Source organism: Melitaea cinxia, chromosome 7 (assembly GCF_905220565.1).
Source record: "Melitaea cinxia chromosome 7, ilMelCinx1.1, whole genome shotgun sequence".
Lineage (NCBI taxonomy): Eukaryota > Metazoa > Arthropoda > Insecta > Lepidoptera > Nymphalidae > Melitaea > Melitaea cinxia.
The window spans coordinates 9,265,800-9,409,978 of NC_059400.1; the positions used below are offsets into that span (position 1 = coordinate 9,265,800).

Sequence of the window (144,179 nt, forward strand, 5' to 3'; positions counted from 1 at the left end):
GCGATAAATATTGCCATCTTATTCCGATTTCGTTGATCATTATGGTCCAAGAACCCACACATTTCATATTTTCTGACAATATATACAATATTGTAGTATTAGTGACTACAGCTAACATACCCGCTAGGTCAATTTTGTAATAAGTATTCGCTAATATATGTAATTAATAATTGTGTTTTCTTATAAACGAAAAAAAAACCGACTTCAGTTACATCGAACAGTAATACAAGGTAAGTAGACGAAAAATTGTCAGGCAAATATACATTATTATATATAACTCAAAAAGCACTCATCAGATCTCGATCAAATTTAAAAAGTACCACATGACAAGCACCAGCTTTCGTTTAAAAAAATCATCATAATCGGTACATCCATTAAAAATTTATGAGATATAATTTAATGCAGGTCGACGAAAAATTAGTTATGTAAATACGTTTTAATAAAGATAATTTTAAAATACCAGTCCGTTCTCGATTAAATTTAAATAGGGCTACATGACAGACATCATTTTTTTATAAAAAAAGGTTTTAATCGAAAATGGTCCTCCACGTAAAAAGTTATAACATATAAAAAATACAGTCGAATTGATAACCTCCTCCTTTTTGAAAGCCGGTTGAAAGTGGTACTGACTTTAGGTATTTTCATTTGGCTAAAAATAAGAAAGTTCTGGGGGTTTGGGATCTTTCTCTATGACATGTCACTCGTAATACTAAAATTCAGATATCTGCGAGGACAGTTAACACAAAAATTGTCTTAACTTTTTTTTTTTGTTAAATACCGCTCTGGTGGTGCAAGTAGTCGCCTAAAACACCGCCGTTTTGGGGGTTCGATACCCGCTCAGGATTGATATTTGATTTATACAAATATTTCTTTCCGGTTTGGATGTCCTTGTGGGTCCCCACCGGGCCTCGAGAGCATGTTAAGTTATTGTTCCCAGTTGTTATCATATACACCTGATAGCGATCGTTACTCATAGTAGGAAATATATCCGCCAACCCGCATTAGAGTAACGCGGTGGATTAAGCTCTGATCCCTCTAGCACGTCAAGTTTATCAAAATCAAAAACAGCTTTATTCAAATAGGCCCCATGAGCACTTTCGAATCGTCATTTTACAAATTAACACTTTAAAAATAAATTATTATTTTTGTAAAAGTAAAGTTAACACCGATTCGGAATGTAGATTCTATAGAGAAGAATCGGCAAGAAACTCCGCAACCTGATTGTTATTATAGACACACGATAGCGATTGGTACTAGTAGTAGGGAAAGTACCTACTACTATTCCAAATGATAATCTGCCGAAGTAGGCCAGAGTGATGCATTAACCATCGACCCTTCTGTATATGTATATGTATTTGATACCCACTTTAATTAACCAAATACCCAGAACTGTACTTTTCGATATTACAAAAGATAATTACAAATATAAATTTAAAAAATATTTCTGTGAACAACTGCAAAAAAAAATGAGAAATATTAAAAAACTCAAATTTAATAAATGGATATGTCTATATATGTATAATATGTATTTTATTGCTATCTGTTTTTGAATAATTAGTAAATAGAAGTAAAATATATATTAATATAGTAACTAATTTACCATAACAACCTGTATACTGCTAGCTATTTCTGAGCAAATAAAAACAAATTAACTATCTCGCTTACACCCGTATGTTCTTTGTAATCGTTTTTGTGACCATACCGTCGATGATAGTATTGTTTAAGAAACTATTTTTAATAAGTAGGGTAGACGCATAACTTTGTTTAGCAAAAATTAATTAAGCGTAGTATAAATATGTTTTTTGTAACCACGGTAGTTTGTAAATGTTATAACAATATATTACAAGTCTTATGTAAAATGTGTGAGACTGTTACTTGCGGACAAGCTTATGGGCTTTTGCAAGTAAATATAATTTGATGTATGCTTTTTTTTATGTTACAAATAAATTAAAAAAAATAAAAAAATAAAAAATAAAAAATATGCAAAATAAACATAAGAAAGAAAAGCCACAGCATCAAATTATAAAAACAGCTAATATATTGTTATTTTAAACGGCCATATATTGTAAAGCGAACACAAATTAACTAAACTCATTGAAATATCAAGGAAATTAACGAAAAATAATTTGTTGAAATTAATTATTTTGCAGATATAAATATATTTCTAAGTATTTAGTAGCTTTATTTATGCTGATTAGTGTTGAAGAATCAAAAAAGACTTTGATTGAATAAAATAACCAGGTTTATTAAAATAAAACAATATTTTTAACTAGTGTTTATAAAATCATTCGTGATTTAGCATTTTACAAAGTTAATAAAATAATATTTACAATCAATAAAAGCTATGACTACATATGTATATATATATACGGATGTAAATAAAACTCATTTGACTCCCTTTTAATATTACAATGTACCTATAATGTCTGCACCACCTCTATCTGACAATGACTAAAATAAAGAATTACATTATAATTAATTACGTCATAATAATTATACGTTTAACATATCTTAATAAATCGTCACAAGTATTTATATATCCATTTAAATGTGATCTTTATTGATGTGATTTTTAATCTTTATTTTTAGTCATTAAGTCACTTTTTCAAATTATCTAGTAATATCGTATGATTAATCAAATATTATACCTATACAATGATTTAAATCACCTTTTATAATCTGAATAATTAACATTCTCTATTATTTACAATTAATAGCTACAAAATTGCCAATTTATGATCCTTAGGCGATGTCAACATCAGTTATCTCTCACCTCAGTTATATTGTGCACATTCGTACAATACTATTAAATTAATACTATTTAAGAACATACATGTACACCTCTACTACGCGCGTGTAAACTAAAGAATTTGAGGTAATTGGTTTTGAAGAAAACACGGGTAACTTATCCAATGACTCAGTATTTACAACAAGCATATTGCGATTGACAAAAAAAGGTTGGATAAATTTTTCGCCGTTTTAAATTTTAATATTTATGTAAGGGTATGAAGTCACAGTATGAAGGCATTTTACAATGCTACACTTAAACAGAAAAATTGCACAATAATCGAAGAATACACGGACGTATACAACTAATATATTGTATCTATATACAATTTCGTCTACCCCATAAGTAGACTTGCGATAAGTTTAAAGTTGAGCATGAAATTGTACATTTATGTACAGCGGTATTTGGTAACGAGTCGTCACATACGCGCTTAACCTAGAGTGGCTTCGTATCGGTCGCAGGCAGTTTACGATGAACATAACATCCAAAGGAAACTTAAAATAAATCAGGTCACATAAGTGAGGGAAGAAAATATTTTTAACAAATAAAAAAGGGAAAATTTTACATTAAATAAATAACATTCGAGTCGTGTGATGAAGGCGGCGCGTTCGATTACACGACCCTCCCGATTCGCCTAGCACTTGACGATAAAAATATCATAGATATTTTTGTTAACATGTCTCAAATGTACACCCACATACCCATACGCACACACATACACACGCGCACACACATACACACGCACACACACACACACACACACACACACAAAAAAACACCGCAATAGTGTCCGAATACAACGAGTCCACGCACACAAATCACTCACACTACCTAACCCAATATAGAAAGGTATTCGACAATGTGTACTATGTATGGAACCTTTAAACGTTTAAAGGTCGCCTATAGTACTTCGGGCGTACTTCGGTTCGCCCGGAACCGGGAAGTACGGGGAAGTACGTGGAAGTATCGTCGACGAGACGGCGAACGAATATGTGGCCAGTTTTACTTGATCCTGTTGAGCACGAGGTCGGTAGTGACGACGAGGCCTTTCTGGTATGGTGAATCGGCGAGCTCTGCGGCGAGGCGCGCGGCCTCCACGCCGTGCTTGCGCGCCAAGAACCGCGTCTGTTCGAGGCCGCGCGACTTGTGAACCAGCTCGAACGCCTTCTCCACGTCGCCGGCCTCTTGGAACCGCCTCATTATCATCGGGTTCAGTTCCGGGTACTGGAATTTTTTGAAACTTTTAGGTGCTAGTCTAGAAGATAAATATTATATACATAATACATATTGCATTTTTATACTATAAAAGTGGCAAACAAGCGTTACGGTCCGTCAGGTGTAACCGCTTACGGTTACCGAAGCTACTTGCAGTACAAGGAGCATTGCGAAAACGTTGTCGACCCTATCTGTACCCAGAGTTCTGGCTATCCTACTTGAGAAGAATATTATTCAGCTGGGATCTTTTGTAAGATTGAGATATTTCTCCAGTAGAGCTGCTCCAGATTTGGAGCAACTTGCTGTACCCTACCTCAATGAATTTATGTTGCACACTGACTTCAAACACTACGACATAATAAAAACGTCAAGTAATAATAATATATTTTGTCAATTTGAACACACTAAACAAATATCACGCTACTTAAATAAGAAGTGATGTAGTAAACTTAAACGCGGTAAGTAACAAAAAATTAATAATGCATAATAATTTTATAAAGCAAATATTTTTCATTTTATTAACAGTTAATTAGAAACAACTGCCGCTTCGAAATATAGATTCAGCTGAGAATAGACGGCAAGAAACTCAACAGTTACTCTTTAAAACGAAACTACGTTTATATAAATATCTGCATTACAAATCAGATTAAATAACCCGTAAGGTAATCATCGAATGCGAAGCTCACACGTTTATCGTCTATAAATCTTTCACACAATAACATGGTATTAATTAGACTTTAAAATACCAAAAACTTATTAAATTGAAATTTACATTTTTATTCATATTCCTGACTCACACTGTCACACACCCGCGATTATGACATGTCGCCTGTAACAACGCCGAAATATCGGCAGTTTTAAAATAATAATCGCAAAAGCAGTGCCGTAGAATCAAATGTTTAAATCTATTTTTTTTCTTTTTTTGTAGAAAAATTGTAAAATATGAAATAATAACACATAAAGCTTTACCCCATCGTAATATAAGGCCGTTGATTGCTTACAATGTTGTCACAAACGTTTTTGTTCTAGAAAGAACTGAAAATGTGTTACGCAAATCGAATTAAAACCTAGCAACTCGTTTGTTCATTTTTACGCGTACAAGAATAAACATTAACATTTCTACATGTTTACAATCTTGATTTAAAAAATAATTAAAAAGAATATTTACTAAAATTTAATTGCAATATACATTTTTAAACAGTTGTGAGGTAAACTTTGAGACATACTAGATGAAAGGTGTATGTATATATACATATAATAATGTGCTCAATTTCAGCTGTGATGTCGTTTCTAGGTGCAGTTCGTAATAAGTCGTAGTATAATGTTTTGTAACAACCTTCCACAATAAACAGGTTTTCTAATGTAAAATATTTTTATAGCACACGCAATATTCCAATTGACATAGTCGATGTTCTATCAGCTGAATTTAGTTTTTTAATTACTCATGTTACGATTGAGACCCTACTACGGTAATAAGGATTACATGATATCGACACATTATGTAATGTTGTACACGAGATATACGTCACTTCAACGAATTGTTTAGAATTTAAAAGAAAACGTGTGTATAATAACTATTATAAAGTAATAAAATCTCGCTATTACTATGATATTGACTATTAATATAACGTAATAGATTATTCTGGCATAACTATTTTTAAAATGTTTCACTATTTTCAATATTTACGACACAAACAATTAACGTATTTTGTATTTAAATTACATAATTGCTTCTATGTCAAATTACAACAAAGAAAGTTTAAAAATTTATATTGTACAGGACGCAAATCTTTGTAACAATGTACCTAACGGAAATATTTTAAAGACTCGTTTTTCCACTATTATTGGGAGGACTAATGACTATGCTCAAAGTTTCAAAAATGCTTTAAGTTTTTCCCAGCAATTACATTTAAATCTTGTTATATTAAAACCAAGAATCTTATTATTATTATTCTTCATAGTACATTTTTTATACAACTAGGTCGACGAACGAACGTACGTCTCACTTGATGCCTGCATAACCAGAAGCATCGCAAGCACGTTTCCGACCTACCCCCAATCTCCTCCCCCTACGAGCGTAGTCACCTTACCACAAGAACACAACACTGCTTAAAATCAGTATTATATAGCTGTGATCTTCTGTAAGGTCGAGGTGCTTCCCCAGTCAGACTGCTTCAGACTTCCTCCTGTGTCCTACTGACTAAGAATTGTTTTGATATTCTCCAATACCTTTTCACAAGCGAACAGGACTGGCGCGGTCGCAAGTCCGAGCCTCAGGTCGGCGGCGGTGGGCTTGCCCATGGCCTGCGCAGACGACACGAAGTCCAGCAAGTCATCTACTAGTTGGAAGGACAGGCCTAGGTTCCTTCCGTACTGGAATGCGAGCTCGCATGTGTTCTCATCAGCGCCACTCAGTAAAGCTACCTAAAATAATCAAATATTTTTTTTAAAGTCCGGACCCTAAGGGTTTTTTAATTTTATTTAAAAGATGGCAAACAAGTGTACGGGGGCGGTAAGAGGATAGCCTAACTTATGGACGCCAGTAATATGAAGAACATTGTCAGCGCGTTGCCTACCCTATCCTTGACCCTCCCTAGTAGTTCTGGCTACCTCAGTCACCACTGGTACAGAACATTCCTTGAGAGTAATGATATTTAGCTGTGATTTTCTGTAAAGTTAAGGTACTACCCTAGACAGGCTGCTAAGTGACACGCTACAAAGTATAGCAATAGCTGAGGTCACTAAAAATCTTACATTTGCTTTCTATCAACGACATTTTGTTCTGGGACATTTTTTTTGACGTGACAACATCTAATAATCGATGAACGCCGGTGGCATGTACGAAAAAGGATGACTCATTGTAGCGTTACGCTCAATGATAAGTATATGGAATATCAATATATCTATCTTCCACTCGATTGGCCTATACGTCCGAGGAGATGTTTTGTTATGACGTTGTCACGTTAAACTATCGTCCGTAAACCAACTTTACAGACAACGAATTTTTTTGTGTATGTAGCCTAATTAGTTTATGAGTTATAAACACGTGTCGATAAATAGACTTATAAAAAATTTAAATCAATTTTCCTTCTCTTTAATATTATTTTATACAAATCAAAATCAAAAATATCTTCATTCATATAGGCTTTAAAAGCACCTCAGAATCGTTATTTAATCAATTAGAAATTTTCACAAAATAAACATTCACTTGTACATCTTCTCTTCAACCTTGATAATTGTCAATATCGTTTAAAAAGATTTACCTCTTTATAGAAAGAGCAAATTAATCTTCATACATATGTCACGTAAATTATTGTTTTTTTATTTTTTTTAAATAAAATATATTCATTAATACTATGTTTTCATTTCATTCTGTTATATTCATACATTTTGCAAGTCAACTGTCAAGCATTTTTAAATTATTATTTAATGCAAAAACAAAAAAAAAAAAATGACACAGATTATACTTTCTCGTAATATTCCTCGTGATTCACCTTTGTGGAAAAAGTACTTTGTATTCTGTCATAAAACTGTTTAAAGTACTTTATAGTACACTTGATTATGTTATTAAACAATTTTTATAGTATATACTAGCTGACCCCGCAAACGTTGTTTTGCCATATATGTTATTAACTCCCTTTTTTATATCACTTAATCCCCCCCCCTTTTATAACTTAGGGGTATGAAAAATAGATGTTGGCCGATTCTCAGACCTACCCGATATGTACACAAAATTTCATAAAAATCGGTCCAGCCGTTTCGGAGGAGTATTTTAACTAACATTGTGAGACGACAATTTTATATATACGATATTGCACAAGTTAGTTTAAAAATAATACCTAAAAGATTTTCTACATTAAATATCTTATTGGCTTGCGTACTTTAAGTTTGCTATAAATCCAGACCCAAGTTCCCAGACCCCAGTTCAAAATTTAGAAGATTGTGAGTAAGGCGAATCCTTTAATGAATATAGGGACCAATATTCATGTATTTTATAGCAGAATTTATCTCTTGTAGTATTTACCGCTTTAACGGAATTAGCGATGAGCGAAGCGGTTTTTCTGTACGTTTTTGTGAGGTAGTGCGCAAACCGTTCGTTTTCTGTTTCCTTGCTTCCGAGCTGCATGAACTCTCCTTGCACCAAATCTGTTACCACCTGAAATATAATAAATTAATCTTGTAATTTCATGAAGTCTCAAATGTGTAAACCTACCTACTCGTATGTATATATTATATACATACGAGTAGGTATCATAATTGTACCATCAAAATTGTCTGTTACATAAACGTCTATTTTACTAGTACATAGATGTGAACGTAAAAATTTAACTTATTATAGTGAATCTAAGTGCCTACAGGATCAATAAAATAACATAATGTCGAGTTTCTTAACAAGTTCTATTTGTATCAGCTTGTATACATCCTGCGTTGCAATACAATGATTTAATAGCTGTAGATGACTGCAAGTAACTCTACAAACTGATGATAATCTTTATTGCACATACTTGGCATTAGAGTGAGTTTAAAAATTAAAATTATAAAAATATATTATTTTTAAAGTAAATTTTTACAATGTCTCAATCGTTTCAACTTTTTTATTTTGATATCGGTACATTTTGTAAGAAATTAACGTTTAAGTTAGTATTCTGTACGCTCATTTTACTTAGTTCTACATAAAACCTGCTTTGTACATTAGCTCGTAAGAAAATAACGTTGTAAATGTATATTAGTACCTGACTGAGTACAAGTGTGACCTCATCACTTCGCAAGCGAGCAATCATCATCGACGCCACGGCGAGGATGAAGTCGCCGGCCATCGCCACCTGGAACGCGAAAAATTATATTACTATTTGATGCAACTGCAGCCATTGTTTTACTTACAATTATCGCCCCCTAGATATATAAGCCTCAGAGCTACGAAGACCCATGTCCACTTAATCTTATATTCGTAAAACCATTAATTTTAGTTGAGGGGATCATTTTTTTTAATAGGTATAGAAGTCGGCGTTAAAATTTAGCGATCCTTATTTTACTTTTCTACTGGCACTACAATTGGGTAATGTCAGCAAGGACTAGCCATTTTTATTTCCAGTCCATTAGATAAGGGATGATTTTTTTAAATATATATGAGCATCGCAATAATGATAAATAGTTTCCATTATAACTCATTCATGAATTAAAAATGCGCTAATTGTAGTCAAAATTCCTTGACATTGAGATTTAACTACTGTCGAACCAGTTTCTACAATTCGAGAATATATATATTTTAATACGTAAAGTAAAAATTTTGTACCCCTTTTTACGAAAATTGCGCGGAGGAGGAGTCTGAAATTTTGTACACTTATATATGTACGTGTATGAAAAACATTTACTGATGTTGAATCCATAAAAATGTTATATTTTTTATACATTTGAAGTGTTTTAAAGTACTGCTGTAGCATATGGTCACCAAATTATTCAAAGTATAAGGATCAACTAGAAATATTTTGTGGATTTTAGAGAAGATAAAAATTATACAGAAACCTGTAAACATTATAAAATAGAAGCTTTAGAAATCAGACGTCGGCAATGTGATATGTATATGTTATACGATATACTGGCTGGACATATTGATTGTAAAGACTTGGTCAGTGCTTTATATTTCAAAGTGCCCAATCGTCGTACCCGTCACACAGAACTATTTTATACACCTAAAGTACATACAAACTATGCACGTGATTCTATTCTTAGCCGTATAATCCTCACACATCATAAGTTATATTCAGAAATAGATTTGGTCAACATTACAAAAACAATTTTAAAAAAACACTCAAAAGTAAAGATTCAATTAATTAACACACACGCACGCACACACACATACAAACAAACAAACACACACACACACACAACTACTCAGTCAATTAGAATAAATTTTAGTTTTATATTAATGTATTAATTTAACAAACTGTACTTTAAGAAAATAAGCTGCGTATCGAAATTGTTGGATTATCTAATAAATAAACAAATAGTTTATATAGAGAAGGAGTGCAGAATGCTAATTTTTTTGTAAATTATGCATAAAAATATATTAAATCAATAAAGAAAACAGTACACACACTACCATATATTTGACACACACACGCATATTACTTTTTTGTTGATTGTCAGTCTGTAGTCAAATTGAAATTTATTATAAAAGGTTCTTTATTTTCATTATTTTTTGGTTTTCTTTTATTAAAATTTTTAATTATGGTCGAATTTCGACCTGTGGGTGACCACTAGTACTTATAATCACTTGTTGTTGTTTTTTAGTTAGACCTTATGAATACAATGTTTTATCTTTGTGGACGGTAATGAATACTAATGAGGATATTATAGATCATACAGATGTTTTTAGGAATCCTAACACAATAATCACATTTATTTATCATACCGGGTGTCAATATATGTGAAAAGCATTTATTTACTTAATACTTTTCAGAAACCATGGTCACGGGAGGAGTGAGCGGGTTGCTTTAAAGTATCCGAAACGTCGGGCAACAGCGATAAAATTTCGAAAAGTTGTTTCATTATAATGAGTGAAATTCGCGTAAACATTGGAAAACAACCAAAAATATACTCTGATTCATTTTTAATGATTTCATTATAAATGACAACAGGCTAAGGTAAGTAGCGTTTGGTAATCTTAGATTTTCTACAGAACAACTGTATTGTTATAATGTCTTGTAATTAATTGCTCTATCTAGGTACTTTTAGTTTATCGTAATTGTAAGCGATATTTTTTTATTTTTTTTTTTACTTTGCGTAATTACAATAATTATAGTATAATAAACATTACCATAATGAGTTTTAAGGCGAAGACTTTGTAAAACAATGTTCGTTAAAATATATAAAAAAAAAAAAAATACTAAGAACGACTCTTTCAAATTTCTTATTTATCTTATGGGATTTTTTAATTAATTTCAAACCACAGTATATATATAGTCTAGCCATAAATACTGTTACAATTAAAAAAAAACAAACAAAATATGACATTTGAATTTGTAATCTTTGATGATATGATATGATTGCTCATTGTGTTTTCTCATTTTCGAGCCGATGCGTTGTAAAATATTTTGTGATATTAAAATTGAGGGACCTGATAAAGAGAACCGAATCGCTGTGATAGCATTACACAAAGTAGGTATGGAGCCAAATACAATTTATAAAACTCTCCATACGCTTGGTATTAGTTAAATGTTTATGTACCGGGCTATTAATAGGTATATTTAAACCTCCTCTATTTGTGACAGAAAAAGATGATGATGATGCGGCGGCCAGCCGTCCGCGTAGTGTTCATATGAAAAAGGCAAAGCAGTAAAGGAAATAATTCGAAGAAATTCTATCCGAAAGCAAAAGATTTTATCTCGTGAGATAAAGATAGCACCTAGAACTATGTCGCGTATTTTAATGGTTTTATATTAATGTATTAATTTAACAAACTGTAATAGTAATAAATTAATGTTACGTGCAATAGAAAAAATCATTTTTTTTTCCTTTGCGACAATATTTAGGGCAAGACTGTATTATCAAATACAAGAGATTCCTAAACAACAATAGAAAACAAAAAAGAAATATTTAGAGATGCTGACGTCATTAGATCGAACTGTGTTATCACTGATTATTCTGCACATCGGTGGCGCTCATTTCTCCGATTGCCAACAAGAATGTGTAGAAAGTTGTAAAGCCGTCGCATACTAATACAGAGCGGGCGTTTCGCCGGACGCGCGGCCGGTGACTCGACACCCGGCTTTCGGAACCACACGCTGCCCATTAACAAACACTGGACACCGGTTAGCCTACATCCACTGACTGGCATCGATACACCTATATACGAAACTGGGTCGGACTGTAAAGAACGCCGGAACGAAAACTGTGTAAGCTGTCATTTCATCTTTGAACCGATTGCCGACTATCATCGAATGTTTGGCCTAGGATTTGGAGTTTAATAAATAAGAGAATAGGTGTAATATCGAATATAAAATAAGTGTTTGCTAAAGATTGAAAAAAAGTTATAATTAAATTTAAGATTACTAATCTTTTAAGAACTTTTATGTCCATTTGATTTTCTTTTCTTATATCGTCTTACTGTTACATAAATACTTTCATCAATTTCATAAAAATACAAAAACGTGAAAGTTAGTTGAGTGATAATAATTAATTTTCTGCAGATCACTGTCTAGGAATATATTTAAAAACGTATTCAACTTTATATAACGCACAAACACAACCATTTATACTTGGTATTTAATTTTTTAGCTAATCGTTACTTTGTCACCTTCTTTTTACGTATAGAACATAATTAGAACGAACTAGAAACTTATAGTTTTAAGAGAAAGCGTTTATTAAAAATATATATTGATTAAAATATAATAACTAGTAAAACAGCTTTTCAATAAATTAACTAATTTCAGTTATGCACGATACGTCAATATTAATACAAAATACTGCTCTCGAAATCGTGGACTTCGCCATCACCACACCCATTTAACCTAACACAACGACGGTCAGACAGAGCAATCTGCCCTTGAACCTTGCGACCTTTTTGAGGTTTACTCAAGCTCTCGAAGAACTCAGTTATTGGGAAACAGAGCCCCGGCGGCATATAAGACTACGTTGTATGTTATTTGCACAATAGCAAATCTTAAGTACTATTCGAAAGAACGAGGTCTGAGAACTAAAGGTCATAAAATTTATAATTTTGCAGATTTGGAGTGAATAACAAAAAAAAAAACAAAAAAACAAATCCTAACAAGTTGCTTAAAGTTTTTTAATATAGGTTATTAATTTACGCAGACATATACCTGCCCTTTGATATATATTTTTAGTGATTCGATTCGACACAAATAAACGACAATAATAATTAATAACACATTAGGCTTGTTTTTTTATACTCAAACTTAAAAAACTTTAAATATTGCATTTTAGTGTGGAACGGGACTATAGACAGGAGCAGACAGTGATACTGCGGGCGAGTGGTTGGCGCTGTTGGCGCGTGTCGTTCGTGCTTCGATGAGTTAATCATAATATATATACGAGTATATACATACATATTAACACACTTTCAGCCGCTATCCGAACTAAAAACGCACCCGTTATGCGCATGCCCGGCCGCCCGCGACTATCTTAGCGCTATAACAGTATAATATTTTACCATATCATTCAATATTTTCACTATGGTACGTTTAGTTTAATCTGAGTAAATGTTAGGCGATAAAATGTTTTCAATTTCGCTCGTATAGTAAAAAAAAAAAGTAAAAAAGATACTAAGTACTTACAACACAAAATATGGATAAAAAAAAATTAAAAATTATATATCCGCTAATTAATTAGGCAGCTAGATAGGTCATATTTACATACGGTAGAGAACACAGATAAGAGTGAAAGGTTTTCTAGCGAATGCGTTGAAAGTGACCCATCGCCACATGAATAATTTACCAGAAAAATCTCTACATTTTACGCCAACCATATTCTGAATGCGTTTTAGTTTCTATTCTGCCACTTATTTATACCAACAACAGCGTTATTTTATTGTTAACATACGTGAGTTAACCACGCATAAATTTCGTTTTTCAGATTCAAATTCATTATAATATTAATATGTAAATACGAAACTAAATTTTCTTTCAACATTTTGCGATAGGTTATTCGATTTAAGAATAATAATATTAATCGTCACCAAGCTTAAAACATTTATGAATATTGCGTTGTTTATTTATATTTTTAAATAGCAAATACTCGGGGTCATTAAAATATTCAGGATTGCACCACGACGTTTGTGAACTTGAGCTATATTGATCTGATGAGTATAATCTATCCAATGGTAAATTTCGAAATAATTATTTGACAAGTGGGGTCTCGCGTAAACCGCGTTCTTCGCGTGTTATAGTCGAAGTGTTCTTTCGCAAGGCAGCCTTGACAGTGGTGGTGGGCAGGTGGCGGACGGAAGGTGAATGTGGTGGGATGAATGTATGTCAAGCGGACGGCCTTGAATCCCCTCTCAGCGGTCCACTATCAACAGACAACTTTTCTATTTAGCATTAACAGAAATCTCTAAAAAATAATTTAAAATAGCCACAACTACCTACAAGATCAGACCACGCGCAATGTTAGGATTTCTAATGACATTATTTATTTTCAGTAGAACTAAATTTTTGCTCAATGATTCAGATAAAGCAATTTTGTTTAAATAATTTCACGGCCCTGCTCTGTGCAATTATTGAGCCAGCTTCTTTTGGCGGGTGAGGGAAAAAATGATGAGGGTAAATTTTTACGATGCGCACGCACACCGTCAAAAAAAAAGACACGCTGAAGTTAACAAGTCAATGAAGAAGAAGTAAGCAAACTTGAAGTTAGCTAACCAATGAAGTATAACTTACGTGCGTACATAAGTACACACACAGTTTTTTTTACAATTACGTCAGAAAACAAGCTCACCTGATAGTAAGCGATTACTGTAGCTTATAGACGCCTGCTACACAAGAAGCAACGCAACCGCGTTACCGATGCTATCCCCAATCCCCACAGGAGCTCTGGTCACCTTACGCACCACAGAAACACAACACAGCTAGAAAGCAGTATTATTTAGCTGTGTCTTGTATAAGGTCGAGGTACTTCTCCAATCGGGCTGCTCCAGATTTGAGCAGGACATTTCCTGCTGTGCCTAACAACAGTTAAGCTGTAATTTGTTTAATTTTTTAATCCACTAAATTAATTGTGGTTGCTCGCTAACGAAAAAAAAAAAACCGACATTAATTACAAGTAAAACGACGTAGGTAGACAAAATGTACTCGTCAGATCTTTTTTCAAACTTAAATTGGACTACATGAACAGCACCAGCTCTCGATTTAAAAGAATCATCAAATTCGGTATAAATTCGGTATAACCTAGTATATCTACATTTATAAGGTTTAACACGCATTAAGTCGAATTGCGAACATCCTCCTTTTTTTAAGTCAGTTAATAAATAGGTAGAAATATTTGAATTAAGTAAAGCTACCTTTTAATGCTTAAGTTATTGAGTTTTCAAAATTGGTAATACGTAACAGAAGGTTTCGTTAAAATGAATATACTTATTTTACGTCTCAAGTATATTTTCAATTCAGATTATGAAATATTAACCATAAATACATATTAAGATATATATCCAAGGCTTAATCAATTTTGTAGCAGTTGCTATAGTAATAAATGTTGTAGTCCTAAACTATGTGGTATCGGAATGATCAAGATTTATTCGAATTACAGCCGATCGAAGTATTTCGCATCGAGTGAGTGGTCTGTCCAGTGATTGCAACACATGCAGGCATGTTGTGGCGATTAGTAGCCAACGAGTGGGCCATCGTTTCGACATAACCGCCTAGATGACGAAGTGGCACGTGTCTTTGTAGAGTTTGGTTCTTCGAGCATTAATTACGTTTCTATGACAGATATCACTAACATGAAAAAAAAAATTTTATTTTGATCAGACAAATACTATTTATATTAATTATTAAGTTGCGAATTTTTTGTCATCATTAGTACGAATCTTGCCAATATTTGTAAATAGACCTACGCTAAGTTTAAAAACAAGTACAAGTGCCGGTCGACCCACATCGTCGGCCGCGCCACGAGGTAGGTACTGTTATGAAGACCAGTTTAACTTCGCTTATAAATTAAACACAGGCGGGCCAGATGAAAGTGTTGAACGAATTTTGCTTTCGACGAAAACTCATGTCACACAGAATTTCTATAGAAAGTGTTAGGTTTACGTTTATATTTATTTATTAATAGAAACCTGTTCGAGTTTATTTTCTATGTCATTCTCTTAAGCATGTTATGATAGTTCTCACTAAATATCAAAAATTTGAGTTAATTTCGATTTTATTGTAACAATACTAAAGCCGATTTCATTTAAATGTTTATGCCGGTTTTCCTTGAAAATAAAATAATAATATCTTTCTCCGTAGAAAGAGGTCTATCGTTATCGTGAATCGTGATTTGTTTTGCTTGCCTCTCGAAACGATATCGTAATAACATGAAAATATACAATTAATATTTAATTATGTACTTACGAGTATTTTACTATGGGTCGCGATTCAGCCTGTAATTTTGATTCTTTCTCCATCTAGAAGGATTGGAGATTAATCCAGCACAATGCTCTACTGCGGATCGGCGAATAGGTTCCCTACTAAGGGGAGTAACGATCGCTATTAGATATTTATGATAACAACCAGGACCGATGGCTTAAGATGGTCTCGGAGGCACGGTGGGGAGACCCACAAGGACAGACATCCAAACCGGAAAGTAATATTTATACAAATACAAATATCCATCTCGAACGGCAATCGAACCCGCAAACCGTCGGTATTTTACGAGTAGGTGACTAAACGCACCACGCCACCAGAGCGGTTGTATAAACTTGTTAACTTGTTGTTGTTGTGATTGGTATATTGCTATGCTACTGTTAAGTCATGTTTGTATATTTATCTTTAGACAAGGGTTTGCTACGATAGAACTCGCTAGCTAGTAGTAATCTTTACTAATATAATATTATAAAGCTGAAAAGTTTGGTTCTTTGTTTGTGTAAGCGCGCTAATCTCAGGAACTACTGGTTCCAATTAAAAAATTATTTTTTGTTGGATAGCTCATATCCCAAGGAAGGCTATATAGGCTATTTTTCCCCTCAAACTAGCAACAAGCTAGTGTTTGTATAAATCTTTTGAAAATACTATTAGACAATTACACAAATACATATAATAGAAGTATTTAAGTGCTTCACATTTGTATAACTGTAGTCAGAGCAAGGCAAAGAATTGGTAACAGACTAAAAAAATAAGGAAATCCATGCGAAAAGTCGTAATATTAGATTGATGTAAGAAAAACAAGGAGGTTGGACGAAGTGATCGTGTCACCTTTACATTTTAGCAACGTTTAGATTATTTACTTTTTATACTAGTTATGTGTTATATATATCTTCATCTAAATCCTATTAGCGTAATTTTTATATAACAGTCTCACCATACTCATTGATACATACTCATTGATAGTTTCAAAGTTCTGTAAACAATACTATTACAAAAAAAAATCTTCTTGGTTTCGGACTCATTCAGTCACTATATAAACAACATCTTGTTACATTCTATATAGACTGGTGATGTAGCCTTGCTCGTTACCACAGAAAAATTATATAGGGGTATATTGACAGTTCTTATGTGATCACATGTGATCATCCATTACAAAAAAATAAATAAATGGGACATTATGTAAGTAAAGTTACTTGTGACAAGAAAATCGGTTGTAGAAGCAAATTATTACGAAATAAAATAAGATGTCAAAATGTGACAGACTGTAATTAGTAAAGATTGCTCATTATAATTTGAGGAAAAAGAAAATGTATTTAAACGGCCACGGTATAAAGGGCTGCGAGAGAAATTACATCGGTGCAAATGCGTCAATATTGCAACATATTAAGATGAATTACCAGAAATACGAGAACTAAATTCGTAGTAATTGGACCATCTGTTAAAGTGCAGATTTAATTGTAATATATATTATTGCATCAGTAGTTTGTGCGTTCCATAAAGCATAATCGTTCGGCTCATATTTGAGGAACCACTATTATTATCAACCATAATAAATTTTATATACTTTTCCAAAATTAACGATTTGATTCAATAAAGTTGGTAATAAAGTACGTACATAAGACTTTAGGTACGAATAAAGCTCAATTTTTCAGGGCAGGTAACTAATATGTACACGAAGAATGTCATTGTACTCGAAGAATAAAAGTTCAAACAGTTGCCAACCGTTCAAATAAAATCCTATCAGAATATGTTCTATCTACAAAGGGTTTTGCGGTATGTTTTATAAAGAGACAGATCAATAAAATGAAGAGCGTACTTTAATTTTTTTTAAATACCATAACTGGTTCACTGATTATTTCGTAAGTTTTTACGTGAAATAATTTAACATTTAAGAGTTTAATGCGACGCTTCGGTAAGAATATGAACATGAACTGAGATAGGGCATAGCAAGAAATTTCCTGTTCAAAATATGGAGCACCCGACTGCGGTAGTACACCTTACAGCAATTTAATAAGCATAAAACACAAATTATGACTTTTCTTTTGAATATTTTTAAAATTAAAAGGGAACATTTTTATAACAAAACTTGAACTATATTTACATTGACAATGTGTTCCAAGAAATAAGAAGATCAAATATTCTCCGGAGCATAGCGCAAAAGGCACTGCGGTCGCTACTTAATAATAAATAAAGCATATATAAATATTCCAGACGCGTACGGTCCTGATTAAAACTTGCAGCTCTACGGCGATGGATTCGAAGTCCAATGAACAATAACTTACGAGACTTATTCTGAACAATGGTCGCAGAAATGATAGGAATCGCCAATTCGACGCTGACGTTGTATTTCGCATCCTTGACAAGGCGACAATAGGTGTCGCGGACGACTTTGCACATTACAAAGCACTTGTAGAACACACATTTAAATCAGAACAAAAGAACGAACGGAACAAGAAAAATACAAAGTCAATAACCGTGACTTTAAACTTCATATTTTTAAAATATGTAATATGAACAAAATTAATGACTCAAATATCAATTGTCTATTATAAATTATATGTTATAAAAGTTCACGAAAAAAAAAACCTGTCTTACAACGTAAATTAAATTAGTTTAATGTTTAATGAGGGTTTTAAGCTGACACAGCAGGAAATATCCTGTTTAAAATCTTCATCTGCAGCCCACCAAGGGAAGTACCTCAATCTTACAAAAGATCATAGCTTATTAACACTGCTTTTAAACAGTGTTGTGTACCTATGGTAAGGTATGGCCAGATTTCCTGGGGAGGATCGAAACTGGGATTTTTGGATTTTCCGGTTCTTTCGGTACTTTTTAGTTTTTATTATACAAAATAGTGTTATTCTTCAATAGTGTTTTACAATTAAACATCTAAGTAGTTGTCGTTGAATTTTAAGTAATTTTTGCAAAAAAAAAAAATATATTATATATATATATATTAGAATTAAACAGAACTTAATTACTCAGTCTTCTCATCGTCATTTGCTTTTTTTCTATTCTCGTGTTTAGTAGTAATAAATAAGTCAAAAATTAATATTATTATATTAAACGAGCAATTCTTGTATATATATATATATAATCTGAATCTCGGAAACGGCTCCAACGATTTCCATAAAATTTAGTATATAGGAGGTTTCGGGGGAGATAAATCCATCTAACTAGGATTCATTTTTAGAAAATGACGTTTTATCCCTGTTTTTAGGGAGTGAAAAAATAGCTACAATATCGTTAGAATACGAAGGTAAATTTCGCAACTGTCATTAAAGTTGTAATAGCTCGGTGGGAAATCGGCCGGTCGGGATCAACCGAGGAGATCATGGTTCAAATCCCAATGTCCCTGATCAATTATTTTTTTCCTTTTTTTTAATTGCACTCGTTATTTAAAAAAAAATATTATTCATATTTTATAGATATGTAATTCGAATTTAAATATGAATTCCAAAAAACACGATTTACTAAAAATACCGAGCTAGGCTCGGTCACCCAGGTACTATTATTAATATATTATACCTTTAAGTTTTGCAAAAAGTAAATTGCTGGGATAAATTTAAATACATATGTATGTAGATGCTGTGTGGCTACGGCACTAAAGAATTTAGCCACCCCCTCTCTTCCCGTGGGTGTCGTAAGAGGCGACTAAGGGATAACAAGGTTCCACAACCATCTTGGAACTTAAGAAGCCGACCGATGGCGGGATAACCATCCAACTGCTGGCTTTGAAATACACAGGCCGAAGACGGGCAGCAGCGTCTTTGGTGCGACAAAGCCAGTACTGCGGTCACCAACCCGCCTGCCCAGCGTGGTGACTATGGGCAAAACACATGAGTTCACGTTATTTTTGACGTAAACTTGTGGAGGCCTATGTCCAGCAGTGGACTGTATAGGCTGTAATGATGTATGTAGATATGTCGTGAAGCTTTTAGGCTTGCCGAGTGGATCCTGTGGCTTTTGTTGTCAAGTAACCTCTATCAGCCTTTAGTAACATCATGGCATGAACCAGAAGGCACACAAAGCAAAGCAAAATGGTAGTTTTTTTATCTCTGCTATCTATCGAATCAAAGTATTAACAATGAGGGAAATGTACCGCCAATCATCATCTATTGCGGACACTCAATCCGTAAAGTTAGTTTTGAGTAAACAGTTAGTTGACTATTAAGATCTTTGAGGCTGACATTATGAATGTGGTTCTAATCCAAGGTTATTTATAGAGTAATGCTGCTAAAAAGCTCAGGGTACTAAACAGGGCCAGACGATGCTCCGCATTGGGCATTGGCTTTTTCTATACCGGTCTATCCAGGTGGAATATTATCTGTACTTTAAGGTATCCTAAAATATAAGCTACAACTCCTAGACTCCATCAAAGACGGGCAGTTCGTTATGTCGTTTTTGACCTTTAGGTATCCTTTCATCTCTTCCTTGAGAAGTTGATTCTGCATGAATTTTTACCATCTATACAATGGGGAGACGTTCTACCGTCATAATGTTACCGTAGTAGCCTTTTCTTTAGGACACGTTGTTAATCACATCACGTAGTAAACGTCAAAAACGATAATTTTTAAATATGAATCCTAGCTAAATCGATTTATCGCCCCCGGAAACCCTGCTCTTTAAATTTCATGAAAATTATTTGAGCCGTTTCCGAGATCCAGATTATATATATACAAGAATTGCTCGTTTAAAGGTATTAAATTATATTGGACAAAACTTTAGCTTCGGGTGGATAAACAGCTTTTATTTAATTTTTAGTATTTGGGCTACAAATGTTACGCGCTTTTGTACAAAGCACTCAAACAATTATTAACAAATGAATAATAAAATTAAAAAGATCGGCGGAGATACTATAAAATTAAACAAAGACTGGCAAATGATAAGTCGTGTAAGTGACTAACGCCGAGTTGCACGCCACGCCAGTTTGCACCCAGTATGCACTTCTAGTTCGCTTTAATATGAATTGAGTAAAATAAAATTCCCGAAAGTAGCATAAGAACTGGGACTGAAATTTGATTTTCCGGTTCTTTTTTCCTGACTTTGGATTTTTACTTCTAATTTAAAACAAAACATAGTTTCATTCTTCGTCATTTTAGGAGTTGGATATCAAACAACTTTTCCTTATTGTTGTTATCCTATGTGCTTAGGTTATGTATGACCCGAGTACATGAATGAAGTGAATGCTTGCCAAATGTCATGTTACCTTGTAGTAAGTTATAGTGCCATCTATAGTTTATACTCGGTGATGAATCAACCAGACAGGGCATATTATAACTACAGTTTCACGGAACTATTTTAACAGCTTACTGTGTTCTAATTGGTGTTTATTTAAAAATGCTTGGGGCGAAGTAAAGCTTATTTTAAACCAACAATTTCGCAGAATGTTAAAAAAACGACGATTAGCATTTAAATCAAACAGACACTCCTAGTATAACATGCCATCACTAAGATAAAGTATATATGCTCGGCGTAAGTATATAACTTGTTTAAATAAAGATCGTTAAATCAAAATTCTAAATTGTGGTTTATATTATAAGCTATCTCAACATCGTTTTAACTATTAACACCCAAACCTAGGTACGCCTCAAACTATTAGTTTCTATTAAAAATTAAAATGCTTTACATTTTCAGAATAACACTTAAATGTACCTAATCTTCATTTGTCTCTCGTTTGTTATATTGGTTAAGATTACTTATTTTTGGGTCTCGTCATGTAAATAAAAGCATTGTATACACTTTTTATATATCTAATTTAACTACCTACTTCAATAAAACCGTAACTACATAAAATATATAGATTGCAGGTAGCATGCATACTTGTAATGACGAATTCTGAATGCTGATTATAGATATATGTTAAATCACATCGCCGGAAGACATAATGGAGGTTTAGTGTTTATTTATGAAGGACAGATGAAAACGCGTAACGCATATAAGGAGTGTTAATAACATAGTAAAATAATGAGTTTTACAAGATCTGAGATTCTAATTGCATGAGTTGCGCATTTTGTAATTGAAATCAACTATTTGTCTAGCTATTAGTACATATATACATACATATATGTGTCAGCTTAGACAGAACTATTAAATGAATCAATCGATCAAATTATACATTATATTTTAAATAGCTATAAGTCTAAACAGATTAAGGATTTTTTTGTTAAGATGTTTGTTAAAAATGAACGGAGGAAACTATTCTATTAATACATTAAATTCTACTTCGATCCTATTTGAAGGTAGACGCCGTCATGTCTACAATTTCGTTTCATTCACATTAAAATAGTAAATAGATCCAACAAATACTTTGGTATATTTTTATATAATACTAGCTGACCTGGCGAACTTTGTACTGCCTTCTTTATTTTTTCTTAAATATAATAATTAATATATCAAAATAAAATATAGCCTATCTTTCAAGTTGGATCGAACTGCACACGGTGTGCGAATTTTATTATAATCGGTTAAGTGGTTTAGGAGTCCATTGAGGACAAACATTGTGACACGAGATTTATATATATTAAGATTAAAGAGTGTTTTTAGAACATTATGCAGAATTACAAGAACCACCTTGAGAGAACTGATGGCTGTAATGCGTTTCACAAATAAGTATATTCATTTCAGGGGAAATATTACACAAAACGGAGTGTACAAATGTATACGAGGTTTTCATATTTATTTAGCCAATATATGTATATGACATTAATATCTGATTGCGTGACAACCAGCAGTGGAGTAGCGTGGTGGATTAAGCTCCGAACCTTCTCCTACACGGAGAAAGAAGTCTATGCCCAGCAGTGGGATGATACAGGCTGAACGTTTACATGACATGTTTAGAATTTATACAAAAAAAAAAACAATAATATCAAATAAGAATTTTAAAAGACACGATTTTAATATAATACATATAATTTATTTCTTTCTATCATTATTTACATAGAACATAGATCAAAAATGATTACATCAGAGGATTTTTGTAACGAAAATACATTACCAAAATAAGTAGTAAACGTTACATATACGTTTTTAAGTCGAATGAAACAGTAGCGATTATTTTAATAGTAACACATGGTATCTATTATTTTAATTTATATTTTTTGTGTGGTTAAGGCAGTAAAGAATATAGTCACCCCCTCTCTTCACGTGGGTGTCGTGAGAGGCGACTAAGTGATAACACAGTTCCACTTCCACCTTGGAACTTAAAAAGCGGACCGATGGCGTGATAACCATCCAACTGCTGGTTTTGAAATACACAGGCCGAAGACGGGTAGCGGGCTTCGGTGCGACAAAGCCAGCCCTCCCAGCGTGGTGACTATGGGCAACACATATGAGTTCACGCTAATTATGGCGCGAACGTGTGGAGGCCTATGTCCAGCAGTGGACTCGATAGGTTGAAGTGAATTTATATGCTTTATTGCACTTTAAAAACATAATTATAAATCACTTACTTTATTTACGAATATAATAAAAACATGTATATATAGAATTACTTATAAAGCAAATGTGAAAATGAATCTGTGTGTCTATATTTAAAATTCATCGTGACTGTATAAAACGATAAAAGTATAAATAAGACGAAATCAAAATTTTTAAAACTAGAGGCCGCGGCCGCAGGGCACTTTCACCAGAGGTCGTCAGCTTTCGGCCCCACACCCGCGCCGACGCGGCATCCCGATTCTCGATTGACCACCACTCTCGACAGTCACTACGTTGTTTACGTACGGAGCCACTACACACCTCGATACTTCTGTCTCTGTCTTATAAATGTGTTAGTGAAAGGTCGCATCGTCTGTCTGTATCGTTAGATGTAAGCGATGCGGACTACTTCCCACAATTTATATTATTCTTTTTTATGTGGGACAAGAACCTGAACGTGACTTAATGATCTAAATTCTTCGCCTCTCTTCATTTTTAATCCGACGATACGATGACGATCGAAATTTTTTTCCTGGTCCAATTTATGTTCCAATATCATAAGTTATCGAACTATTTACTGAGTCGCGTATACACGTAGCCTAATTGTACGTAAAATCAGTTTTCTACATTTACTTAAACTTAAATTAGACACATACAAAGCACAGTTTAATATTTACACTATAAATGGTTCGATAATAAGTGGATATATAAACTCAAATATTGTATTGTAAATATAAATTGTATATCAACGAAATCGTAGGACTTTCTTAAATTTCGGAAATTATCGTGGCAAAAGTGGCTTAATCTTTTACGCTACAAAAAAAAAAAAAAACTAAGTAAAAGGGGGTGCATACCCTGTAACAAAAACGGGATATGAAAGTGCTTTCGTTATACCATTTGGGGACATTTGTTTTTAGTCGTTCGTTATGTTAAAGAAACATTTTAGCTCTGAAAACTTATCTAGAAGTAAGTATGTTTCTCAAATTAAAGTACGAAAATGTATAATTACATCATTATTTTATACTGACCTTGAAAAACTGGGTTTTTCAGGGAACGCTTAGAGGAAACAAATCATTATAAAATGTGTGTATACACATCATACATGTATGATGTGCTTAGAATTCTTATTTAATTTTTTTGTAGATCTGTTTGTAGTGTACTCACTACAACTCATCCTACAAGCTTTTAACTTAGTTCTTTCTTTTTAAATATAAATGTCACTTAATAAATTTTAAAGAAATCGTTGTAACAATTTAACGTAACAGGAATGTCAAGGTTGAATTACTGTCACATAGCAAGACCGTTTCTATTTTCAAGATAACTTATAATTACAAACAGAATTTTTTATGCTATGTGAGAAAATAATTTGGCGTTGTGTGGAACCGTGAACTATTGAGGTATGCAAGCTGTAATATGTTTGTTGAACAAATGTTTAACGATATCCACCTTAGCAACAGACTTAACATACATATCATTATACCAACGACGTCATACGTCCCAATCGATCCTTAATGTAGACGACGCTACATACATACATAACTAGTAGGTATTTTGGGTAGGTCCAAGGCAAAGATTTATAACAAAGCGTACCTCGTTACATTTATTACAATTGGTTTTTGACATACCAGATACTTATTTAATATTCTTTAAATAGCTTTATTCAATAAAATGTATATTGTTGTAAGTAAGTAAGTAAAGTATCCAATCTACCAAGATTTTTTCTTCTTCAAAAGAAAATATTTTTACAAGTAGGTCGGTTAATTTTCATTAAACATGTATTAAAATAGTCATGTAGAGGTTAAATTAAGAGTTAGTTTAATCACTAATGCGTCATTATTATTCAGAATCGCAAAGCTCACATCATTTCCATGAATCAGATAAGTTAATACAGTGTTAATCGTGTGGACGGACCTTAAGATAATATTGTTTCATTGTGCAGTGTTAAGTAATTGCGCAATCAAATGAGCGGTTAGATAATGACACCAACCTTTTTGTGGTTCCAGAGCACGTTGACGGAGGGCTTTCCGCGCCGGAAGTCACTCTGGTCGATGACGTCATCGTGGATCAATGAGGCTGAGTGGATCATCTCACTGATCATAGCCACTTGTCTCTGAGATGGCAGCAGTGCACTGTTGAGGCAAACGAATTCTTAGACAAAACGAAGTATCTATGTTAAATCTATGCGACTCTCTGCGTCAGCTCAAATATTTTTTGTTAAATATCAATAAAAACTTCTAACTATAAGTAACATATATAAAAGTAACGTAATATCAAAGAAAACATAATTTAGTAGGTACACATACATGTAATATTATTATAAAAAGCAACGCCGGGGCAAATTAGACTTGGTCTTATTGTTAGTCCTAAAAACGTAGTCTTTTCTAGACAGCAAAAAATTGTACATATGACAAATTTGTCATTGCAGTGGTTAGAAACTTAGAAAACGGACAAAAACGAGTTGAAGTAAAGCAATAGAAAGAGTATTTGTATAGAGTATTTTTATATTTAATGATTAGACATTATTATTTATTATATCGATGGCTCCTAAGTATACTGAGTCAACTCTACTTTTAATAACTTTATTTTTTTGTTACATAGGTAGATAGGAAATCAAGTAAATGTTATTAATATCTTAAAAAATGAAATTATCAAAAGTTGTTAGTTGACTCAGTATACTTAGGAGCCATCGATATATTGATTATTTGACATAATTGTATATGTGATTTCGACCAAAGATTTAGATGACAAAGAAAAAGAACGTAGTGAAATTTTTACTTTAAATTCAAATTTAATTAGCATGGTGTAATGATTTCAGCATCATCACCCGTTGATACAATGAAATATGCAAATATAGGGAGTATGAAGCATTAACGAAGATGTCAACCTCTCTTATGTTTTATGGAACACAATGGTGATATTATTAATACGATTATAAATAATTCTACACGCAGCTAATGCGCACGCATCGTCTCTTATCATGTTCTTTACATATTCTTAAAGTGTAGAAGGGTAGTCCGCGGCGAATCATAGTAACGACGTGAACATACTGCATAATAAGAAAATTTATTACATCTATACTCAATTCCTCAGTATTATCTTTAAGGAATTCCCGCGTAGCTACTAATAATATCACGTACAGGAGATGTAAATAGCGTACTTTACAAATGTTTAAAAATATTAAGTCCATAGAATTACGTTTGTCAAGGGCACGGTTTCTGTTTAATTATAATTTCTGTGCCAACATTGTGTAACGTGTAAAAGTAAATATTTAATAAACAAATAGAGTATCGACTTCTTTGGTTTGTGAACTATCCGGCATTTAGTATTTATTCAACGTTAAATATCTTATGATATTTGTACCTTTTTTATTTATTTTTTTACTGATAACAGCTATAATGATAAAAAACAATGTATACTTTCAACAAACTCAATAAGCGTCACTAGAGTGAAAAGGGAGTTCAGAAGTGTCCCCTTTTTACCTTCAAAGTCAACGTGAAAGACATTGAACTCGTGACCTCAATTTAAGAATTTATTCGTATAATTTAGCAACCAACATTAGAGTGAATGGTAAGCTAAGACTTAGGTTCTAAAAAGGCCAAACTTAAACGATAACTACACTTAAATATTAAGAGCTTCAAGTAATTTGCTCATAAAAGGCCAAATTAATAACAAATTTAAAATTGATTATGTAGAGATAAATGTATTAACAAACAGTGAGTCTCACCTATTTTCTCCGTATACGTGGTAGTTGACAGCTCTCGCCATGAGTATAGCCACCATCGGCCTGAGAGCTTTTCCCTGTCCATCGAAGTAGTATGTAGCTATGGTGTTCAGCTCCGGTTGGTTTGTGTTCCGTTCTAATTCCTGTTAATAGAGACACTAAAGTCGAGTTTGCATCTATTTCAAACAATATTTTCACTGTTTAATAATCATAATGATGCTATATATAATTCTCGCATAAAATACAAAATTTTAAACCATTCTTTTTTTGGTTAAATTATTGTATCCATGACTTTTACATCTATTATTTCAGCAATGAATAATAAAAATAAATAATTAGTAAATTACAAAAAGGTTTGTGTGTACTTGTACCGTCCGACATTATAATACAAAATGTTATCTTTTCGCAATCATCTATGGATTCAACATTTCAATGCTATATTTCCAAATTTTCTCACAAACAACAATACACAAAATTTTAAACGCAAAAAACTGTATATCGAAATTTTAGACACTATATTTATTACAACACGAACGAATTTGTAAATTAATCTACTTTAATTAATCTCGACCACGAAATTTACAAAGGTTACTTGTTCATCTAATCAATCATAATATTTTTTTTCTAACTAGAACTAAAGTCAATATACCTAAAAAAATTTAGACGTATTAAATATTTAAGCATGTACAAGACACTTTCGGAGATGAAAATATATTTAAAATGCAGATTTTTTATGAAACTACAACGGAGAGAAAAGAGCAGCGGTCTAAAATTCTCAATGACATATCTCATGAATTTTACACTTTCGCTCGGTATTTATTCATTCATACGAACTGCGCGGTTTTATGCGCGTCTTCATGTTAGGCGTTATATTATATTTTCTATAGTCTTCCTTGATAAACAGGCTTCTAATCTGAACAGTCCTAAGCGCGATCAAACAAACAAAAATATCAATGTTATAATAGCAGTTTTACACATACATATCTGTATCACATGCTCCTACTCTTGTTGTACCTTTCTCTTGCTGTCAACGTCAATGTTGTAAATGTCATTAGAGTAATGTCAACAATAAAACCACACTATTTTAGACTTACTGGTAGTTTTAAAAATAAATCATTCAACTATAAAACGATATTTTTGAAATGTATAACGATGAATTAGAAAAATTCTAAATTCAACGATAAAAAAAAGATTAGATTAAACCTCGAGAGTAACGTATTTTTTTGCGTTCGATACTGCTTTGATTTCTATAACGAAGTATTTGTCATACCTTACAAAAATGGGATAAGGTTTTTTTCATGCGGAACATAAAAGTATGGTAGATGTCACTACACCTACAGAATTAGATTAGATACTAGATTTTATATAGCCATATTAGATTAGCTCCCATATTAGATTTTAATAGAAATAATTGTATTTGCTCGCAAACGAAAAAAAACGACTTTAATTACATCGACAAGTAATACAAAGTAGGTAGACGAAAAATAGTCAAGTAAATACGCGATATCAAAGATTACTGAAAAAGTTGTTATCAGATTTCGATGAAATTTAAATGCGACCACATGATAAACATCAGCTTTCGATTAAATTAAAAATCATTAAAATCGGTACACCTAGTAAAAAGTTATGCGGTATAATACAACGTAGGCCGACGGAAAAATAGTCAAGTAAAAACGCATTATTATTAGATATAACTCAAAAGTAGTTGTTAGATCTCAAATAAATTTAAATGTGACCAAATGACACGCACCACCTTTCGATTAAAATTTTTTTTGTCGAAATCGGTCCACCCAGTTAAAAGTTCCGAAGTAACATACATAAAAAAATACAGTCGAATTGAGAACCTCCTCCTTTTTGGAAGTCGTTTAAAAAATGAGTGTGCTTTAGACCACACGACTGAAGTAAAACTTCTCTAGCAATAGGCCTGTACTGTGCTTTAGATATACGAAATGTAACTAGCTATGAGAGAAAGAGAAAAAGAAACTTTATGCTCGCACCCCTCTCTCTTGCTCCCTTCGCCTCGCCCGATCACACTTTTTGTAAAATTCTTGTCACACATTCACTAGCTTACTCCCCAAGTCAAGCGTGCATAAAGAAGTTTTACTTCAAAAAAAAATACGAAGTCATATAAATTAGTACCACTCCTAAACATATTTTAATATATTTACGAGTATATAAATCAAATTAAGCACAAGTTCGTCATATCGGTAAGTTCATTATTAATAAGTTTTAAAAAAGCAGTCCAATGTCAAATTGCAACACAGTTTATTTAGCACGCAAATGTGTTGATTGCTCGTAGTTATAGCTGCGGAGAACACATCACGACTGCTTGAAAATTGAACGAGAAGGTTAGGTTTAGACGTGTTAAAATATTATGTGGAATAAATATTGTACCCTAATTAATTTGTAAACATGATGGCACAATAATTTTTGTCATTACAGTACTTTGGCACGACTATTCAATATTCGTTATATTGTGTTAATCAATTCCTTTGACAAAAAGAGACAAATATTACTATGTGCATAATAATTGTGTTTGCTCGAAAACGAAAAAAAAAACCGACTTAAATATTACATCGACAAGTAATACAACGTGGGAAGACGAAAAAATAGACATGGTAAATACGCGTTATCAATGATTATCCAAAAAGTAGATATCAAACATCGATCACATTAAAATGGGACATCACGACGAGCATCAGCTTTCGATTAAAACAAAAATCATCAAAATCGGTACGCCCAGTGAAAAGTTATGCGATATAGGTATATAGTAGGTACTATAGTATTTATTAGGTCGACGAAAAAATAGGTATAAACGCATTATTAGATATAACTCGAAAATACTTGTTAGATCTCATATAAGTTTAAATGGGACCACATGACACGCACCACCTTTCAATTAATAAAGAATCATCGAAAACCAGTCAAATGTTCTGAGGAAAATTAAGAACCTCGTCTTCTTTTGGAAATCGGTTAAAAAGAGATACATTCCTACATAAAAAATGTATGTCGATATATTTTTTTTCTCTTTTCTTAAATACTTATATCAAACTACCCCGAAGGTGACCCAGTGAACTTTATCCCGCCTAATTTTTGTGTCTATGTTTTGCTGCTGCACTGCTGGACATAGGATTTCACAAGTTCGCGCCAGAAATGGCGTGAGCTCATATGTGTTGCTCATAGTTAGCACGCTGGGCAGGCGGGTTGGAGACCGCAGGGCTGGCTTTGTCGCACCGAAGAAGCTGCTGCCCGTCTTCGGCCTGTGTATTTCAAAGCCAGCAGTTGGATGGTTATCCCGCCATCGGTCGGCTTTGTAAATTCCAAGGTGTTAGTGGAACTGTGGTATCCCTTAGTCGCCTCTTACGACACTCACGGGAAGAGAGGGCGTGGCTATATTCTTTACTGCCGTAACCACACATATACGTAATCTATACTAATATTATAAAGAGGAAAGATTTGATTGTTTGTTTGTTTGCGTTGAATAGGCTCTTAAACAACTGACCGATTTGATAAATTCTTTCGCTCTTCACACTGTTCGAGGGTGACATAGGCTATATTATATTTCCAAAAAAAATAGAGGTCTTTATTAAAACTCCAATAATACAATCCAAGGTGTAATAAATACATACCTAATATTCTTTACAAAAAATGATTAAAATGAAAAGAAAAGTTCATTCCGCTTCAGCCTGTAATATCCCACTACTGGGCATAGGCCTCTTTCCCCATGTAGGAGAAGGATCAGAGCTTAATCCACCACGCTGCTCCAATGCGGGTTGGCGGATATATTCCCTACTATGAGTAACGATCGCTATCAGGTGTACATGATAACAACCGAGACCGACGGCTTAACGTGCTTTCCGAGGCACGGTGGGGAGACCCACAAGGACTGCACAAACACCCAGACCACGGCAAGCACCTGTATGGCCAATACAAATGTTTGTCATGTGCGGGGATCGAACCCGCAACCGTCAGCACAACAGCCACAAACTAATGCTGTGACGGTTGCACCAACGCGACGTCAGAAATATTAGAAATAATCTATACATATAATAAAATGGTAGGAGAGTCAAAACTGTATATTGAATATTTTTTTAAAAGAATACTTGGGGTGTAATCTACAATCGACGCCGAAGCAAAAAATATAGTTCTTAGAATTTTTGTCTGTTTGTCTGTATGTATGACCGGGATAAACTCAAAAAGTACTGCATGGATATACTTCAAATTTAGCACAAATATTATTAAGAAGTCGGGTCAACATATAGGATACATATTATCACGCTATCACCTACGGGGAACGAGCAGTGAACCTTTATTTCTTCAACGCATTCTGTAACAACGTGTAATCTAACGACGCATATTTGAATGTTGTTGTTATTATGTTAATAACCATACTATAAGTTAGCTTCACACTATAAATAAAGACATTCTGTAGTATATTTAGTATCAGCATTGCACCCGTGCGAAGCCGGGGCGGGTCGCTAGTACATAATATATAAATATTACACCCAGACTCAGGCAAGAATTGAACCCGCACCCGCGGAGCAGAAAGCAGGCACTACAAATTGCGTCATCGGGCTAGTTATATCGATCACTGCGATTAGTCTGCTACTTTTATGTTATATTAGCAAAATTCACTGTGATTTATTGATGCAACAGAAAGCTAGTAAGCCTATCATTCAAATTTGATCATATGCGAACAGGTTTTGATAATTCTATTTTTGTTGGAAAGGAGATATCCCAATGGTGGTACCATGATAAGAAAACCAGGATCTGATGATGGAATTCTAGAGAAATCGAGGGAAACCCTCGAAAATTGTAGTGAAGACTAGTGCATTTGTTAATTTTTTTTGTCTGCTTATGTTGTATTACTTGTCGATGTGATAAATAAAATGAACAAATATCTACATAATCTAATATATAAAATTCTCGTGTCGCGGTGTTTGTAGTTAAACTCCTCTGAAACAGCTTGACCGATTCTCATGATATTTTGTGTGCATATTGGGTAGGTCTGAGAATCGAAAAACATCTATTTTTCATACCCCTAAATGTTAAGGGTAGTCCACCCCTAATTTTTTTTTAATTTTTAGATAAATTATTCTTTATTTTATTATGATTTGGCGTTGAAAAATACACACAACCCTAAATTTTCACTCTTCTACCACCAACCCCTATTTTTGAATAGCGTTTAGCGGCAAGACAACGTTTGCCGAGTCAGCTAGTAAATATATATATTTAATGTATGTTATATACATTAAATATATTTTTGACTAGCCCGTTGGCGCAGTTTGTAGTGACCCTGCTTTCTGCTCCGAGGGTTGTGGGTTCGATTCCCACCCCGAGTCTGGGTGTAATATAAATATTTATTTATATATTTATATATGTATTATTTATAAGTATGTTTATCGAAAAAAAAATGTAGCTATATACCAGTCGGCTGTTACATATAACACAAGCATTAAGTTGCTTACTTTAGGAACAGACGACCGTGTGTGTATTGTGTAAATATTTATTTATATATTTATTTATTTAAGTATTAAGTAAATATGTGTTCTATTTCAAAGAAGTAATACAAACACAATTTGAACATAATATGTTATTATGTACAAATCGAAATTTGATACCAATTTAAATGTTAAACAATAAATGTATCTTAATATTTTTTTTTGAAATATTTTTGAGTCAAAAATCTATTTCGGACACTAATTCGGATAGCACATCTTTTTTTGTTTTTTACAAATATTTACACCACAACATCGTAACATACTTCGTGATAAACTTATGTTACAACAGACCTTTGTTCATCTCATTTATAACGTTCGTTTGTTTCATATAAAATAGCAATAGAATAAAGAAAGTATTTGTTCTTGGTGGTTTTCTTCATAGCGTTTAGCCCCGAAAGAAGGCCAAACGCTCAAGTTTCGCGTGGTTTCACATGGCGCACTTTCCATCGTTCCGTCTATCGTAACATTCATTCAATACTAAGATTAAAGGCAATTAAAGTTCATCATTTCAGGCCTTGAGAAATTAAAGACCCTGAGATTGACATTTTGTATAAGACAATACTAAAATGACACTGACCTTATACATTAAAAATCAAATTTTTTTTTCAAAATAGACACATTTATTACGCATTATTTATTACGCTTCGATATGCTAAGGCGATCCAACCCGTAAATGAATTCCACGATCTTAAATAAAATAACAGCTTTTATTTTAATGTAAACATTTTCCTACCAACATTTTTCTTTGAAAAACAATATTTCGAAATACATTTTTTTATTATTATCGTTTATAAAATTTAGAATACATAAAATAATAAAATGTACTGTGTGGCTACGGTACTAAAGAATATAGCCACCCCCTCTCTTCCCGTGGGTGTCGTAAGAGGCGACTAAAAGGATAAGACAGTTCCGCTACCACCTTGGAACTTAAAACGCCGACCGGTGGCGGGATAACCATCCAACTGCTGGCTTTGAAATACACAGGCCGAAGACGGGCAGCAGTGTCTTCGGTGCGACAAAGCCAGCCCTGCGATCACCAACCTGCTTGCCCAGTGTGATGACTATGGGCAAAACACATGAGTTCACGTTATTTTTGGCGTAAACTTGTGGAGGTCTATGTCCAGCAGTGGACTGTATAGGCTGTAATGATGACAGACAATGTACAACTTCTCTTTCTTCTTTAAAAATACGAAAACAATTTGTAATGTTTATACGATTTCAGTAATCTTTAGCTCAAAATACATAACATGCGTAAATTTAAATCTCGGGCTCCAAGGACTTTACTAGATTTTATTTATCTTTTTTATCAACCGTGTACCTACAAAGAACATTTGAGTCAAGGTTTCGACAAAATCAACTCCCGAAACGGATTTCTGCCAACCATGTTATTGCAATAATATGCATGTACGTTACAAAATTACAAAATGTGTCTCCTATTAGACAAATTTATTTTGATAATATTTTGGGTGTATATTTTTATACTATTGTTGTTAAACATAAAATAAATGTTATAAGAATAAATATTTATAACATGAATACTAAGGTATTTAAATTTTTAAAAGAATTTTTTTAACGTTGCACAGGAGTATTTCTTTAATATTTACTCAACATTGTATATGTTCAAATAATACTGTTGGAATTCTTTTTAAGTACAATATTATGTTAAATTAATAATTTCTATTCATGCTATGTTTATTTGTAATTAGTTACTAGATTCGTTTTAGTGGTTTGACTACTCTTTCACTATATTAAATTATATATTATATTTTGTGATTGTAAAGAAATACATTAATAAAAAGACTTTATTTTTTGGTACCAACCTACATTACGTAATACATTTTATTAAAAATTATTTAATATTTGTTGATAAACGACAGCCGATATTTTTTTCAGACCGAAAAAACCATAGTATTTCATGCAAAAATACACATGTGAGTAATTTTGCAAGTGAGGCATCTAAGGTACAAGCATTTAGAAAATAAGCAACCGGTGGTGCAGCATTCTCGCCGTCGACGAGTTATCAACTAACAAAAGTAGGTAAGGTAGAGCTGCTGGAAATGTTACGAGTTTAAAACATGATATGTGATAAACGACAAATTCATTTTCAGTCAATCTCCGTCAGTCGTGTTTAAAAGCTCGTTTAAATGTTATGTACTAACTAGAATACTATTACTAGTTTTAACAGTTTTTTAAAGCTACTCAACTTCGTTTTATATTTTATAATCTCTGATGTTAAGATACGTACATTTTAGTCTTCCATATACAGAATGTGTCATACGTAAACAATAGGCATTGTTTAAAGATATAAAGGCAATAATAGTAATTGTAGTTTCTTGACTTAAAAAACTTTAACATAATTATTTTAAACGATGACAATGAAACAAATTATACAAAATAAAGTTATTTGCTTCATAGCAATTTTGTATTGGCAAATCACAACCGGTATTGTCCGGTACTTTACATTGCGGTAAAGTTAATCCTTATTATCGTACGTGTATTTACGTTATATTTTACGGTATCGATAGACAATTACCGGTGATGAGTTCGTTGCTCAACCCTAGAGCTCGCGTGCTGGCACGTCATGACTTTGACACAGTTAGCGATCAATAGGCACCAACGATTGCCCATTGAAAGTAATTTTAATGGCAATGACGTTAAAAATTCACGTAATAGATGTAGTTATTTGGTAAATGTAAATTGATTATTATATTATAACGTGTAATTTGATATGATGCATAATTATGTTTAAACGATGAAGCCCTAAAGCCAATAACTATTTGTAGTTCTCATGTAACCTGTCCTTACTTTCGAAATAATTAAGGTCTTAATTGTATTAAACATCGACACATGTAAATTTATCGCTGTTTTAGGTACATTTAATTATTATTATTTTTTTCTGACCTAGATTGAATATTAGGATTTACATTAATTATTTCAGAAACTTACTGATCTTATATCTTCGTATATTCCATTTAGGTCGTCTTCTAGCAAACGATATGGATCCACTATTTGTGTTCCATAGTCTGGTAAAGACCCTGTGCTGGTACTCTGTAGGCTGGACGCGAGTCGCCGCGCTGCGCCGGCCACCGCTCCGCTGCCCGCTGACCCGCAAGCTGGGCCGCAGGTTGTCACTCGCTGCAAAACAAATAAACACATTTTATATCAGAAATTAATGACTAGTTCATTAGCAAAGTTTACGATTATCCTGCTTTCCGCTAAAATGGTTCAGGGTTCGATTCTCGCCTCGAATCTGGGTGTTATATTTATATTTATGTTTTTAATAAGAATTTTAAAAAGAAATATGTAATATTTACGTCTCTATTTCTGTGCGTTAGTATGGATTCTACGTTTCACGGAGAACAAGTTTGCTATTATTCTTTTAAAGTTTGCAAGTAGATACTAAGACTTACGTTTTTACCAAATACAAACATTTCAGGTAACAATATCTTGTATCGGTATTTTTGTAGGTTTACGTGTAATATGTAGACATATTCATTAAAAACGAAAAAACTAAAACATAACATTAATTAAAATTTTATCGATTAATTTCTACAATTCAGTGCATCTTACTGCAATAGCTTTTGTATCAATTGTACATAATTTAATTATTAAATGTAGGTACTAATATGGTAAGAAGTTGTAAATCTAAGTTTGATTTCCACCGAGATTTACTGCAACTTGCGTTAGCGACGTCCCAGTTATATCAGCGGGTAAAACATAATAACATTTGATCATCAAAATGTACTCGATTTTTGAAACAAACATAACGATAGAAACTGCTTTAACTTTTAGTGTAAAAATACATAAGTAGGGTTCTATTTTTTCAAATATATTTTGTGGCTTTAAATTAGGCTTTCAGAAACAAAGAAAAAGTCATTATATTTCGATATTAACGCCTTCAAACCGAAGTTATTTTCGTTATAATCTTAATTTAAAAGTCTCGAACTTCAATACCTACATAAAAAAAATTAGTAGTTGTTTATTTATTTATTTAATTAGAACCACCAACAGAATTGCATGTAAAAAAAAAATACAATTAGATATATGCAAAGGTATTAATTAAATACATATAATTCCTCTTAAAGGTAGTTACAGCATGCGCTTTAGACAATTGAGTCATCAGCATCAAAAGATTTTAAACATATAGATAGGATTTAAATTAAAAAAAAATATACATACAAAATAAAGAACTAAATACATAACTATTACTATTGTAAATTAAGATAAGTTAATATTAGTGCTACATAACTTTTGATTTGATGAATCCAATGACTTTAATAGTTTCTTCTTAAATACAGCTAGGTTATCTGCAAAGATGTCTAATGACTCGTTTTTAACTGTAAATTCTCTGTAGAGCCTACTCAGTCTAGGGATGAGGGAATAATAACCGAGGTTTGTTCTCTGGGTTTTATAAGCAAATAGTGAAAGGGGATATCGTGGTATACGAGAGGGATTGAAATTGTTAAACGTTAATTGAAATTTTGCTTAGGAGTTCTGAACTATCCACAGTTTTGAAACTTTTTTTATTTATTTTATTTTTTTTTTTTTTTATACAACGATAGGTTTGCTTTTAACCACTATTTCACCTGATGATAAGTGAAAATGCGATCTCAGATATTTTAGTTTTTATTAATCATATATTGAAATTAACAAAATTACTTTTCAAACTATGTTAATTGTTATAAGGCGTTACAAAATATTTGCTGTGAACATTAAAATGGTAATAAATCAATTAGATAATTGAATCGTTAAGTTTTGTCTGTCGTCGTAACGATCCACTCGTAGACTTAACAATGGTATTATGAAACAAACAAGTGTTGAGCCCACCAAGCAGCACTAAAGAAGAAAGAAATGCAAATTTATTCACTTTTAAAAACATTTTTATGTGCCGCTCACAAAAAATCGTGATAAAATAAAAGAAAATATCATCAATCATTTATTTTACTTATTTTATATACAAAAAAAAAAAAAAAAATCGAACGACCCTAAGTCTATATTATAATTGTTTAACTTTACACATACTTTGTGTATCAAACTAATTAATTTTTTTCCCTCTGTATCAAAAACTCATAAAAGAAATTGGTTAATTTAAAAAGGTACAGTTTTATTTGTTTTTAGATAGAGATTTATATACCTGCGAGCTCGACCTAACCATAAATATTGTTTTATTCGGTATTGTACACGTAGAGTTGATCTAGATTTGACTCTATATAAAAATTCAAATATCCGATCATATTCCTCAAGTGACAAATATTTGAATGATTCAATTACACCCGATAAGTGAGGGCGCAGCAGGTGCCCTTAGCTTAAAAGCGGCAGTGACCGAGATCCGTGTTTCGCAAGTGTTTATGCAACTACACGCGAGTGCAGTCCACACCTGATGGCTACGACCGGCCATTGCAAAACTCGCGAGCTACGATGCTCGATGCACATATTCGTATGTGCAGCACATAGTTTATGGCACGATGTGTTTTTATGCCTTTTAAATAAGGGAAAACAAAATCTTTTTTTAAGTGCACATATATATTTAATCAGATTGACGATAAGTGCATACGAAATATTTGTTTTCGTGCTGAAATTATAGACAGGCAGTCTTTAACATACTGAATTATGAATAAGGCCAACAGATATTTACGGGGTTGCATCAACTTACTAAAATATTCGCTTCAGCCTGTAACATCCCACTACTGGGCATAGGCCTCATTCCCTATGTAGGAGAAGGATCAGAGCTTAATCCTCTACGCTGCTCCAATGCGGGTTGGCGGATATATTTCCTACTACGAGTACGGTGGGGAGACCCACAAGGACTGCACAAACACCCAGACCACGGCAAACACCTGTATGACCAATACAAATGTTTGTCATGTGCGGGATCGCACCCGCAACCGCCAACGCAACAGGTACAATCCATGGCTGTAACCGTTGCGCCAACGCGGCGTTAACAACAACAACATCACTAAAACATTAGCAAGACAATAATATCTTCAGGTGTTCTAAATCCTCTAACGACGTACAATTAGTCTGTTAATCAAACTATTTACATTTCACGTATTCATCTTCTGTAAACACTACTTATCGTAAGTGAAACTTGCTAATTACTGTGTGTTAGTTGCTAAAATATATATTGTGTTTCAAAGTTTGTAGTAGATAATAATGTTCAACTTAAATCTCAGTAGTTATAATAACTCACAACGGGATTTTAACGTTTGAACATACTCTACCTTACAATTAATCAAAATAGTGTAAGATATAGCTTGCAGTAAGTTGAGGTAATATGTATAAAAACATTTCCCTGCGAAAAAAAAAAATGTGTACAAAAATAGTGAATAAAAAATTTGTACGATTATTATAAATTATTAAAGTATTTTATTCCAAGCCAACTCTGTTTTTTCTATGTGAAATAGTAGTATTTTTTTACTATCGATTTATAAAAATTACTAAATATGAAAATAAAGCGAATAGCCATGAAATCCTAAGAATGACGTAAATATTTAGACAATCATATTAATTATAATTCACACATTTGTCCTACATCATATTTTAAGCATGAAATGGCACATTTTGTCATTAACACGTTAAAAATGCGGTAAGTAGGTAATGTTTTGTTGCTTAGTGAGAATATATCTTCAGTGTTTGTATTAAACGACGAGGCTTTAAATGGAAAACAAATGAAAAACAAACACAGCTTCCATTACTTAACATGCAACATATGACTCGTAACACCATTCATAAAACAGCGGCGTCAAAAGTGACACACGTATAACGTCACTCACTGGCAAGTTACAAGCGGTTAGTTGAAATCAAGAATTGAATCAAATTTAATAATTGGAATTCACGTACATTGAAATGCGACTTACTGTTTAGTAACGCACATAAATTAAAGCGACACCCATGCTTAGCATAACAATAATTTCCATTCGATTTCACGCGTCATAACAATGTTTGATGAAAATTTGTTTCCTTTCCTGTTAACTGACACGTAATAATTTGTATGTCTAAAAATAACAACATCAATATTTATTACATACTATTTTTCCACCATAGTCAATGTGTAATAAATACATCAGTTAATGTTATAAGTACCAAATTCTATATTATAAATTAATCTGTTGTGTACGCTGACGCCGCGTTGGCGCAACGGTTACAGCCATGTATTGTACCTGTTGCGTTTGCGGTTGCGGGTTCGATCCCCGCACATGACAAACATTTGTATTGGCCATACAGGTGTTTGCCGTGGTCTGGGTGTTTGTGCAGTCCTTGTGGGTCTCCCCACCGTGTTTCGGAGAGCACGTTAAGCCGTCGTTACTCATAGTAGGGAATATATCCGCCAACCTGCATCGGAGCAGCGTGGTGGATTAAGCTCTGATCCTTCTTCTGCATGGCGAAAGAAGCCTATGCCCAGTAGTGGGATACTACAGGCTGAAACGTACGCTATGAAGATTCTGTTTATTGTAGCTCTATTTAAATTATACTAAACTTCAATATTGACAAATTAGTAAACCTTTATGGCTGAGGACTGCTGGCTTGAAGTGCCAAAGTAATTCAAACTGCATGCGGATAAGCAATAAAATGCTAGGTATTTAAAAAAAAGGGGGACGGGAAATTACGAGCCCATAGATGTTGTACAAATAAGAAATAAAATAAAAAAAACTTTATAGCTACATTGGTAGTAATCGTAACGTAATTAGTTTATGAAGACAACTAAATAATTCGTGGATTCAATATTTTTGTATTTTAATTGTTTAAATGTTGCATCCGATAAAAAAAAATCCCATCACGGCAAGTTTATATTAAGATAAACGTAATTATTATGTACAAACCAAAATAATCTTGAATAAAGATTACATTTTTAAATATGAAATTGCTGAGAAACACTTAAGATTTTATGAAACATTATAAATAAGGTTACCCTAGATATAAGAAATTATGTTTTTCAGATAAAATCAATACCTAGTAACATGGTCGAGCCCCGGCTTTTCAATATTGATATAGTACAGACAAATTAAACGTACATTATCGTTACGAAGCGTTATTCAACACAAATAGGAAAAAATAGAGCCCGTTTTATTAATACGTAACAAAATATATGTACATGATTTCCTGCTTTACAAAAGAAAAAAAATAAAGAAGAAATAATGGACAATATTAATAATATCTACTAAAAAGAGACAAACATGATAACGACTAACAGATTACTTTTTTTATAAACAATTTATTAAGCTTAGGTATACGTAAAGAGTACGACTACAAGTAAGCACGCAACTTGTAACATTTATAAATTATAATCTTCCGATGCCGACTATGTCGGAATTAATTTCCTGTTGTTATTTTTTAATTGATTAGGAACTATTGGTGCATGCGTAGTATTTGATTCACATTATTTGTATCACAATCATTGTAAGAATCAAAATATTATAATTTGTTATTATCAACAGCCACGATAACGCCATTTAAATTTGTTATACGATTAACCGTTATTGCCAAACAATTCATGACTAAAATAAACTATATTACTTCATTCATACTATTAATTTCATGAATTTTTATGTCTAACAAGATGTCTGTCTGATGATGTCTGAGAGTCAACGTATTATCCCTTTCTACACTAATAAAACATAATTTTATAAGCAACTGACCTATATTTAAATGCGCAAAGTCACGTGAACTATTTAGTATTTGGAATTGTTATACGTTAATAACGTAAAAATGACGATGAACATAACCACACGTAAAATTGCATGTGTCAGCCTCGACCGCACATAACAATTATAAATACGAGGTAGAAAGTGAGCGTACCGAATGCCCTGCGATTCTAAAAATGGAAGACAGAACAATTGACACGTCCATTTGATTGATTGAAATATAACCGCGACGTAATCAAGCTAATTAGGACGTTAACGACATTACCTTAAACGGCTTTGATACCCCGGCCAAAGTGTTTTAATTTTCGTCTATTCAAGTAAATGGAAGGCTACTTTTTTAATGACCTTTTCTATTTGATAATAGTAACCATCTACAAACAACAGGAACTATAAGACCCTGTGACATAGGAGGAGTTACCAAAGTTGTTGTAGACGTGGTCAAAAATCATTCTTGTTGGCACTTTTCGTCGGCAAGGAAGACCATTTATAAATGTATTTCTTTCGTGGCAAATAAAATCTAAATAACTAAACTAATGTACTTTCCAAAACCTGATGTTGTTAACTTGCTCAAATACTTAAATTTCAATAATTTACACAACCGATTACTTAAATTGTTCGAGGTGTTTGTTTTTTTATAAAACTCAACATTTTGCTTAAGACTATTAACAAAATTCAACTGATTTTTAAAAATCACTACATACAATACTCAAAGTGTTTAAAATTTCAGTGAAAGATGAAAAAGAAAATATTATTTCATTATCATCGAGTAACTATTGCATATAAAATCAAATTGCATGTGTATGATATAAATAAAGACAGTAAAGTGATTGTTAAGATTAATTTAATAGAAATTAATCAGAGGTGTCGAAGTTATCTTGATGTAAACAAATTCACCGTAAGCTTAATGTTGCAATGTTGTCATCATTGATTCAAGTAAAAGATTTAAACGAGCGCATGCGCTGTCGTAAAATGCCAATTGTTGAAATATTTAAACTTTAGGACACCTGCGAGACTTCAAAGCTATTATAGAAATAATAATGTGGACTTTAAATAATGGACCTCACAACAATAATGTGTCACACAGTTCCACTGCGAGTTGGCGGAAAAACGAGTTGGCGGAAAAAAATAATAACAATCAACTTAATTATTTATTGTTTTAAATTAGTTAAAAATGTCATTCAAATATTTAGTTCGTAGTAAATATAAAATAAATAAATATCTTATAACATACACACACGGTCGTCTGTTTCTATGGTAAGCAACTTAATGCTTCGGGTCAGGCCACTTGCCTTTTCCATTTCCACTGTTTCAAATTAATTAACTTAAATAAAGTGACCTTTTATTATAAGTCAATTTTAGATTTCCTTTTCACCTTTTTAAAAAAAGACTCAAACAGAAACCCGTGTAACAGTACGTAAATGAATATAACGTACGTAAATAAATATAACACCCATGCTCAGGCGGAAAACTAACCCACAACCCGCGGAGCAGAAAGAAGGGCCACCACAAACTGCGCGAACGGGCTAGTCAAATATATCTATAAAATGTATATTATTCAAACAAATAAAAAAAAAAGATTTAAAAAAATATGAATTTGTTAAGTTTAGTTTCTAATCGCTTAGCATGTAACAAACTTGTATTTTAACTGTTTTTGTGTATACGTAGAAAAATACCATAATTAATAGTCTTCTTCACGATTTCGAGAATAAGAGACAGAGAAGACACAAAGTTCAATGTACCTGTCATGATAATCTATATTATTATATTTAACTAGCTATTTTTTAGCGATTGCGACAAATAAATATACGAACGTGGTTTAACAGTTTGTTGTTTATTTGTTTTTTGTTATTTTTAATAGAATAAATATTAATCCATGTATCCGTGAAAGATCCAGTTCATGTATGAATTTAAAAACCGGCGAAGTGCGAGTAGGACTTGCGCACGAAGGGTTCCGTACCATTATTTATAAAAAAACGGCAAAAAAAATCATGTCTGTTGTATGGGAGTCCCTTTAAATATTTATTTTATTCTATTTTTTGTATAGGGTCCCGTTTTACCCTTTGGGTACGGAACTCTAAAATGGTTGAAGTATTTTTTGTATGAATATCTAATTCAATGTTATTCTACGTTTTCTAAATCATAAAATTATATGTAAGACAATTCTGTTGTATAATGTAAGTGTGGTTAATAATCTATATATTAATAGGTGAAGCAAAAACTTTGGTACTTACCCCTTTTTACGAAAATTGCGCGGAAGGAGGAGTATGAAATTTCGCACACTTATAGTTTATATTATTATTATTATTTATATAGAGAAGGAGTGCAGAATGCTAATATTCTTTTTTAATTTTGCATAAGATAAGTCGATAAAAAATACATTACACACACTACCATGTATTTATTAACACACACACGCATATATTGTCTTTTGTTAAAATAATTTTGTCTAATTTCGAACATTGGGCGATCACTTATAATTGTCAAATCGTTACTAACCACACTTACATTTTCTCATTGGTAAATAACTTTCTTGTTTAACTAGGGCGAGTCTTTTACACTAATTGTAAATGTCAAAACTCAAAATCCTTCAAGTCTTCTATGAGATATTTAATAAAGGGGACAGTTCAGCAAACATCTCTTTCTGTTCGTGACTATAAAATATAAATACAAGAGCTAAAAGTTATGTAAATATAAAACGACATTTTAGTTTATTATATACATATACCATATAAATAAATTACTGGCGAATTATTATGGAAAGATGACATTTAAATAACTTATTTTTATAAATAAGTTATTTTCTTAAAGTATCCTTGGAATTCTTTTCCAATGAGCGTTTATACGGGTTCATCACTTTATTCAGGAGGCCTATTACTTTATGATAATGCATCGTAAAAATAATTGTTGGTCCAAAAAAGGACATGCTATTTTTACTTTCTTTTCTCTGTAGATACTCTGCATGCTTGATTTAAATAATTAATTTCACTGTGTAATCTTAACATAGACAGGTTCCGGGTATGATGATAAACGTTCGACATTTAAAAACATTCTTGTGTTGTATAGGATCCCTGGCCTTTTTTTATAAATGAACTGTGAGGAATGCAATGCTTGGGAATAACGCTGAGGGGATTTACTTTCCATATTGTGTGCTGAATGTATTCATACCGTGAAGTAAATTTATACAAGGTTGAAAAAAAGTAAAAAATTAAAAGCTTTATGTATACAATAAATACTTTATCTTCTTTTAAATCGTTGTTCATATGGGATCTGCTCAAGGTTCAGATTTTTTTTTTTATTAATATATTATTATTTTCAATTTTATTGTGGAGTTTAATAGCTTTGGAGTGCTTTGGACGTTGAAGTTTGTGTCTATGTCGTAGTCAATTATTGCTGTTTGGTAAAATAAATATTATAAAAAAAGAATGACATGCCGTGATCTATATAACTAACATATAAGGTACATCGTATGAATAATATTTCTGTGATATCGATAATTTTGATTTTCCTTTCATACGATAAGCGTAGGTTAATCAAAAGAGGTATACTTGACTTTTACACTTATTTTTCAATGACTAAAACATCCGTTTACTATAAATATGTTCAACACGTTTTATAAGGGTGAATCCTAAAAACATCATTTACTTATTACATATTTGCTTTTTGCACATACAAACGAATTACAAATAAGAAAATCTTTTATATATATATTGTTTATACATACTAGCCGACCTGGCGAAATTCATACCGCCTTATTTTTTTTCTTCTTTTAAGAATATATCATTAAATCAAACTGCATAGGTGTGCAAATTTGATTAAAATCTGTTAAGTAGTTTAGGAGTTCATCACGGATAAACAACGTGACCCGTAATTTATATATATTAAGTTGTACTCGTATTTTAAAATATGTCAGTCAACCAACAACCAACTACCAACCTCAATATCAATTATTTTTAATTTATCTTAACTATGCTATACCCATATTTATTTTATGTCACAATTACGTCTAGTGGCTATAAAAGAAAAATATTCTTAGCGTTTGATCAAATCGTTATATAACAAGTTTTAAAAATGGACGCTATTAACTCGTAATAATAATATATGCAAAAATTTATTACATCTAATTACTTATTTAACTACTGATACAATGCAACGCGTTATATCTATTGTTCCCGTTTTTACGTATTACCTTTTACCTTTTTAACCGACTTCCAAAAAGGGGGAGGTTCTCAATTTGATTGTATTTTTTTTTTAATTACCTCAGTACTTTTGACTGGGTGAACCGATTTCAATGGTTTTTTTTTTTAATTTTGATGATTTATATTTTAATCGAAAGCTGATGCTTGTTACGTAGTCCCATTTAGATTTGAACGAAATCCGATGACTATTTTTTAAGCAATCTTTGATAACGCGTATTTACTTGACTATTTTTTCGTGTACCTATGTTGTTTTACTTGTCGATGTAATAAAGTCGGTTTTTTTTTTTCGTTTACGAACAAACACAATTGTATATACAACTAGGTCATCAAACAAGCATACGACCCTCCTGATGATTAATAGCTTATAGACGACGCCTGCAAAGACCCGCCCCAGGAGCTCTGGTAGTCACCTTACTCACCACACACCTGGGGATGATTGCGTGCAAGATGGGCCAAACGCTTCCATCTGATGAGCCGTAGGCTTGTTTGCCGACCTAGTTGTTTAAAGAAACACTACTTAAGAGTAACATTATTTAACTGTGAGCTCCTGTAATGTTCAGGTAATTCTCCAGATAACTGCTATATCCCGCTATGGACTACCTCAACAACTTGTATTAAACACCAAAATTTTAAATACAAAAAAGTAACCGCATACCGTAATACCGATTTTACAAATACGCCACTCCTGCATTCATTTCACTCCTTTTGAATGTGAATTAATACGTTAACACATCACCAAGACCAGTTACACTTATCCTTCACATGTACATATGTGCGGGTATAATACGTTACAAAACATGGAACGGTCACGCTCTCAAAAATCTAAATACCTCGTATTACATTTAATAACTTATAATAAAAGCTACAAATGCAATCATCTCCCGCAATGAAATTACCATTAATTTAGACAAATAAAATTTTCGAATAATGACTACAGAAAGTTATACTGATTTAGAGCTTTTTCGTAAAATAATTTTATTTAGATCATTAATTTTTTTATAAATTTATAAATGGTCTACTATTTTTAAAAAAGTTTTGTTACATCGATTCTGATTTATTATTATTTTACTGTTTTATGTATTTCCTAACAATTTTGAACCGATTTTAACTTATTTCTTATAGTACTTAAGTAGAGCGATTTTGTCGAGTAGAAACTTAAAAAATTAAACCTTTTTTTTTACAAAGTTTTGAATTATATAGGTAAAACTCCTTTCCTTTTCAGTTAAGCGAAAGGCAAATAATAAAAAAAACTAAATTTGAAAAACCAGATCGAGCATACTTGGTTATAATCTTAATCAAGGTTAAGAACCATAAGATTTTTATACCATCACGATCCTTACAATTTGAAATTAAACCAACTAAACCTTTTACATAAAACATGTATAATCTCTTAGAAACTATTCGAGTTTAAATATATCTGACATCACAGAACACTAAAGTTGCAATTAATATTGCTTCTGCAGACACTGATGCGTCCATTGTTTGCAACCATTTACCAAAACTCGCTTGCTCAATTCTATCGAGAGGTGAGCTAAACATTCGTGATTTCAAGGGCATTAAGTAATTCGTAGATTTGGGATCGTTTCTGAAGTTAATTCAGTGAGAAAATAAATTAGATACATTTATTTTGATATTTAATAAAGCGCTTAATTATTTTAACGAATAAACGTTAACTGCATAGGCCACTAGGGGCTGTCCCTAATTCAAGCAATAATTTACAACTTTTCGATTCACATTTGAGAATGGTACTATCTAATAAATATAATGGAAAACGATGGTGAAAATAATAATATATCAAAAAAATTTATCGGTTAGATACCTACTGTCATCCGTCGAATAACGTTGTCCACAACTGGTGAAACATGCCCTTAAAGAGTTTCATTTAAACGTACTCACCTTAGTAACTAGCCGTTAAACGATTAAAATAACACATTTTACGTTTTTAAGTTACGATCCTTTCTCCTACACACACTACTGGGGAAAAAGGCCTATGCCCAGCAGTGGGATGTCGTTGAATCGAATATCGCACTACTCGACATAAGGTTTCACGTGTGCAAGGTCGATGTGGTATCTAGTTAGAAGAGGATAAGCACTCTCAGTGTAGTAGTAGATACTGCTCAACCAATCGGACCTAACTCCACTTTTTTTAACCGAGGGATTTGGTCACGTTCGTTTTAGTAGTAGTAACAGAAATTTAGATGTAAATAGTAATAATCGAAGTGTAAACAATAACTATGGCTGAATAGTGACGTTTTTAAGTTCATATATTTATATTGCATTTAAAGATTACTCTGGTAAGCCTAATTTACATTTATTTATTCATTGGTTTACCAGCAGTTATTACACTAAAACATTCGTTACAATTCATATCACTACATAATATAAAACAAAGTCGCTTCCCGCTGTCTGTATGCTTAGATCTTTAAAACAACGCAACGGTTTTTGATGCAGCTTTCTTTGGTAAATAGAGTGATTCTAGAGGAAGCTTTATATGTACAATACATGCCAATTATATGTCACTCTTTCAAGAGTAACCTCTAAATAAAACATGTTTGTATTGTCTACTAACAAAAAAGCTGTGAACGTTGTATATAAACACATTCTGTAGTATATTTAGTATTAGCATTGCACCCGTGCGAAAACAGGGCGGGTCGCTAGTCCAGTATAAAAGCATTATAAATTATATATACCTAATATGTTTGTAAACATAAATAACTAAACAGTCTTCGAATTGTTACAGTATTATCCATACAACTAGCTTTTTATCGCAGCTAAATCCAAATACGACAATTTTTTATATATATTTTTTTATATATTTCATCATCTACCTGCCCTTATCCCACTTATGTGGGGTCGGCACAACATGTTTTCTTCTTCTTCCTCTCTATTATTTGTCACTTCAGCGCTTATTTCTTTCTTTCTCATGTCCTCACTCACACAATACATTCATCGCTTTTTTGGCCTGCCGATCGCTCTTCGTCCTTCAACATTCATCCCTAATATTCTTTTACCAATATAGTGTTATTTTTTTAAGTCTATATAGTGAATATTCGACAGTCAACTCAAACTTTACTCTGTTAAGGTTTACGTAACTTATATTTAATCTATTCTTGGTTTCGGTTGGCCAACTGAATAATGTGATGAGTTATTTCGAAAACAATTTAAAATTTTATTTCATAAGGCGATAAAGAAACGTATCCAGTCGCATGTTAATTGGAATTAGTTTGCACATAAATAAAATATATTCGATAGAATTATAGACAGTAATTTCTATAAGCGGTAGTCTAGTGGCGGTATCTTTATATTGTTATCACGTAATTTCAGATCGAAAAGAGTGTTGTAAGTCCAAAATAACATATGCTACGACGTATGCGTTGCTGCAAACTCTTATACAATGATGTCGACTGGACAAATAGTTATGTGTTCCGCATTTCTAGCAAGCATCATTTGCGCAGGATGTTACGTATTTTACGCCAATTCATTTATTCAACAAATAGTAGAAGTATCGTTCAAACGTTGTTATCAATACGGATATAATTTTGAAAATAAAGGATCGATAGTTTACTCGTACACAAACAAAAAAGTAAGAAATGTTTAGTCTCTCTCTCTTATGAAAGAAAATTAAACGACGTTTTTTCGTAATTTTTTAGTTCTTGGCATACATCAAATCTATTTAGAAATTATGTAAATTTAAACACAATTAACTGTTAACTTTAGTCTATTTTTTTCTAAACCTTCAATTCGTAAAATTTGTAAATAAAATTTCGATTGAATGTCTATATTGAGGATTAAGTGAAAAGTCATATTTTTTAAAACCTATTGATACTCACATAACTTTCACTAAAAAGCGACAGTGAGATCTGCATAATTTTTATTTAGCAAATACCTAACTAGTTTCACTAATTCTACTAATTAAATTGAGTTTATATACGAAAGTTTTGGATTTAAATGACAGTAGTAAATAGCTGGCAATAAATATTTGATTAATTTACATTCGTAGTAAGATTATGGGGGTCTTAAAAAACTATGTAAACTACTGTCCGTAAACCTTAGCATTGAGATTTTATCATTGATAGTTTTTCTTTTAAATGGTGGTTTGCAGGAAAACTTTCATAATGGAATAGTGCTTAAAGTAGCGAAATGAAATATTAATGTCATACCCACATAATTGTTGCTTAGAAAGTTTTGTGTGACTCGTCAAGATTTTACATTGCATGCTCGCACGCTGCGCGAGAAAGCACGACGCGGCGCGGCTCATAACCGCACCGTTGAATCTCACGGCGCGGCCGCCTTCCAATAAACTCGTAATTCATGTCAATCAATTACGTACCTACTTTGACTCATATACTTAAGATTATATAAAGGAAATAGTTACAATTTCCATGTTACTAGCCCGTTGCTTATTTTACCTATTTACTATTTACTTTTTGGCAAATGCCATTATTTGTCAAAAGTAAGAGTAATGGACAAGTGAAAATCACAGGGTAAACCCAACAAACCTGTGTCACTGAATGACCTACTGGCCGCAGACTTGTGATGATTTCACTTTTAGCAATTTATTCATATAAAAAATGTTGTCTTTTTCAATATCGAGTTTTTTTTAAGTTTAATTAAATAATTATATTATTTACTATTCTACTGTACAGATCAGCTGACATATAGGTTAATGTCATGCTGTTATGTAAAAAGATTGTTGCTTATGTCAAAATAGAACATACGAAGCTGTATAAAACTTTATGGGTGTTAAGTTAATAAATTTATTTATTTTTTATCAAAGAAAACATTAATAGAAAAAAGTGTATCATATTAATAAATCATCTAACCTGACATGTTTTTCCAAATATCCGCAATGGAGATGGTCCGGGAGGTTTCAATTTCACAAATACAGTCTGCCTTCGAACTTTTGGTCCGAATTGACACATGAACTTATCCTGAACACGAGCACAAAACCTACTCGAACTTAAACACGCCATAACTACAACTGCAACGTATCGCTCGAAGACATGAACTACATAACATACTTAGCACATAAGCTATCGGACTTTTCCTCCCCACTTTCGACAGCTGATTGTCAATCTCAAAATATATTGATATTGCCAAGTTATTTGAAACGTACTATTATAGTAGACTTAAATTACTCATTTTAATATCTATTCTTTATTGCACTTAAAAAAAACATAATTACAAGTCATTTTACAAATGATGTTGGCAAGGGCGAACTTATCTCTGTAATAGATCTCTACCAGTCTACCCAAGGTGAGAGATGATGTTACCGCAGGACTCATAAGCGCAATTGTGATAAATTGAAAAAAAAACTGAACAAAAGGTTAAAAATAATAAAAATGTCATATATTTATTTTGCAATACAGTTACATGCACATATACATGCATAAAAACATATAGACACACATTGATACTCATATTAAATACACACATACACACACATACATATTTTTATTGCTTTATCAAATTTTAACGAGTAACACAGTTGGCTCGCTAACAAGAATGACACTACTCGTCATATATGCGTGTTACATACATATTTTTTTCTGCGAAATTGTTAACGATAAAAGATTTTTTAAAATAATCTTCTGCTTATGGTACGATAATAATATTTCGACACGGGCAACATTGTTTCACTTCAGTCAGGGAAAGTATTACTATACTCTGTGGTCAGGGACCAGCACTCTTGTATAATTTTATTTAGGTTAGAGAAAGCGCGGGAACTTTGAAGTGAAAAGGCGGTCTTTTTTTTTTTTTCAAAAATATTTTATTAATTTTATAATTCATTCACTGGAGTTTTTTATAAATAAATACTTATAAATTAATCAAGAGATGGGGAGAAGTAAGAAAAGGAAAAAGAAGGAGGAAGGTAACGCTGAGGACGACTCGTTGAGCTCCGACTCCGAGTCCATAAAATCTGTTGAGCTAACAGACGCCGAAAGGTATGCCCCGTTTCGGGTAGCCGATTACGTGCGGCACTACCCTGAGAACGGGGGTAATTTTGACTATATTGTATTCCTGGAGAGTACAGAGGCTGACAAGCCAATCGGAACAAGAGACATGATGACACTCGCTAATAGCATAAAAAAATATAATAAAGGCGTGAAACAACTAAAACGCATTAATAAAAGTAAAGTTGGAGTTATCTTTGATAGACCTGCTTTTGCTAACGCGGTCTTAGGCAACAAAAAATATCTTGATGGGTACAAACTTAAAGCTTCCCTTCCGGCTGCCGCTACAGAGGTCACTGGGGTAATTTCTCATGTGCCTATAGAATTATCCAATAAAGAAATATATTCAGCTCTAACTAGCACGAAAAATATTATATCTATACGAAGATTTATGCGACGTGTAAGAGAAAATGGAGAAATAAAATTAATCCCCACAAAAACAATTTCTATAACCTTTTCCTGTCCCAATTTACCAGATAGTGTGGACCTCAACAGCTGGCGGTTCGAAGTACGGCAGTACATCCCGCCAGTATAGCAGTGTCTAAAGTGTTTAAGGTATGGTCATATTGCAAAATTCTGTAAAAATTCACAAAGATGCAGCATTTGTGGCGAAGGTCACAATTTTAAAGATTGTCAGACTCCTTATACTGCAGCCAGTTGCTGTCACTGCTCTGGCAATCACATTGCCATATCCCCTGCATGCCCTGTTAAAAAAGAAAAAATCCAGCTTAACAGAGATAAATTTCAGAAAAAAAGCTTTGTTGATGTTTTAAACAGCTCTCACTTTCCATCATTAAACAAAACTGATCAGTTCTTATCTCTTTTAAATTCCGAAATAATACTCAAATCTATTACAGAAGCTTTAGTAAAACTTATAACACTAAACAAAAATAATGAAATACCTATCTCTTCCCAAAATATTAAAAATGTCCTGCAAGATACATTAAAAAAGGTTACTAATAAATAATTTGTACTTTATGGATACTTTAAATATTGTGCAATGGAATGCTCAGAGTATTCTACACAATCAACATATTTTTAATTATTTCCTTTTGGACAAAAATATTCACATTGCGTTAATTTGTGAGACTTGGTTAAAGCCTTGTCAAAAATTTAAGATACGTCATTACAATGTAATTCGTCTTGATTCAGGAAACACCCACAATGGCGTAGCCATATTAATACATAGCTCTATTTCTTATTCTAAAATTGATACTTTTTATGATGACTCCATTCAAAATGTTGTTGTTCGTATAAAATACTCTAGCAACAAAGAACTTACTATCATAAGCTTTTACAGTCCAACTAATTGCAATCCTGCTTTTTCTAAATCTAAACTAGACAGGTTAATTAAAAGTTTACCAGAACCAATCTTCCTAGCAGGAGATTTTAATGGCCTAAACTCAGCCTGGGGCTGTTCTACTTCTAATTGTCGAGGCAAAGACATTTTAGAGTCTATCAATAACAATAATTTGGTTATACTTAATGACGGAAGTATGACCACTGTTGGTTCGCACATATTGAGACAGAATGCTCTTGACTTAACCATAGTATCACCTTCATTGGCTCTAGAGTGTGACTGGTCAGTACATGACGATCCCTTAGGCAGCTACCACTTTCCTGTAATCACAAAAATTTTACTTAATAACAATCATTACAATGCCACTCCTATTCCCAATAGTAGCTCACTACCCTGCTTCCCTAACCTGAACAACGTTGATTGGAACATTTATAATTTAAATGTCCAACTATTGCTCACTGAATTTTCTCTTGATACACAAGACCCCCTTCATAACTACACAAAATTTACAGATATTTTACACTCAGCACTGTGGAAATCATCTTCTATTTCTAAGCACTCTTTGGTTAATACAGCTTTATCTTCATGCTCTCCTTCTAACTTAAATAAAAAAAAAAAACTTCTTCCTTGGTGGAATTTCAATTGCACCAAAGCCGTATTAAATAGCAAAAACGCTTATTTGACTTTTAAATCTGATCCCACTGAGGCTAATTACATTAATTTTAAAAGACTACAAGCCACCAAAAAATATATTATCAGAAATGAGAGAAGAAACAGTTGGATAAAACTTTGTGAACAATTTAACAGATCGACTCCTATATCAGTCATTTGGACGTATATGCGAAAATTTAACAAAAGCTATTTTCCACCTTCCCATAACAACTCTGACTATTCTTGGATCTTTGATTTTCTCAAAAAATATACTCCAGATACTGTAGAGCCAGCCTTTAATCTTAATTCTTTCTGCCATATTCTTCCTAATCAAAATTTTATTATAAAATCTTTTACCATTGTCGAATTAAATTCTGCTATTTCATCCAGAAAAGACTCTACACCTGGCCTTGACTACATTTCATATAAAATGCTTAAACACCTGTCTTCTCAATCTAAACTAATTTTATTAAATATCCTGAATCTTCTTTGGGAGCATAATCTTATTCCTATGGATTGGAAGGTTGATTGTTTAGTACCTATCTTAAAACCCAACAAGGACAAGTTTAACTTTGATTCATATAGACCTATAGCATTGACTTCTTGCATGGGAAAAATATTTGAACAACTTTTAAAACAAAGATTGGAACATTTCATAGAGTCTAATCATATTTTACCTTCTAATCAGTTTGGTTTTAGAAGAGGCAGGTCTTCAAGGGAGAGCATTGCTCACTTACATCTTGATATTTATAATGCTATACAATCAAAGCAAGCTCTCGCTGGAGTTTTCTTCGATGTAGTTGGAGCCTTTAATAATGTTAACCATCATATTCTATCCACGGAATTAGCTGCGATTGGTTTACCTGTAAAAGTTATACAATGGATTTTTAATTTTTTGCACAGTAGGAAGGTATTTGTTAAGTATAATAATAGACTTATTGGTCCAAGGCTTTCTCATAAAGGTACATGTCAAGGTAGCATTTTGAGTCCATTGATTTTCACACTTTATATACATAGATTAAACTTAATTCTAGGCTCTCATATATACAATTTACAGTTTGCTGATGATTTGGTAGTCTATTGTTCTAGCAATAATATAACTACCCTAAATCTTAAGTTAAACGAAGCTTTAGTTAAATTAAATTCTTATTTTAATTATCTTGCATTGGACATTAGCTTTGAAAAGTCTAAAGTCATAGTTTTTAATAAAGTAGGGTCTGAAAGAATTAAAATAAACTATAATAATATATCTCTTCTTATCACAAATGAAGTTAAATTTTTAGGTGTTATATTCATGAATAACTTATCATGGAACAAATATGTAGACCACATAGTTGATAGAGCTCTTAAGGCTCTTAATATTTTAAAGTCTCTTGCAAAAACATATTGGGGTTCTGATCCAAAAATCCTTCTTACCCTATATAAATCTCTTGTACGCAGTCATTTTGAATATGGATTTCTATGTTTTTCTGCTAATGACAAGTTGGTTAACAAATTAAATATTATTCAAAATCACAGCCTGAGACTTATCACTGGCGCCATGAAAACAACCCCAATTAATTCGTTACAGGTCGAGTGCAACATTTCCCCTTTACACCTTAGATTTAAATATTTGAAATACTGTTTTTTGCTAAAACTGTTTTCCATTAGTAATCATCCTCTAATTAAAAAGCTTAATTACTTACATAGTAAATATCCTGTAAATGCTCCATTAACTTCTAATAACCCATTTATTCTCTTCGAATATTCATTCATGTTAAATCTAAATAACCAACACAAAATACACAGTTCTAGCAATTGGATGTGTTACGAAAAGGAGTTTGACTGTCTTATTAATCAAATCGATATTATTATTGACCATAAGCTAAAAGAGCGCCAGGAAGTTTACAACCTCATAGCACAATACTCTGATAAGTTCAAACAAGTTTACACAGATGGATCAAAAAATGATATAAATGTTTCCATGGCCTATTATGTACCTCATCTGAAGTTTGGCCAAGGCGTCAGATTGAAAAAGGAGATATCAATATTTACAGCTGAAGCTCTAGCAATTACTGCTGCCCTAGAATTCATTAAAAAACAAACTAATCAATATTGGCTGATCATTACCGACAGTATGAGCGTTCTAAAGGCTTTAGATAATTATCAATTCAGTGCTAATACAAACTTCATCATTTTAGAAATAAGACATCTCCTTTATCAACTGTCCAGAAGAAACTACAACATCAAATTATTGTGGATACCTTCACATATAGGAGTAAGGGGAAATGAACATGTGGACTTTCTGGCACGTTCAATTGTTGACAGTGACAGCGGCAGCCCTGTTGATGAGAATGTTGCCGTACCATACACTGATCTATTAGTTGCTATTAAATCAAAAATCCTATCTGATTGGCGTGATCTTTGGCGACAAACCTTGTTAAGAAAAGGATCTTGGTATGCTCAGATAAATCAAGATATTGGAAAAAGTCCTTGGTTTACTAAATCGCATCAACATAGAAGCAGAAAATATTATACAATACTATGCCGCTTGAGATTTGGACATTGCAGATTTAATGCACATTTGAATCGTATGCGTATCATCTCATCGCCCGTTTGCCCACATTGCACCAACAACTCTACACAGTCTTTAGATCACATATTTTTTGAATGCTCCGCTTTTAATCTGGAACGCCTCTTATTTATAGCCAACTTGTTATCAACTTCTGGACCAAAAAATGTCCCGCGCAATACACAAGATTTATTGACTAATTTGGATAACTATACTAGTATATTTGAATTTATTTGCAATACTATCAATGATATTTGAAACAGGATCAGGACCTTCATTCATCGGATGTGAAACTTTATTTTGATATTTCAGGCTTCGGCCTATTACAGACTTGGTTTCGACCTCGCCTATCACTTATAGACAAAGAAGAGTAGACGAAAATATGAAATTTCAGACTTGGTTTCGGCCTTACTCTACCAGTCATCGAATCAGAAGAACAATAAAGTTACTTCAGACTTGGCTCCGGCCTTTTGATATATCAGAACGAAACTTACAAATTCAGACTAGGCTGTATGGATTATAGTCCTTTGCCTTTCCCTATTGGGGATAAATTTTAAAACAACATTTATTTAGGTTATACTACTTATACAAAATTGCTTAATACTGAACAACTTAAGAATTCCAGTAGGGCGACACTTTTTTTGCTATACTTTGTATACCAAACTTGAATTTTTATATAAATTGGCAAAATTGTACGTCAAAATGAAAAAATTTAAACGTCGGAAACGTCGTAATTGTCAAATTCTGACTCGAACAATTATTTCCTAACCGCCATATTATATTGCAACCACCTAGTAAACACGCCCGGAATTTTGGATTTTTAGTTTTTTCTGCATATATATTTTCTGAGCCCTAATACTTTATTATGAGAATATTATTCGTCGCTTCTAGGGATTTACTATGGGTTTGTATTTGAACCTGAATCATTGGTCTTTTTGGTCGAACGAAGTAATTTTGCTTTTGAAAATAAGTTCTTAATATCTATACCAACAGAAAATAATAGTATTTTATAGTTATACCTATATTTTTATTACTTATACTATATTTTTCTGTTTTCATTCCTTTAGAAAATACAGTGAAACGTAATGTGAGATATCAAAAATGTACTATTTGGTCTAAAGAGGACCCCTGGACTGGAGCCAATGTATTTTTGAAGAAGTTTCCACTTGATCCAGATCGGTTAGTGCAAATATTACTATGCTCTGTGGTGTTAACAATAGAACATTCAACACAATACAATATTTAAATAAATTCTACTTAAAATCTTTATTACAGTAAATAGCTAACTGTAGTAATAAAGTAACATTAAAGTATTTTACATACTTATGTATACTAGAAAACTAGTTGTAGACTATGTAAAATTTAAACTTTTAATTTAAATTGACGATTAAAATTCTACTCTCAGGTGTCATTCTTGGGTCAAAGCAGTTGGGAATGAAGACTGCTTACATACCCGTTAAAAAATTGCATGAAATTAAATATTTGTGTGGATATCACTTTGAAAAGAAGTATTTTAATACAGAGGGCAATAGATTAATTAAAAATGCTATTCCAACATTAAATTTGCCACAACCATTGGATGTCTTCTAGTCTTTGGGTAGATTTTCCTTTATATGGTGAAGAAAAAGAAAAATCTCAAGTCTTGAAAGGTGCAAATTTTTTTTATATGTTTATGATAATTATAAATTACATTACAATTATTTTTTCTCGATGTTCTTCTTTAGCTATTTGTCTAGCCTTATTTCTGGTTCATAATATGCTAATTGATGTTTATGATAAATTCTTTTTTATTTTCTAGTTTTCAAGATATAACAAATTCAGAGAATGTGCAATGGAATGAAAATATTTTATCTAAAAGTGAGTAAACTACTTTATTATATTATATTTATTTATGTTATGTTGTTAGAAGTAACAAGTGTTTTTAAGAGGTACAGCATCTTGTTAGTTCATGTTTGGTTATGTAATATATTTTTAATGATGGATAAAATTAAGATTTTTATTGTTAATTAAATGAACTTACTTATAATTTTAATAACTTGCTGTTGCAAGTCTTATACATTTTTAATAAGTGACAAAAAGTTTTCTTGAAAACAATGTCTTGTTGTTTCAAAAACTCTGTCTTACTAAGTATGTACTGGAAATTTAAAAAAAAATAAAGATAAGATTTATATAAAAGCCATACAAATGTTCACAATTGTACTGTATAGAAAAAGATAATTTTTAAATATATTTTGTACTGATAATGGCAGTACAATCTCAGTTGTAATAAATATCATATAATAGATTATTGTTAGTCAATGTTCTAACAAATCATCTGACATATATTTAATTTATTATTTATACATTTACCTAGATAATATTGGCCCTTAGATATCAGATATCTAAGGCTGATTGATATACATATCGCTGATAAAATGAGAGATATATGTAAAACACTTTCTGAGAATCTTTAATATCTTTTAACACATATATGCAACGATTCACAACATATGATACAAATGATCCAATGTAGTATAAGATTTTTAGTTTTATTTTTCTATAAAATGATTATCAATAACACCTTCGGAAAATAATCATTTTCATCTTCTATATAACAAGATAAGTAATCATTAACTTTAATTTTAAAATAAAAATAATTTCATATCAAATCTATACTATTAGTATAAAGCTGAAGAGTTTGTTTTCTTGAACGCGCTAATCTCTGGACTTACTGGACCAATTTGAATTTTTTTTCAGTATTTGATAGCCCATTTATCAAGGAAGGCTAGGGCTATAGGCTATATATTATCACGCAAAGACCAATAAGAGTGGACCACCAATGAAGAATGTTTCAAAATCGGATTTTTTTCTTCTGAGACCTTCCCCAGCTAGCCCATAGTAACTATTCCACATGGACAAAGTTGCGGGTAGAAGCTAGTAGAAAATAAAATTCAGATAATTTAAGTGTGAGTAAATAATGGAAAATGTAAAAAAAAAAAAAAATTAACAAGTAATAGATACTAGATATATTTAGATATTGTACTACTATTTTTCAGATGCTGAATACAGCTTTCTCCCTTTGCCCTCTACTTCGCAGCCACCACAAGGACTTACTTTTGAAAAAACACTAGGTAAGAATAACAAATGAAAATTTCACATTTTTGATTACATAAAACATTAACAAGTAACATGTCTACTATAACCATATAGTTAATTAGCATTTAATTTTATGACACAAGTTCACTTTATTATATAAAATATTTCTCTAACTGTATATGTTACTACATAGATAATTATAAGCAACTAAAACATTTTTATGTATTAATTTTTTTTTTAAATGTTTATTTGTCTCAAAATTGAATTTTATACATTTAGATGAGTAGCCTATTATTCCAGTTGTGCTGGTTCTATTTTCTGCTCCGGGGGTTGTAGGTTCGATTCCTGCCTGAGTCTGGGTGTATTACTATACATAATTATGTTATAATCTATATATATATATATATATATACATACATATATATATACATATATTTATACATATATATGCATGTTGGTTGTTGTCTATAAAACAAGTGTTAGTGTGCTTACCTTAGGAAAAGACAACCGTGTGTATGTGTTAAAGATATTTATTTATTATTGTTCACTTTTATCAATGTAATTACAGTTTCTCAGAATGAATCAGTAGAAAATGTTAAAGTTCCTGTTCGCAACTATGAAAGAATTGTGGGAAAACCTAATAGAAATAGAGGTATAATTTTCAACAATCTTTTAATGTAGCAAAGAACGTAATTCAGTATAGTTCTTTGTAGCCTACTCCTTTTTAAATTATTTTTATTGAAATTATTTTCAAATCATAATTTACAACTTCAACGACAAGGGATTAAGTTGTGGTAGTTATTAATGTAGTTATGTGGTAGACTATGTAAATAGTAGTAGTTAGTATCTATCCATAATATATATATATATATACACACACTGCAGGCCAATATATAATGCCAATATATGTGTATATGCCCTGAATATTGTTATAAAGAAAAAAAAAAACATTTATTCTGTTGCACATAACATTTATTACTATTACAGTGTGTTAGTTTAATACATTAATATAATCCTATGAAAATAAAGCTAATCCGAAGTGGTCTCCATTGGCTGCAATACACTTAAAAGTTGAGGCCAGTTATTAATAGAAGCACACACTCTTTCTATGGGAAAATTATTTATTTCATTATACCTATCAATAGCCCGGTACACATTTGACTAATATCAAACATATGAGAGTCAAATCAATTTTTAATTATACTGCTTCAATAATTTACATTTTATAAATCAAAAGTTTGCTTAGTTTTGTTAAATATGCATTAACATTAATGTTTAACAGTTTCATTTATCTATATTTTATACATTTATATATACAGGGTGTCCCAAAAAGTAGTGATAAGCGGAATTCCAGAGATAGGGCACCCCTCGGGGTATCCGAATCACCCCTATGTATGTTCAGCGATTTTGCATAGTTTTCGAGTTATGAATTTTTTTATATGTTTTTGAGAATTTTCCACCTGAACAACTTTAAAAATTTCTAAAAAAAAAAATTGAAGACTTTTTAGAATTTTTGTTTTTGTATCTAAATAGTCATGAGCTGTAGCTTCCCGCTTAAAAGATTCAGCTTCTTAACTTTGACGAAAATTGTGAAAATCTAAGTGTAAAGTGAAAATTTTACGTTTTGAGAACCATGACTTCAATTTTCAACTTAGAATTAAAAATCTAAACAGGCGATTTTATGGTTTCTAATTAGGCTTAAAAACTTCTCCAGAGTCTTAGCTTTCATAATCATAAATAAAAAGTTGTACTTAATGGGGCTACTTTTGCTAAAATTTGCCTTCAAAGACATCAAAGTGGAAAATTCTTAAAATTACCAATTTGAATAAAAAAAATTTTTTTGCTCAATTTATTATTCCTTTAAGGTTAAATAGTTTTGTCGGCGCTCTAGCTGGGTCATACGTATAGGATTCGTGCGGAGGAAAATGATAAATCCGTAGACTGAGTAATGTGGTTCCAAAACGATGGTGCTCCATGCCATGCTATGCGATACGAATGCTATTCTGTTGTTTTTAATTGTTTCTTCTGCCTGCCTCAATTTTCGTCTTAACTCCGCTACGTTGCTAATGTTTTTGGCGTAAACTATTTCTTTATAATATCCCCAGACAAAGAAATCGATTGGATTCAAGTCTGGGGACCGCGGCGGCCATGCAATGGGCCCTCCACGGCCGATCCATCTGTCTCTAAATCTTTCTGTTAAATGTTGTCTGACTATTCTTGCAAAGTGGCATTTTTGATATGATATTCAAAAATGTTTAGAATTCCTAATGTGGGTAACACAAAAATAAAAAATCTTAGATATACTTGTGTTATTATTTAAACCAAAATTAAATACATATTAAACTGTAACAATCACTAATAAAATATATCAATATTAGCATTGTTTAATATTGAAATAAAAATAATAAATGTATCTTAATATAATAAAAGCAATAAATTATTTTATAATATTATATTTAAGTAAAAATTTATGAAATTAAAGGAATAAATCACATTATACATAATATTGTATACTTTCAACGTATTTATGTACGTAATACGTACATACACATAAAAAAATGTATATATAATAATAGGATTTTTTTTAAATTTCAGATTCTACATTAACTGAACGTGAGAAGGTCCTGCTGAGTCATTTGACTCAAACTAAATTAAGCTTAAAGCGTTTGGCAGTCGAAATGCGAACTGTGAGGAAGACACTAATAAATTGTTTGTAGCTTATAACGATATTAGCGGGGTCCGCACTGACATGCCTAATAGAAATAATAATGATGACATTCAAGTTGTTGATGAGATAGTTTATCCTGTTTTGTGTCTGCCCAATGAAATCGATTTCTTTTTATATGAAAATGATTTATGTAACTTTTTGGGAGCAGCCAGTAGTATATGTTAGTGGTTATTTAGCTGCAAAATTATTAGATAGAACGAAATGTCAGTAATGTAAAGATTCGTTAAAAGTTGATAAACCAGTAGACGACTTACACAATTATATTAGTTTTAAAGAATGGTGGAAAGATTCGAGCTCATTGTGCTTTCCTTCTAAACCTTTATGTCATTTTGTAAACAAGAGCCAAATTCATTTCAAAGCTATTATATCTCAGGACTTACAAATTAAAAATATAAAGCAGTAGACTAGTTTGCAGTTAAGTAATGAGCATTTTATAGGAAAAAAACAAATCAATTAATTCATAATCTTTGTTTATTATTCATTAGAAAATCATGTAAAGACAAAAATATACAATTAGAATAATGTGATCAAGACAAAGCTTAGATAACAACTTTTAAGATTCTTGTTGAATATTTATATTTATATTTTCAGTACTATAAAACAATGTTTGTAGAAAACATCCATATTGGCAGTTCTTCTTGACATCTAATGTCTTTGCAATGTTTTTTGTTTTCCAAGTTTTTAAATGTGTATATTTTAGCTTAGAAACAAAAAAAAAAATTCCGCTGTGGCTTCGCCCACATAGATTACGCGATTTTCGCTATTTCGTTTTCTCCCATAATCCGCTGTTCGTTTATCCACATACCATTAAATGGCGTACATGGAATTGTAGCATCCCGTGAAAGAATTTTTAAAATCGGTAGTACTTTATGGAATTATCTACTACAAACATTTAATAATACAAAAATAAGAATTTAGAAGATTACTCTAAATATGTTCTTATTATGTTTGTAAATCATTATGTTTTTTATCTGTATGCCTAGGATCATTATATAACGCTTTTCAGAATTGTTTTTACTTAGATAATATCTGTAAATATGTTATGTTTGTTTGTTATTTACTGTATGTCGGATCGTTACATATGTAACGTTTAAAAATTTTAGATTTTTGTGAATATGTTATGGGTCAAATTCATCGTCTTGGTTGTTATTGATTGATAATTACTGTTTTGCGAGATCATTTCATTTGTATCACTTTTTAAGAGTTGATTTTTTTGTGACTATGCTACGTTAAGTGTTAAATCATGTTGTTTGTTAATTTTTGATAATTACTACTTGTTACTATTTAAGTTGTTTTGTTAATATTTTTTTTTTATGCTTTAAAATCATCTTTTTTGTTATTGGCTGACAATTACTATTAGAAACTATTTAATTTGTTTTGTAAATGTTTGTTATGCTTTTAAATCATCTTTTTTGTTATTGTTACTCACTGTTCCATGGGTTGCAGGTTCGATTCCGGCCTGAGATTGAATGTACTACGTGTATATATATATATATATATATATATATATATATATATGTATATATATATATATATTATTTCTGTTTATTTATTTCAAAAAATGTACAGTCAGTTGTTACCTGTAACAAAAGCATTAAGTTGCCTAACATAGGAATATATGACAGTGTGTGTATGTTATAAGATATTTATTTATTTTAATTTGTTTTATAAAGAAGTTTATGTTATGTTTGTAAATCATCTACGTTATAAGATTTATATTATATTTATTCATATTTATTGATTTTAATTTGTTTTATAAATAAGTTTATGTTGTGCTTGTAAATCATCTATGTTATAAGATATTATATTATATTTATTTATTTTAATTTGTTTTGTAAATAAGTTTGTTATGCTTGTAAATCATCTATGTTATAAGATTAATATTATGTTTATTTATTTTAATTTGTTTTATAAATAAGTTTATGTTTGTAAATCATCTATGTTATAATTAAATATTAATTAATATCTTAATAATTAAGAATTTGTTTTGTTAACATATTTTTTATGTTTTAAATCATTTATTGTTATTGTTTGATAACTAATAGTTGTTATTATTTAATTTGTTTTGTAAAAGTGTTTGTTATTGTTTGATAATTACTATTTAATTTGTTTTGTAATGGTGGACTAAGCTCCGATCCTTCTCCTACTTGAAGAAAGAGGCCTAGAGTGTGCTGAGAGCTGTGGGATGTATCGCAGTATGTTTACGAAATATAAAATTTGTTTGTTAGCTGTTGTGATCGACATGCCTTCAATAATGTAACTTTTTTGTATAACAACTTTAAATTTGAAAAAACTACTGAGAGTTTTGTCCGGCTTTTTTTCCTCTCGGCCTACACTAGGGACATTAGGTTAAATAATTTGTTGTAATATTTATTTTATAAAGCCGATGACATAACAGATAGGTGATGTCTACCGAGACACTAGTGATTAGGGCAAAATAATATGTTTGTAATGTTTAATTGTAACAATTACCTTCATTTTTGTTTAAAATGTAGATTTTTATTCGCTGGTTAAGTGTAGTAGTACCAAGTTTAGCAGTAGTGTAGTTGAAGTTTACCAAGAAGTTTTAAATATACATTATATATTTACAAAAAGCTTTTTATTTTAAATAAAATTTATAAAATTAAGAACCCTGTGCTCAAAAAGTGTCGATAATTTTATCGACTAATTTATCGACCTTTTTCCACACTATTATCGATTTCCGGTAGGATAACAGTAACAACACTATGCTTCATTATTACCAATTTAACGAAAAAAATAGAGCTCAACCACAAAGTTGGTACTTAAAGTATAGCAAAACCTTGAACCCGGAGCTCGACCGTGTCTATGGAGTGACACCTCTTTACTTATATACTCTTTGAAGAATTCTACTTGAAATTTAAAGCCTAAAGGTTCGTTTGATTCATTAAAAGCAAATATTACATTTCTAAGATATAAAAGTGATAATCGCAATTTCTTACTGTGTGTAGAACTCAAGTCAATAAATTTTCCTTCAGTTAGTTTTTACTACAAGATCATACTATTATTTGATTTTATCACATCAAAAAACACAACAATTTTTTAATTTTATTAATTATATCATTTTTTTGGACCTATTTTTCCATTTGATAAATCATTGCAAAATATTACATTTAATAATTGCATTCATTTTTATTTTCAGGTGAAAATGATTCCTCGTCTATCTTATTTAGTAAATGTATTGAAAAATTTAGAAAGAAACATTTTTCAATCATTTGGTTACCCTCCAAGAGGTAAAACAAAAAAGACAATGGACAGATAATAATATTACCTCAGCTGATTAATTATTTCTTTTTTTTAGAACTAGCTTTGGCTTATACTCATCAAAAACAGTTACCTCAACAGCAAACAAAATTTAACTTGAAAGATTTAATTGGAGATGGTATTTTATTAGCTGTACCTAAGTTCAGACGTACGATAGAAAGAAGATGGAAAAGAAAATATGGCAGCCCTGAGTATGGATTGAAAATACTTCTCCCAAAAACAAATATTGCTGTGTGTAATGAATGTGGGCACCATTATGAGCGTGGACGCCTTTGTGGTGAATATTTTAATATTCAATTGTAATAGACAAATAAATAATATGAAATATAAAAATAGTAGCAATAATTAATTAAGATAATATTAGTAAATGAGCATTATGTAACAGTTGTTTTCGACTCTAATTTTATATTAAATTTGTAATTATATTATTAAGCAAATATTACTACACTGATATGAGAATATCATACACTGTATCAATAATTGTTTTATGTTTTTACATTTAATTAAAATATTTGTTGCTTCAAGTTGCTGAAAGCTAAAGGCTTTAGTACAACTAATGACTTATCAAACATTGTTGCAATGTTTTATTTTTACAGGCAATTGCTACAAAAGAACAGAAATTGAAACAAAAGAAATTCAAGCAAAAATTGAAGAGAAACTTGGAAATAATAAACCAATTCAAAATGATGTCATTGTATTGTATGATGGAGAAAATCTTCCAGATCAGGTAACTTGACTAAAATGAACATAATGCCCATTTATTAATTAAAGTGGTAATCATACATATATATATATAATCACGCCTCTTTCCCGTAGGGGTAGGCAGAGACCACTTCTTTCCACTTGCTACGATCCTTACATACTTGTTTCGCTTCATCCACTTTCATTATTCCCTTCATACATGCTCGTCGGTTTAGGGTACTCTTGACCTGGCTTTTTTTCAAGACGTCCCCGATTTGGTCTTGAAATGTCCGCCTAGGTCTACCCCTTCCAACACTTCCACTCACACTCGCCTTATACACTTTTTTCGTCAGTCGTTCTTCATTCATTCTCTCGACATGACCAAACCATCTCAGCATACCTTTCTCAATTTTTGTCACTACATCTTCTTTCAGACCACACCGTTTCTTTATCTCACTATTTCTCATCCTGTCACTCAGTTTAACTCCTATCATGCTTCTTAACGCTCTCATCTCAACTGCATTTATTCTGCTTTCATGTCTCTTCTGCCATACCCAACTTTCAGTTCCGTACATGAGTGTCGGAAGCAACACCCCCTCATGCACAGCCAAACGAGCCTTTTTAGACACCTTCCGACTGCTCATAAAGGAGTTCAAAGCTCCGTTCACCATGTTTCCTGCATTCACTCTTCTTTCAATATCACTCTCACACTTTCCATCTCTTGTAAACTTCGAACCCAGATACACAAACTCATTCACCTGTTCAATTTGTTCATCTCCAATCACGATATTACAGTCTGTCACTACCTCATCTCTTTCAAACACCATCACTTTCGTCTTCTTTACATTCATCTTCATTCCCTTTCTAACAAAAGCTCCACTCATAGCAGTTACCATCTCCTGCAACTCCTCGGCCGAGGACGCAAGTAATACTTGGTCATCAGCATAGAGAAGACATTTGACGAGTAACTCACCCATTCTCAACCCACTTTCATTCTCTTTTAACTCTGTCAAGCAATTGTCCATGAACAAGTTAAACAGCCACGGTGACGCTACACATCCCTGTCTAACACCTTTTTCGATATTAAACCATTCAGTGTATGCCCCGTTTATCCTCACACAAGCACTAGAATCCCTATAAAGAGATTGTAGTGCTCGCATGAGTGCGCCGCTCACACCGTACACGGACAATGCTGACCACAATTCATTCCTCACCACTCTATCATAGGCCTTTTCCAGATCCACGAACGCGCAATAGACCTTTTTGTTTTTTGCTAAAAACTTTTCGTCTATGCACCGCAAGGAAAAGACCTGATCCGTACATCCCATTCCCTTTCTAAATCCCGCTTGTGCATCCCATACTTTTTCATCTGTTTCATTCACAACCCTTTCAATCAACACTTTCGCATACAATTTACCGACGACGCTGAGAAGGCTTATACCGCGGTAATTTATGCAGTCCTGCCGTGACCCTTTTCCCTTATACAACGGCACGATTACGGCTTTGCACCAGTCTTCCGGTACTTGCCCATTTCGCCAGCAATATCATATCATAATCAAATCATAATCGATCTTTCTGAATGTAAAAAAAAAATCAAAACAAACTTCTTTAAAAAAAAAAAGCGAAAATGGATCTTTTTACTCTAATGAATATTGATAAATACAGATTTGTATATGCAGCACATCATTAGTTCACCCCTTTGCTTGATAGGAGAAGTGAACTTTGCCCAGTAGTGGAATTTTTATATGCAGCTTAATTCAGCGTATAAGGAGAGGCCAACTCTCAACACCGAGCACTTGCTGAAATTTATATCACAAGTAGGGCTTGGCTATATAAATGAAAGTACCCAAAGAAGAATTTTTTTTTTTTTTTGGTTTAAAATGTAGTTGAATAATTGTGTTTGCTCACAAACGGAAAAAACCGACTTCAATTACATTTTCGACTAGCCCATTGGGCATTTGTAGTGACCCTGCTTTCTGCGACGAGGGTTGTGGGTTCGATTCCCACCCCGAGTCTGGGTGTAATATAAATATTTATTTATATATGTATTATTTATAAGTATATTTATCGAATATATATATATATATATTTACACATACATACATACATACATATAATCACTCCTCTTTCCCATAGGGGTAGGCAGAGACCACTTTCCACTTGCTGCGATCCTTACATACTTCTTTCGCTTCATCCACTTTCATTATTCATCATACATGCTCTTCGGTTTAGGGTACTTTTGAATTGACCTTTTTTCAAGACGTCCCTAATTTGATCTCGCCGCAACGTCCGCCTAGGTCTATCCCTTCCAACCCTTTCATTCAAACTCGCCTTATACACTTTTTTCGTCAATCATTCTTCACTCATTCTCTCGACATGACCAAACCATCTGAGCATACCTTTCTCAATTTTTGTCACTACATCTTCTTTCTTCAGAGCTTCATGTCAAGTATGTATGCATATTTGTAGAAATATATATATATATATAAGGCAATTTCATTTTTAACATTGATTTTAATTTATCAATTTCAGCCAAAAGAATTCTGGCAAGGAAAAAGGATTATTGAAATGAAAAAAGAAAGACCTCAGTGGTTTAGTAAGAATCTTTTGCAGAAATCAACTCAGCAACCTTCGGAGTTGAAAGATGTTAAGCCTACTGACTTAGCATAGTATTTTTTTTATGTATAACATTAGTAATAGAAGTATAATAAATAATGTATCACTACATAGTATAAAACAAAGTCGCTTTCTCTGTCCCTGCATATGTATGTACGCTTAAATCTTTAAAACTACGCAACGGATTTTGATGCGGTTCTTTTTAATAGATAGATTGATTCAAGAGGAAAGTTTATATGTATAATAACATCCATTAAATAGTGGAGAAATACTGTTATTTTTGAGTTTTCTAATGTTATGTCGTAAATAATTATTTATTTTTCGCTTAAATTGCAAACGCAGGCTGAACCCTACGAGATTTATCAAAATAATGTACTAAGTATTGTACACATTAAAAAGGTCTACAGAAAACTTCGCTATGGTGTATGTCTATCTCTTATGGATATCCCACAATAACATTTTTTTGTCATTTACTTTTTACGACAAATAATGGCTAATTTTCAAAACGATTTTAACCAATACAGCATTAATCCTTATCTAATTAAATACCTTAAATACATTGTTGATTTAATATAGATCTATATGTCCCTTTACACTTTACAGCATATGATTTAAATGAATATTTTCGAAGATATTACAGATTTAAAAATTGCGGTACGTAGCGTTTGCGGCGGTTCCGGCCGGCTTTTACTCTAAAGTTAACGCGAGCGGGCCACGGGCAGTAATGAATAAATCAAAATTACTGGATCGATTTTAATCATTTTTTCAGTGAATGATATAGGCTATAATTATATTTTATACCCGTGCGAAGCCGGAGCGGGTCGCTAGTATTAGTATAAATATAAACAATTTTTTTATTTAATTGTATAATTTCTGATCTTTGTGCAATTTCATTGTAGTTTTTTCAAATGTATTTTTTGACTAAAACTTATAAAAACAGAGAATTATTAAATAGTTTAATAAATAAAGATATATACAATATAAAAATCATTAACCAATGCCATGCAAATTTACTTTCATACACTAAAATTGCTTAAATGTTTATCTGTTATGTTAAAAATAAATAGTTTCTACAAATTATAATATTATAAAATCACACATATTTTAAATTACGTTATCAAGTGAGTTAGGTAAACTATCAAAATTGTCGATAGAATCAGGTTCATTTTCACCTACAAAATGGCCCTCAACATGAGATTGAAAATCTGTAAAAACTGTTTCCTTTTGAAACTTTTCTCCACACATGGGACACATCTTGTCATAAGGTTCTGAATTTGTTTCTTGGTGCTCTGTATTTGATTTACTTAACGAAGTATTTTCATCATCAAAATCATTGTTATATGAAACTTCAATTTGATTTTTATACATGTCAAGACTTTTACTGGTTTCTGTTTCTTTATTTTCATATCTTTCCATATTTTTATTTGCGACACATGTTGGGCATTTGTAGCCATCTAAAAATAGATAAAATATTGATTCAGAAATTCAAAATTTTTGGTTTTACATTACATTATACTAAATATAACTTTATATAAAATTAACACTTACCTCTCATTATAGTTTCTATTCTAGAAATAACAGTTTTTAAATCTTTTTCTTGTTGAGCAAGTTCTTTTTTAAGACATTGTAACTTTTCTGTTTGGCTATAGATTTCTTTTAGTGAATCTGTTGCAGGATCTTCCATATAAGTAAATCCTATGGAATCAACATTCAATATATCTTCATCTATGTCCTGAAACTGCGACATTTGTTCGTACTGTTCAACAAGTTGTGACTTTTCTTGAATGAAGCTGTTAATTAGTTTTAGGGATATTTCTTCTAAACTTGAATCTGAATACTTTTCTTGTGAATGAGTACCATATTTGGGTGTACTATGTATGTATGTGTTTGTCCGAACTAAAGGTTGTTTCCCATGTTCTTTTATTGCCTTTTCTGAACCTCTTAATGAAGATAACTTACTCCACAAATTTTTATTTTCACAAGAAACCATAAAAACATGATGTAGTAGTTGCGATTTTTGTTTATTAAGTTCTGCAATTTTTTGTTGAAGTGACAGTTTCTCATCGTCTTGCATAGGGGGATAAGGTGGTTTCTCCCCTGCTTTTGTGATGTCAAGTTTTAATCGCATGTTATCTGTTTCGAGAGTATTTATTCTGCGTTGAAGCAGTAAACATCTGTCTCTCATAGCATGAAGGGCCAATTCATGAACACTAACGTTACTATACTCTGCTTTTAGTGTTGACTGATAAGTAGAATCGTTGTTGAAACTCACTATTGACGAGGAATCCATGGCAATGTATCATTCTTTTCCAATGAAATTAAATATTCTCCAATCATCCCAACTGAAACATTTGACAGCAGACAGCTAATTTGATGTGTATATAGGGATGTAAAATAATCGATTATTTTCGATTATCTTTTACCATCGATTTTGTACAATCTATTATCGACTTAGGAAAACCGAGTTTTAGTTAATCGAATTATTTAAAAAAAAAAGTTATTGAGTTTTTTATAGTACATGGAATTCCTACTTTTGTCAACAAAATGGACAGAAAAAAAGGTACGTAAATCAATGATTTCATTAATCGGTTATTATTTGTTGATGAAATTACTTACTAATGAATCTATTTTAAAAAAAAATTATAATCGGTTATTTTCTAATCGATTTTTATATGAAATGTCACATCTCTATTTGATATTATTCCTCTAGATTTTCATATAAGGCCCCTGGTATGAAAATTATGAGGAGTAAAATCTACTGAACGAATGACCTCGTTACGTTTTTGTGCGCTATCTATCGAGACCCAATAAGGTCTATAAAAATCGATTAGAAAATAACCGATAATATATAAAAAGTATTAATTAGAAGTAAAAAAGAAAGATTCGTTTTTTTTCCTCTGTAGCTGTGAATTTTTAATTAATTTTTTTTTTCTCTCTTTTTTTTAAATGTTTATGCGAGTATACTGTTTATTTAAGTATCTATCTCATTTCTATAATAAGTATTTTATTCTGGAAGCGTTTTCTTTGTGGTGCCAGAATTTCTATATAACCTAATAAATCCTATATGTATCCATTTATAATTATGTGTTTATATAATAAGCAAGTAGGTTTATGAGTATATTTTTATTATGTTATTATTATTTCAATTTATTCAATATAATTATGTAATAGATCGAATAAACGTATTATGCAGGGTACTTTTTTGTGTTGTCCATATCGCAGTCTTTTCCTTTATTAGTATGTATTGTTTTGCAATATTTTATATAATCCATAGATTTCTATGTATGTATCCATGTGTATGTATATTTCTAACAGAATGCCGCCAAAATGAAAATTAATTACAAAACTTAGGGTGGTCCTGAAAACCAGTGTTAGGACTAACAGTCCTAACTTAAACTGAGGTCACACCTTTTTGTGAGGCATGCTGCGAACTTATATAAAAAACGTCTTAGTTAAATACTTTTAATCGATAAGTTTATATTGTATCTATATTTTATTTTGTTGTACGTTTGCATCCTCTTTGTATTTCCTTGTCCTTGTTGTAAATTATGTACAATGTGTTTTCTTTTTATATCATTTTGACCCGATGCAGTGTGTTTTTACAAATAAATTTATTATTATTATTATTATTATTTCACTGAATGTCACTCCGCCCGCCCAATACATAATAGATACATATATTATAATAACTACTTATATAAATAATATAGTAAATTGACTTATACTATACAAATATAAGCGGGTGGAGGAATACGCCCCGGCAGGGAGATCAAACGGCCGGGGGTTAGGGCTGTAGGCTGAGAAATCGGCGGACAATCCTAGCCGAGTCAAGTAACACCGCCTTCTGCATCCTGGCTGCGAGCGAACCGTCCCGGATCCCCAGTTGCCTCAGATGGTGAGCGAGGCTAACCGGGATCAAACCGTTGGCAGATATTACGATAGGGATTATTTCAGCAGACCCCACACCCCACATGTCGACAATCTCGTGCGCCAGATCCAGATATTTACGTTTTTTCTCAGTCTCGGCTTTCACGAGGTTCTCGTCATGCGGGACGGTGATGTCCACTAAAAATACCCTCGACCGTGCCCTGTCCATCACCACGATATCAGGCTTGTTCGCCAGTATCGTCCTGTCTGTGGCGATAGGCAGATCCCAGTAGAGCCGGACTCCGTCGCGTTCGAGTACTGGCACCGGTGAGTATTGGTAATACGGCATCCTCTGTTCCAGGAGACCGTACATAAGAGCAAGCTCTTGGTGGAGAATCTTGGCCACTTGGTTGTGTCTGTGCAAGTACTCAGTATTAGCAAGCGCGGAACAACCCGAAAGCACATGCCTGAGTGACTCACCGGGATGACGACAGGCTCGACAGAAGTCGGGAGTGCCATCCTTCAGGACGTGCTTTCGGTAGTTGTTCGTCTTGACCACTTGATCTTGTATTGCACAGACAAAACCTTCGGTTTCCCCAAAGAGGTCGCCGAATCGCAGCCAGTGCACGGAGGCCTTACTGTCCACGTGTGGTGCGTGAAGCGCCTTGTAGAACCGTCCATGCAGTTCCTTCTCCATCCATACGGTTTCCCGGTCAGAGGTGCTCAGTACGACCGGTTTCTGCCAGTTCTCTTTGGCCAAGGCTAGGGGGGTTAGTCCTTTGTCACACATTGAAACGTCACCATGCAAAGCGCTGTCCCGTCTCGTTTCAAAGTAGGCCCTGAGGCTGCACACCTCGCGGTTATTATTATTATTATTAATATATTATCACTATAATCTCGATTATTTTAATACGTTTCGTGACGTCATGCAACAGCGTTACTAAAAATAGTCCCTACCCGTTGAGCTCTTTTGCTTCTCGGCTTTCGGAACGATAGGTCGTTGTTCCATGACGAGCGCGTTTACCATTTTTATATTCAAATTAACGGTTGTTTGGTTGGTTAATTAACCCCCGACGCAAAAAGAGGGGTGTTATAAGTTTGACGTGTCTGTCTGTCCGTCTGTCTGTGGCGCTGTAGCTCGCCAACGGATGAAGCGATTTCAATTTTTTTTCTGTATGAAAGGTGAGTTACGGTCGATGTTTTTTCAACGTGATTTTTTTTTGAATTATTAATACTCGCACATACTTAGATGCTAGTTTTTTTTTTTCAAAACTTTTAATTTAATTTTTATTTAAATTGTAATTTTTAGTCATTATTTCTGATTAAGTTAGTGGTTAAGGTTAAATTTGTGATAATTGTTGTATTTGTAAAAATAATTGTGTTTGCTGGCAAACGAAAACAAAACCGACTTCAATTACATCGACAAGTAATACAACGTAGCTAAATGCAAAAATAGTCAACTAAATAGGCATTATCAAAGATTACTCCAAAAGTTGATAAACATCGGCTTTCGATTAAATTAAAAATCATCAAAATCGTTACACCCTCTAAAAAGTTTTGCGGATTTTCGAGGGTTTCCCTCTATTTCTCCGGGATCTGATCATCAGGTCCTGGTTTCCTTATCATGGTACCATACTTAGGATATCAACTTTCCAACAAAACAAGAATTATCAAAATCGGTTCATAAACGACAAAGTTATCCCCAAACATACATAAAAATATATATATATATATATACGGTCGAATTGAGTAACCTTTCTTGAGTCGGTTATTTAGTAATAAATAGAAGTCAGGTGTTCGGTTTTGTGTCTTTTTTTTAAATAGGTAAGTTTGTTTCTCCTAATAATATAATTATATATGTATTATTTCTAGGTATATTTATAAAAGAAATATAGTTATCAGTTAACAGTCGGCTGTTACCTGTAAAATAAGCATTATGTTGCTTACCATGGGAATAGATGACCGAGTGTGTATGTATAAGATATGAAAGTATAGTCTGTGCATACATAACATTTTCTTGCTGAAATATTACGATGTTTTCTTGTAAACGTGTTTACTTTTATTTTATTTGATTACTCTTAATATTAAAGGCTAAGGCTAACTAAGGCTGTTAGAATAATAAATAAAAATAAAATTATATTAAAATTCCGAAGAATTCGAGCTATTATTATTGCCGCTTACGCTTCAGCCTGTGATAACCTTAAGCCTTTAATAATAGACCTTATTAAAGGCTTAAGGATATCACAGGCTTATTAAATTAATTAATAGGCCTTTTGCCTCGTGTAGAAGATGGATTAGAGCTTAATCCACCACACTGCTCTAATTTGGGTTAGTAGATATATTCCCTAATATGAGTAACGATCGCTATAATGTGTCATCGTCATCATTTCAGCCTATGATAAGAAAGTTTTTAGATCTCTACTATGCATAGGTGAAATATCAATTGCAGTGAATAATCTGTCGCAGATACGGTTAAAATATATCTTAACTTTTGTATAGCTTCTTTATTCATGTTGACGCTTCAATGTATTTAAGATGTTAATATATATTTTTAATAGTTACTGTGCCCGCGACTTCCTCTGCGTGAAATTTAACAAAAAAGTTATTGTTCATTTCGCAGAGTTATAAAATAAATAAATTTCTAAAATAAAAGTAAGCTAAGTCACTCCTTACAATATCAGCTATCTGCTAGTGAAAGTAAAAAAAATCGTCAAAATTGGTTCAGCCGTTTCAGAGATTAGCCGGAACAAACAGACAGACAGATAGACAGACAAAAATTGTAAAAATGTTATTTTGGTATAAGTACCGTGTATACATCCATATGCATTTAGTATAAAGCGGTTATTTTAATATTACAAACAGAAACTTCAATTTTATTTAATTGTATATGTCGATCAAATGTATGATTCTTTTCAAATTGTAAATTTTTTTATAATCTAAAATCTATTTATTTGACTTGAAATAATAATTTTTTTATGAAAAATTGATTTTTTTCAATTTTACAGTGTTATTACAATATAAACAGACATAAAAAAAATATTGTTGACCTTATGACTAGATTATTATATTCATATTACATTGAAACCATTTGCTTAATAATCCGACAATGTTTTAAAGAAAGTATCACAGCTCAGGAATATAATAATTTCAAATTGACGTTGGTTATTAATAAAAAACGCAAATATTTACTAAAGTGAAACTTATTCTAGCGCCCAAACCAATCGAGAAAAATCGGTATATTTATGATTAATTGATTATACTCTACCTCATCGGCTCATCCCTATTGTAAAATGTCAAAATTATAACCTAATTAGTATTTATTTAATTATTTATCTTTAGTTGTAGTCATAGGTTGTAGTAAAATGAATCCTAAATGTATATGAAAACGTTCAATTTAAATACCTATGTATTTTTTTTGACTATTTCTTATCTATGTCACGTGTCATATCAATTGACAGGGCGGGAACCTTGAAAAAGCGCGGTTGACTTTAAAATTTAATTTTAAAATTTTTCTGATAAGTGATTTTTTTTTATAGCTAAAGTGTATTTAAAATATTGCTATTAGCTGCTGAAAAGCACAATAGCAATGGAGGTAAACGAGGGGGGCGGGTCTCACCCGCCCGCCTCAAAAAAACGGCCACGGCCTACGGATGAAGGAGGAGGCTCTGGACCATCTGGCTGCGGTGATGAGCGAGATGCGTATTTACCGTACTACAAACCGAATTACAAAAGACTGTATCCGGAAAACTCACTAAACACAGATTTTAAAGTATATGTAGAATCCACAAATGACGATAGATTGGGTAACAAGAGCCCTATATACTTAAATCATATTTTCGCAATGGATGTAAAAGGTGTGACGGGTATTCAGAGGGTGAATGCAAATAAAATAGCAGTTATTTTTAAGCAATATAATACGGCCAATAACTTTATTAATAACACTACTTTCCTCACAAAATATAACATGAAGGCGTTCATACCGGCAGCTCAAATTGAAAAAACTGGCATCATTAGATTCGTTCCAGCGAATATATCTAACAAAGAACTTTACACAAGACTTTCTTCAATTTATGAAATAGTGGCAATAAGAAGGTTTTCAAAGAAAGTAGGACAAGAGCGCATTCCATTGCAGACTGTAAGCATAACCTTTTTATCTAATGTACTGCCTAATAATGTACAATATGATCTATTCTCGTACAGAGTTTTCGAATACATTCCACCATTACTACAGTGTTATAAGTGTTTTAAATTTAATCATTCAGCAAAGATTTGTAACGGTAAACAAAGATGTAGTATTTGCGGAGGTGAGCACTTGTATAAGGAATGTGATAAACCAACAGAAATCAGCTGCATAAATTGCAGTGGACCTCATCTTGCGATATCTAGATTATGTCCTATTAAAACAAAGAAGATTATCGAAAAGAAAAACAACATATCTTATGCAAGTGTTGCCTTTACAAAACAAGTCAACGCAAATGAAACAGATTTCCCTCCACTCCCATCACCAAAATCACAACCTGTAAAAAGTAATGTTATTGTAAATAAGTCTGTAAATATCTCTGCAAATAAGTCTGTACAAGATGTAAATAAAGTTAAAACAGTCCATTCTAAAGACCTTAAAAGTCAAATAATTTCCAACAACGATGTACTTATGGCCCTAGTGCAGACGTTGGTGGAATTAGCCAATAAAGATGACAGTATACCTACTAATTTTAAAACTATTAAAGATGCATTATTAAAAAACTTAACATAATGGATTGTGTAGGGCCTAGTTCTACACAATCCAAGTTACGTATTGCGCAGTATAACATTCAAAGTGCAAATAGTAAAAAACCTTTATTGATACAATTTTTAAAACAACAAAATATTGATATTTGCCTTCTTAATGAGACATGGTTAAAAGATAATAATTTTAAAATACCAGGGTATAATATTTACAACAAAAATTCAAACAATTCACATAATGGAGTTGCAATACTGATAAAACCATACCTTAAGTATAATATATTAAATACCAGATTTTATGAAGACATTCAAACAGTTGCTGTATCTGTATCAACAGGACATAGTAGTTTAACAATTCTCTGTGTATACTGTCCACCTTCAAGTGGGCGTATACGAATTAATAGACTCCGTTACATTATTAATGATCTACCAAAACCCATATTTATGAGTGGTGACTTTAATGCTCATCATATTGCATTTGGTTGTCAGTCAACGAAAGGTAGAGGTCAGGAGTTATTTAATTTAATTGATGACTTAGATTTGTGTATTTTAAATGATGGTAGACCTACAACTATAAATCGCCCTAGACAAACTTCTTCTGCCATTGATGTAAGCTTCATCAGTGGCAGTCTCGCACCACTATGTGAATGGTCTGTACATGATGATACAATGGGAAGTTACCATTATCCAACAATAACAGAGATTTTATTACATGTAGATAAATATCATCTCAATTCCCCTGTAGATAGGTTCATATATAAAAAAGCTGACTGGGCAACATACACAGCTCTTTCCAAAACAATGTTTAATGATCTCATACTTCAATCACATGATCCTATTTCAACCTATAATAATTTCTGTCTTCATTTAGATACTCTTAAAGAAATGTCAATTCCAAAGCTCACTAAAACAAACACTTTCATAAGCAGGCCACCATCTCCCTGGTGGAATAGTATATGTGAACAAAGTGTTATTGCTTCATATAATGCACTAAAACTATATAGAAAAGAGCCTACTATTGAAAATTATATTAATTACAAAAGAAAAGATGCCCAGAAAAAGAGAACAATTTCAGAACAGAAAAAAATTGGATGGAATAATTTATGTAACACTTTTAATAGAAATACTCACATAAGTAAAATTTGGAATTTATTAAAAATGTTTAAAGGCATAAGACCTAAGAATAAATCATATACAAATGAGTTTATATCTCCACTCTTGGATAAATTATCAGATAATAGCAACTTAATTGAGGTAGATCAACTGAACGTTCTTTTTGAAATCAACAATCACAACCCAAATTCTAAATTTTTACTGGATCCATTTTCATGGTCTGAATTTTTAACAAGCGTGCACTCTAGACGAAATACAACTCCTGGCTTAGATGATTATCCTTACATAGTAATTAAAAAGTTAGATGTATCTGCCCAAAAGTTGTTTCTTAGCATCCTCAATTTGCTTTGGTGTAATAAATCGATTCCACAGTCATGGAAAACGCAGTGTGTTATCCCAATACTTAAGCCCGACAAATCTCCTGAGTTTGCTAGTTCTTATAGACCAATTTCCTTGTCATCCTGTCTTGGTAAAATATTCGAAAATATGGTGAAAGTCCGTCTTGACTGGTATGTTGAATCCAAGTGTTTCATTCCACATATACAATATGGCTTCCGTAGAGGGCGTAGTAGTGCAGACAGTTTCACCTCTTTAATCTCTGACCTGAAAAATGCAAAACATAGAAAATTAAACACTGTTTGCGTATTCCTAGATGTTCAAAGTGCTTTTGATAGTGTTGATCCTGGTATACTAGTTCAAATAATGTCTAGGTTGGGTGTGCCCGGGCACTTATGTAAGTGGATTTTTAATTTTTTGAACAACAGAACAATCTATGCTAGGCATAACAATATTTTATATGGACCCAAATGTGCCTCAAAAGGCACAATGCAGGGTGCCACGCTATCTCCACTACTATACAATATATACACAAGTGAAATTTGTAAATATGTAAATAATAAGAATGTAAATATTTTACAATTTGCTGATGACATTGTATTATATAGCAGTAATTACAACTTAGAGATTGCAATAGATAATATGAACAAATCCTTATTTCAACTATTACAATATTATAATGATCGTTTACATTTAAAAATTAACCCCTCTAAAAGTAGTGTTATGTTTTTTGGCAATGAAACCTCAAATTCGAATGTTATTTACAATAATGAAATTATAAATAGAGTCACTTCAAAGAAGTCTTTAGGAATAATACTGGACCCAAAACTAACTTTTGAAGAACATATTAAATATGTATCCAAAAATGCTCACACAGGACTAAATGTTATCAGATCACTTTGTGGCGTAACATGGGGTGCAGACCCTAAAATATTGTCAATATTGTATAAAAGTATTGTTAGAAGTCACTTAGATTATAGCTCACTCGCTTATATGAATAGTTCTCATGTAAATAAATTAGACATATTGCAGAATAAGGCTTTAAGAATAATATCTGGTGCTATGTGCTCAACTCCCATAAGGGCCATGGAAGTTGAGACAAAAGTGATGCCTTTGATTTTGAGGCGAATATTACTTGCTGAAAGATACTGTCTCAAACTAATAGCATCAAACAATACTCAAGTAATAAATAAAATTGTACCTTATATAGATAGAACACCAAGAAGACCATTAATAACAGCACAAGGTCTATTATGTGGTAATTCTCCAACACTGTCCGATATACTTCTGGAAATAGACAATAGGTTTTCTAAAATTAGAAAACAGTTTCCATGGCCATGTTACTCTTTCTCTTATCAATGTATTTCACATCCAATTAATATAGTTCAACAGACAATAAACAATAATTCGGAAATGCTTAAATTTTTGGAGGAAAATACAATGTACTATGTTATCTACACTGATGGGAGCAAAGCAAGTGATTATGTACATGCTGCTCTATATGATCCACAAGCAAAATTTTCTTCAAGTTTTATTCTGCATGAACCCTGCTCTATATTTACGGCAGAGGCATATGCAGTGTATCAGGCATTAATGCGTATTCGCGAAATCAATAACATTAAATATTTTTTAATAATTTCTGATTCCTTGAGTTTGATAACAGCTTTAAGTACCCTCACAGTTAAATACAAGTCTAATTATATACTTTATTTCATTAAACAAATAATTCACCAATACCATAATAAAAATATTCAAATTTTCTTTCTATGGGTGCCTTCCCACAAAGGTATCTCTGGCAATGAAATGGCTGATAAAACTGCATATGAAGGAGTTAATGCTGTTGACGTTAGAAATGCAATGAATGTTCCTATGTCCGATTACTTGCAATGTATTGACCAGAATACTCAAAAGTTGTGGTTAGAAATGTGGAAGAAAGATCAAGATACGAAAGGAAAATGGTATGGGAGCATACAAGAAAGTTTACCTGCAAGACCTTGGTATCATCGTATGCAAGATGCTACTAGAGACTTTATTACTATCATAAATAGACTACGTTTTGGTCATAATACTGCACCGTCACACCTTGCTCGACTCGGCATTATTGCGAATAAAGCCTGTCCACATTGTAATTCAAGTGATGGAACTGTGGAACACATTATTTTCGATTGTCAAAAATTTTTGATTGACAGACTAGTGTTGGCCAGTGAACTTAGTGATGTTGAAAATAAGTGTGATTTATTGTCCCGCCCGCCGCCATTAAAACAATTATTACAAGACGAACATACTTACAAGCACATCTACAAATACATTAAGAATACAATTAAAACAATTTAATGAAATGTGCTCATAGACGTATTATTACGTATATGAATAATAAGAGTTGACCTAAAGGTTGTAGATACCAGGTCATAAAATCCCAAAAAAAAAAAAATATCAATTGACAAGAAAACTAAATTTCATATATGAAATCATTATTTTAAATAAGCCCAGGGGGTGGACACTTGCATAGTAACCTTCATTTTCATATATAGTGGTGCCATCTGTTTAATGATTCCGATAAAATGTGAACAGATAATAAAAACAGTTAATAAATACAGATAATAATTTAAATCAAAATCAAATCTTAGCCGTTAATAATCAAAGAGTAGATTAACTTGCCTATGAATTTAATTTTTACAAAATGGCGAGAACTCATTGCGTGTAATCGTGGTTATTTGTGCTCGTTCAATTTTGTGGCTTTTTGGTTGTGAATACTAGTTTTTACGTTGAGTTGAGTTTCGTATTCCTCCGTAAAACTACTAGGACTTCGCCCCGATTCAAGATTCCAATTCGCTGCCTGTACTAACAGAGTGGCCGGTATAATATTTTAAGTTTCAAAAGACATTAATAAAAGAACGTGTTTGTTTTGCGAAAAGGACGCTATAATATTCTCTTGTGTTGTTTTGTGCTAGGATTATATCAAGATGCCGAGACGTTGTGAATTAGGATGTGAACCTTCTGGTAAGTTGAAACGAAATCATGGGGTCATATCTAACTTTCTTTTTAGATATCTTCCCTATTTACCAGTATCAGTAAATAAACAACTTCTAATATAAATGTAAATTTCAATTTCAGGTGCTCCACTCCATGTTTTCCCGGATCCGGCCAAATATCCTAAGCGGTTTAGGGCATGGGTAACTATTGTTGGTGGAAAATTGGAAACACGTCATGATTATGAAGATTATAGAAAGAGGAAACTTTGTGACATTCATTTTACAAATAAAGACCGAAATCGTAATCATCGGTTAAATGCATTAGCAGTTCCATCTTTACATTTACCTAGTAAGTTAGATTTTTTATTGCCTCTGTGTATGTATTAGAAGAAATATATGTCTAGATGGTGCCATAAATTAAAAAAAAGTATTGCTGTATGTTTGTACATTAATGAATACCATTATGATACAACAGAATAAAACCTGCATTTATAAATGTTATTGTTTTTCAGGTAGGATTCTTGCTATTGCACAGCAAGAAACAAATATAAGCTCTGTTTCTGAAAGCTTATCTACTGGGCCTTCAACTTCTTTCACAGGTAATTTTTGTTAAAAATGTATACTTATTTGTTTTTATATATATATTTAGTGTAAAGAATATTCTGGTTCTCGGTTCTTTAAAATATGTAGCATTATTTACTATTATAAATATTTACTATTTATTACAATCTTAAAATTAGGCAGCGGTAGTTAATAGTTAGTAGACGTACCTTATAAAAGTATTATGTGACAGGACTGGTTTGAAAGAAAGAAAGAAAGAAAAGTTCTTTATTGGCCATTATCATTTAAAATTTTAATAATACATTTAAGTTAGAAGGCCAACCAGGTCTCTGCCTCAGCATTGCTTAGCAGCAAATTGTTACTGCTAAGGCGCTGCTCTTCCGTCAGAGCCTGCATCGGCGACTTCAGACGCCAAACGCCACAAGAACATAATGTGCTTAATAAAAAGAGAATATAAAATAAAAATCAACGAAAGATAGACACGTAAAAAAAAAAAAGAAAAAAACTTAATAATGAGAAAAAAATAACAGAAGTAACAATAAAAATATTCCAGAAAAAAAGAAAAGAAATATATAATAATATAACAGTCATACAGCCTGACTAGACTCACACAAAAGATGCTCACTCATATTTAACAGTCAAAGTCAATGTCAATAATATACTTATAGTAAATAATTAAAGAGATATATATGTAATACATAAAATAAATAATAACATTAAATAAATAAAATAAATAAATAAATAAATACATAAATAAGAAAACGTATACGGAGTGCAAGCTTCTGTCAAGGCTGTCACCAAAAACGCACACGTCCAGAGCGACAACCCGCTAACGCGAGAAAATGTCACGTCACTGTCATAAAATAAGAGTTACGACGACATATTTTGTACAAAAAATTGTTGTATTTTTGCAACGTGGTCGTGACGTGGACAATAGAATTATATGTCATGACGTGGCAGTGGTTATAGAGCGTAGTAGGGACCAGTCAAGGAGTGCAAACCCCCCGGAAACCGAGACAAAGTCCGCCCCGGCAAGTCGCGTAGACCCGTAGGTAAGTTAGGTTTTTTGCCAAGTTAATAACTGTATCTTTATAAGACGTTTAAATGTGACTCTGGATTTTAGATCGCGCATTGGGGGCGGTAAATCGTTCCAGCACCGGGAGGCCGCAAACCTGAACGATCCACGAAAGGCAGCAGTTCTGTGCGCCGGCGTCTCGAAAACACTAGTACAAGCACGCCTGGGGTACCCTCCATGCACCTTAGTCCACGCCAATTTGCCAAATAGATATTGCGGTGTGCCAGTGCTCAGTACGTCGAACATCATTGTAGACAAGTGCATCCTCCGGCGAGACTCCATGTTCAGTATGTTCCTATTATTTAATACAGGTGTGACATGAGCTCGCGAGGACAGACCAAAGCAATACCGTGCACAAGCATTTTGCACTCGCTGTATGAGTTTTGAAGTTCTAACAAGCAAGCATGGACCATAGACGGTATCACAATAGTTTAACTTAGATAGTATGAGTGACTCGCACAAGGTTAGTCTTAGTCTCTCGCTGATATAGGGTCTAATGTTATATAGAAGCTTCAATCTATAAAATCTATAAAAGGTTTAAGGTGGGTTTAAGGCTTATGTGAGTCTGTCGGAAACTCACTTAAGGTGAGCCATAAATGAGATCATAAATTATTGTAATGAAGCTGTGGGCAACTATTAGTACCTGTAGAATATATATTTTTAAGTATCTATGTTTTAAAAACTATTCTGAAAGGAGTAATAATTTTAACATTAAATAATGTCATTACTGATAAGAATATTCTTTCATTTCAGTCAATGCAACCTGTTATGAGGCTGAAGCTGCCATGCTGGAGCATGATTACTGTATCACATATGATAAACCATCTGAAAAACGTAAATATGACTAATCCATAACATATTTTACATATAAAAATAATAGAAACGTAAAGGACAATGTTAAATTATCCATAAAATGTAATTATAATACTATTGATGAAGTTCATCGTGACTTAACATTTTTAGAAATACTTATTGGTAATATAATTATTGTCAACTAGTAAATGCAATGAAAGGTTGAATGCGGTGACTTAGATACTAGGTTGTCTAAGAAATTACCATTTTTTTCTATATCTACTATATAGACATGTCAAAGTCTGCCAACCCTCATGGGCTATATCCCCTTCATTGTGAAAAGAAACCCATGCCTAAATGTGGGTCATATAAAAATTTTATAAATATAAACTTTCCTTTCATTCAACAATGATAGTACGACTAATTGTTGTTTTTCTGTTTACAGGTACGAAAAAAGGTGTAAAATCTTCAACAGATAATAAAATTTGTAGTTTGCGATCTGAAATTTCAAGACTGCGAAAAAAAGGGACAAATCTTAAAGCAAGATTAAATAATGCTGTGAAGCTGTCCAAAAATCCTTTGTTCTACAAATTTACCAAGGACATGACAAGGCCTGCCAAACTTTTTACACAGATGCAAGTGTATCAAACGTCCAAAAAACCAAAAGGTAGACGTTATACTACTGATGAAAAAATACTGTGCTTATCAATGTACAAAAAAAGTCCCAAATGTTATAATGTTTTATCCAAATTCTTTACTTTGCCATCAGCAAAAGCCATGAAACGCTTGTTGGCAAAAATAAAAATTAAATCTGGTATCAATACCATATTATTTGAAAAAATTAAGAAAACTGTTGCTGATAAAGACATCTCTGATTGTTTATGTTCATTAATTTTTGATGAAATGGCAATAACACCACAAATTCATTATAATACACAAAAGGATGTATTGCAAGGTTTTGATGAGGAAGGAAAAAAGTTTGCCAATCATGTCCTTGTATTTATGATTAAAGGTATAAAAGAAAACTTCAAACAGCCAGTAGCATACTATTTTACGAATAGCTTAAACACTTATGAACTAAAAAAAATCATTAAAATAGTCATTCGAAATGTTCAGGATACAGGACTTATTATTTTGAACACTGTGTGCGACCAAAGCACTGTTAATGTAAGCGCAATTACAAGCTTAATAAATGATACAAAAAAAATTTATTTCAAAAAAGGTAAAGAGTGGCGCCATGATGTCATACAAATAAATAAACAAAGCTTGATACCTTTGTATGACGTTCCCCACCTAATAAAGGGAATAAGAAATAATCTAATAACTAAAAATTTGAAATACAAAATTAATAATGAGGAAAAAATAATGAAATGGGAGTATTTGGAAATGCTTTATGCTGCTGATAAATCATATGGAGAACTGCGACTTCTGCAAAAAATTACTAAGCATCACGTGAATCCAGAAAAAATGAGCAAAATGCGAGTAAAAACAGCAGTACAAACATTTAGCCATAGTGTTGCTGTGGCTACAGAACATTTGACAGGGCGGGGTGACCTATCTATAGAATGTCGCCAAATGATAGACATCGTTATTCTGTTGGATAATTTATTTGACTCCATGAACTCGAGTACCTTTCATATCCCTAATGGCAAAATATACAAAGGTCCTATCAGAAGGAATTCACCTCACCATCAGCTCTGGTTACAAGCTAAAAATGTTTTAAAAACTGTTAAATTTGTAAAAAAAACTAAAAATGGATTTGTAGACACAACAGTTCCATCCGTAAAGAACTTTATAAAAACAATTGAGGGCATGGAAGCATTATGGACAGTTCTTTCTAGAAAGTATTCATTTGACGCTGTGCTAACTAGACATTTCAACCAAGACCCAATAGAAAATTTTTTTGGGAACATCAGAAGTTATGGGGTGAGAAATAATGCACCAAATAGTATTTCGTTTGAAGACGCTTATAAAGCATTGTTAATTAATAATTACAATTCACCCCATTCATTGAAATCCAATTGTGAGGAAGATGCAAATGCATACTTACAAAATTTAGATTTTTTTTTAAAAGATAAAAATATAAATTGTAATTCTGATGTTCCCAAAGGCGAAGAAATAATTATTAACGAAAGTTTATTTGAAGATCATGTTGTAGCTGATGTAGGTCAAAGCAATTATGTATGCGGATGGGTTTTGACGAAATGTCTTCAAAGTGTGGTTAAAAATTGTAATAATTGCAAAGCGTCATTGATAGCTACTAAAGATAACAAAAATAATTCTTACATACGATTAAGAGAATATAATAAAAATAAAAAATGGCTTTGTTACCCATCGGATGAACTAACCAAATGCTTCCAAAATATTCAAAATATTGTTACATCGACATTGTCAAAAAATGTTCAGATTTGTTATGTAAAACAAAACATGGTTCTACTGACGGATACTCTTGTGGTCTTCCCATTTAATTGTAAAATACATAAAGACAAATTAAAAAATTTTTTTGTAGATACAACGATAAAATTACTAATTTATAGTTGGTGTCGTTCGGTAAATAGAATTTTAGCAGGGAGAATTAGATATGATGGTGAGGATGAGACCAAAATTGCTGCAAAATTGTATTATGAAAAACATAAACATAATAAAAATAAAAAATAAACAAACTGAACATGTTTAATTAACTACCAATTTTTCCCTATCGAGTCGATTAATATATTTACAGATATATTTTACTAGTTAACAAACAATATTTATTTCAAAGAATATAATAGGTAATAGGTAGGTAAAATTATTAGCAATTTTCATTTGTTACTCATTTTGTGTACATATTCATAGAAAACGTATATTTAAATCAATAATCTATTATATTGTTCTATACTATTATTTTATTGTATTCGTAAAATTCTGCTTTATAACATGTTGAATAATGCGTTTTTTATGAATATTTACAAAAGTGAGTAATACCAATACGAATACATAATTTGAACATTTATAGGTGTATATATATATATATATATTTACAATTGACGGAATCATTTTGCAGAGGGCGCTAGTGTTCACAGTTAACAATAAAACCTGCAAGAGGGCACTCTTTTGTATAAGCAAGTTACTTTACTCTTTGAATAAGCCTTACAGTTCAAAATGAAATAGTTTTATTTATTATTTACCTTTAGTCGTCTGGCAAAATAAAAACAAGTAATAAATAGAAGCAGAAATACTATAAACGCATAAAAATGTCTAATACAATTGCACTCTTACAGTTTGTGGCGTTTTTGGTACGTTTATTATTATAATTTTCGCTAAGGATATTCGGACACTCGTGATTCTAGCGGTAATTTAGCGTGACTAGCACTATGTACAGTTTCAAATCTATTGTGGTTCTGTTTCCATAATTTAATCACACTGAATACCCGTGTCTTTTAGACGCCGGAGACGTCACGGAAGAAAATCATGCCGATGAACGTTCTAATTTTGAGGTTAGTTTTTTTTAGCCAGGCTTTAGATTAAGAACCGCATTTTGAAGTTAGATAGTTTAGGGTTATTTTTTTTTTTTTTTTGTTACTAAATTAAGTCGATAAACAGTAATTTCGTAGTTAGATGGTTAAGGTTTTCTTTTTGTAACGAAATTATGTCGTTAAACGGTCAAATTTTGAGCTTAGATAATTCGACGTTTCTTAATTTAAAGCCTTACCGTTTTTTTTTTATAGAAGTACCAGTCACGCTCGATTACCGCTGGAGTCACACTATTCTCTGAATATCCTCAGCCTACAATTTTATTGGGGGCTGTTGAGTATAATATATTTAGAGGCATTGATTTATTTTCTCGATTCCCTCTGCTAGGCATAGGCCTCCTTCTGCCTATAGGAGAAGGGTCGGAGATTTAATCCATCATGCTGTAGCACCAGGGGTTGCGGATATATTACCAACCATGAGTAATGATCGCTATCATGTGTTTTTATGATAACAACCGGGACCGATTAATTAATTTGTTTTGTTAATTATGGATTTCAATAATATTATTTACTCTTAAATTTACATATTTTCAGGATTTACTGGGAGTAGGCCTAATAGTGCCACTAATTCCTAATAATGTACGTCAAATGGGTGGTAATCATATTCAAATTGGGCTTCTTGGTTCTCTCTATGCAGGTTTCCAGTTAGGATCTGGCCCACTAATTGTAAGTATGTTAATAATCGTTTATCTTGTCTTTTTTTACATTTTGCACTAGTATAAATATGTGTACAGTCTCTGGATTGATTACCTTATCCTCAGTACCACAATTCCATTTCACGTACCTTAACATTTTTATAAATGAACTACATTAAAATTGATTAACAAAGTAACATAGAGAAATAAAATATATATAAGAATAAAATTTTAAATATTTTCACAAAAAATACAACAGTTAACATTTAATTACTAATATTGAAACAGGTCTGGGTAACTGAGTATTCCACTTTGAACTTGATAGTAAATAAAAATTTAAACGACATGTGAATGTATAACTAAAAAAACATTTAAAAGTGTGATTTTATCAGTGTACAGTTTGGCTACATTTTGACTGTGTTAGATGTAATTATTCCAAATTGATGGCCGCATCCAACCATAAACCGCATAAAACCTGGAGTATATACTTTCATTACAATTACATTGTATTGTACAAATTGTCTTATGCTACTTAGAAGATGTTTAGAAGTAACAATTTAAGTTTGCACTAAGACCAGTAATGGTAAAATATTACAGCTTTTTAATTTCTCTAGTTATAACCAATTTAATAAATAAATATTTAGCATGTTTTTTTTTTTTTTAGGGTAACCTTAGTGATTTACGAGGTCGTAAACAAATATTAATATTAACACTTATAGTATGCAGTCTTGCTTATATGATACTTGGTCTAACAAGTTCAGTAGCAGTTATTCTACTATTAAGGGCAGTTTTAGGTTAGTATATCCACAAACTAATCTAATATTAAACTGAGAATGTAGATAGTTGTCTCAAAAAGCTATGTTTGAATTCCAGGTTTATTTAAACAAACACAATTATTAACTAAAGCCCTAGTACCTGATTATGAAAAAGATGAAAAAAAGCAGTCTAAAATTTACGGAAAAATGGCTGCTATATCTGGAATTGGTATAACATTAGGACCTATTATTGGTGGGCACATAGCTGAAGATTATCCAAGTCATGGTTTCAGTTTTATTGGAATTGCTGTGAGCATAGTTTTTATAATAAATGCTGGTGAGCTCTATTGACTGTTTAATTAAATAATATGTCATAATTTCCTTTATTTGTATTTTTTGTTGTTTCAGGTCTTGTAACGCTGCTTCCAAATGTAACTATACCTGTAAAAAAGAAATCTGATATCAAAGGTTCTCAACATAATATTTTCCTTATGCCGTTAAATTGTGTCAAACAATCTTTTGTAGAATTATCAAAAGTTAAATGGTCAAAATACTGGACGATTTTTATGTTTCAAGCTACAAGTAGTTTTGCAATGGGAGTCTATTACTCTAGTTACTCTTTATACTTAAAAACACAGTTTGGCCTTACCCCTAAACACGTAGGTTATGTAGTTTCAGTACAAGGTGTGATTGGTACAGTATCAAGCTTCCTAATAGGCTACATAAACAGTTTTTATTCTCATGATAATAACTATAGCATAAGAAACCATCATGTTTTTCTTCTGAAAACTCTATCTCTCTTAGGTATTTGTCTGTCATTTAATATTATAATGTATGCTATTTTATTAATTCCATTATCAATAGGAAATGCAGTAGGTAGACTTGTAACACTAGAAATGATTGTGAAAAGTAGTCACGAAGATCACAGAGGAACTTTGATAGGTGCCTCAAATAGTGTTAGATCTTTATCAGGGGTGGTTGCACCAATGCTAGCTGGTCTTGTTGGGGAGTACTGTGGTATAGAGTATGTTTTATATCCTTCATTTTTGTCTACATTAGTTGGACTAATTATAAGTTACCAGTACAAAAGACATGTAAAGATAGAGTAAATAGATTATACTTAATTTATACAACATTTATGAATATTTATGTTTTATATTTATTAAAGTTTTTTTAAAATGTTATTGATATTATTATTGCTGTTATCTACAATATTTAGCACGTTGATACTTCCCGTTGAGGTATGAATTCACATTTATTATTTGGATCTATTAAGTTTCAAATTTGTTTTAAAGTCGATCGAACGCGTTTTGGATTTGATGACGGTTAGCTTTCGCGTAATTTACTTTATTCCATAGATCAAGTAAAAAAAGGTAGATAACGCACCTAGAACAGAAAACTGAAGCCACTTTTTTAAAGATGTGTGAGTGAGTGAAGTGTTGACACCTTTTAAAAAAAGTCCCTAAAATTTTTATTAAACAATTAATTTAATATAGGTAAAATGGGTATGTGAAAATAAAAACCTATTTATAGTTTTAAATTAATTTACTAAAAATAAAACAAAAAATCGGTAGAATAATAAAAAAATATATTCGTAAGATAATCGTATGAATGGACACTTCCTATCCCCTCTGTTTATCTCTTTTCAGTTTGCAGTCGGTTTTTGTTAACTATTTTTCTTAAACCTAGAATCCTTTATGTTGTATAAGTTTTTTAAAGTCATCGTCATTGTTTGCATTTTACTAATATGATGTAGTCTTATGTTCAAATATTTTTCAATCACTAATCGTATTAAATTGACTTTATGCGCATGGCCAGCATAATCGTGGTCATTTTCTCATTCTTACAGCCGCTACCCATTCACCTCTTATTAAAATATTCGTTGGAAACCTAAAACCATGAAATTTGATAGTAAAATATGGGTACCTAGTTTACTCAAAAATTGTAAAAAGTTAAAACATAAAACAAACGAGTTAATACTTCATAAATATATTTTGATTTTTTTATTTTCAATTTATGTAACATAAAATAACACGAGAAAAAAAAACAATAACTGTGTCTACTTTTTACTTAATTATTTTTCTGATTGCGTACAATTTACTTACCCACATTTTGGGGTATTGCAAAAAAGAACTACTGGCAACACTCCCGTGGTACGTCATTTCGTGACATTGAAATTATAAGTTCCGAATAACTTCAATATTATTTTGGAATAACAATAAATTTAAAGTTTTATATGTACTTACGTGTGAAACGATATTCCTTCAGATTTTTTGTTTACTTTGGTATTGTTTTTGCACCATTTAATCACACAAGACGGCATTTTATAAGCAAAGTTACTGTATGAAGCCTCGTGACATACTAACGAAAATGAGCGTAGTTTGATGCATATGTGTGCGTGAGCGCGTGTATTTACTTGAAGGAGCCGAGTTTTGTGGCTTCACTAACAACAAAAGCCGCGCATTATCTACTTTTTTTTACTATATCTATGCTTTATTCATTAAGTATGTAGTCTTTCGACTAATTGGAAGCTCCTTTTCTATATTTGCAGGGCGCGGGCGTAGGTTATACTCGTACTCTTTACAATAAATATTATGTAGGTAGTACTTACAAAGATTATAACAAAATTGTAACGTACACCGAACACGTGTATGCGTGCACGCTCTTCGGAGTTCCGATCGAGTCTATCGTGTGGCGGAGGGAGTAACTCAGAGCAGTGCCTAGGACTTGCGACCCAGGTGTAGGTTTAAGGAGGCCCCCTTTGAGATGCGCATCAACGCTCACCTTCACTGCTCGAGTTATACGTCTCGCCTAGCCAAATTAATCGTAATAGATAACAATTAATTCGTTTGCACAAATTAATTATTGAATGAGTCTAGGTTAAGCTACTAGCAGGATACAACAAGTGTATCGTGCCAAGCCAGAGCCAAGACTGCCTTAGCGGCGGTTGCACTGTTCGTTTTATACACGTCAGAATAACTCGAGTAATATAATAAGTGAGGGTAGTTGACTAGCGAACGATGTGCATCTGTTGTTTATAAATTCCTTACTAATTGCATACGACAGTACTATTGCTGACAAGTACCTACCCAAAAAACATATATCGCGTAACATTTAACGAAATCAATCACCCTTGATCAATGTTTAAAGAATTTCTAAACACAACGAACGTTGTTTCCACGGACAGGATTCCGCGGGTAGGTATAGCCACTACTTCTAAAGCATCGGAATATCAAGGAGTTAGGCACATCTCGTACTATGAGGACGGTAAAAAAAAAAAGTAAGCTAAGTACTAGCATTAAATTTTCACTGACCTACGTGTATGTTATGATAAATGTCTTATTACGATACTTGTCTTATTACGTTTTTTTTTTCAATATTTTGTTTACATGCCAGTGGTCTTATACATAGTATATTTAATGTGACTCAGTCTGTCAGTTCAGTCTATTGCATTCCACTGCTGGACATAGGCCTCCCCAAGTTCGTGCCAGATATCCCGGTTTTCCGCAATCCTCATCCAGAATACACCGACAATCTTACATAGATTGTTGGTTCAGCGTGCCGAAGGACGTCCCACATGGCGTTTGCCTAATCGCAATCTTCACTCCAGGACACGTCTGCTCCAACGGCCATCGGTCCTACGACACAGGACACAGGTGACCAGCCCACTGCCACTTTGACATGCTAATTCTGTGGGCTATGTCGGTGTGGCTACCTACCACATCGAACTATTATTAATTAAGTAGTAATAGTAATTAAATGAGGCTACTACAATATAACTTACATTTTAACTATTTAACCTTACCGATACCTTTACCTTAAAAATACCTTTTTATTGTAGTAGCCTCATTGAATTACTATTACTATTTAAGTAATCATAGTTCGATGTGGTAGGTAGACACATCGGTTACTTTCATTCTCTCGCGAAGTCTCATTTCTAATCCTATCTTTGAGAGAAACCTCAAGCATAGCCCGTTCCATTCCACGTTCTGCGACTTTAAACTTGTGGACCAGTCCCTTCGTCAGTAGCAGCAGGACGCATTGCTCCATGATTTTTGTTTTCAAGCATTTCGGAATCTTCGAAGTGATGACTCGACAAATACTCCTATCGGCTTTCTTCTTGTTGCGACCCAGTTGAATGGTATGACCTAGGTGGACATAATTATGATGATGATATCGTCGGCAAAACGAAGGTGTGAGATGTATTCGCCGCTGACGTAAATCACAGCTACATCCTATAATTTTTGATGGCGTTGAAATTCCATACAGCGATAATGGTTATTTTAATTATTTAGGTGTTATATTTGATCAAAATCTCTCTTGTTGTCCACAGATTTGAGAATTTGTTTGAAGGTTTTTTTTGCTGTGAAATCACTCCGCAGTCACAGACTGCAAAATTTTCTTATTACTCCCACCATTTGTCTGATTTAAAGATAATTGTTACATTAATTTTATTTGATTCAAAAATGTAAAATTTAACCAAAAAAAACGCATGATTTTATTTATGCAATGTTTTCACTTTATGACCTTTCTATTTTATCTCTACTATATTCTGCATGTATAATACATATAAACCTTCCGTAAAGCTCCTTCACATGACTCATTTAAGAGGTAAGTTAAGGGCTTAGCCAAAATTTAACTTAATTTGGTGAACTCAACAAACACAATTGTTTTGATTATTATTGTCGTCAGCTTATTAAGTATTATGTATGTAGGTATGTATGTATGCATGTATGTCTGTATGTATGCATGTATTTATGTATGTATGTATGTATGTATTTATGTGTGTACGTTTGTACGTATGTATGTATGTATATGTGTATGTATGTATGCAAGGTTGTATCTGTTTATGTATGTTTATATGCTTATGAAATATATATATATGAATTTATTTGCTCATGCATATACTAAGCCTAACTTTATATGTCCTCCCCCTTTTTTTTCTTCTTTATCTGAATTTTTTCTAATACCCGATTTTGCACACCTACAAACCTCTGCTCTTGTATGTCCTAAGGTTGGCTGGTAGAGAATGCTTTTAGCATTAAGCCCGCCTTTTGTACTATTTTTTAATGTATTGTGCAATAAAGTATTAATAAATAAACCTTCCTCTGTAATAACTGAAACAGAAAACCGCATCAAAATCTGTCGGGTAGTTTTAAAGATACAGACAGCGGGAAGTGACTTTGTTTTATACTATGTAATGATATGAAACAAATGTGATATTATCTGTTTACTTTTATTATGTAGTTATACATCTCAAATCATTTATAAACACAAGATAAAGAAAGTTAAAAACTAAAACCCGACTATGAAAAAAAAAGATTTTTAAGTCTCAACTCTGTATTTGTAGATAATGTCGAATATTGAACTCCGAAAAATAAAAATACAAAACATGGTTAATATCCCATATTAATTAATTTTAGTATGACAAAATAATTTTAGTACGCCACTGTCCTTTACAGGGTGCTACATTCAATATAATGTGATATATGTATATAACCTAGTCAGTGGACAATTAAGACGCTTCTAATGATATTTAATTTATGTAAATAATAAAAAAATTTGTGGGAGATATGAGGGAACAGATAAACATAGATAGACTGCTAAAATTATAACCCTCCTTTTGGCTTTGCCATAGTCACATAAAAATTATGTAAGTTCATTACCATTCCATGTCCAGCACACTGAAAATATAATTGATTGTTATATAATTTTGCAAAAAAAAAAGTGTTTACTTTTAACTACTTATATTAAATATTTACATAAACATAACCTAATGTATTTTTAAAGTAATTTGTAGTGTATTTTTATTCTCCTTCCACTGATTTCATTTGTTTCTTCCTCATATCTTGAATTAACTTCTGTATAGCTTCTCTGTCCTGCTTATTCTCCGGTGGAAAGATTTGACGTTTAGTATTAGTAACCCATTCTTCAAAGTAAGTTGGTTGATTAAAGAAAAAGAACAGTCCAACGGGAAATGATGTGTACATTGCCATTCGTCCAACTTCTAATTTCCAGTTACCCATTTTTATTTTGTATTATAAATTCTTTCAATTGAAATCGTTTATAAGAAATAACCAGGTCTAATAATTTAGTTTCTTAAAATTGAATGAAAACAAATTGACATTTGTTTGACAAATTCATAGTGCTGCCACGACACAAAGAGATGAAAAACCAAAGTAAAATAGGTATATTGATGACTAGCTGTGCCCAAGGGCCACGACTTCGTCCTCGTGACTTTGGATAATATATCTTTTGGTCATTAAACCAATCAATCAATCAATATCCTTTGGTTTATTTTGGATTATAAACACCGTCGTTTGGGTATTTACATATGCAACGTGAAGGCCATAGATAATACACTAATATATGGGCTAAGGCAGATTTACATTGAGTCAGTAACTAACGTCAGTGCATTGCCGAGTCAGTGCTGACCTCTTACTGCCATCGTGTAAATTGATTTCAAGTCAGTACAGCACTGTCGCGTCAGTATTGACTTCAATATTGCCGCTTCATATTTTTCGGCGTCAGTCCGCGCCCTCCACCACCCACGCTAGCGCAACTGACGCCGTGTAAATGCCGAAGTCATTCGCTGCCGCTTTATTGTACGGGGACTACGCTGTGTTGAACCACATCACAAAATGACGCGAAAATTGAACGATACGGAGAACTTAAAGATTATTGAACTATACCGCGATAATGAATGCCTGTGGGATAATAAATTAGGGCAAGGCGTCTCTCATAAATGTGTCTTGACGCTGAATAGAGCTTGATAACAACATAAGCAAGTCATCAAAGTCTTAAAGTCTTTTGGCGTTATTCTCAAAGCCAGTTTGTATTCCCCAGCATCTTCAATTCTCAACTGGGTTAACAACAGAGCTGAGCCTCCAGTTTGATCTCTGTCATCTATCCATTTTCTTACCCAAATTCGTTTCTTTTTAGATATCTCTTCTTCTAACATACCAGTTAGTCCTTGCATCATCACAAAGGTACATTTTCTCAACAAATTATTAACTCTGATTTTTAGCTGTTTTCGAGAATTCATTTATCCGCACTGACTTTACAAAACGTGTTTACACCATAAGACTACTGACAAAATACTGACCCTGTGTAAATCTGCCTTGATTCTTTCAAGCGGCATGACTTTTTTATTTATGACTTATTATTGTCATTATAATAAAAATAATAATAAAGCCTCTTATTTACGAGAACCAAAAAATAGTAACATAATACATGTGTTTATAAAATATCCCTTATCTCGGTGTGCCTCTTGCCATAGGCCTCCTCCAGTAATTTCCATTGAGAGGTTCATGATGTTGGGACCCAGAATTATGAATTTATAATTTATGATAATTTAGTTTTATTTAAAATTTATGAAAAAAAGGATCAATAACATTTATTTGCGCGTGTCCTCGTTTTTGAGAAAAATCAAAATCAAAATTGGGTGCTACAACGCCAGCACCCAAAAAAGAAATCCACTTTTGGCTTAAAAATTACAGTATTTAATATTTTTATTTATATATATCGACTGCGCATGACACGCGCAGATGGCACCCGAAAGAATTAATGAGCTATAATAACTCAATAAGTAATTATTAATATTTTAAAAAAATTTATCGGGAAAATAATCAGTGCGTTCCACAACGCGAATTCATATTGAAATAACGTTTTACTCCAATTGCGCGGGCATTTAGTGGGCTACTGCTTCCGGCCACATATCACGGCGCCACGGTTCGCTTAAACCGTAAATAAAAATCATCATATCAAGAATTTCGCTCTAGCGGGTACATCGTTCCATAGCTTAATTGGCTAGAGCGCCGACACGGTCAGTCGGAGACGCGGGTTCGAATCCCGCTGGAGCGGTCAATTTTTGATATGATATTCAAAAATGTTTAGAATTCCTAATGAGTGGGTAACACAAAAATAGAATCGTACATATTAAAAATAGCATGGTGTCGTCTCCTGTCAAAGATTTTCATTGTAATATGAAACTTTGAATAGTTACGGGTCTCTGTAAAGAACTCACTATAGACGGCGCCACGGTTCGCTTAAACCGAAAATAAAAATCATCATATCAAGAATTTCGCTCTAGCGGGTACATCGTTCCATAGCTTAATTGGCTAGAGCGCCGACACGGTCAGTCGGAGATGCGGGTTCGAATCCCGCTGGAGCGGTCAATTTTTGATATGATATTAAAAAATGTTTAGAATTCCTAATGTGTGGGTAACACAAAAATAAAATCGTACATATTAAGAATAATGGTGTTTGTTCCGGCTAATCTCTGACACGGCTGGACCGATTTTGAAGGGACTTTCACTGACGCCGCGTTGGCGCAACGGTCACAGCCGTGGATTGTACCCGTTGTGCTGGCGGTTGCGGGTTCGATCCCCGCACATGACAAACATTTATATTGGCCATACTGGTGTTTGCCGTGGTCTGGGTGTTTGTGCAGTCCTTGTGGGTCTCCCCACCGTGCCTCGGAAAGCACGTTAAGCCGTCGGTCCCGGTTGTTATCATATACACCTGATAGCGATCGTTACTCATAGTAGGGAATATATCCGCCAACCCGCATTGGAGCAGCGTGGTGGATTAAGCTTTGACCCTTCTCCTACATGGGGAAAGAGGCCTATGCCCAACAGTGGGATATTACAGGCTGAAGCGTAAGCGTTAACTGGCAGATAGCTGACGTAGTAAGGAGTTACTTAGGCTACTTTTATTTTAAGAATTTAGTTATAATATAACTCTGCGAACTGAACAATAACTTTTTATTTAAATTCCACTCGGAGGAAGTCGCGACAGCTAGTAAATAAACAGATATAAATTGAAAGTAATTATTTGAAAGTTTAGTAAACTTGATTCATCTTTTAAAAGTTAAAAAAATCACTATTACATATGTTTTTACCACGACAATGGACATCATCATCATCATCATCACACCAGTCTTTCGCAGTCCACTACAGGACATAGGCCTCCACAAGTTCACGTCAAAAATGTCGTGAACTCATGTGTTTTGCCCATAGTCACCACGCTGGGACGCTATAGATTCTTCTCTAAGGATCACCAAGGTCTGGTGGATCCGGAAGTCTATCTAGATCCATTATAATGTAAAGAAAAAAGACAGTAAAAAGGTTAGATTATTTTCACTGAGAAATTTTAAGGAAATGCGAAATCTGGCGTGAACTCATGTGTATTGCCCATAGTCACCACGCGGTGCAGGCGGGTTAGTGACCGCAGGGCTGGCTTTGTCACACCGAAGACGCTGCTGCCCTTCTTCGGCCTGTGTATTTCAAAGCCAGCAGTTGGATGGTTATCCCGCCATCGGTCGGCTTTTTAAGTTCTAAGGTAGTAGTGGAACTGTGTTATCCCTTAGTCGCCTCGTACGACACCCACGGGAAGAGAGGGGGTGGCTATATTCTTTGATGTCGTAACCACACAGCATGGACAATGGACATCTTAAATAATAAAAAGTAGTCTTAGTAGTCCTTTAAAATTAAGTTTTGTTTTGTTTAATGTTTCGTTCCCGATAGTTTTATTTTTAATTTCAAAAAAAAAAGAAAAAATTATAATTTATTGCATTTTAGATAAAGTTCCACATTCCACATTTGGATTACCTAATATAATTTTAACTCTTTGAGTTAAGCAAGTTTTATATTCATTAGAAATTTTATTTTTATCAATCTTCTCTAAGACAACCCAAAGTATGTAGTTGAGTTATAATTTTTTGTTGTACATTCGCTTTGGCTATATCGGGAGAAACAATTTTGCGATCATTGCTGACAATATTACTTGTCTACACCAAGAATACATCTAAACAGTAATAACATGAAATACTGAGAGCATTGCGTAGATATCAGATTCCGTGTAGTCGGAACGTGCGGCGAGCTAATGTGAGTACGGCACGATTCCGATTCGTTATCATCACCATTGAAACTTAAAATGTTCTTGTAGTAAAGACTCTTTTATCTTATTTGCATTAATTTATTATAATTGTTGCGTTTGCAAGTTAATATCCAGTACTTCCAATCGCTATAAGTAATACTATTATTTTTAATAATATGTAGTCTTTCGACTGATTGGAAGCTCCTTTTCTATATTCGCAGGGCGCGGGCGTAGGTTATACTCGCACTCTTTACAATATTATGTGGGTAGTACTTAAAAGATTATAACAAAATTGTAACGTTCACCGAACGCGTGGATGCGTGCGCGCTCTTCAGCGTTCCGATCGAGTCTATCGTGTGGCGGAGGGAGTAACTCAGAGCAGTGCCTAGGACTTGAGACCCAGGTGTAGGTTTAAGGAGATCTCCTTTGAGATACGTATCAACGCTCACCTTCACTGCTCGAGTTATCCGCCATAATATGTAACAATTAATTCGTATGCACAAATTAATTATCGAATGAGTCTAGGTTAAGCTACTAGCAGGATACAACAAATGTATCGTGCCAAGCCAGAGCCAAGACTGCCTTAGCGGCGGTTGCACTATTCGTTTTATACACGTCAGAATAACTCGAGTAATATAATAAATGAGGGTAGATGACTATCGAACGATGTGCTAGGTGGCGCGATCGTTGCATCTGTTGTTTATAAATTCCTTTCTAATTGCGTACGACAGTGCTATTGCTGACAAATATAATAAATATTATGGTTGATTTGTGTGTGTTGACAAATAATCTTGCGTTTGATGTGAACTACGTATATTCTGACTAGAAGTCTTTGTTTGCGACTGTTATCATGTACGGAATATGGATCATGTACGATGTGACAACTCTTTTTTATTTTGTTTCGTAAGCTTTTGAAATATAAAGTACGCAACAGCAGAGCTTAATCCACAACGTTGCTCCAATACGGGTTAGCTACTTTAGGTAACTATCGCTATTATCGTGTATATGATTAGAACTGGGACCGACAGTTAAAGTTGCTCTCCGATGCACGGTGGGGAGACCCACAAGGATTGTACAAACACCCAGACCATGGCAAGCATCTGCATGGCCAATACAAATGTTTGTCATATGTAGGGATTGAACACGCAACCGCTAGCGCAACAGCCACAAACCAGTGCTGCGTTGTGGTGTGTTGTTGAGTAACGCCTACCTTGAAATAAAAAAAATAAAAATAAAAATTGCATGTTTTTAGAATAAAAAAGGACATGGGTTCATAAGCTCGTAGATGTATATCACTAGTATAAAAAAAACCAGTGCTGTGACCGTTGAGTCAATCCCAACACCAATATAAAATATAAAAAATCTTCCTAATAGTGATAAAAAACAAGTAACTTATTATTAATTTAAATACATATTATAAAAAAATCAGAAATTGTAAACATAAAAAATAACAACGTAAATTTTTCCTATAAATATTATAATTTAGTTGCATTAATCTGTTGTAAATTGTAAAAATATTAATTTCTAGATATTGTTATTTTTTTCACAAAAAAATATTTCTTAGGTGTCTGTTCTCTTACTCTCGTGTGTCTTCCCACCGTAACGCGGAGAGTATTCTCTCGGTAACTACCACATGCACCTTTGTGATTCATATTTGTAATTCAAGGCAAGGAAAGGTAGAAAATTCAAAAATAAAATGAAGGCTTTAAAGGCATCTGCGAATAGTTATTTTGCAAATAAGAATTTCAATTATCGTTAAAAGTGAAGTTACCACCGATTCGGAATGTAGATTCTGCAGAGAAGAATCGGGAAGAAACTCATTTACTATTAAAAAAACCTGTATTTGAATGTAAAATTAATTTAATATTAAATGACGAGATATTAAGGTTCTTCATCAAATGTGTATCGATAGATTAGTGTCATTAGGTCAAAAAGTAAAATAATAATAAATTACTTTTTCCGAACCCGGAGGTACTAAACATCCATCATAAATCATTTAAAATCAGGCGGTGTCACTAATAACTTGACCTTATAATTTTTTGAGATTTCATTGAACAAGAGGTACAACTTGTATACTGTTATTTGATTCTATGGCCCTTGTATGAAATAAACATACTATTATTATAACTAAGTTAACCGAGGTTTTTCTAAATGGTAAATACAACAATGGTTAAACTCATTATATAAAAAAATATAGATAGCAATATCAAATGTATGTGAATATGAACTATATATATATATATATATAATCGGTATAGCTCGTCTATTTAAATAAGTTAAATTTAAATACGGGCTAGTTTTTTTTTCATGTGGAATGTGATATTTTACACCTAAAAGATCCTATACATTATTGCGAATGGAGTTTAGATCAAAACATTCTGACATTTATTTAAATTGTTATGACATGGGCATTCGATATTCAACTTTAATATAGGCATATTTTTCTCATGCAATCATCAAAATAAATTGATTCAAAATCGTCGACATTCGAGCCTTTGTTACGTTACAATTTTGGGGTGTTTCCCTCTGCAGGGGTCCGCTTTAGTACAAATTACTTCGAAACGATTTCAATTTGTATTCGATATTATTGCATAATACTGTTAAGTTCTGAATTATTCATTATAAGCATTACTTGAAAGATTGATACGAGAGATAGCCGTTGCTTTATTGAGAATTCATCTAAATCGTAAGGTGTAGTGTCTGTTAAAGCCGGGTACAATCAAAGTTAAAATATTATGATATGACCTACCTTTCTGAATCGTTTTAGCTGTACTTAAGCAATTGTGAATATATTAATATATTAAAATGAAACAAAACAATTTGTACTACATACGTCGCCGTGAAAGCCGAGCTGACTATAACACATAGACCTAAAAAAATTAGATTTGAAAATTTGTTAAGTTGATACATATTAAAGCGGATTATTTGCGTCCTAAGTTTTTAAAGGAATTATACACCTAGGTACTTGTTTAGGTATTTCTTATCATTTGTTTAAATTTTTTTTAAAGAATTTGTCTTGCGTTGAATTACTTATTTGATTTGAAGTTGCTATTTTTCAAATACTTACAATGTTGTCATTCGACCAATTAAAGTATGAAAGTTATACAAACCGAGTGTTAAAGACTTGAAACGTATTTTAAAGTCCTGATTGTAAGTTTCTGTATGCTAAGTTTTTTTTTAACGAGCACATATATCTGTGCTCAAGATGTAATTTTGGATATTAATTTGACAACATATTATGTTATATTCTTTTTCATTTTTTTTAGTCACAGAATTTTTGAAATGTAAAAAAAATATAGAAGGGTTGTTAATTTTTTCTACAGTCTTACACATCCACTATAATTTATAATTTTTTTTTTTTACTTTTTAAACAGAGATCATGGCCTCAGGCGGCACACGACAGGGGTGCATCAATTTAACACGATTTTTTGAATTGCCAAAAAAGTATTCAAAATTGTGTCCGCAAGGTAACGTACATCAAAAATATATAGTAGAATTGAAAACTTCCTACTTTTTTGTAGTCGGTTAGTGAACATAATGAAAACTGTGCTTGCAATGAATGTGTTTAATTAATGTGAATAAAAAATGAATTGCAATGCAAATTTTCCGTGGGTCCCGGGCGGCAAAAAACCACGCCACGCCACTGCAGTGGTATATAAAGTATAAGAGCCCTTCCTATGGTGCTTATCGTTTTTTCTTTTTACAAGATAATACTAGTAAGAGACTTATAGTCATTAGTATAATTGATAAGTATCTGTGAAGTACCTCTCATATAAGGGACGTAATATTTAATTTCATAGGGTATCAATGAGGAAGTTTTCTTTGAAGTTGGTGTAATTTGCGCCCTAAGCAATACGTAACCCACAATAATGTTTTCTAATGCTCTCACAACTCTTCAATTCACAATGATTTAGGCCCGTTACATCATAAGTAATCAGAAACTACACAAAACTGGATAATGTACAATAACAAGACTATGTTTCATTATAATAATAGAGTTCAATAGCTAAATTTAGAGGCTAGCGGTTATTTAATAATTTTTAAAAATAGATTCAACAAAACAGTTCGTAAAATTTTAAGTAACATTCATAAGTACTACATGAATCATTTAATACGTTTTTATTTATAATAATATTTGTATATTCCCAGAATGTTAGTCATTATGAATAATGAGGGCGTTTGAATTACAAACTACCTTCTTATTAGGGGGCCACCTTTTTTTCTTTATTAAAGAGCTTTGCTACTACTGCGACTCACTCTGTCTCTATCTCTCTATGTCGCTCTGTTATTATACTTTTATGTTAATACAGTTACATGATCACCACACCTTAAGACACTATTGATTGAACTTCATCGACCAATTTATACGGTTTCTTTGCCGAATTAGATTCTGGTTTTGTCGAAATACTATTACATTCTCCAACATTCGTATAAAAATGTTTATTAGGAAAAAATTGGTGTCTTCTGGTTTCGTTCTTAATACATAACATTAATATATTATAGGCATCCTCTACTACTCCATAAATTGAATAATTAGGGTGTGGAGTTTAACCCATCAAATGGCCAAATTTATTGAATGGAATATGTCCAGACCGCAACTGTAAAGCAGTGACAACGTCTTTTCTGGTTAATAGCCCTGTGGGTAAAGCTTTAGATTAGGTAAAAACGAATTTCGGGACCGTGGGGGGAAGGGGGGGAGAGGGTGGGGAACGCTACCCCTGGTACCACTGTCACACCTCAGAACCCCATGGTTATGGAGATATCCATGGTTAAAGTTTTGAGGTTAGAAGAAGAATTTCGAAAGTTAGAGGAACGCTTGGCTCCGGCGCTGCGAGAAGTGCAGCCCTTCCGCCCTTGCGTGCGAAAGCGCGCGAACGAATGCGTAGAGGAGCGGCTGAGCGGAGAGCCTTCGGCGACCAGCCTCCGCTGCGGAACGGAGCATGAGTGCCCCCCTGCCCTCCCTCCGCGCCTCCGCGGCACAAAAAAAACACTCTAGGGGTAGGACAGACCAAGACCACGTGGACAGTGGGGTGCTCCGATTCAGTTTTGGGTATTTCTCGAATTTCTAAACCTATATTCTAGCACGCAATGTTACTAATTTTATTAGAATATTATGCCTGACGCGTTATTTTGTTTAAAAGTGTCGATTTGTCACACAATGCAAACCTTACGAGCTCAAAGGTATTATAATAGCTTTAAATTCTTCTTCTAACCTCAAAACTTTAACCATGGATATCTCCATAACCATGGGGTTTTGAGGTGTGACAGTGTTACCTTGTATATATTCCCCTACACCCTCCACCCTCCACACCCAAAAACCCCATAATTCGGTTTTTCTAATTCGGTTTTACCTAATCTAGATCTTAGCCGCCCTGTGTCTATCTGAGGTACATTGAGCGGGTGAGGTTGTATGGTCCGGTACCAGATGCATTTGTCTTTCGACTTTTTATCAAAATATTCTCTCTACAAATCAATACATTTATTTTTGATTATATTTAACACTCGGAAATAATAGGCTTAATAATCATTTCTATTCCATCGCAAGCTCCATACTTAGCTGCCATTATAGACCAGTGCTTTTAGCCTCTGAAAATAGTAAAAAGTGAAAACAAATTATTGTAGGATGAAACCCATTGGAAAAGAAAGATAATACGACGAAAATGAAAGGAACAAAAAAGTACGGGCGATCTGAGGTCGGGAAGTGGTAGGGAGGGGGCTTTATCTCTATCTTAATTCAATGGTAAAGTTGTAGGTACTCAAAATTCATGTGAAAAATTCAAGTAACCAAGTTTTTGGTTTTTTATTTTTCTTTTACAAGAAAAAAAAAGCCTTTTATACGAAATGTGGTGAAAATTTACCTTTTTATGTTCCAAACACACTGTGATTTTTTTTATTTAAAATATTTATTTTTTCACCTTATTTTGACCTTAATATCGAAAAAGCACCCTCATTTTCAATCCAAAATTCTCACTTAAAATTATCAGCTTTTTTAAAAAAGTCGGTGGGTTTTTTTGTTAAAATCTCTGTTTTCTTATTGTGTAAAAAATATACATTACTATGGTAAATGTTTTCAGAAAATGCAAGAAAATGAAAAGAATATTTAAAAAGACATCTACAACATTTTGAGAAAGTTGTAAAATCTTCTTTAAATTATATACGTAGATGCTTATTTATTGCTATTTTATGATAAGTTATATACCTGAGTGACCTGCGGAAAATTTTAGCCCATCAAAAGTTATTTCATAGAGACGTGGGGAAGGCGGTTACTAGAAGGGTCTGGGCCTTACTACCTGTTATTTGTTTCTTCTATATTCAGACAGATTTCAGACTTACAATTACACTGTAAAAATTGTATTTATATATTCAAGGTTCATTAACGCGAAGTACTCAGCAAACTATCTATTTTATATACATTTTGTTAAAATTATTCGCATACCATCAATTGAAGATGGGCATGATATTTGCAGTTCTGGCGCTTGGATATATTTTTGAATATTATTTTACAATACAGTTAACAAATTTTGAAAGTGTCATATTTAAAACTGTATTAGTTAGAAATATAAAGTTTTGTTCACACACGTGTTAGGGATATTTTTGAGGTTTAATTTGTATTTATTAGCATTTCTTTAACTGCTGTGTGGTTATGGCAGTACAGAATATAGCCACCCCCTCTCTTCCCGTGGCTGTCGTAAGAGGCGACTAAGGGATAACACAGTTCCACTACCACCTTGGAACTTAAAAAGCAGACCGATGGTGGATGACCCAACTGCTGGCTTTAAAATACACAGGTCGAAGACGGGCAGCAGCGTCTACGGTGCGACAAAGCCAGCCCTGCGGTCACTAACCCGCCTGCACCGCGTGGTGACTATGGGCAATACACATGAGTTCACGCCAGATTTCGCATTTCCTTAAAATTTCTCAGTGAAAATAATCTAACCTTTTTACTGTCTTTTTTCTTTACATTATAAATGGATCTAGATAGACTTCCGGATCCACTGGACCTTGGTGATCCTCAGAGAAGAATCTATACTTCGTTTACACAATAATAAACCCAGATCTTAATTCTCTTTACTGCCGCCGCTGGCTGCGCTAGAATTTAGGACGTACCGATACTATTATTATTATTACAAGTAAACACGCGTTAACTCAAGAATGTTGAATTTAATTAATTTAAATATAAAATATTAATTTATTTATTTAAAGTTAGTTATAATAAAAAGAAATCGGAAGGCGAAAATCTTAGAAGAAGTTGTGTTAATTATGTTTTGGACAAAAACAGTAAAGATTGACACGATATTTGAAATAATGAATGATTTTTCTAAAAGGAATATTTCCATTTTTGCATTTTTCATTTTAAAGCCATGAGATGAGCATGAGAAAGAATTAAAAAATATATGTTTTTAAAAATGCGAGGACATTTTCTAGTCATGTGTTTCAATTAAAGTGCTACGGATAGAACAGTTACAAAAGTAAGCAGTTGGTTCCAGTCCAGTTTAATGAAATATTCACGAATGGAATCATAGACGGCCTTTTCAAAATTGAGTTCTGTAGTCTCAGGATTGTATGGCAATCTTTTATCCTCCGAAGGATCGACAGTTATTTGTGATGTTTGATGATAGCAATCTACTACATTTAATGAAAATACTGAAATTAATAGGCATTTGGATTTTTTTTAATATTTTAATATTTAAAAATTTTAAGGCAATTTGTAGTTATTAATTTTATTAACTAAAATTTTTTAAATCTATTTTTATATATCTATTTATTTTTCCATTGAATAAAACGGACTAACTACTACTAATTTTTATATTATTATTCATTAATACCACAAGTTTTTAGCTTTGCAAATTATCCCTTGAATTTTTCTATATTGTTAGGTTTACAGCATTTGAAAAGTTTTTAAGAATTTCCTAAAACTTTTATTTAATTCCACGTTTTACAGAATATTTTTTTCCAGAGCTGTCAATAGCAACAACAAAACTTCCCTCTTCCCTCATTCAAATCCTTTTAAACGAGTACTTCTTGAAAAAATGGTGAGCTCTACCGGCAAAAACTTTGTCTCCTAAATCGAGACCATTCGTTCAACATTATACGTTCGCACCTGTGGTTCGCACTCCTTGTAGCTATGCTTCGTGTACAACACTATCAACCAGTGTCTAATGTCATTGTCATATTACTATTCAGCTGTCATTTGGGTTTGAAGTTTTATTTGTTTATCAACCAAAAACCAAAAAAATCTCTCTTTTCTCATCACAGAAATATTATATTTTTGTTCTTTATTTTCTATATATAGATAATTAAAATGCTAGAATTTTCTATAGACAAAATTGCAGAATATTGTATAAATTTGTATGATAAACTTCCAAAATCAGGTAAACCAGTTAAAGATGAATGGACTGTACTTTCTGGGATAGTGCAATTTGATAAAGTAACAAAAGTGTGCGACGTTGTTTCCCTGGGCACTGGTTCAAAGTGCATTGGAGCTTCGAAGATGTCTCCAGCAGGTAACATCTTAAACGACTCTCATGCTGAAGTTTTCGCGCGACGGGGATTTTTAATTTACTTGTATAAAAATATTGTTCACACAATAGAGAATAAGCCATCCATATTTGTTAAAGATAAAAATAAATTCAAACTGAGAGAAAATATAGAGTTTATTTTTTATTCATCACAGATGCCATGTGGTGATGCATCAATAATACCCAAAATTGGAATAGAAGATGATGTTGGTAATATAGTTTTATCGAGCAAGAGAGATGCTGAGGAAGATAGCTGTGACATTGAAAGTAAAAGACAAAAGTTAGATATTTATAGAACAGGTGCAAAATGCTTGCCTCATACAGATCAAGATCCGAAAAAGCCGGGGGATAATTATCACTTACTTGGACAGGTGAGGACAAAGCCTGGAAGAGGTGATAGAACATTGTCAGTGTCATGCAGCGACAAAATGGCTCGGTGGATACATGTTGGTATTCAGGGAGCATTGCTAGACATGTTATTGTCTGAACCAATTTTTATAAAATATTTTATTTTTGGTTCTGGAGTTCCTTACTGTGAAAAAGCATTACAAAGAGCTTTTTTAAAGAGAAATTGTGATATTTCAATAGAAAAAATGCTTACATACATTCCTGAATTTTACCAATGTTCAAAAATATTTCCTCATATACGAGAAGGGGATTGTATAAGACCAGCTGCTGGGAGTATTGTATGGGTTAAAACAAAACAAAAGTAAGTTGAACAATTGTGTCTGTTATCAAACACAAAAAACCGACCAACCATTTACACCAACAAGTAATTAAATGTAAACATTATCAATATAGGTAGTGAGTGTAATGAGTCGATTGAATAGGGATTATACTTTTGACCAGACCCATCTAAGGTTAAGCTTTTTGATATGATAAATTTGGGGTCTGTTGGTCCCCTACACTCAAATTTTGAGTCTGGTAAAATGTGCAGCACCTTTATTTGTGGGCCTGTGTTATTAGAGATGGCTCAAAATTTACTCTTCAGACCTCGTTTAGTTTGAATTGGGCCACACTGCAGGCACGAGCTTTGTAATAAAAACCCAGTAAAAATTATATATAATACAGTCATACCCATAAAATACAGTCAAATGGAGTAAAAAGTTACACCAAAAAACACAGTCTAATTGAAAACCTCTTTTTATAAAGTCCGTTTAAAATGTTTGTAGTGTATTAATAAAAATGTGTTCATAACTAATTTACACCATATGTTACTGTTATTTATCATTTTTCTCTCTTATCTGCAAATTATTTGTAATTTTAATAGTTGTCACTGAAAACAAAAAGTTTTCACTTTCATAGCTAACTAACTGCATCATCAATCAAATTTATTTATTGAATAATCAAAGATAAAAATGTAATTATCAATATTATTTCAATTTCAGCTTATTAGAAGTAGCAGTTCAAGGTCAAAAATTAGGATTAACCAAGAAGAAAGCCAATAGTCTCAGCTGCTGTTTGTCTATTAGTAAATACAAACTTTACAAACTGTTCCAAGAGGTTTTAATAAAACAAAATGAATTATGCAATAACATTTGTGGAGAAGAATCTCTAAGAAAACTAGAATATAGTAAAATGAAGAAAAAGTCTGAGAGATATCAAGCAAATTGGTGTGCTACGAAAGAATTATTTTTTAAAATATGGACAATAAAGCCTGATATGTGGAATTTTACTTTGAATGATCAATAATTGTATTATAATTATAATGTTTGTGTACTTTTATTATTTGAAAATAATGAGTGCTATACATAAATATAGAAATATTAATTGGGATAACCAATGTGCATTATTTGTATTGTTATATCAATAACAGTATTCACTGGATGAAAGTTAGTAATATGTTTTTGAAACCCTTAAAACAAAATTATAGTTTATCGACTGAAGTGAAAAATGCCCTGAGGGAACCAACCCCGAACCGACTTGAAAAAATAGTCAATTGATTATTTTCTCCTTTTTATAAATTGCTTAAAAAAGAGGTTCTCAACTTGACTGTATTTTTTATGTTTTACCTCATAACTTACCTTACCTTATAAGCGTATCGATTTTGATGATTCTTTTTTAATCGAAAGCTGGTGCTTGTCATGTGGTTCCATTTAAATTTGATAGAGATCTGACTAACGAGTACTTTTTAATTGAGTTAATGCGCATTTACTTAACAATTTTTTTAGCTACAAGTACAATAATTGTGTTTGCTCGCAAACGAAAAAAAAACCGACTTCAATTACATCGAAGAGTAATACAACGTAGATCGATGAAAAAATAGTAATACTTTGTTCATATTCCATATAACGCGACATTATAAAATTGTAGAATTATGTAATGTTCTACTGTTATTTCTAACATTTTGTTAGCGATTGTAGGCAGAAATTTCATAAAAGGCCCGTCGTCGATTCGCGCGAAGCGCTGACATCGCTTATTACGGCGGGTTTTTTAGTTGAAGCGGATTTATATTGAATTACGGTTTATGTCTTTTTTATTAAAAATATGTACTGTTCATGTTTTCACACAGCTCCGATGCACGACTGGAGTTTACCCCTTCAGATCAACTGTCTAAATAGGCACAAAAAGGCTTACTAGTCTGAGAAATATATTATTACTATATCAAATTGTAAATAAATGAATCTAATAACGCCATCTATCAGAACCTAATTGCGTTATTAGAAAACGTCTGAACGCCATCTCTAACAAGGTCATTCGTTCAGTAGATTTTACTGTTCAATTTTTTCATTCCGGGGTCGGCACGTAAAATAGCCAAGTAAATACCCAGTATTAGCGATAACTCAAAAATTAAAAGCACAAATATATTTATAACGAATAAACTGCTACTCTCTACTCTAGTGGAATATTGTAATTTGATCGATAGTCAACGAAGTAATTTCATTAAATTTTGATAGATGGCGTTGTGGCAAAGTATTGAACATGACCACAGTCGTCTTAACATCGTCATGTAAATACGTGTCATCAAAGATTACTCAAAAATTGCTCATTATATCTCAATCATGTTTAAAACGGACGACATGGCAAGTATTAGCTTTTGATTTATACAAAAAAGATCAAAATCAGTGCAACCAGTAAAAAGATATAACGTATAATACAATGTAGGGTGACGAAAAAACCGTCAAGTAAATACGCAATATTAGATATAACTCACAAATTACTAATCAAATCTCAATTAAATTTGAATGGGACCACGTGACGAATAGTAGCTTTTAATTTATATAAGAAACGTCAAAATCGGTGCACCCAGTAAAAAGTTATGAGGTATAATACAACGTAAGGTGACGAAAATAATGTCAAGTAAATACGCGTTATCAAAGATTAATCAAAAAGTAGTTATCAGATCTCGATAAAATTTATATGTGACCACATGATAAACATCAGCTTTCGATTAAAGTAAAAATTATCAAAATCGATACACCCAGTAAAAAGTTATTGCGAATTTTCATGAGTTTCCCTCGATTCCTCTGGGATCCCATCATCAGATCCTAGTTTCCTTATCACGGTACCAAACTAGGGATATCCCCTTTCCAACAAAAAAAGAATTATCAAAATCGGTACATCCAGTAGAAAGTTATGCGGTATAATACAACGTAGGTCGACGAAAAAAGCGTCAAGTAAAAACACATTATTAGATATAACTCGAAAAGTAGTTGTTAGATCTCAAATAAATTTAAATGGGACCAATTGGCACACACCACCTTTCGATTAAAACAAAATTTGTCGAAATCGGTCCACACGGGCAAAAGTTCTGATGTAACATACATAAAAAAAAAAAAAAAAAAAAAAAAAAAAAAAAAAAAAAAAAAAAATACAGTCGAATTGAGAACCTCCTCCTTTTTTGGAAGTCGGTTAAAAAGCAAGCCTATTTACAGTGTGCAACGCTAGGGTAAGTGGAGCGGGGAGGGAGCTAATGTTATTTTATTATTGTTTAATCTTTTACATATACTACAACTAATTATTTAACTTATATTTTTACAATTTATTACCTCGCTTTCCCTTTTAACTATAAAACTTAATTCAAACTTACAAAACTAACTTGCGAACTATTCCTTATATCGTCTATCCTTCGCTGTTATGTTGACCTAAATATTATATACAATATTTACACAACATAATTTCCTATATTTTATTTCTATTATTTACTTTGATTGCGGCTTTTTTACAAAACTGCGGGAACAGCTCTCTACTATTTGTATTTTCGAGAAGTCTTGGCAAGGTATTTTGATTCAATTTCGCTCCCAATCGACTTTCAAGGCGCAGTCTCTCGTATTCCACGGTTGGGCAGTCCAGGAGGACGTGGAGGACAGATTCCGAACACTCAGGGTCGCAGACGCACGACGGACTCTCCTTGCACTTGAAGCGGTACAAGTACTCGTAGAATCCGCCATGCCCCGTCAACACCTGAGTGACAAACCTGTCCACCTTTATTTTACCTATGATCCTTTGTGCGGCTGTCGCGTCAGGGAAGAAGACCCTGGTGACGCCAGCCGTTTCGCCGGCCTGATACCGCTGGTTCCATTCATCAAGCGATTGCATACGAATGCTCCGCCTGATGAACGAAACCGGATACGCGCTTGCTTAGCCAGTGCAATGTGGGCTGTTTCAATCAGAAAAAAAAGAAAAATTGCGTGATATTTGCCGAGGCCCCCCTCCCTCCAACGTAAGATTAGATGATTGATGATGATTTGACTCGACCCCCCCCCCCCTTAAACACCTCATGTCTTTTATGAATGCTCCCTTATATATTACATGGATAAGAAAGATTATTTAGGCGAGGCTTTTACTGTAATTTGCCTACTTGGATATCTAAATGCTAATAAGGAACATCGTGTAAATTAACATCAAGAGTAATACGAAAATAAAAGGATTTTGGTATTTCTTTACAATAGTTGGCCGATTCTCAGACCTACCGGATATGCACACAAAATTTCATAAAAATCGGTCCAGCCATTTCAGAGGAGTATGGCAACTAACGTTGTGACACGAGAATTTTATATAAGTATAATATTTATTTTGACATTATAAAGCAGGGGTTCCTAAACTTATTTTGTCTACTACTTACTAAGAGAATAAATTATTTTATAGTGCCCCCTTTGAGCAATCTTTTAATGAATATTAGTTGATGTTCACAAGTTGTAGTCGAGAGTCCTTATAGTTTAAATGACAAATCGCCCCCCAAGCCTCTGCACAACGGCACTATTTTTTTTAGGTCTCTTACTCCCTTTCCGTCCCTTTAGTAGTGCAGCGCCCACTAGGGGGCGTTATCGTCCACTTTAGGAAACACTTATAAAGGAACGATCTAGAAATACTTTACCGCGCATGATCAAGAATTTGGACAAGACCAGATAGACGTAATTTTGTGATACAAGTTATTTAATTATTAATAGTAAATTATTGTTTAATTGCTAGATGTCCATCGTTGGGACGTTTACGGTTGATTTAGTTTAGTTCAGAATTAACTTATTTTTTTTTTTAATAAATTCTTATACATATACACGTAAACAAGAAAAAAAAATATGAACCCCACCTCGAAAGAATCTGTGCAAGTATACAAGAAAGATATATGTTATGAGGAGGAAAGTACGAGAGGCATGGCAGCGAGAACTGGAATAAAAGTAGTCTCCGACGCTGATAGAGGAGCGTACAAAAAAATATGTGTACTATATATATATGTATATCTTAAATAAATAAATGTAGTAGTAATTTAAACTACCTTATAAATGTGCGTAGTATTTAACGAATATCTTATGATAAGTAAATGTATTTTGTTTTCGCTTATTGTAACAGTACGATAACGGAATTTGTTTATCTTAAATACCTACCTTTGAGACGAGATAGTTTATAAGTTTATATTTGCTGTTCGCTATGACAGTACAATGCCCACTCTAGAACATAAATCATAGCAGGTGAACGCATGCGCAGGTCGTCTGTAATCTTTGTGGGTTTCGTGTGTTATTTGTATGGCCGACATAACGTTATGACTTATACTCTTGTCTTATAACGGCATAAATTACGTTATTAGTCTGGATAAATATTGTTTGTAAGTATTCTGATTTAAATTATATTAGAAATTTAAAGTACAAATAAACACTCATATAAGTTTTTAATCTATCACCGTTACTATATGAACATAATTGGGAGCCATCACCTGTGGCGTCGTAACGTCCCCGAAATATAAGGAGTTTCAAAATTACAATTAAATAAATACATACATATTTACACAATACAATTGCGTTAAGACTAATTCTATTTAAATTACTCAATACATATTAAAATTTTTGTCACTTAGCAATAAATATAACGGTCGAGTCGTAAATAGGTTGTTCTTCTTGATTACTTGATATCAGGAGGTGTAGCCAGTCACGATTTGTTTACTTACAACTAATTTCCACGCTAAAGAAAACTAATCGTCAACGTGGGCTTAACACCAATCATCAAACCTGACATGTAGGTATTAAGATAACTTTTCTTTACATTATCATATTGTGATCTTTCGAATCAAAGACATCATTCTAAACTTTTTGATGATTTGAGAGAACATTTATGGTGTTGTGGTCCTGGGCCTCGGTTTATTTTTAAATAAGTGTATCAAATAATAAGGTAATTTAGTTAAATTGTCATTATTTATTTTACGTCGACATAAAAAAGCAGCAATTATATTTAAGTAAAGAGATGGCATTACGTAAAGCATGTATTTAATCTAATAGGAGCACTAAAATTGTGAAAAATAAGTTGCAGCAACAAAATTACCTATTTGCGTTTGTTGTAATTTTAAACAAACTAAGTTTTGATTATTTTATCCAGCTTTTCATATTTTAGTTTCTTTCTAAGAGACTTCAAAAAAGAAGGAGTGTCTCAATTTGACTGTATTTTTATGTGTGTTCATTACTTTCTGTCTTCATTACTTTTTATTAGGTGTGTACCGATTTTGTTGATATTTTTTTTTTAAATCGAAAGCTGGTGTTGTCGTGTGACGTTTACATTTTAAGTTATCTTAAATAATACGTACCTATTTAATTTAATTTTTCGAACACCTACACTGTCTTACATATCAATAAACAAAATTATCAAATGCATTCAGTTCCCTTTTGTGTATTTCATAGTCTACTTTTTTTATTGTACCTTGGTTCTATATATAAGCTAATTTTCTCTTTAGGTGATGGAGTAGCCAGTAGGTACTTAGTTGTTAGTAAATAATTGTGTTTGCTCGCAAACGAAAAAAAAACCGACTTCAATTACATCGAAGAGTAATACAACGTAGATCGACGAAAAAATAGTAATACTTTGTTCGTATTCCATATAACGCGACATTATAAAATTGTAGAATTATATAATGTTCTACTGTTATTTCTAACATTTTGTTAGCGATTGTAGGCAGAAATTTCATAAAAGGCCCGTCGTCGATTCGCGCGAAGCGCTGACATCGCTTATTACGGCGGGTTTTTTAGTTGAAGCGGATTTATATTGAATTACGGTTTATGTCTTTTTTATTAAAAATATGTAATGTTCATGTTTTCACACAGCTCCGATGCACGACTGGAGTTTACCCCTTCAGATCAACTGTCTAAATAGGCACAAAAAGGCTTACTAGTCTAAGAAATATATTATTACTATATCAAATTGTAAATAAATGAATGCAATAACGCCATCTATCGGAACCTAATTGCGTTATTAGAAAACGTCTGAACGCCATCTCTAACAAGGTCATTCGTTCAGTAGATTTTACTGTTCAATTTTTTCATTCCGGGGCCTTAAATGAAAATCGATTCTTAAGGAGAAAACTCCAAAAACAGTCAAGTAAATACGCCATATCAGATATAGCTCAAAAAGTTCGAGTCAAATCTCAATTATATTTAAATGGGACCACATGACAAGCACCACCTATCGATTAAAAAAAGAATCATCGATATCGGTCCACCCAGTAAAATAGTAATGAGGTTAATATAACGTTAGTCGACGTAAAATAGCCAAGTAAATACCCAGTATTAGCGATAACTCAAAAATTAAAAGCTCAAATATATTTATAACGAATAAACTGCTACTCTCTACTCTAGTGGAATATTGTAATTTGATCGATAGTGAACGAAGTAATTTCATTACATTTTGATAGATGGCGTTGTGGCAAAGTATTGAACATGACCACAGTCGTCTTAACATCGTCATGTAAATACGTGTCATCAAAGATTACTCAAAAATTGCTCATTATATCTCAATCATATTTAAAACGGACGGCATGACAAGTATTAGCTTTTGATTTATACAAAAAAGATCAAAATCAGTGCACCCAGTAAAAAGATATAACGTATAATACAACGTAGGGTGACGAAAAAACCGTCAAGTAAATACGCAATATTAGATATAACTCACAAATTACGAATCAAATCTCAATTAAATTTGAATGGGACCACGTGACGAATAGTAGCTTTTAATTTATATAAAAAACGTCAAAATCGGTGCACCCAGTAAAAAGTTATGAGGTATAATACAACGTAAGGTGACGAAAATAATGTCAAGTAAATACGCGTTATCAAAGATTAATCAAAAAGTAGTTATCAGATCTCGATAAAATTTATATGAAACCACATGATAAACACCAGCTTTCGATTAAAGTAAAAATTATCAAAATCGATACACCCAGTAAAAAGTTATTGCGGATTTTCAAGAGTTTCTCTCGATTTCTCTGGGATCCCATCATCAGATCCTGGTTTCCTTATCATGGTACCAAACTAGGGATATCCCCTTTCCAACAAAAAAAGAATTATCAAAATCGGTACACCCAGTAGAAAGTTATGTGGTATAATACAACGTAGGTCGACGAAAAAAGCGTCAAGTAAAAACGCATTATTAGATATAATTCGAAAAGTAGTTGTTAGATCTCAAATAAATTTAAATGGGACCAATCGGCACACACCACCTTTCGATTAAAACAAAATTTGTCGAAATCGGTCTACCTGGTCAAAAGTTCTGATGTAACATACATAAAAAAAAAAAAAAAAAAAAAAAAAAAAAAAAAAAAAAAAAAAAAAAATACAGTCGAATTGAGAACCTCCTCCTTTTTTGGAAGTCGGTTAAAAAGTAGGTTTACCTACTCGTTCTATGTAAAGGAAAAAATGCTGTTCTATCTCTCTGTCCATTTAAAGTTAATTACAGTTACAATAGTGGCTTTTGCTCAACGCTTAAAGAGGATCAATAGGTATGCAATACTTGCTATCGGTATTTTAACGGATGACTTGAAGGAGAAATTTAAAATATAACTGGATACAGTCATCGGTTTCATTTCGTGTACACGTTGACACTTATAGGTCACGTGTATTTAGCAGACAAAAATAAATGTAGTCTTATTAACGATTTATGTTTTACAAGGCCGTTTAATTAGAGGTTTAATTAGTCCCTTAAAATTAATTAAGAGTACGTATACATACATTCAAACAACCACTATCTGTGGTATATGGCCCGTCATTTATAAAACTAATATTATTTATAACAACTTTTTTACGAAGACTAATTATGCATACATTTGACCATGACTTTGTAATCTATACAAATATCATAAAGCTGAAGAATTTGTTTGTTTGTTTGTTTAAACGCGCTAATCTCACGAATTGCCGGTTCAAATAAAAAAAAAAGATTTTTATTTTGAATAGACCATTTACCGAGTAAGCCTATAGGCTATATAACTTCACGCTACGATCAATAGGAGCTGAGCATTCATAGGAAATGTTACGAAAAAAGTAAGTAAAATATTCTTTTTTGAGAGCTTCCGTTGCGTTCGTTGCATAAGCGGTTAAACATACCCAAAAACTATGTATGACGGAATTGAAGTTCTAAAAAATGTTCGCGCCAGCTAGACATAATTATGTATATGTCTTAAGGTTACTTCATTATGACTTTGTCTATGGTGATCAAGTTTGTCCTAAAATAATGCACTATATGCGAAGGTGGTTTTATAGACATGATATAAATCTTTATCCAAATAAATACGTTATTCATTGAATGTATTTATTTTTGAAGAAAATTTTGCCTTGATACCATTAGATTTCAATGAACATCTTAGAAGATATCATAGTTCTAAAATAACTCTGCAACAAACTAATGATCACAAAAAATGAAATAGGTGATTTTATTACATTATATATAGCCAAGCATATAAATACTTACGAATGCAAAATAATTCATCAATAAGACAGTTTTGTGAATATAAGCTATGTCGTTTATAGAATTTAATTTATATATTTTTACTATTCAGTCTAACATCAAACATCTCATTGATGTTCATAGGCCTCTTTTTCTTTTTCCAAGTTAGAGATGGATGTGGAAGCTTAATCCACCACGCTGCTCCACTGCAGTTGTTAGGTATATATTAAACATACTTATGTATATGGACTTACAACTGAACCCAACATATGGGTTTAACCAAACCTAGTGAGATCGAGTGCAAAACAATTATTACCTAGTTATTAAACTAAATGTTCAACCAATAAGAAAGCCTATATAATTGTAGATAAATTCAGACATGTAAACACATCTGCCCGCAGTGGATCTGCGTAGTAGATTTGGTTCCAACCGTAGTCATAAACAGAAAATTAGGCCTTTGCTGAACTGTGATTGATTACATACATTTATATATAGCTCTTGTGGTATAGCGGATTAAATTTAAGCCATTTATTTACCCCGAGGTGGTGAGGTCCTGAAGTGCACTCCAATGAGAGTATTTCAACTATTATTAATCGATAATTTTGTAAAGTTATTTGTACATTTTTTGTAGGTATAGAATGAAAAGTTTGTCAAATTTGGTCTTACTAAAGTGGCAGTTATATTTACAGACCATTGTTAAAAAATTCTTAATTCGCTCTAACTCCGAACTTCAGGTTTTAATTTGATTATTGAAGTAATGAATTAAGTGTAACTGCGTATCGCTATGACTACAGTTTTATAAAAAGGAGAATGGTAAACATCAAAAATTTACACAAAAATTATTGTGTTGCATTTACTCTTTATGTAACAAGGAGACAGACAACAACGCATATTTGGTACTCAGCTTACAGACAGTAACTACGTCACGATTTCAAAACAAAAAAATATTCGTTATTCCAAGGACGTTGTCGTTGTCATTATTTAACGTTTTTATCGTTTCTATAAAAATGTTTATTAATAACCAATATTAATTGAATACTTTTAAGACTCAATAATATCGTAATAACGCTTAAGGTTTCCATATTAGGCGTTACTATATTCCATATAAATATATGATTTGTCACTTGATACATTCACAATTTTGAAATTAGTCTAAGAGTTACAACCTGACGATTTCGTAAAATGAATTATATTACTGTTATGTTATGAGGTAAAACAAACGCAGAAATTGGGTATTTATAAATTTTCGACATTGATTGTCAATGTGGAATTACATGTTTATGCTGTAATACCTTTTGCCCTACAAGTTGTTCGTCTCTTACTTACTAACTTAGAGACATTTTAACAATTTTATCCTCAATCTACATTCTGTCTCCACTTATTAGTGTGACGGCAGGACAATTAGCTTAGTCTTATAGTCTTCGTTATATACTCCTGTTAACATTCTTTAAATATAGAAAATAAACGGAAACAGTAGTGATAAACAGTTTTCTATAGAAAACTCATGTTAAGCTAAAAAAAATATTGTGTATTAGAAAATTATTGAAGTAAACGAACAGTCTGTAAATGTCTCGTCGTTGAATTAATATCCATTATTAGGCTAAGGCTTCCTCTTTACAATTTGTCTTCATAAGGGCTGGAGCTGATTTCACTACGTTGTTCCGTGTGGGTTGATGGATAGTATTCATTTTATGAATAAGGATCAGATATCCTGATAAAAACCGAGGCTAACGGGTTGACATGCTCTTCGAGGTAGGGAAATTGACAAAGACATTAACCCTGACTAGAAACAATTATTTATATAAATACAAATATCAAGGGGAAATAGAATCAGCGATCGTCGGCAATCTTGAATCACGCGAACGGTTGTCAAAGCATTATTATTATTTAGCCTAATCCGACTTAGTTTTTAACGATAAATGACTATTTTTTTACGAAGAGTTTTTTCCCTTCCAGACGGAAATTTTAAGCTAAATCATTTTGAAACTCAATTCTATCTGCTGAGCAATTTCGGCTTTTGATACTTGTACAAATTAATATATTGTTCTTGAGGTAAAAACTGTAGTCAGTGTAATTACGGAGAGGATTCAATTTGTTTTTGATACGATAATGATAATTTGATGTAATAAAATAAATTACATTACTTAGCCTTGAAGTGCTTTTGATCAAGGTTATTTAAAAATCAGCAATAATTTTTTGTAATGGTGATCATTTGTTTGCGAATAACTTATTACAGCGTTTATTAATTTATTACAAAATAGTTTTAATTCAATAAATATTCGCTTTTAAGAAGTTAAAAAATATATTTAAAAATTATTACTTTTTAAACTTTTATGTCGATTATGTTTGTTGTTTTAAAGTTTCCGATATTTCGGCAATAGGTATTGTAATTCAATATTTTGTTCTTTAATATTTTGATGCAATATAATTTTATTATAATACATATTTAACAACTATTCAGTACCATTTAGTTTTATAAGCAGTGACTACATAAAATTGTGTATTAAGTTTTGGTTTTTAAATTTTATATTGTTTAACGATGGTTTTATTATCAATTTTTAGGACCAGTTGTTTTGAACCTTGGTTTAACGGTCTCTTTATAGAATAAAACACTTATTTGTTCTCGTTATTTTCATTGAACTTGATTGGAATTTTGAAAAGAGTCGTAAATCGTCCGAAGGCTATCAAGTGACCCGATCTCATTCGTTTTAACGACGACGTTCGCATCTCCTTCGACCCTGTGAACTTTACAAGCTTTAATGACACGCTCTGAAACGGTTCAGTTCTCGTGTTCGCAATGCTTTCAAAAGAATAACTTTATAGGAATGTATTTGTTTATTCTTAATAAACGACCCGCCCCGGCTTCGCACGGGTGCAATGCTGATATTAAAAATAAAATATAAAATAAATATTTGCAATCTAAGTGCAAAAATGTGTTTTTTACGACATGACATTAGAAACCTCTATCAGTATTCCTCTGCTATATTATTCAAGTATTATACATAAAAACCCTTCTCTGGAATCACATTATGTAAATAAAGAAAACCGTATCAAAGTTCGTTGCGTAGTTTGAAAGATCTAAGCATACAGACAGCGGGAAGCGACTTTATTTTATACTCTGTAGTGATTGCATACCACAATTTGTTGTAAACAAAGCTTAAATCTTTAATCCATTTAGTTACAGATTATGCAACTATTACACTGATTATAACACAATCATTAAGTTGCTTATCTAAGAACAGACGATCATGTGTGATGTTAAAAATAAACCCTTTCAAACGACCCGCAAACGTATTTTTAAATAAGTGTTTTATCAACTGTGTGTTATTTTACAACAAAAAATTGTTATTTCCATTTTTGTGAATAATATTAATAAACGACGATAATGACGATTTTTTATATTAATACACTTAACGATAAGCAGAAAAGCTTAAAAAATGTTCGATAGTGATGTAAAAAGTTTAATTTAGTTTTTATATTATTTTCTACTTACAATTTTTGCACCTTTGTCTGTATCACTTTGATGGAACAAAGTGCACTACACAAAGAAATAAGAGTACAAAAGTGGACGTAAAAAAGCGTTGCATATTTTTCGCATATCTCAATAAGTAATTATACTTTCGCAAAGTCGTAACTTGGTACGGAATCCATATTACGATTGTTCATCGTGCTGTAGACATTTGTATATAATTGCTTACGTAAATAAGAAAATATTATCCCGATATCACTTTATTTATGACATATTGATACCAAATTCTTAAAATAAATCTCGATGGCAATTACACAAAAGAATTACAATAGCGTGTTATACTAATAAATTAAATTTTTGTAACAGGTTTCTCAATAGGGACAGAGTGTAGTGGCCGGTGCATGTTCTAACTAAAACAACGCCCCTTAAAAGGTTGAAAGATGGATAGATATGTAGGTATTGTTTAATGGATAAGTGTGAACGTTGCTATTGTTGAGTCAAATAAACGAGTTTTGACACGCGATTGTATTTGCGAAATATTTAACTCACGACTGAAATAAATAGCCACTTATTAACATTGTTTTCTGAGTTTGTGTTAAGTAATTAAATCAAAACTTTTTAATGATATTTTATATTTTAGATATGTCGGATACAAGACAATGTAGACAATGTAGGTAATCATACATGATTTGCGTGTTGCCTCTTGGTAACGTATAAAACGCAAAAGGCAATAAATTACTACTAGTTTAATTGAAACTACTGAAAATATTGTATTGGTTTTATTCAGTTTTGTTAAAATTATTTAATTAAATATATTTTGTAGCTCGCTATAACATTAAAAATACCCTTTTTCTTTTAGTTTATTGAGTAGTAGTGTAGTAAAAAATTTTTGAGGGTAAAATCATTGCGTCGTTCTATGACGAAACAAGGAGACGGCTAGCTCATAAAAATAATATGAGTACTGTAGCTATAAATATCCGAGACGGCTCAAAAGCCAGTTCATCGCTATGGCGACGATTGCATAAATACGGCGAAGCCTGTTCGAGGAAGTCTTAGTAATGAGCAATTTGTGCCGGGAAGCCGCTATTCGCATTTTTTCAATTCAACTTTCCATAATGAGCTATGAAAGTATTATGCCTGCCTTATCCAAGCTAATGAGAAGAATAACGTTTGGTTATATTGTTATCGTATTATATCTACTAAGATTTTATTACTTTTTTTAGAACTTTAATGGCAATAATTTCCCTCATACATGGTTTTTGGGTAGCTTTAGCCGTTTACGCAGCGTACACAACGGAAGCTCCCAAAAAATAATATATTTTTTTCCACTGTCGTAACATTTCTTATGAATGATTAAGTTCTGTTGGTCATAGCGCGATGTTATCTTGGCTATAGTCTTCCTCGATAAATATACTATGCAACCTAAAAAGAATTATTCAATTCGAACCTGTATGGATAAGCGCGCTTAAATAAACAAACTTTTCAGCTTTATAATATAAGTATGTATGGATGATATTAAAACTTTTTTAAACTTAACCACCCTTTTAACAATAAATGGATATCATAACAGAATTTGGATTGAATAATAATATTGTCTGAAATAATGCTTATATATTAATTGAGTAACTGTAAAATTTTACTGTCACGACTTAATTTACTTAACAAAGTGCAAGAAAAAAATATAAGAAAGTCCAAGAGTACGTCTTAATACGTGCCTTTTGTGGAATGTAGAGAAGCTAGTGTGGGTGGAATGGACAGATCCAATTACATGGCAGCGCGAATTAATTTACAGCAGAAGGCGCCGCGGCGTCGCTCTTGCCTTGACATGTAGACGCGCCCAATCTGACGCCCAGACCCTACGACAGGTTTGCGCAAGCCCTTAGCGCGACTTAAGGATTAACACTCGCACTTTCGCTTGCTTTCATTTTCATCAACATAATAAAGTATTTAAAAATTTTAATTAATAAAATATTTACCCTTCAAAATCGCATAAAGAAATTTTAAATAACGCTCTAATTAAACGTTTACTCTGCGAATCATACGTAAATATAATTGAAAATGATATCACATGTATCTTTACTCTCCAAATAACCACATACCATTTTTTTACGAATTTTTATACAGAGAAAATAACATGATTAAATTGATAGAGCGTGGTATTATTTATATGAGATAATGATAATGGAATTCCATATAACATACGCATTCGTAAAACTAGAACGGAGGCTGAATAATTGGAGGCTGCGCACGCGCTTTTGATGCAGCGTGCGCTTTTCGATGCCGGCAGTCGCACAGCTAACGTTGCGGCAGACAGTCGAGTTAACAGTACGCTCGCCACCGCTACCGGACGCTTTCTCGAACGCATTTACGACATTTTTACGATATAAATCCAATTTTATTAATGATTTTATAGTGTACCGTGAAGAAAGTGAATATATAATTAATGTGTTTAACGATATGGCTATTATGATGTCCGGTTGAACTTTTCGTTTTATAGTGTTATTCAGATATCTGTCCAAATGAAGATGACTGTAAATCGTATAAGGGTAGTCGTGCTTGGAAGTCCTCGGAGTGGGAAATCGGGTTAGTATAGCTATTTTGATAAAGCTTGGCTTTAAACTTATTTCATTATTATTTAATAATTTAGAGATAGCTTATTACTTGAAAATTTTAACTGAAATATTAAAAAAAATCTATTGTAAGACGCCTATTTATACAAAAAAAAAAAAATAATAATAATAATATAAATATAAAATAATTATAAATATAATTTAAAATAATTGTAGCAATAAGACGAATGCAATTTTACCATTACAACCTTAATTATCGACACAAAAAATATTTTAATTTTATATTAAAAAATTAACCCCTTTTGATATAAAATGCTAAACTTTCCAATAAAAAAAGTCGCAATTAATAGTGTTAAATGATATATACATATAATGATATATACATATATGATAATGATATATGTGATAAAATGATATATACATATATAAAATAAAAAGTACCAAATCTTTAAATTTTGAATTATCATTCTAATTTGATAGATCCATTTCGTTACCGTGTTATACTTGCTTTACAATTGAATTAATTCACGTGTTTTCGTACTTTATACAGTGAACAAAGCCTACTCTATAATGTCTGTCTATTCTATCAATATCACTACTGTAATCAGATCTTTGTTATATTAGGTATGCATGTAAATACAATAAAATGTAATGTAACAATGTGTTAGGTAGTAAAAGCTATGTGTAGCGCAAGATAGTCATTGTTTCACGGTTGATACGAATAAATATTTATGGATGTTATCACTGCATTCCATCACAAGGCAGACTTGTCACATCAAAACACAATTTGATTATGATTCATAATAAAGATATTTCAATAACTAATGAAATATGTATGTTCGTAAATTGCGTAAACTTTGGATAACATTGATGGGTTTCTTTTCATCAGATTTAATAAAATTTCAACAACGACGCTGAATAATAAATAACATAAAAGTCGTATGTTAATTATTTTATATTTGAAATACATGCGATTTCAGTCAAGGTCAAATTTTTCTATGCATATTAATAAGTATATTTATTTTACGCAATAATTTGTAAAAATCGCAACTTATTCTATGCTACACATAATTTGAAATTTATTTAAGACCCACTCTATTTTATATTCTAAAGTTTTTATTTTTTCTATATAGAGGTAAATGATCTGTTGCGGCTTCTTGTACAGAAATTTCTTTAAAAACATTGCTTACCTTCTCTATTATAATTATTGCTTGTGTATCATTCTTATTACACTGCCAAATATAAAATAAAACCTATATGCCGAGATTATTCGAGTATAATTTTTTTTTACGATTCTTTATCTGAAAATTCTCAGATCAGAAAAGTAATTTAATTAAATATATTTTTGAATAACATTTATTTAAATTGAAAGAGAAAATTAAAATGAGATTAAATAATTGTGTTTGCTCGCAAACGAAAAAAAAACCGACTTCAATAACATCGACGAGTAATACAACGTATATCGACGAAAAAATAATCAAGTAACTACGCGTTATCAAAGATTACTCAAAAAGTAGTTATCAGATCTCGATAAAATTTATATGTGACCACACGATAAACATCAGCTTTCGATTAAATCGAAAATTATTAAAATCGGTATACCCAGTAAAAAGTTATTGCGGATTTTCGAGAGTTTCCCTCGATTTCTCTGGGATCCCATCATCAAATCTTGGTTTCCTTATCATGGTACCAAAGTAGAAATATTCTCTTTCCAACAAAAAAAGAATTATCAAAATCGCTACATCTAGTAGAAAGTTATGCGGTATAATACAACGTAGGTCGACGAATAAAGCGTCAAGTAAAAACGCATTATTAGATATAGCTCGAAAAGTAGTTGTTAGATCTCAAATAAATTTAAATGGGACCAATTGGCACACACCACCTTTCGATTAAAACAAAATTTGTCGAAATCGGTCCACCCGGCCAAAAGTTCTGATGTAACATACATAAAAAAAAAAATACAGTCGAATTGAGAACCTCCTCCTTTTTTGGAAGTCGGTTAAAAACGGCTCTTCTCTCTCGTTCTATATTTTTATCGAGTGTAAAACAGGTGAGTTTGGCACTCATTCAGAGTGATAGTGAATTTTCAAATAAGATAATACAATACGAATGAATTTTGTTTCTCATTGTAAATATACTCGGAACTGATTTAAGCTTTCAGCCTTTTTTCCTAGATGACCATACCATTGCCAAGCAGGAGGATATTTACGGGCTTTTACTATATCACTTTAGCCATTTTAGTTTTTATTTTATCTACATTGACATAATATGGCTGAAGAGATTGGTTTCTGGAACTCGTTGATCTTAGAATCAACCGGTCCTATTTAAAAAAAAAATACATATATACGTTATTAAGTCTGCTTCAGACGGTAGGCTATAAAATCGTATTTTGAATAAGAGAATGAGAGGTAGAACGGTACTTAATAAATGGTTTGTATGGTATGTTACGATTGATACAAACGTCAGTGTGAGTGTAACCGCGCAAGTTGTCTAGTATTAGTTTATATGAAAATATTAAAAATATAAATAGCTAAGTCTACGGTAACTAATACTTAAAAGCAACTTAGAATTTTATTTGTAGCATCATTTGTATTGCGCAAAAGTATAGCCGTTCGCGTTTATAGGAATATTTTTCTTAATTTCAATTAAGTTTTAAATATACATTATGCCAGCATTATGCACGCTGCGTGCAAATTCTATGCATACATGTAGATCAACGACCTCGACTGTTAACGGCTGAACGGACGTTAAAGTTACACAACGTGGTCTGCTGGCGCCAGGCGTCGTTGCTGTCGGGAAATCGCTTCTTGACCCACCGGCCGAGTCGCCGGCGACTGGTTGTAATTGCTCCGCCCTAATTGTACCCGACTGACGGACCGGACTCAAAACGCATACGCTTGCAATTCATTACAGTCGTAGATCCGACATGCGAAATTGTTTTTAAAATAGATCCTGTCTACGTCTCCGGTGGGAGTGGCCGCCTTTTCACGGATGCGGCCGAGTAACATGGTTTATCTTGGTTAGACTGGTCTATTTACATATTTAACTATAATTACGGGGTGTTTACATTGTTTTTGTATAGATATTTAAGAAATAATTCTACACTAATTTTATTTTATTTTGCAATTTCTTGAATTAATGCGATTAATAAAAAAGTTATGTGAATATTTGTTATTTACATAATGATAAAACTTAACTTACTGCACATATCGTATAGATATCTGTACATAATTGGGTTCATATACATTTGTTACAAATTACGCTGTTATGTATCTTAGGTACAATTTCAGAAGACAATTTTGATATTAACGTAGTTTATACTATCTAGAGTTCTTTGCTTAAATGATCTACGTTAACTATTAATCCTGACATTACTGAAAAAATGAATTAAATATTGACTGAATATTCCAACAAATGCAGGTCAAGTAATATGATATGCATATCTAAAAGTGTGGATAAAAGTTGTATACAGAACATGAATTTTATTAAATACGAAAGGTTATGACAATAATTGAGTCTGTACATAATATTTTTTAATTGCCGAGTCCTTCAGATGCAGCCATTGTCGCAATCAGTACAAGCCGTCCCTTTAAAGTGGAACGGAAATTCAATTTACACGTTTTCACGAGCGTCAAAATCGTACTGCAAACATTATTTGCCTTTATCGTCGTACCTTCGCACGTATTGTTGGATTAATTTATTGAAAAAAGTAACAACATAACAAATAAGTCGAATATGCAACATAATCTATCAGCCTGCGAGACTTAAACATATTTCATATTTAACCATAACTCAACACGTCTTTAAGTATACCCTCGTATTGTACTTTAATCAATTAATTACTTATATATTCCTCGTTCTAAGCAATCTAACACCTATTGTTTCTTTTCATCGCGCACTATTCATCAACTACGATATGCCATGTAACTTGACCGTGGGTGATTTGTCTTACATGCTCCAGTGACTTTAAACCTTAATTATTATTCAAAGATAGCTTTAAGATGAAGAGAAATTTGTTGAAACGACAAAGAGTTTTGTTGGAAAGTAGTATAAAATTGTAAAGTTTGATATTTAATTAGATTTAATATAAAGTATAATTATCAAGTTAATTAAATATGTATGGATATTCAATATTGAAAATAAAAGGCACGCGTAATCTGATTACAGAGAAAGTAAAATGTTTATATTTAAATACCAACTGATCAGAAGCGAAAAGAAATGAATCGAAAACGAGAGTGTAGAGTTTGACGAGAGTTTCATAAACAACAATTACCGTGTTGTAACATAAAGGTATTTTATGAATTACCATTGAGATTCAAATTTTATAACGGCCGTACATTCAATTTTATTAAGGCGATCAGGAATTTCTGAGTAGGTGTTACGGCTACTGATCTTTAAATTATAGTGTGCTTTCACTAAGCGGAATGAAAATATATTTACAGCAGTCTACTATGTAATTTACTAGCGATCCGACACGACTTCGCACGTTCCCAGTTGTCTTTATTATTGTCTTTATTACAAATTTTACATACCTACCAATGTGCAGCTTAAGGTAAACCTTACACTATCTATTGTATTTGTATCTCAAAAATCATTGTATTCATTAATTAACCCATACCAGTAAAACTAAAATTACAAAAATATACGTATATAATAGTTCACGTTTATTATTTTTATTATTTAACTAAATTAAAATGTATGTGTAAAATTTTTATAATATATATATTAATATATAAAACTGGATGTGTAAAATTTTCTTAGGTTTAAGTCCATAGTAGTTTATTTGGCATGAGACTCAAAAGTTCTAATCGACGGTGGTTTCCTCGACCGTTTTTAATCTCTTTTAAATGTGTGAAGTGTGAATAAAATATATGAATTTTTTAACGATCAAATTATGATTGAATGAAAGATATTATAAATGTGATAACTTTTAGAAACAATTTAATAAAAAAAAATTTTCCATTAAATATTTCTGGATATATTTTTATTTATTTATTTATCTAATAAACAATAATGTAACTTATTATAAATAGCATTAAAAAACCACGCAGGTTTATGACAATGCTATTTAGCAACCAATGAGACACTAAATATAAAATAATCACACGTTTACCCACCCTCCTATTGAAAGGTGTGATCAAATAAAAATTATCTTTTTATTTATGTTTATATATAATTTTAATATTTACATACGTATTGAAAAATATTAAATACAATGTGTATGGAAACAATTTCAAGTCCATTGTCATGCGGTACTTGGCCTCTGTTGCATAATATTGTTATGGCATTAGTTTGATGTACGCCCGATTTAGTTCGTGGTTCGATTGTCAACTTGAAAGCTGAACGGTAACAACGGCTCCCTCAGGAAATATTCTTCGTGACAGTTTATGATTCATAATAATGCTTGTATAACCGACCAATGTTCCACCAATCGCTAGTGTAATGAATTAATGTGCAATGGCTTTGAAATTTATTATTATGTTTTGCGTTGACTGTTATAATAATACAGGATTTATGTGTATCTGTAACTTATCTACAAACCTGTATTCGTACATGACTGTGAATGCCTTTATATAAATATACTACACATAAGTATCTGCGGTGCCTACTCATTACGACTTCAGTTACCTGGGATCTAATTCTTTTAAAATATATTTTGGTAATAGTCCGTAAAATGAGTGCTTTTAATATTAAAAGAAAAAAAAAAACTTTACGTAATATAACGTATATAACAATACATAAAAAAATAATACAGTCGAATTGAGACCCTCCTCCTTTTTTGGAAGTCGGTTAAAAAATAAAAATAAAAAGCACAGTCTTTGATAAATAATTAAAATAGAGGACAATAATCCATTATTTATAACTCTACGTATATCTTTTGTTAATCATACCAATGTTTCTTAATATATTACTGGAAAATTAATGTTTTAGATTATTATTGTAGAGTGTACATCATTCGACAGTTCATCATGATTAGAGCACGTTAGCTACATGTAATCTATCATAAAGCTGAGAACGTGTCTCAGAGCGCTTAACGCATTGTCAGAGAAGTAATCACCTTCTTGAATACAATGCGTCCTTTTGATCTCTTGCTAGGATTCCACACTTCGATTTGCCGGTAGCCTACGTGGCTATTCATGTAAGTTGCGTCGTCATCAATGTTGATTGTGTACACCCTTAAATGGGAATTCCAGCAGTGGAATAAACTACGTAAAAAGACTAATCAATAATCAATGGCACACCGGTAGAAAGTTCGGAGTAATGACCTTTTGATGACTTTTCCTAGATTAATAGGCGGATATGATGTTTTATTGAGTGAGATTGTTAAGGTTTTAAATGTCATTTCTATATATCATTGATACGATGGCATATTATAATTTTTATTAATGAATTATTTTATAAATTTTTTATATGTAAATAAATAAATTAGTATAATATTTGTATTTTTGTTGCAGCGGTGGTTGTGCGATACCTTACAAAACGGTACATTGGCGAATACAGCTCGACTGGAGGTGAGTTCAAAATTCACGATTTTTTTTTTAATTTATAAAGAATTGTTATTGTGTTATGGTGTTTGTTTACATTACACGTTTTACGTCACTTCATACGTTTACTCGAGATTTTTTTATCTGTAAAAGGAAATCATTTCCTTCCGACCTTAAGCCTTATTTCACATAAAGACGTGTAACGTATTTATTTTATTTATTAAATACATTGGCTGATATGAACGAGATCAAGTGAATGTAGGAAGGTTTGTATTTTTTATTGTAGAAAATAATTTTAATTGTTATAAGGTCGATAATGACGCAGGTAAGTGTTAATGTGCGTGCGTGCCGTGCGTTTGTTTACTATATACTCGTAAATGAGATCTTTTCCTAATACATACTTAGTATGAATTTGGATGTGAATTTTTTATTTCTTTGTCTGTTACATTTTCTAGCCAGTCAGACTTGACTTGCCATCAAATTTGGTACGTTACTTCTGCATCGTCAAAATAACAAAGTTTCGTTTATTCTAAAAAAAAAAAAACGTAAAAGTTGTTATAGGGTAAGCCTTGTATTGATCTACTTTTCTATGTACGAATTTATCAAATAAATTGTCTAAAAATGTTAGAAAAAAAAACTATATTCCTCATTTAAGTTTAGACTTTATTAGAAAACAAACTTTTAATTTAGAAAACCTTTGAAGCCATGTATAACACAAGACCAATAAGATCATTACGCAATAGAAATAAGTTACATTAAAAGCTCAAAATGAGTCCGAATAGTGAATCTATTAAAGAACACAATATAAATTATGAGAATCTATGTGATAAAGTTATTAAAAATGAATAAAATGGCAAAACTTATATAGAGTAAGCTAGTTTTGTTGGCAATTTCGATATAATTTTATTTGTTTCAGATTTTCTCTACCAGCACAGAGTAGCATTCGATGGTGCTGTTTCAGAAGTAGAAATATTGGACACTTCAAATTGTGCGGTAAGTTTTGATTCTTCTTTAAATCATTATTATAAACATTCATTAAAATTGCGTTAATGTCGTTTTCAAACTATTCGATACACGTGTTAAAAGAAAATGTGTTAAAGAACATGGGACACCTGGTAGGAACGAAATTCCTTCGGATGGTATAGAAGCAAAACAATTTGAAAAAAAAATGTTGAATTTTATATATATATTCTAGTTCTTGATTTTTTAAATTTTGTTGATTGTTTTTTATTAAGTACGTAAAAGTATTTAGGAAATTTAGTTTTTTAGAAAATAAAAAATATCGTAAAATAAAATAAATCAAACAAAATAATAATAATAATAATTCAAAATATTAAGTGCAATAAAAAAACACGTGTCTATTTATTTTTGTCGACAGTTTAAAATTACATAAATAATTAAAAAAAAGTTTACTAGTAATATTTTAGTTTTACAAACGTTATATTATACAGTCGTGTGACTGATATTACGTCACTTCCGTTATATATTTTTCTTACGGTTTTAGTCTCATATTTTTCTCAGTGCGGTCGCCCAGCCAAATGTCAAGCCTGCCGTAAGGAACTTCATTCCAAAAAATATTTAATGTTGGGTATGCGTATGCTTAGGATATTAACAAACAGAGTACACATTTATAGCGTACAGGACGAATATTATATATGTTGCTTATTAAAATAATATCTATACATATATTATTTTGTCAAAAAAGTAATCGTAAGAATGTAGAGACTTCTAATGTAGAGTTACGCAATGTTTACATTGTACTTTACGTTAAATAGTTGAGGTAGATTTTATTACTTCAGATAGGAAGTGCATAGTCAAGAGATAGATGGAGTAGAACTTAATTAAACGGCAAACAATGAAGATGTTAATCTGACAGGCTGCGCTCGCGGCGTCCCTTGTACTACCCGTGTATTTAATTGCACCAAATTTATTACATGTTCTGAGTAGTGAGTAGGTACTCGATAAATATTATGACGGAACGAACTGCAATTTAAAACAGATTAGTAGTTGCTGGAGTGTAGCTTAAAATTATTAGCTGTTAACGAGTTCATTATTTTTTTTTTTGTTTTAATCGTTAGTCATAAAGATTACAAACTGGAGATCAGAGGATATGACGTAACGTTGCGTTTAGTTTATGGTTTGTTTAAAAATACAGATTTTTGATCACGAAACGCTATTTTTTATTTGTCTGACTGATATGAATTATCGACACTATTAATGATATATTTTATATTGTCATTCGTCAGCATCTGTACAATGTTAAATAAAACATTAAAAAAGTTTATGAGGACAATAAAACTGTAGCTAACTAAACTAGTCTAGTTGTTTAATAATTTTGTAAGATTTCCTTGTAGCTGGCTGGCTATGCAATACCAGAGTCATTGTAATGACGCAATATTATTATTTCATAGATACGCGGTTGTCTTGGTGATCACTTGCGATGGGGCGACGCTTTCGCGGTCGTGTACTCGGTGTGCGAACGGCGCTCCTTCCTGGCGGCCGCCGAGCTCCTCTCGCTCCTCGAGCGGACTCGGATGCCAAGTTGTGCAGCCATCACTCTCTTGGGCAACAAACGTGACCTCGAACACGCCAGGTATGCCACCCTAAAAGCAGCAATAACTGATTAATTCAGCGTGTAATTAAAATGGTAAAAATTAGAAAACTATTTTGACGATATAAACAAATATTATAAAGCTATAGTGTTGGTATGATTGTTTGTACTTGTTTATCATGGAATTTATCAAACCAGTTTTGTGTTGTCAGCATGTTTATTGAGCAAGCTTATAAGCTTTTAATAACCCATTGAGACGTTACCTCAGCAGGAGAAACGATAATCGTTAACTTATCTGAAAAATATCTAAATTTAATGCAAGTGAAAGCGTGCGTGACTCATCTAGTTTTAATAAAAGATGAATTAATATGTACGTAGGGAGGTCCACGCAGAGGAGGGTCAAGAGTTGTCGCTGCGGTTCGGTTGTCAGTTCTATGAGGTGTCCGCCGCTGAGTCGTGCGCGGGCGCCGCACTTGCGTTCCACGCGCTGTTACGGGAGGCGCGCGCTCTAGCCCTATTATTGCCCGCGCCTCGACGCAAGCTCGCTGCCTATTCCGTTTCAAAGGTAATATATAATAACTAATACTTAAGTAAATTTAAAAAATATTTTAAGTCAAATAAAATAAAATCAAAAATAACTTAATTCGAATAGGCTCCAAAAGTACCTTCGAATCATCATCTTACAAATTAAAGTTTTAATGTAGATTTTGCTTATAGGATTCGATTCGGAATATAGAATCTAGTACATATATTTTTTCTATTAAGATAATGTTTGCTCTTAATGTGTTTTAATATTTACCTTATTTTTGTTCACAGGTTATTGGTACGATATTCGGAAAAAACAGTAAAAGTGTTCGAAAGAAACGACCGTCCCTTAGTATTTAAGTTGCATTTATTTATATTAAAATTAGTATAAAATGATAGACTGCTTTAGAATAAACATAATGAGCTAAGAAAAATCTGTTGTATATATGTGAAAATTAGATATATTAAGAATAGGTATGAGTATCGTATAAAAATGTGAAATGAAAGCCCTGTTACTCAGAGCGCTCAATTGTCTTTCATCCCAAAAGTAATTGTAAATAGTCTACACATTCAGTATTAAAATAACAACAAAAACCGTTTTATTAAAATTAGATTGATAGTTGTTTCAATTTAATTTGTAGTTCATAAGTAATTTTAAGTGTAAATAGTTTCAGCGTCGACTATCAATACTACGGTTCATAGAATGAAACCTCGCATTAAAGTTGTTAAGATTTATGTATTAGCTTGTGATAATACATCTTGTAAATATTAAATTTTATAAAATTGAGAATGAAGCCTAATAAAATGGTTAATTATTAATTTTAATTGTTTTATTATACCTGTTAGCAAAATAATATTTTACCCATTTTGAGCTGTTAAGAAATTGAAATTTTGCTTAGAAAAAAGTACATCAATTTATGATCTAATACACGCATGTACTTAATTCCTTATTATGCTTTTAGTTATCACAAGCAAAGTCTAATGTCTAAAATTATCAGCTAGAACAACGTAACGAGTATTTTGGTTGTGCTTGATATTTTGTATAGCCCAATCTCTTGCTTAGTACGTTAATACGTAATCAACTGTTAAAATCGCCGTTTGATTATTATATAGGTATATTTTAGAATAATGATGTTTTATTACACAGTAGGGAATATACATATCCGCCAACCAGCAGTGGAGCAGCGTGGTGGATTAAGCTCCTATCCTTCTCCTACTTAAAGAAAGGACTATGCCGAGCAGTGGGATGTTACAAGCTGAATCGTGATAATGATATTTTATACAAAGTTAAAGAAGTACTCACGACGATGCATCCTGAACACCCTACTGCTGGCCATAGGCCTCTTTCTTTAAGTAGGAGAAGGAGGAAAGAAGTACTTGATATATCAATTCATAAATTTTACGTTAAAATTCAACACGATATTGCTTGCTGTGCCTCAGTTAGTAAAATACCTAATTTTATAATTTAAAATTTCAAATATCTTCATAATACACAAAGACAAAGCTACTTTCGTATTTATAATGTTAGTACCTATGTATGTTTTAACAGTCTGTAATTTAGAAACGTCCTAAGTTTCATTAATTCCCGCATAGCGCGGTCTGCGTAATGACAGAAACAACAGCACGTAAATTAATAATAAGGTAATAAATTAATGAAAAATCTCTTGCTGAGTACGATGTTAAACAGGTTCGTTCTTGCGATTTGTAAAACTAACGACATGGCTTAAAACAAAGCGAAAATCGGATAACTGTGAATTTGGTATCGTTAAGGTAAAATACGATAGGAACTAGTGACCCACAGCGCCCCCGAGATTAGCCCCGGGCGTGGGCACTTCGGCCCAGATATTACCCAATACATCTTTCAAAATGGACACTAACAAGGTGCAAGTATACAATAAAACGGTGCAATACTTCTAACCTTTGATAAACGGTTATTTTCACAGGAACATCGCAGAATGACTACATTTGCAAGGTTTTACGTTTCAATTTAACTTTGTTATCCTGAATTTCTAGGTTCCCCGCAAGAATTCTCTCAAGAATTTTTTGACTTACCATTAATAGATTTTGAAGAAGTTGTTTTGTACATTTTGCTATGCATTTCTATAACTATCTATAAGTTTTGTTTTAATCGTATGGAGATTTCAATAGTTTTATAAATTAATTCAATGACGCCTTTCTCCACGCGCCTTCATTTCTTTAATAAATACATATATCTTGTAACATTTGCAATATACGATTAGTTCTAGGAATTAAAGACGTGAAAAAAGTATCCAATAATAGCTAGGTACAAAGTCAACGATTCCTTTTCTGTAGCTAGTTTTGTATGGCTTCGAGCACCCACACCCACTCGCCATGCGATCCGCTGATAATTTCCCACTACAAACAGAATGTGACGGTACTAGTTCACTACATGTGAAAGCTGGCGACAGGTGCAAATTTTAAGGCGTATCAGAGAAATTTTGCAATATAATAAATTGTTTATTCATTTTAAAACATTAGTTCTATTAGATTACAGAAGCGGACACATTTTTAATGGTGTTGGACGGTTGGGATTGGTTGGAAACAGCGACAAGTTCAAGAGCATGTCGATAAATAAACTGTGGATGGCAGCCGACAACAGTAATTAATTAGCAGTCGAGGACTGACCGTTGCATAATGTATTTTACAAATTTATATGAATATTGCAAATTTATAGAGAAATTACACGTTTAAAGTAGTTTATAATATTTTCGTTAATATTTAAAACTATACGCATGTGTTATACACACTCAGTTGACGTTATTCAAGTTTCTTGTAAATAATAAATCGTAACTATTCAAATAAAATATTCACATACTATAAAACATGCGTGAAACATCAAAGGTACATGGCGTCCTACATTAAAGTAATAAAATTTGTACAGACAAAGAGACACAAAATGTGAGAGACCACACTCCTTACCACAATGCAGTGAGAGCTACGAGTATAAGAGGGCTTTCTTATTGCCCAATTTGGATTATTTAAGAAAGCCATAGCTGTAGTATTTTAACAGGATTTCTTATATATCGACGATAAGTAAGCAGCTAATACTCTTAAATCCTACACTAAGATCATGTTAGCGGCGCCAGCGTTCCGTTCGTTCTTATGTCAGGCCGTGAAATGGTGCGCAGGAAGAGAAAATAAATCTAGTTTTCTTGCTTTTATATAGCCACTTGACATCGATTAAGGTAGTAACGGTGTAACTCACTTGTAAGTTACGAACAACATAGCTATTTGCATTTTATTTAAATTTAACAAAAGATTAATATTACATGCACATCATTATAAATATGTTTTTAAAAAAATTGACATAAATTGAAAGTGTACAATGAAATGATAATATTTCTGAAACTTTTTCTAAGAAGAAGTCGTATTTAATATATTCATGCCTCACTAATTGAATTTAAAGAGGTCAAAAGACTTTAACCTTTTACGGCATTAGCAAATTTAGTGTCAATTATACAATATAATATAATGAATAAGCATTGATTGATCAGTGAAAGCATTTAAAATGTAATGAAAAAGGATCTATCATATCATTGTAAAGTACTTATTCTTGATGCCCGCTACGATTTAACGATCAATAGATAATCACATAAAAGATAAAGCCATAGATATGACATTTGATCGCTATTGTAATTCGTGATGGCTTGCCCTGATAGTAAACAACTTCCAGGAATAATCCGTTTCTTAGATCTTTCAGCGAAACACCTTCCATGACCTATGAAATTTCGCATTTAATATAACCTTCGTATCTTTATTGATAACGTAAAGCCCTATAAGGACAACACTTAAATAGAATCATAGAATGTAATACGTCGTAAGAAATGGCATTAGAGATGTGGTGCAGCGCAGTGACAGGAATGACATGCGGAGATACATCTCGGCGCTCGTGGCGCGTTCTTGATGAATCTGATATAACCTACTATCAGTCACTTTCATCTCTTGCTCAGATCAATGATTACCAGTGTCGTCTAATTGCTCGTGTTTGTCTCGGACGGATGAAGGCTCGCGCATGACTGGACGCACACCCGAACGGTTACCCAATATGATGTCTTCTAATTTTTGGTGACATTTTATTATGTTTAAATTAAAATGATACATTGTTGTTGAATTAATCGCAAAACCATGTACATGTGTATTTTAGTTGTAAATGAATTTTACGCGTAAAACATTAGGATCGTTTAAAAGAGCTTTTAAGTATTCCAATACATAAATGATGAGGTTAAAATTATACTTAGTAAGATGCTTTTGCACTATTCTTGTCGTATAATAAAATAAGATGATAATAATACATAAGTTGAAGGGCAGACTAATAAATGACATTACATATAATATGATCATGCGGTCAATTGGTTGAATCCGATAGCCAAGGCAACCGCAGCGCGCCCTCGCACGTCGTCGCGCGTCCGCAACTTATAAATACAACTTAAAATAATAAAAACTATCTAATTAATGCTAGATTATGAAAATATTATACTTATTCGTCCATGTACGTCTTAGTATTACCATTTATTTATAGTTACTTTATATACATTCCAGATAAAAATCCATATTTAAATTACCTTGAAAATTTCTTACACTTATCGTTAGGTAAGATATCTGAACTTCACCACTGAACAAATTAGCCTTAGTTTTAAGTTTATTCTATTTCCATTATACTAGGTATGTCACTATAGCGGAATTAGTTATACATATTTTGTGAATATTTAAAGTGTTTACATACTTATTAAAGTTTCAAATAAGTACCTGTCTATATCGATGATAGACGAATGGAAAGACAGCAATTTTCGTAAAAAAAAGGTAACAATTCTTTAGCTACGAAAAAATATAAATAATTGTTTATAAACATTTATTATAATCGTGTGTGATTCCGTTATTTACAAGAATTTATTACAAGAAATTTATCTTATGACCAATTAACTCTAAAAGTAAATATCAATAGCACTAGTTCAAAAAAAAAAATCGAGTAAATAATTCATATTTTATATATCCTTGCGACAATAATACTAAGACATAATAAAGAAATATATCCAATTGTATAAGCTGCATACCGATGACCAATATAGTATCGAGTTAAACACTAATGGAGCTTAATGTAGATAATCAGAGATCACCTGTCCAATCTTTAACGAATGAGAAGTTGCGGGACAGAGACTCATCGGGGAAAGTGAAATAATTATTGACTTAGAGTATCTAGAAATGTTACCGCATCGTGATCTTGCGTAGAGGAAAATAATTAAAGACAATTTCGACTCATAACGCGGGTCTTTTTAATATCACCACTACAGATAATAATTAAAGATCGCCTTAGGCGTTATAATGTAGAAAACTAGTTTTGCTTGTTCATTTTGATGTTTAAAATGTTTTAATTGCCTTATATTGCACTCGACGTGAATTTTGATTTATTTGTTTGACTATTTAATTATACATTTCCGATAATCTAATTAAATACAAGATAATTTCTACTACTCACTCCACTAAAAAAGAATTGAATTAGGTAGTAAGTTTTTGCTTCATTACTTTGAATAGATAAAAATAAAAAAAATATATTATAGAGGACGGAAACGTGTTTTTTATTTATTTTCTCTTTAGATATCTATTGTACTGATCTTGACGTTTGTATTATTAAAATAATAAAGGAAACAGCTATTTGTTCTATTATTCTTAATACAGTTTGCATGTTAAAAAAACCACAAAATATAACAATAAAACTTATGTAGTATATTAATCGGAAGTAACTCAAAATAATTTTAATTTTGTGCCTAAAAAGCAAACTCCATTAACTAAAGTTGCGCTGTAAGTGCATATATGTGTATAATATACTATGACAGTAGGTTACCTGAATCTTATATTGCATTTTTATTATTTTGTTTACTAAGTTGCAGGTTATTGCCCCTCAATTTTCCTAATATGTACCTACACATAAAATTTTAGATACTAATTTTGCCTTTATTTTTATTACAAAGGTTTTATTTGTGAGCAAAGCGTATGATTTACTATTATTAACTATTAAGTGTTATAAATGACATTCGCTTTCATAATGTTATTTTAAATACCCATTTTGATTAAGCTTTGTGTTGCTTCTTCTTAACAGAATCTGTATTACGAATCAGTGGTAGATATTACTATTCATTCTTATTCTTTGCTTAAAGTAAAGGCTGATTACACTGTTAAATATTTTGTAAGATCAATTTGAAATATATGTAATGGTTTTGATACATATAGCTTATCACTGAAAATTATGTACTGATGAATGTGCATTAAAAAATATATAAACCGAATAGAAAACTTCTGTTATTTCATCTCTGAGAATTTTAAGGTATAACATATAAGGCTATAAGATATATATAATGTTGGTACACAGAACTTTTGATTAGATAATGGTTTAAAATTAGGTTTTAGTCTTTTCCAGTTAGGTTTAGTTTTACATCTTTAGATACGTATGGGTAGCACGTGTCCATCATTCGTAGCCTGTTTGCTGATAGCACTAAATGACTAATTTGTATTTGTAAGCCACATATTACGTAAAACATTTCACTTTACATACCAACCTACTAGAGCGATCGGTAGTTATGATAGAGCCTGCTATTTTTTATGACGTTATTAATTACGGCTAATATGAGTATTGCATGTAATATTTTTTCTCCATTAGTTGCAATGCGCGACATCTCAGAAATAATGTTACTATTGATAAATGGTTTTGTAAGTTTTTTCCATAACTATTTATGTGTTGGTATTTGAAATATTTTATTAACTATTCCGTTTAAAATTCTTTCATATTGATACATAATCAATGGAGTCATCTCTTTTTCAATTTCAATTAAAATATAGTCGCATATAAGACGACACACGAGAGTGCAAATATAGTGCGAGGATTATAAAACAGATTTCCATACTATAGCGTTTAATTGTTTTCTATGCTACAGATTAAAGTGCGAACATACATTTATCAACACATTGACAGTGAATTGAATTCGCATATATTTTGTACTGTTATTAAAATAGTAATTTGTCTACAAAATTTTGCATGAACGCTTTAATTAATTTTAAGATCATAAATAATACAATAAAACTGATTATATACCGATAAGTTCCGTAGTGACATGAGAGACATTTGTATTGGCCATACAGATGTTTGCTTTGGTCTGGAAGTTTGGGCAGTCCTTTGGGTCTCCCCCTAGCACGTTAAGCCGTCCGACCCGGTTCTTATCATGTCCACCTGATAGCGATAGTTACTCATAATAGGAAATATATCCGCCAACTCGTATTGGAGCAGCGTGGTGGATTAAGCTCTGATCATTCTTCTACATGTATGTACACCTCCATGCCGTCCAATTCTTTAGTTATGTCCTTTTCATGCTAGACGTTGTCTGGAAGAGATCGCTCTTTTAGCGATAAGACCACCTTTTGTACATGTCTATATTTTCTTTTACGGTGTAAAATTTTTCTCTGATAGTGTACAATAAAGAGTATTTGTATTGTATTGTATTGTACATGGGAGAAGAGGCCTATGCCCAGCAATGGGGTGTTACAGGCTGAATTGTGATAATGATATATTTTACAAAGTTAAAGAAGTACTTAAAATATCAATTAATTAATTTTACGTTAACATTAAACATTATATTTCTTACTGTACCCTACCTCAGTTAATATAATGAAGTACCTAATTTTATAATTTAAAAATTCAAATATCCTCATAATAATATTCGTTGAAATCGTTTAATCCTTAAAAATAGCAAGTATAAAAGCTAAATAAAAAAAGTACTTAGTTTCTATAGCATTGTTGAAGTTAAACTTCTTTACGCACACTTGACTTGGGGAGTAAGCTGGTGAATGCGTTAGAAGAAGCGTTACGAAAAGTGTGAGCGGGCGAGGCAAACGAAGTTGAGGGAGCGACATAAGTTAGTGAAGATAGAAAGAGCGAGAGTTACGTTTCGTAAGTGTTACTTCAGTCGTGTGGTCTAAAGCTTTTTTTATTGATTTTATCATTATTTTTTTCGATTTGTTCTGTTATCTTAAAATGAAAGAAATATTTTATGAAATCTAGTTTGTTTTGTTTTCATTTTAAGTTCAGTTGTGTCACAAAAATAAATGATGCTATAGTTTAGTAATTCAGACATTTTTAAATTGTTTTTAAATTGATCATAAAATCATCATTTGTCAGTAATCACCGAACAACATGTAATCGTTATCTAGACACTCATTCTAAGTTTTAAGATAAGATAGTAAAAGGTATAATGGTTTAAATAGGAAAATGACAGAAAACTAAGAAATCATCGCCAAGCGGACAGAAGGGAGCGTTAAGGCGTTAATAGATATGAATAAAATAATTAATGCGATTGTTGAGAAAGTCTTAAATTAGATCGAATATTGTTTCCTTATTTTATCATCGTGTAATGTCGCGTTGTTATGAAACGTGGTTGGCTTGGTGTGGTGTGGACGGATAAAGTTTCTCACGAAGAAATAGCTAAGTGAGGAATATTACAGGCAGCTATAGCAGTTATTCATTAATGTAGAAAAATATATCTTAATATTATTTTCATTCAGATTAAATAGAATCACCACATAAAATAAATTTCAGGCTCACGATTGTTTTTTGATTAATATAAATAAGAGCATGTTTTAAATATTTAAGTCAATTACTGATTTGTAGTTATAATTTTATTTACTTCACTTAATTTTTTCGTAGATGACATAACTTATACTTTTTTTTACCATTAGTTTTTGGACTTTTATCGAACCATTCGTTACCGAGAGATTCGTTCCAAGCAATAAATTCTCCGGTAACATTCAAAAGTATGAAATGAGATAACCGGATCTGCATTCGATAGTGATAAAATATGAACTCAACTGGCAAACAATTTTTCGTCGACACCGTTGTTCGGTACGATTTCTTTCAAAATTTCTCTTAACATAAATAAATAAAAAATATTTATTACATCTTAAGGAATACGTGCAACTACTTAGTTAATTTTGTTCAGTATTCTTTGAAGCAAGTTTGAGATACAAAGAAATGCTCTTGACAACTCACATAATATGAACCAATATTTTCTCTTCCGTCTTCAAATTAAATACTTGATTTGTTAGTCAATTGACCTTTGATTTAATGTGTCTGAATATGACCTCTACAATGATTACTAAGTTTTATATTCTTGAGTAATTTTCATTAAAAAAAAAACAAAGGTTTTCTCTGTTTATACATGAAGTTATTAAATGTACTGCATAGATAAAGAAAGAATGTTTTTTTTATACAACTTTCATACATTTAATAAAACTTGATAAGTTGTATGGCGTATTAATTTTGAAAAAAAAAATTGCTACATGTTATAGTCAATTGTTATCGCAGCATAAATCTAATTTTAATTTTTCTTTTTATTGTCAGTTATTTTTAATCATTATTTAGCTAACATCCAGTGTATAGTGATGCATGTGCCGTGTCGGTAACGCCTAAACACCGGCGGTTTGCGGATTCAGTTCCCGCTCGGGAAGAATATTTGTACAAATATTTCCTTCTGGTTTGGATATCTGTCATTATGGGTCTCCCTATCGTGTCTCGGAGAGCACTTTAAGCTGTTGTTATCATAAATACCTGATAGCGATCGTTACTCTTTGTAAGGAATATATCTATCCGCCAACCCTCATTGGAGCAGCGTCCTTCCTTCTACACGGAGAAAGAGCCCTATTCCCAGCAGTGAGATGGTTCAAGCTGAATTATATCGTATCGTTTAATCAATAGTTACCGTGTTAGTATAAATATTACCGAATTATATTTTTGTTTTCTGGTTAACGAATAGATAATAGTATAGTAGTAGTAGGTAATAGTATAGTAGTAGTAGTAGTAGGTAGGATAGGAAATAGCTAAGTTACTAGGGATAGATTAAAAAATTTACCTGTGCAACTAGTGTTTTTATTATCGTAGACTATTGAAAGTTTATAGATCATACTGTTATACTATTAAGAGTTATAGTATCTAGATAGATTTCTACTAAGAATTTAAATTGTAAGTATAAGTCGCAATATAATCAAAATAGCTTTTACTGGTGTAAAGTAGTTGTTAGTAATAACTAGAATAATAGTACAAAATTCTGTTCGAGAAAGTCCACTTGCACTTATCGTTAGCCAATTTCTTCGATATAACTACTTATACCTGTTATGAAATATTAACAAGTTCATTATCCTCAATATCACCTAATAAACGTTAAAATATATTAGAAAGCATATTACGAGTATAAGATGTAGTTAACAAACCTATGTTTTTCATAACACATCCCACACATACGCCTACGAGGTTTGAAACCAATCATTTTGTATAATATTAAATTGAAATAAAATTAGCCTTTTAATTTAATTTAGCTGAAGTTTATCGAGGGTCAAATACATTATGCCTAATGTACATATTAATGTTTTTTATTCCCTGCTTTCGATTCTCAGTAAAGAATATAATGTCATTTGTCTTACGAGAAAAGGCACTCTCGTTACTTACCTCGAAATTGAAGTAAATCCTTGAAAGAGTGCTTTACACATTTCTTTGTTTAATGTGTTTGTCTTCATAATGGAACTATGATGTTGCATGCATCCGTTTTTAAGATTTATAAGAATTATTACTAATATATTGTATCTGTAAGGTTTATGTATATTAATGGATTTCTTTGAATTTTATATTCTGTTTCTCTAGGTACAATTTACTGCAATAATAGTTCGCATTTTTGTAAATTAATAATAATAAATAATAATAAATATTTACAACATACACATATACATGGTCATCTGTTTCTAAAGTAAGCAACTTAATGCTTGTGTTATAGGTAATAGCCGACTGGAACAGCTACATATTTTTTTCGATAAAGATACATATAAATAACACATATATATATTACATACATATTACACCCACCTCGGGGTGGGAATCAACCCCGGAGCAGAATTTTCATTTATTTATTTTTTAATTATTTACTAGATTATTTCAAGTTAAGTTTAGAAAAATATTCAATGTTCAACTGAGGTAGGGCACAGCAGGAATTTCCTGCTCAAAATATGGAACAGCCCGACTGGGGTAGTACCTCGACCTTACAGAAGATCACAGCAAAATAATACTGTTTTCAAGCAGTATTTTGTTCCTGTTGGTGAGTAAGGTGACCAGAGCTCATTGGGGATTGGGTCGGCAACGCGCTTGCGATGCTTCTGGTGTTGCAGGTGTCTATAAGCTACGGTAATCGCTTACCATCAGGTGAGCCGTACGCTTGTTTGCCGACCTAGTGACATAAAAAAAAATATATATAT

At 32.3% G+C, this 144,179-nt stretch overlaps 8 protein-coding genes and 2 long non-coding RNA genes across 10 annotated transcripts; 6 read left to right on the forward strand and 4 right to left on the reverse strand.

The window, feature by feature from the left end:
- Window positions 1-2,262: 2,262 nt before the first annotated feature.
- LOC123655324 (all trans-polyprenyl-diphosphate synthase PDSS1) lies at window positions 2,263-50,612 on the reverse strand. Its single transcript, XM_045591137.1, has 8 exons — window positions 50,386-50,612; window positions 35,671-35,859; window positions 27,227-27,366; window positions 25,490-25,631; window positions 8,737-8,826; window positions 8,028-8,159; window positions 6,233-6,427; window positions 2,263-4,012 (listed from the first exon to the last, which is right to left on the reverse strand). Exons 1-8 carry the CDS (start codon window positions 50,533-50,535, stop codon window positions 3,791-3,793), a joined length of 1,260 nt encoding a protein of 419 aa, XP_045447093.1. The 5' UTR covers window positions 50,536-50,612; the 3' UTR covers window positions 2,263-3,790.
- A 608-nt stretch (window positions 50,613-51,220) lies between these two features.
- LOC123655326 (39S ribosomal protein L32, mitochondrial) lies at window positions 51,221-69,496 on the forward strand. The gene is made up of 8 exons (XM_045591139.1): window positions 51,221-51,269; window positions 56,592-56,632; window positions 64,682-64,712; window positions 64,982-65,072; window positions 65,141-65,380; window positions 65,700-65,830; window positions 68,317-68,503; window positions 69,229-69,496. Exons 4-7 carry the CDS (start codon window positions 64,988-64,990, stop codon window positions 68,452-68,454), a joined length of 594 nt encoding a protein of 197 aa, XP_045447095.1. The 5' UTR covers window positions 51,221-51,269; window positions 56,592-56,632; window positions 64,682-64,712; window positions 64,982-64,987; the 3' UTR covers window positions 68,455-68,503; window positions 69,229-69,496.
- LOC123655325 (protein spindle-F) lies at window positions 69,343-70,769 on the reverse strand. Its single transcript, XM_045591138.1, has 2 exons — window positions 69,949-70,769; window positions 69,343-69,854 (listed from the first exon to the last, which is right to left on the reverse strand). The coding sequence occupies exons 1-2, from the start codon at window positions 70,688-70,690 to the stop codon at window positions 69,505-69,507; spliced, it is 1,092 nt and encodes a 363-aa protein (XP_045447094.1). The 5' UTR covers window positions 70,691-70,769; the 3' UTR covers window positions 69,343-69,504.
- A 10,596-nt stretch (window positions 70,770-81,365) lies between these two features.
- Window positions 81,366-82,342, forward strand: LOC123655164. Its single transcript, XM_045590999.1, has 4 exons — window positions 81,366-81,441; window positions 81,556-81,762; window positions 81,926-82,012; window positions 82,284-82,342. Exons 1-4 carry the CDS (start codon window positions 81,405-81,407, stop codon window positions 82,340-82,342), a joined length of 390 nt encoding a protein of 129 aa, XP_045446955.1. The 5' UTR covers window positions 81,366-81,404.
- Window positions 82,343-82,854: 512 nt separating this feature from the next.
- LOC123655330 lies at window positions 82,855-83,478 on the forward strand. The gene is made up of 3 exons (XR_006743381.1): window positions 82,855-83,026; window positions 83,098-83,282; window positions 83,361-83,478. It is a non-coding gene; the product is annotated as an uncharacterized LOC123655330 (long non-coding RNA).
- A 3,486-nt stretch (window positions 83,479-86,964) lies between these two features.
- Window positions 86,965-89,927, forward strand: LOC123655328 (major facilitator superfamily domain-containing protein 9-like). Its single transcript, XM_045591140.1, has 5 exons — window positions 86,965-87,116; window positions 87,888-88,019; window positions 88,653-88,782; window positions 88,862-89,080; window positions 89,152-89,927. The coding sequence occupies exons 1-5, from the start codon at window positions 87,075-87,077 to the stop codon at window positions 89,850-89,852; spliced, it is 1,224 nt and encodes a 407-aa protein (XP_045447096.1). The 5' UTR covers window positions 86,965-87,074; the 3' UTR covers window positions 89,853-89,927.
- LOC123655331 lies at window positions 89,086-89,473 on the reverse strand. The gene is made up of 2 exons (XR_006743382.1): window positions 89,393-89,473; window positions 89,086-89,184 (listed from the first exon to the last, which is right to left on the reverse strand). It is a non-coding gene; the product is annotated as an uncharacterized LOC123655331 (long non-coding RNA).
- Window positions 89,928-93,963: 4,036 nt separating the features above from the next.
- On the reverse strand, window positions 93,964-94,928 carry LOC123655329 (protein PET100 homolog, mitochondrial). Its single transcript, XM_045591141.1, has one exon. It carries the CDS (start codon window positions 94,767-94,769, stop codon window positions 94,551-94,553), a length of 219 nt encoding a protein of 72 aa, XP_045447097.1. The 5' UTR covers window positions 94,770-94,928; the 3' UTR covers window positions 93,964-94,550.
- An 11,935-nt stretch (window positions 94,929-106,863) lies between these two features.
- LOC123654990 (tRNA-specific adenosine deaminase 1) lies at window positions 106,864-108,855 on the forward strand. The gene is made up of 2 exons (XM_045590841.1): window positions 106,864-107,850; window positions 108,530-108,855. The coding sequence occupies exons 1-2, from the start codon at window positions 106,925-106,927 to the stop codon at window positions 108,831-108,833; spliced, it is 1,230 nt and encodes a 409-aa protein (XP_045446797.1). The 5' UTR covers window positions 106,864-106,924; the 3' UTR covers window positions 108,834-108,855.
- Window positions 108,856-123,266: 14,411 nt separating this feature from the next.
- LOC123655333 (ras-related and estrogen-regulated growth inhibitor-like protein) lies at window positions 123,267-133,697 on the forward strand. Its single transcript, XM_045591144.1, has 6 exons — window positions 123,267-123,330; window positions 129,773-129,829; window positions 130,719-130,795; window positions 132,214-132,395; window positions 132,732-132,918; window positions 133,170-133,697. Exons 1-6 carry the CDS (start codon window positions 123,267-123,269, stop codon window positions 133,236-133,238), a joined length of 636 nt encoding a protein of 211 aa, XP_045447100.1. The 3' UTR covers window positions 133,239-133,697.
- Window positions 133,698-144,179: the final 10,482 nt, after the last annotated feature.

Excerpts from the sequence above, each read along its gene's own strand:
- LOC123655324 (XM_045591137.1), bottom strand. The coding sequence starts at position 50,535 with ATGGCGTGTTTAAGTTCGAGTAGGTTTTGTGCTCGTGTTCAGGATAAG. Across the intron at positions 8,160-8,736 it reads TCACACTTGTACTCAGTCAG|GTGGTAACAGATTTGGTGCA; the intron begins GTACTAATATAC and ends ATTATATTTCAG. Across the intron at positions 6,428-8,027 it reads TCGCTAATTCCGTTAAAGCG|GTAGCTTTACTGAGTGGCGC; the intron begins GTAAATACTACA and ends TGATTATTTTAG.
- LOC123655326 (XM_045591139.1), top strand. The coding sequence starts at position 64,988 with ATGATTCCTCGTCTATCTTATTTAGTAAATGTATTGAAAAATTTAGAA. Across the intron at positions 65,073-65,140 it reads ATTTGGTTACCCTCCAAGAG|AACTAGCTTTGGCTTATACT; the intron begins GTAAAACAAAAA and ends TCTTTTTTTTAG. Across the intron at positions 65,831-68,316 it reads GAGAAAATCTTCCAGATCAG|CCAAAAGAATTCTGGCAAGG; the intron begins GTAACTTGACTA and ends TATCAATTTCAG.
- LOC123655325 (XM_045591138.1), bottom strand. The coding sequence starts at position 70,690 with ATGGATTCCTCGTCAATAGTGAGTTTCAACAACGATTCTACTTATCAG. Across the intron at positions 69,855-69,948 it reads AATAGAAACTATAATGAGAG|ATGGCTACAAATGCCCAACA; the intron begins GTAAGTGTTAAT and ends ATCTATTTTTAG.
- LOC123655164 (XM_045590999.1), top strand. The coding sequence starts at position 81,405 with ATGCCGAGACGTTGTGAATTAGGATGTGAACCTTCTG. Across the intron at positions 81,442-81,555 it reads ATTAGGATGTGAACCTTCTG|GTGCTCCACTCCATGTTTTC; the intron begins GTAAGTTGAAAC and ends TTTCAATTTCAG. Across the intron at positions 82,013-82,283 it reads GCCTTCAACTTCTTTCACAG|TTAGAAGGCCAACCAGGTCT; the intron begins GTAATTTTTGTT and ends AATACATTTAAG.
- LOC123655328 (XM_045591140.1), top strand. The coding sequence starts at position 87,075 with ATGTCTAATACAATTGCACTCTTACAGTTTGTGGCGTTTTTG. Across the intron at positions 88,020-88,652 it reads TAGGATCTGGCCCACTAATT|GGTAACCTTAGTGATTTACG; the intron begins GTAAGTATGTTA and ends TTTTTTTTTTAG. Across the intron at positions 89,081-89,151 it reads AGTTTTTATAATAAATGCTG|GTCTTGTAACGCTGCTTCCA; the intron begins GTGAGCTCTATT and ends TTGTTGTTTCAG.
- LOC123655329 (XM_045591141.1), bottom strand. The coding sequence starts at position 94,769 with ATGGGTAACTGGAAATTAGAAGTTGGACGAATGGCAATGTACACATCA.
- LOC123654990 (XM_045590841.1), top strand. The coding sequence starts at position 106,925 with ATGCTAGAATTTTCTATAGACAAAATTGCAGAATATTGTATAAATTTG. Across the intron at positions 107,851-108,529 it reads TGGGTTAAAACAAAACAAAA|CTTATTAGAAGTAGCAGTTC; the intron begins GTAAGTTGAACA and ends TTTCAATTTCAG.
- LOC123655333 (XM_045591144.1), top strand. The coding sequence starts at position 123,267 with ATGAAGATGACTGTAAATCGTATAAGGGTAGTCGTGCTTGGAAGTCCT. Across the intron at positions 130,796-132,213 it reads TGGACACTTCAAATTGTGCG|ATACGCGGTTGTCTTGGTGA; the intron begins GTAAGTTTTGAT and ends ATTATTTCATAG. Across the intron at positions 132,396-132,731 it reads CGTGACCTCGAACACGCCAG|GGAGGTCCACGCAGAGGAGG; the intron begins GTATGCCACCCT and ends ATATGTACGTAG.